At 43.3% G+C, this 118285-nt stretch overlaps 8 protein-coding genes across 16 annotated transcripts; 3 read left to right on the top strand and 5 right to left on the bottom strand.

Moving 5' to 3' along the window:
* The first annotated feature begins 1442 nt into the window (after positions 1-1442).
* zgc:198371 (uncharacterized protein LOC497072 homolog) lies at positions 1443-7470 on the top strand. The gene is made up of 3 exons (XM_021567197.2): positions 1443-1975; positions 4259-4458; positions 5027-7470. The coding sequence occupies exons 1-3, from the start codon at positions 1443-1445 to the stop codon at positions 5983-5985; spliced, it is 1692 nt and encodes a 563-aa protein (XP_021422872.2). The 3' UTR covers positions 5986-7470.
* Positions 7471-8966: 1496 nt separating this feature from the next.
* Positions 8967-19639, top strand: LOC110492739 (CDK5 and ABL1 enzyme substrate 2). The gene is made up of 9 exons (XM_036945813.1): positions 8967-9542; positions 10447-10542; positions 15158-15235; positions 15370-15475; positions 15555-15726; positions 15851-15948; positions 18091-18197; positions 18383-18587; positions 18766-19639. The coding sequence occupies exons 1-9, from the start codon at positions 8968-8970 to the stop codon at positions 18904-18906; spliced, it is 1578 nt and encodes a 525-aa protein (XP_036801708.1). The 5' UTR covers position 8967; the 3' UTR covers positions 18907-19639.
* A 1846-nt stretch (positions 19640-21485) lies between these two features.
* Positions 21486-25263, bottom strand: LOC110492740 (proteasomal ubiquitin receptor ADRM1). Its single transcript, XM_021567200.2, has 10 exons — positions 25106-25263; positions 24646-24861; positions 24397-24513; positions 24088-24211; positions 23811-23897; positions 23550-23631; positions 23137-23381; positions 22553-22710; positions 22234-22336; positions 21486-22003 (listed from the first exon to the last, which is right to left on the bottom strand). The coding sequence occupies exons 2-10, from the start codon at positions 24850-24852 to the stop codon at positions 21906-21908; spliced, it is 1221 nt and encodes a 406-aa protein (XP_021422875.1). The 5' UTR covers positions 24853-24861; positions 25106-25263; the 3' UTR covers positions 21486-21905.
* A 3131-nt stretch (positions 25264-28394) lies between these two features.
* On the bottom strand, positions 28395-34597 carry LOC110492742 (oxysterol-binding protein-related protein 2). 2 transcript variants are annotated; one of them, XM_021567201.2, is made up of 14 exons: positions 34488-34597; positions 33969-34095; positions 33708-33822; positions 33531-33606; positions 33187-33321; positions 32969-33066; positions 32627-32809; positions 32395-32502; positions 32192-32281; positions 30759-30879; positions 30358-30477; positions 30107-30230; positions 29904-29994; positions 28395-29767 (listed from the first exon to the last, which is right to left on the bottom strand). In XM_021567201.2, exons 2-14 carry the CDS (start codon positions 34003-34005, stop codon positions 29665-29667), a joined length of 1401 nt encoding a protein of 466 aa, XP_021422876.1. In that variant the 5' UTR covers positions 34006-34095; positions 34488-34597; the 3' UTR covers positions 28395-29664. The 2 variants fall into 2 exon arrangements, with proteins under 2 accessions (XP_021422876.1, XP_021422877.1); XM_021567202.2 differs by lacking the exon at positions 34488-34597 and having other exon boundaries at positions 33922-33998.
* A 966-nt stretch (positions 34598-35563) lies between these two features.
* On the top strand, positions 35564-57661 carry LOC110492743 (protein SOGA1). 2 transcript variants are annotated; one of them, XM_021567203.2, is made up of 9 exons: positions 35564-36547; positions 37247-37471; positions 50655-50813; positions 52677-52742; positions 52844-54028; positions 54156-54296; positions 54723-54809; positions 55635-56912; positions 57114-57661. In XM_021567203.2, exons 1-9 carry the CDS (start codon positions 35786-35788, stop codon positions 57282-57284), a joined length of 4074 nt encoding a protein of 1357 aa, XP_021422878.2. In that variant the 5' UTR covers positions 35564-35785; the 3' UTR covers positions 57285-57661. The 2 variants fall into 2 exon arrangements, with proteins under 2 accessions (XP_021422878.2, XP_021422879.2); XM_021567204.2 differs by lacking the exon at positions 54723-54809.
* Positions 57662-59001: 1340 nt separating this feature from the next.
* LOC110492744 (WD repeat-containing protein on Y chromosome) lies at positions 59002-71784 on the bottom strand. The gene is made up of 28 exons (XM_036945814.1): positions 70487-71784; positions 70329-70368; positions 69931-70084; positions 68435-68553; positions 68203-68306; positions 67905-68106; positions 66012-66117; positions 65778-65862; positions 65519-65634; positions 65363-65433; positions 65131-65261; positions 64613-64680; positions 63820-63968; positions 63567-63704; positions 63342-63452; positions 63005-63232; positions 62813-62883; positions 62440-62644; positions 62190-62369; positions 62005-62088; positions 61564-61716; positions 61217-61432; positions 60831-60983; positions 60453-60621; positions 60141-60273; positions 59652-59826; positions 59422-59520; positions 59002-59255 (listed from the first exon to the last, which is right to left on the bottom strand). The coding sequence occupies exons 1-28, from the start codon at positions 70501-70503 to the stop codon at positions 59073-59075; spliced, it is 3660 nt and encodes a 1219-aa protein (XP_036801709.1). The 5' UTR covers positions 70504-71784; the 3' UTR covers positions 59002-59072.
* Positions 71785-72011: 227 nt separating this feature from the next.
* On the bottom strand, positions 72012-78645 carry LOC110492745 (microtubule-associated protein RP/EB family member 1). Of its 4 annotated transcripts, none has more exons than XM_021567207.2 (8): positions 78487-78645; positions 77889-78016; positions 75892-76037; positions 75587-75779; positions 75343-75390; positions 73290-73402; positions 72939-73091; positions 72012-72778 (listed from the first exon to the last, which is right to left on the bottom strand). In XM_021567207.2, the coding sequence occupies exons 2-8, from the start codon at positions 78007-78009 to the stop codon at positions 72728-72730; spliced, it is 825 nt and encodes a 274-aa protein (XP_021422882.1). In that variant the 5' UTR covers positions 78010-78016; positions 78487-78645; the 3' UTR covers positions 72012-72727. The 4 variants fall into 4 exon arrangements, 3 of the variants coding, with proteins under 3 accessions (XP_021422882.1, XP_021422883.1, XP_021422884.1); XM_021567208.2 differs by having other exon boundaries at positions 77889-78012; positions 78487-78638; XR_005036385.1 differs by lacking the exon at positions 78487-78645 and having other exon boundaries at positions 75343-75385; positions 77889-78012.
* A 3592-nt stretch (positions 78646-82237) lies between these two features.
* On the bottom strand, positions 82238-112380 carry LOC110492746. Of its 4 annotated transcripts, XM_036945818.1 has the most exons (25): positions 112245-112380; positions 106359-106499; positions 103400-103545; positions 103024-103237; positions 100864-102665; positions 100546-100711; positions 97080-97139; positions 95752-95819; positions 94423-94572; positions 93695-93772; positions 93442-93594; positions 93240-93347; positions 92839-92974; positions 92472-92591; positions 92314-92355; positions 92111-92190; positions 91836-91948; positions 91436-91704; positions 91114-91259; positions 90832-90922; positions 90267-90415; positions 85719-85804; positions 85487-85556; positions 85155-85273; positions 82238-84880 (listed from the first exon to the last, which is right to left on the bottom strand). In XM_036945818.1, the coding sequence occupies exons 2-25, from the start codon at positions 106486-106488 to the stop codon at positions 84739-84741; spliced, it is 4638 nt and encodes a 1545-aa protein (XP_036801713.1). In that variant the 5' UTR covers positions 106489-106499; positions 112245-112380; the 3' UTR covers positions 82238-84738. The 4 variants fall into 4 exon arrangements, with proteins under 4 accessions (XP_036801713.1, XP_036801710.1, XP_036801711.1 ...); XM_036945815.1 differs by lacking the exons at positions 97080-97139; positions 112245-112380; XM_036945816.1 differs by lacking the exons at positions 94423-94572; positions 112245-112380.
* Between the last annotated feature and the right edge of the window lie 5905 nt (positions 112381-118285).

Consider the following 118285-nt stretch of genomic DNA (forward strand, 5'->3'; position numbering starts at 1 on the left):
TAGACTGACTAGGTGAATCCAAGTGACAGATAAAATTCCTTATTGATGTCACCTGTTAAATTCACTTCAATCAGTGTAGATGAAGTGGGGGAGACAGGTTAAAGAAGGATTTTTAAGCCTTGAACCAATTGAGACATGGTGTGCCATTCAGAGGGTGAATGGGAAAGCCACCTCTGCCTGGCCTCTGCCTGGGGCCTCCAAATCACTAAGTCTGCCCCTGCCACCAGTAGGTGTCAGTATAATTACAGACTGTACCAGGAGACATGGGCTCCCGAGTGGTGCAGTGGTCTAATGCACTACAGTCCCTGGTTTGAATCCAGGCTGTATCACATCAGGCCGTGATTGGGAGTCCCATAGGGTGGCGCACAATTGGTCCAGCGTCGTCCGGGTTAGGCCGGGGTAGGCCTTCATTGTAATTAAGAATTTGTTCTTAACCGACTTGCCTAGTTAAATAAAGGTTACATTTAAAAATATACATCATTAAATAGGGGCCTGCTTTTAGACAGGTTTGACAGGTCTATGTGTGTCACACCATCATAGTATGCCTTTCTTGGTATTTAATAGGTAGTCTATTAAGACATGTTTCCAGTACAGTATCTTTGTGGCACATGGATCATGTAGGCCTTAACTACACAGAGGAGCAACAATCTCCTTTACAGCAAATTAGGCCTACTCATATAAAGCAAAGTACTGAATGCACTTGCAAAATGACATTTTAACATCTGCTATGTTAGGTTTCCCCACCTGGCGGCGCACTGGTGATTTAATTTCGCCTCCCAAGTTTTCTGAGCCCCCCCACACATTTTTTTTTTCAATGGTCATTGTTGGACATAAAAGACAGTAAAAACACCAGGAACTCAGCTCCAAGTGATTTGAATTATTCCCGCTCATTCCCACTCATAATAGAGAGACAGGTGATCGTATATAAATATAAGCAAGGCTTGAAATTATTATATTTTAGTCAAACTAAACATTACATATGCAGTCTACAAATTATTTGTAATTATGTTCCGGGCCCCTGACCATCCGCTCAACATAAAATCGGCCCGGGGCTGAATCTAGTTGATGATCCGTGTGCTGTGTTGTCAAAACGGCCATCTCAGCACAGTTCGGTTCAGCACCGATGAAACGTCCAACTGTTTCATCATGGCTCCCCCTGCCAGTGCAAATGCAGTCTTAAAGAAAACCGCACAATCATTAATCGTATGATGATCTAGCGTGCTAACATTTTACTGTTAATTTTCTATCATATGGTAGAGCTAAATAAATCACATTTTTCGTCAGGATTTATTATGAAATATCGTTTTCGCTTTCCCACCTCCCCTCTCCTTTCCTCCCTCCCATTCTCCCCCACACACTCAGGCATTCACACATATACGCGACCCCTCCCCCCTTCCATCATTTTCTCATCTCCCTTGCCCACTCTCTTCTCTAAAACAAACATGGCCGCTAAATCTGATGGTGCACCCGTCTCGTTGCGAAATGACATCCCGCCCGAGTGCCTGTCCGGTTCAGCTCAACGTTCGCCTCAGTGCCACCCTGCTAGGAAGCGCTACTCGCTCCTCGACTGTAGCTGGACGATATGTGCACTTTTGGTGTTCTTTTCGGACGGGGCCTCAGACCTGTGGCTGGCCGCGGACTACTACCTCAGGCGGAACTACTGGTGGTTTGCATTGACACTGGTCTTCGTGATAGTTCCGTCTGTGGTGGTTCAGGTGTTGAGTTTTAGGTGGTTCGCCTATGATTATTCGGATACCAACGACAGTAGCACAGCCGCAGCTGCCGTGGTCGCAGCATCCGGAGCGAAGAGCCATTTCAGCACCAAGGACAGCGAGCAAGGGGGCGCTGGCCGCGATGCTGCGGTCGGGGCATTGCCTACGACCGGCACTATGGGAGGCGCCCGGGGCTGCTGCAGAGCCTTTATGTGGCTCTTTCAATGCTTCATCCATATATTTCAGCTAGCACAGGTCTGGAGGTAAGATCACTCATACACGGATACTGTCCTGGCTTGAACGTGTGTGTGTGTGTGTGTATGTGTGTGTGTGTGTGTGTGTGTGTGTGTGTGTGTGAGAGAGAGAGAGAGACGGGGTTCTGCTTAGATGGTGATCAAAACATTATTATATCCCTACTAGGCTACTATGTTTGGGTTTGTTGTAACAGCTCAATTTGAAACATTATTGTTAAAACATCTCCTAATTTCAGCCTTTTCCCTACTAAACTAAACTCGCCCAGAGAAGGCTACTCTATTCACAAAGTCGATATGTCTTTTGTATCACTTTCTTTGACGTCTGGTAACGAGGTTAGGGAGTTGTAGGCTCCTCCCCCCTCACGAGCTTCTAGGTCAATAATCTCCCGGGGAAAATCGTCTACTCATCCACACCATTCGCTTTATGAACACACACATCCCATTTGTCTTTCTTCCATCGTTTGAGTGTGAAAGTGTCAGATCTTCTGTGAGATGGGGAGTGTTAGGATTTGATATCAGGACATGGATTTCCTATGTTATGGATTTTCTATCTATGCCTTGCATGCCAAAATTATTGTGAAAAATAGGCTAGACATGTTAGGAGGATGTAACAAATATATCTTAGCCTCATTACATTTCACAGTGCAGATATATTGCTCTGTAGGTCTACAGATACAGTAGTCTTCAGAATCAGCCACAGAAGTAGTAGTCTTGGAATCAGCCATAGTCTGTGATGATTGGTTTTGACAGGCTCTGGCTGTTGCCTTGAACTGTAGTGAGAAGATTGGTAGGCTAATAGTATTCACAGCAGCCAGTGATATGGACCTCAGAGGCAAATAATTAATTATCTATGTCCTTCTATCCCCCACCCTCTCTCTCTCTCTCTCTCTTTCTCTCTCTATCATTGTTCCCCTGGGACAGAAAGTAAGTTTACATAGCTAGGCAACTGTATGTCAATTACATGTGAGGGATCGACCTTCAGGTCAATTCACTGTCACTTGAATGAGTCTGCCGGCACATGATCTACTGTAGAAACACTGTTTGAATAGACAACCACACCATAATTTCTTTCTTTGCAAAATCAGTTTTCACTGCATCTGTATCTTTAAACTCTGCATCATTGGGAAAGGTTTGTAAGCAAGTGTTTCACTGTAAAGTCTACGCCAGTTGAATTCAGTGCATGTGATAAATCAAATTTGTTTTGATTTGATTTTAGATGACTCCATGGGCAGGATTTACATATTCTTTATTTCCTGGTATAGATTGAGACATGGTACAGTCCCATCTGAGGAGTCTATTGAAAGTCTCTGAGACAAAGTGGTATTAGCTGTAATGCCATTAAAGCTGTTGTGTGTGCTCTGTTCCATGCTGCTGGTCTTGGACTGGCGTGTCTGCACATTAAAGAGGATTACCATTGAGTGTTTTACCCTCAGGTGTTAACTCTGGAATGAACTGTCACTGATACACAGACAGACAGGTGCACAGGGATAGAGGCGAGTAAAGGCTAGTGATGCTGATCTGGGGTCAGCAAAGCATGTTGTCATTATATTTAAATCAGCTTGGATGATATTAGATGGGAGTGGCATGGCAGGATGCTTTTGGATCACTTTGAATGAGAATAATCATCAGTGGGAAACAAAAGCATGCATTTATGTGTGTGCTGTGTGTATATGACATCCCCAGGCAGAGGAAACCAGAACAGAAAGGGTTATACTAACTCCCTCCTGGTTCACTGGGCTCATTGAGATACTATAGGACAGGGCTCTGTTTTGTCCCATCCTCCCTCTAGCCATCACCAAGCCACATTTAGTTCCTGTTCCTCCATCACAGAGACACATTTCTCTTTCACACAATCAGTCAGAGGTAATGACGCATGACAAAAACAGTCACTCCATTTAGAGAGGTTGATGTCAAATGAGAAAGTATCATTTTATATTGACAAAGCGATCACTTCTGTAGCCTGGAGAGGACAGGGTGAAGTGACCAGACCGATTCAGGCTCAGTGGCACTCTACCAAGAGACAAACTATTACCCGTTTTTCTGTCTGGATGGAGTGACAGCTCCCAGGCTGTCTGGAGAGTTGGAAGTTCAGTTGCTAGAATGAGGCTGAACTAAGGCTGCAATGAGCCATCTGTCTTGGAATGGTGCTGTCATGTGGATATAACAGATTGATATGGAGTGTTTCTTGATAGCTGGAGATTCTTCTCTCGCAAAAAAATGTGACATGATTCCAATATCATACTCATGCCCTTCCCTCTCTGTCCCTCCCTTTTCCTGTCTGATGTTCCACAGGTATGTCCATGCCTTGTACTTGGGGGTGCAGAGTCGCTGGCGTGGGGACCATGAGCGCCGTCATTTCTACTGGCGCATGATGTTTGAGAGCGCTGACATCAGCATGCTACGCCTGCTGGAGTCCTTCCTGAAGAGCGCCCCCCAGCTGGTCCTGCAGCTAAGCATCATGGTCCAGGCCAGTCAGGTCCTCCCGCTGCAGGGTGAGTCACGGTCTGAACACAAATACTGTCTTGAACCTTAATAATTACTAGTGGCATGACCATCTCAAACTCCCCAATACAATCCACTGTGATGGCCTATCCTTGACATTGACAGGTCCTTTACCGTACTAATCACCATCTCAAACTATCCAGTATCTTGACACATTCTATACCCAAACCCATTTATATTGCTTATGCTTATAGCTTAATAATCACTCACTAGCGACATCACCCTCTGAAACTCCCCTAAATGTGACATCACTCAGTCAGAACTGCCAGATTTTCAATCCACAACATCCTTCATTTAAAAATGCCTACACAAAGATGGGTGAAAGCTGACACAAATTCTGGCATACTGGTCTGGATTGTAGGAATGTTTCCCCGGCCTGAAGCATTCCTTAGACTACAAAGGAGCGTTCTGCTTCACATGACACTCAGCTCAGTAGCGAGTTCTTTTAATCTCATGACTGCCAGACCCTTTTACACTGCTAAACCTCTACTTTTCTTTCCTGTCTCTCTCTCTTTCTGCCTGCCTCCTGTCTCTCCCTGCCTCTATCTCTCTCTCCAGGCCTCTCAGCCTCTGCCTCGCTGATGTCCCTGTCCTGGATGATCGCCTCCTACCAGAAGGTTCTGAGGGACTCCCGGGACGACAAGCTGCCCATGTCCTACAAGGCCGTCATTGTGCAAATCCTGTGGCACCTGTTTACCATCGGAGCCCGTACGATGGCCTTTGCCCTGTTCGCCTCTGTATTCCAGCTCTACTTTGGTATCTTCATTGTGGCCCATTGGTGCATCATGACATTCTGGATCATACAAGGCGAAACAGACTTCTGCATGTCCAAATGGGAGGAGATCATCTATAACATGGTGGTCGGCATTGTGTATGTCTTCTGTTGGTTTAGCGTGAGGGAGGGGCGCACACGCTGCCGTATGCTCGTCTACAGTGTGGTTGTATTTATTGAGAACGTGGCACTCACCACATTCTGGTATCTGTACCGCGCCCCACAGACGTCAGACTTCAATGCCCTGCTCACAGTGTGTATGGTGGCCAGTAGCTACGCTCTGGGCACCTTCTTTATGTTTGTATACTACTGCCTGCTGCACCCTGACGGTCCTATCTCAGGGTGGGGATGGGGGGTGCCGGAGGAGATAGCAGTAGAGTCCTGCCTTTCCCCAGCTTCCTCTCTCCCTCCAGATGTAGTGGCCAGCCCCCCCAGGACCCTGCAGAGGACTAAAGGGGGAGACCGTGAGCAGATGGGAGGGGCTAACTCAGACGTGTTTCTGGTACGAACACTTAAAAGAGGAGTCAAGGCTACTCTCCCACCCCTTGCCCCTAGTACAGAGGGGCCAGTCATCCGTATTGACTTGCCCAGGAAGAAGTACCCTGCCTGGGATGCCCACTTCATCGACCGCCGGCTGCGCAAAACCATCCTGGTGCTCGAGGGTGCTGCTCCGGTCACACCAAGGATCCAGTACCGCTGTCTAGGCTCTCCCACAGAGGTGATGGAGTATGAGACCACGGTGTGAACCGCAGAGAGTGCTGTTACTCAACTGGCGTCCAGCCAGCCGGTAAGGCCCCACAGTGGCACACAGCTGACTAACTCCCTCTGAGGATCAGTCCAGTTCTGCTCTGTCGCCCGTCGGTGTTGTGAAGCATCAAGGGTACACTGACATGGAGAGGTGGAGTGTGTCCAAATGTTTTCACATCAAAGGTCTGGGACAGATACACAATGTCTAATGTGGCTTAAGTAGGTGACTAGGTGAGGTGTGTATTTTGGTGTCAGTATAATTTCTCAGGTTAGGGGGATGGTACAGGGAGGGTTATGGGCCAGGGGTCAGAGGTTAGGGATCAGTGAACATGCAGAGGGACACAGAAAGAGGAGCTGGGCTTTGTGGCTAGTTGTCAATCAGAGGGAAACCATCCTCAATGAACGTGCTTCAAAATAATGTCCTCTCAAGCCAAGACAAATACCATTAGAGACAATACCTAAACCTTATGAATACCTATGACAATATTTATGTTAATTTATGATGATAATACACCATAACAGTAAATAAGTCACATGGGTATGCTTAATACATATCCATCTATTTGAGCTACTGGAACAGGACATTTTGACCTGAAGATGACAATGGAATATCTTACTGCTGTGTGTGATTTGTCATAGCTATTTATGCATGTTTAAGTAATCTCAAAGCCTTAATAAGTTGTCTAAAATCCATAGGACGATTTCTAAAGAGCAAGGGAACTTGAAAAAATTGATTGAGATGAATGTTCAGTACACTATGTTTTCTAAAGTTGGTGTGGTATTACAACAACATTCGTGTAGTACAACAAATAGAAAGTAGGCTGGATACAGAATGTGCAGGATTGCTGCACCATGGATTGCTATATTATGTCTAACTTATCTGGACTCCGGATGCCATGTATAAAATAGTTTAGATTTCTCTCAATCTTCATGATGATGATACAGTATGTGCTTTTTGTGTATCTAGGTTGTCATTGCTCCATAAATAAGTGTTCTATCTGTCTAGCACTAAAAATTGAGCGTATTAACTTTAAATCCAGAAGAAGAAGACAGAACCATGTGGCTGAGAGGCTGAAACTGGGAGCAATTTTATGTGAGGAGCGGGTGCACATGTGTATGTTGTACATTGGGGTTCATATGATATTGTGTTGTAGAAAGATGCTGTCCAGTTAACTCAATTATCCTGTTAGCACGCAGATGAATACAGTATCTCCACATAGCCACAGAACTATGAAGCCACGGCTCCATGTTGGTGCTATCTGTTGAGTCTGTGTATAACACCACGGCTTAACTTATACAGTGTTCTGGTCTGGATTCATCCATCAAACCATACTGGTTTGGCTGGGCTGTACCTCAAACACACATACCAGAATCAAAGCCTTAAACGGGTCTTTCCAGACTGTTGCTGGTCACTGCAGAAAAAAAGAACAAAGACTTTCATTATGTTGTTGTTGAGAAAATAAAGAGCAATGTGTTTACCTTCTATGACCAAGTAATTCTTTCAATGTGTGATTTTCAGTAACCAAATGCATCCACAGTTATCCAAAATATAGTTAATTATCCGAAATATACATACATGTACAGTACATGTGGGAACTGGTCATCTTTTAGGTCAGTTAAATACAGTTATCAAACTACTATAGAATGGTTTAAATGTGAATCATACAATTAGACAGACGGACAGAGACAGATGGAGAGAAAGACCGAGCGAATCATTCTACTAAAGTGACAGATTGTTCTGATTAGATTGCCCAGTGGTAAACAGCTAAATCCTGTCTCATGTAGCAGTGGATCAGTGGATTATGAAACACAACTCTGTTGGCTGCTGGCACCTGAGTCCAGCCAGAGGTCATTGGGCCAGGTGGGGCTGTGTCCACAAAATTATTTATTATTTATCATCACTTTCAACAGAAAACAGTTCACTGCCCAGCCACTCTTATCTCATATAGGGGCACAATATTGAAAATCTGCAGCACAATGTAATTCAATATAAATTATCACTGACCTTCTCAATGTAGTTGGCTGTTATAAATAAGATCCATATACTTACCATGAAGTGCACCGATTGGTGAAATGAAATGAGTAAATAGGACCCTAATAATTTATGTAAAAATATATTGGTTAAGATTTCCAAAGATGTCCAAAGTTTTGCTGAATAAATGCATAGGCTCTAATGTATAACAATACCTTGGCTATGCCTATGATGTATCTATCCGTTGTACCTACAGTATGTATCTCTACCCATTGTAACGATGTATCTACCAGTTGTTACAAATTCCTCTCTAGCATCTGTAGCTTAGTTGGTAAAGCATTGCTTTGGATGCCAGGATAGTTTGTTCATCCCCATGCATAAAACATATGCACACAGGACATAGGTCGCTTTAGATAAAAAAGTGTCTGCTAAATGGCATATATACACTGAGTGGACAAAACATCATGGACACCTGCTCTCTCCACGACACACTGACCAGGTGAAAGCTATGACCCCTTATTGATATCACTTAAATCTGCCTTAATCAGTGTAGATGAAGGGAGGAGGCAGGTTAAAGAATGATTGTTAAGCCTTGGACAATTGAGAAATGGATTGTGTGTGTGTGTGCCATTCAGAGGATGAATGGGCAAGTAACATAATGAAGTGCGTTTGAACAGGGTTGTGTCAATAACTGCAACGCTTTCCCTTGTGTATCAAGACTGGTCCACCACCCAAAGGACATCCAGCCATCTTGACACAACTGTGGGAAGTATTGGAGTCAAAATGGGCCAGCATCCCTGTGGAACGCTTTCGACACCTTGTTGAGTCCATGCCCCGACAAAATTGAGGCTGTTCTGAGGACAAAAGGTGTTCCTAATGTTTGGTATACTCAGTGTACATCTCACAGCCAATCCGCTAGAACGAACTTATTTACATAATGATACGTCCGAACCAATCATCTTATGGTGGGTGTGGAGTTGTCCTCGCGCCGGCTAAATTCGTTCCTCAATGCGCACAATCAATCATTATAGTACTAGAATGGCGACTGCTGCGTGCGGTCGTCAGTGTAAAACAGGCGGTAATACTGCCAAATCACAAAAAGAACACCTGCGAAAAGGTAAAGACTCACAACGGAGACAGGCGGCTCTTTCTTTCCTGAACAACATATCTCTAGACGGACGGCCTTTATATCATCTCAGCAATGGAAACCTCGGTCAAAGGGACGCCGCCGAGCTCCGAAGTCGAGACGCCGCCGGGGCACAGGCGATTGGACACACTCAATTTTCACCGTGCACCTACGGAACCTTCCCCCATGTATCACCCTACTTGGCCGGTGGCGCTGCTACTACTGTGGCGGGGATTGGGGGACTGAGCCCAGTCCTACCTAATTTGGGTATGTCTACAGACACTGGCGCAAGTGTTGCTGTGGGGTGCCGTGAGGTGTTGTTTGAGGGTGTAGACACCATAGTACCCCCAGATACCCCCCTGTCCCCCATTTCTGGACCTCAGACCTTCAATCCAATTGCCAAATCGCCATCTGTGCTCCAGACTCTGAATTCCGTGCCGGGGGATACACGTCAAAGGTACACGTCAAAAATATTATCTAGATACACACTTTTTATTAGGGTGGTAAACAATCAGGGATCTGTCATGATGACCATCCGTCGGGACTGTAGGTGTAACTAACTGCTTTTGTATTCATTGTAACAAACATGGGCTGTTTCAACGTTTGACAGAATAGGCCTGACTTATAAAGGTGTTCTTACTTCCGCATATTGCCAACAGGTACTTTCATTATAGAAATCAATGGTTATTCAAATGGGAACAGTTTACTAGACCTACCTTCGAAATTGTCGTTAAAAAAGCAACGTTTTTCTCAAGACAATAATATTATGATTATATATTTTTATATTGTCAGCTGCCCTATTGAGAAAATCGTATCTGCCCGTCAAGGTCTGATAAAAAAACAACCTTGCAGGCAGCTAGCTACAAGTGCTGCACAATATATCCCTAAGTAAAACTAAAAGCTCATCCAATTATTTGATGTAGTTCTTACATATTTTGTTTATTGGGTTGCATATTTTAACAAAATTATCTACGGTTTGTGTAAGTAAACAATACAATAATTGTCAGACATTGTCCTGTGTTTTCATCTCTCCCTCGCCCACCCAACATCTTTCTCTCCTTCTCTCTGATCATCTTTTAAAAAAAAAAAAAGACAATTACTCAAATGACTTCAATTCCCTGTCAGATAAGATTGTAATTTTGGCATTGTTATTCAAATATGTGATGTGAAGAAATCTACAAGGTTTTTATTTATTATTTCAAGAACATTGTTAATTCCCCTCATGTACAGACTTAGTCTACTTCCATATTCTACAACTCACTGAGAAATGATATGCTTGCTATCTGTTGGTCCAGACATTAGACATGATTAATGTTGACGTTTTTAATTGACAACTCTTTTGGGGTACTCCATTGTCGTAGATCACGGAATCATTCGGGCTCTCCAGGACCCGCAAGGGTGGCCAAGAAGGTCCACTTTATCAAGAGTATGAGGCAATATGACACGAGAGGCAGCAGGTGAGTTAAAGTAGTAAATGAGAATGCAGAAGATGTTGAGCAAACCATGTATTCTAATGAAACGGACAACCAAAACATAACTTTCTTCTGTGGGATCAAGGCATTCTAAATGGTATGTTTGTGTACTCCATGGAATACAGTAAATTAGTTACCATGAATTGATAATGGTAATGTCTAGAAAAGAGGGAAGAAGATTGCAAAGGCCTTAAGTTTTTTTTCCATGAAGTAACTTCACAGCCGGTTCCATATTAAGCCTGGTTGCAATGAAACGCATACATTTGGTTTTTAACTAAGAGACCTGCTGGAACTTGGACCGCTAACTTAGCTAGACCCCTAAATGAGTAGCAGCAGGACTGTGTGAATTGAATCACCCGTGGAAACAAATCAAAACACCAAAGAGCTGCCCTGTGGAAATATAACCCTCTCTGGCAATAACAGTAAAACACCCCTTATGTAAGATGGGACTGAAATATCATGCTCAGGCTACACCCAGCCTATTCTATCTCCGTTGAACTTTGTCTCTTACTCAATGTGTTTTCGTGAGTGAGTATAGGGCTACGGCTGCAGCTGTTAGGTTGTCTTTTAGAAAGAAAAGTTCCCCTGGGGACATGCATATAAGACACGCATCTAATCTGTTTCAACAAGGCAAACAACACAGTTTTAGAACCCTGCTCTTTTCACCCTACCTGAAGATGACTTAATCATAGACAATATCACACCCATAGTCTCCTGTGTATCATGTGTCATGCGAATACAGTATCGCATGTTGCTGACGTGTTGTAAGATCGTTTAGCAATAACCAGAGTCTTGTATTTAGAGTTGGGACACTGAGGTTTCTGCATCATGTGACCATTTTTATATGGCACTGCAGCCATTGTTAGCGCCCCACGAATAGCCTCAATTTGTCGGGGCATGGACTACAAGGTGTTGAAAGCGTTCCACAGGGATGCTGGCCCATGTTGACTCCAATGCCTCCCACACACGGGAAACTGTTGATTTGTGAAAGATCCGGCCGCGTTGCAGTTCTTGACACAAACCGGTGCGCCTGGCACCTACTACCATACCCCATTCAAAGGCACTTAAATCTTTTGCCTTGCCCATTCGCCCTCTGAATGGCACACATACACAATCCATGTCTCAATTGTCTCAAAGCTTAAAAATCCTTCTTTACCCTCTCATCCCCTTCACCTACACTGGTTTGATGTGGATTTAACAAGTGACATCAACGATGTAGCACCTTTCACCTGGACTCACCTGGTTAGTCTATATTATGGAACAAGCAGGTGTTCCTAATGTTTTGTACACATGGTCATGTCTAAAATGAGCATTATAGTGCATTTACATGACACTTCAAAATGATATGGAGCCATGTTAGTGCTCCATTAGCATGGGGAAATATTTAAATAATACTATGTAACTGAATGTCTAGAATTGGGCCACCTTTTAGAACGTTTTATATTGTTCCAACTCTTTAATATATGCCTCTGGCAATAACCAGTTTCCCAACGTTTCTGTCTTTGCTTATAAACTTGTATTTAGTCTATACAGAGCATTGGAGTAACTGTAAAACCACTGGAGTGGATGAGAAAGGGGATTTAAAAAGTGTATGTATTTCCCCCTTGGTGAGATAAGCTTCTCTTATCCAAGGTCTGGCCTGAGCTTTAGCTACAAGGCTGAAATCCCAAAGGAGAGGCTGCTGGGCTGGCGTTGTATGTTATTGACTGGTGTGTTGTGAGGGCTGGCTCCTTTAGCGGCTGTGTGTAGATTTAGGCTGTCTATAGATAGGCCTAAGTGCTATGGCTGGATGTTTACAGCTGCTTTGAGCTTACTCTGTAAACTGTCAGCAGATTTATACTGCACTGGTTGCGTACACGTTTTGTAGTTTCTCACTCAAATGTCTACTCTTGTGCTGAGGTTGACTGGCTGAAGTAGCTTTGTTGGCTGACGCGGTTGACAGTATACCATGTTTTCGCCCTGGTGATGTACATTATAGTTTAGTCATTTAGCAGACGCTCTTATCCGGAGCGACTTACAGTTAGTACATTCAACTTAAGATGGCGAGGTGGGACAACCACATCACAGTCATAGTAAGTAAATTTTTCCTCAAACACACGAACATCTCATTCCAAAATCATGGTTATTAATATGGAGTTGGTCCCCTTTTTGCTGCTATAACAGCGTCCGGTTCAGCAGCCGTTCTGTGAGCTTGTGTGGCCTACCACTTCGCGACTGAGCCATTGTGCCTCCGAGACATTTCCACTTCACAATGAGAAAAGCACTTACAATTGACCGGGTCAGCTCTAGTAGGGCAGAACTTTGACAAATTGACTTGTTGGAAAGGTGGCATCCTGTGACTGTGCCACGTTGTAAGTCACTTCAGTAAGGCTATTCTACTGCTAATGTTTGTCTTTGAAGATTCCAAATCCAATCATTTGAAGGGATGTCCACATACTTTTGGCCTTGTGTAGCTATCAACAAAGTCTGAGCTAGTAAGAGGGAAAAGAGTCAAGTGTGATTGTTTAAAAAAAAATTTGCTGTGGGATTATTTAACATGTTTTTGGAAGATGGGACTTTGCTGTCCTAGCTTCATTTACATCTCAGTCATTTAGCAGATGCTCTTCTCCAGAGCGACTTACAGGAGTAATTAGGGTAAAGTGTCTTGCTCAAGGTCACATCGACAGATTTTTCACCTAGTCGGCTTGGGGATTCGAACCAGCAACTTTTAACTGCTAGGCTACCTGCCGCCCACAAAATGGTGCCCTTTAGTGCACTGTTTTGTACAGGGGCCAGAGAACAGGGTGCCCTTTACTGACTAGGACTTTATTCCTTCCCTGAACTCTGGGCCTCCATGGCCTTCTGCATCTTCTCAATCATCCACCCGGGAACCGTAAAAGGCTTCAATTCAACTGGGGTCATTTTCAGGTCAGGGCAATGTTTGTAATCGTTACTCAGAGACAGGTCCTGGACATACTCTTCAATAAGGAGATGGGCCATCTTTCCACCTGTGGCTCTCGTATGCTTGTCTCTCTGCCAACCAGTGTTTGTCCTGGGCGTCTGATGGTTCACGGTGTGGAAGGCAGCGGATAGATCTAGGAGGATGAGAACAGAGGAGAGAGTCAGCTTTGGCAGTGCTGTGAACCTTTGTGACACAATGCTCATCTGTCAGTCTGGTTAAGTGACCCGTCTTGAAGCCTGACTTTTTAGGGTCAAGAAGATTGTTCTGAGCGAGAGAGTGAGATAGTTGGTCAGAGACAGCACGCTCAAGTGTTTGGGAAGGAAAAGAAAAGGCATACTGGTCTGTTGTTTTTTTTTTTTTTTTACACATTACAGGGGTCAAGTGTTAGTTTCTTGAGGAGGGGAGCGACTCTGGAAATTTTGAAGTCTGAGCGGATGCAGCCAGTGGTCAGGGGTGAGGAGGGGATGGGGTAGTGGTCATGGATGAGGAATGGGAGGAGGGGATACAGCCAGTGGTCAGGGATGAGGAGGGGATGGGGTAGTGGTCAGGGATGAGGAATGGGAGGAGGGATACAGCCAGTGGTCAGGGATGGGGTAGTGGTCAGGGATGAGAAATGGGAGGAGGGGATGCAGCCAGTGGTCAGGGGTGAGGAGGGGATGGGGTAGTTGTCAGGGATGAGGAATGGGAGGAGGGGATACAGCCAGTGGTCAGGGATGAGGAGGGGATGGGGTAGTGGTCAGGGATGAGGAATGGGAGGACGGGATACAGCCAGTAGTCAGGGAGGAGGGGATGGGGTAGTGCGGCAGGTTGTCTGGCGGCCGGACCTCACTAGTCGCAGGATTTCATCTGGAGAGAGGGGAGAAAGAGGTCCAGGCATAGGGTAGTTCTGTGTGAGTGAGACCAGTGGACTCAATAGGCTGAGTTAATGAGGAGTGGATGTTGTCAACTTTCTTTTCAAAGTGGTTGACAAAGTTGTCCTCAGAGAGGGTTGAGGATTAACGAGGGAGGAGAAGGTGGAAAATAGTTTCCTAGGGTTAGAGGCAAAAACTTGAAATGTATAGTGGTAGAAAGTGGCTTTAGCAGCAGATACAGATGAAGAGAAGGTGGAGAGGAGAGAGTGAAAGGATGATAGGTCCTCTGTAACTTTTCACTCAGCTGCCCACAGCCCTGTTCTGTAAACTCACAATGAGTCACTCAGTCACGGAGCAGGAGGGGAGGGTCGAGCCGGCCGGGAGGAAAGGGGACAGTGCAAGTCATAGGATGTGGAAAGGGAGGAGAGGCAGAACCAGGGGACTGAAGGGAGAAGGATTTAGCAGAAGGGAGATATGATAGAAGAGGAGAGAGTAGTGAGAGAGAGAGCGCAACGATTGCAATGGCCGCATGATTATCTGAATAGGGGCTGAGTTGCTAGGGTTGGGGGAACATGAGACAGAAAAGGAAACCGTAGTGATCAGAGACCTGGAGGGGGGGGTTGCCTTGAGATTAGTAGGCGAACAGCCTCTAGTAAAGATGAGGTCAAGCGTATTGCCTGCCTTGTGTATTTATTGTACTAATAAGTGCAGTACTAATGCTGTAGATGGCTGTAGTGTGACTGGCTGTTTCTGTAGCCTGACACTGCATATGTTTTGTGTGCCTGTACTTGCTATCTATGTCCTGCAGGATTATGCTGATTTGTGCCAAGCGGTCTCTATGTGCTGCTTTCTCAGTGCTGCCCTATGGAGAATGTATTCACCTCAGGTACAAACACACAACCCCAACCAACTACAGGTGTCATGTATCGCCCTCAGGAAAGGAGTTGTTATAATGATCTCAGGCTTTAATGTGGAGCTGCATGATGGTGACATGAGTAGTTTCTCTTCCTGCCCACCCAGTGACCCAAAGCTGGATGCTCAGAGACAACGGCTGTCCTCTGGGCGTGGCTCTGACCTGTTCCCTGGCCTGGAGGGCCTTGAGGTGGAGCTAGGGGCATATGGAAAGGTAAGGTTGAACTGGAGAGGGCGATTACGTACTATCTGTCTGTGCTTTGTGTTAGTTAACATGTGTATTTCCTCTTCAGACGGTATCGTACGCCCGATTCCTTTTCCCAACTAATGCCCTGGTGAGGTCGAAGAGCAGTGGACCACTAGAGCCCAGCACAACACAGACACCCCTATCCCGTTACCGAGGCAACGGCCAGAAGAACTACACCAACCCGTCTCGACTCAACAGCACCATAGGACAGGACCCGAGTACGCTCCACTTCACTAGAATAGAGGCTTACATGCACTCTCTCTCTCTCTCCTCTGGCAAATTGTTTTTGCAATCATTACTGTGTGTGTGTGTTCTCATTTGATTTAATCCCCATTTTTACAGGTATAGAAGACCTGGCAGACTATGATCCCTACCTACTCAGTGACCCTCAGTGGCCTTGCGGGAGACACAAGAGAGTTCTTATATTTGCATCCTATATGGTAAGCGTTCATATGAAATTATACATGCAACACATGACTTTGTGACTAGACAATACATCACAAGACACACTGACAGTCCAGAATGCACTTATTTTGTACAGTAGCACCATTATAAACTAAAACAATAAAGACATTTTATGACTAGTAAACTTCACTGCACATAATAAAAATGACATATCATGGCATTGTTGAGTAATTGTTTCTGATTGGCTTGAAGGGCATTCTAGAGCATGCATTATTTCCCTACAACACACGGTACAATGAAGTGGCTATAGTTCTATGTTAGAACTGCTTTTAAAAGCGAAAGACGACTTGAAAACATTTATTGGCATTGTTGAATTTGATCTTCATAATAGCAAGCTAGAACTCATGGTTTGGTTAGCTAAACTACCAAGTCTCTTTGGTAACCAAGGCAACTACTGTCAACTTGCTAGCTACTTCAGTGGATGTTGAACACATTTCTACCTGCAAATGAAAACATTTCTAGGGGTAAATTATAGCCATGGTATAAAAGGGATAATCAACTCGGGGCTCTACGCGTTCTCTGGAAAATAATGCAACTCTGTGGAAGGACAGTTCCACCTTCCATGTCGATCATTATTTTCCAGAGAACACACAGCCCCTCGTAGATGATGGAATCTCTTACATGGAATCTCTATAAATAGGATGAAAGCAAAGTTCTCATATTTATCAATCAGCAGGGTGGCTAGGAAAAACTCCCTAGAAAGTCAGGAACCTAGGAAGAAACCTAGAGAGGAACCAGGCTCTGAGGGGTGACCAGTCTTCTCCTGGCTGTGCTGGAATGAGATTATAACAGTACATGGCTAAGATGTTCATATATGACCAGCAGGGTCAAATGATAATCATCACAGTCATTGTAGAGGGTGCAACAGGTCAGCACCTCAGGAGTAAATGTCAGGTGGCTTTTCATAGCCGAGCGTTTAGAGTTAGAGACAGCAAGTGCGGTAGAGAGAGGGAGTCGAAAACAGCAGTTCCGGGACAAGGTAGCATGTCTGGTGAACAGGTCAGGGTTCCATAGCTGCAGGCAGAACAGTTGAAACTGCAGCAGCAGCACTACCAGGTGGACTGGGGACAGCAAGGAGTCATCCGGCCAGGTAGTCCTGAGGCAAGGTCCCAGGGCTCAGGTCTTCCGGAAGAGGGTGAGAGCGAGAGAATTGGAGGGAGCATACTTAAATTCACACAGGACACTGGATAAGACAGGATAAATACTCCAGATATAACAGACTGACCCTAGCCCCCGACACAAACTATTGCAGCATAAATACTGGAGACTGAGACAGGACGGGTCGGGAGACACTGTGGCCCTGTCCGCCGATATCCCCAGACAGGGCCAACCAGACAGGATATAACCCCACCCACTTTACCAAATTATAGCCCTCACACCACTAGAGGGATATTTTCAAACCACCAATTTACTATCTTGAGACATGGTTGACTATAGCCCACAAAGATCTCTCCCACGGCACAAACCCGAGGGGGGCGCCAACCCGGACAGGACGATCACGTCAGTGACTCAGCCCACTCAAGTGACGCACCCCTCCTAGGGACGGCATGGAAGAGCACCAGTGACTCAGCCCCCGTAATAGGGTTAGCGACAGAAAATGCCGGTGGAGAGCAGGGAACCGGCCAAGCAGAGACGGCAAGGGCGGTTTGTCACTCCAGTGCCTTTCCGTTCACCTTCACACCCCTGGGACAGACTACACTCAATCATAGGACCTACTGAAGAGATGAGTCTTCAATAAAGACATAAAGGTTGAGACTGAGTCTGCGCTTTCACATGGATAGTCAGACTATTCCATAAAAATTGAGCTCCATAGGAGAAAGCCCTGCCTCCAGCTGTTTGCTTAGAAATTCTAGGGACAATAAGGAGGCCTGCGTCTTGTGACCATAGCGTACGTGTAGGTATGTACAGCAAGACCAAATCGGAGAGATGGGTAGGAGCAAGCCCATGTAATGCTTTGTAGGTTAGCAGTAAAACCTTAATCGGCCCTGGCCTTAACAGGAAGCCAGTGTAGAGAGGCTGGCACTGGAGTAATATACAATTGTGGGGTTCTCGTCGAGATTCTAACAGCTGTGTTTAGCAGTAACTGAAGTTTATTTATCTTGTTCCCTGTCTTCCAGACGACTGTTATTGAGTACGTGAAGCCGTCGGACCTGAAAAAAGACATGAATGAGACGTTCAAGGAGAAGTTCCCCCATATCAAACTGACCCTCAGCAAGATAAGAAGGTGCAGACATGAACACAGATGTAACAAGTCAACACATTCTTTTTTTAAATCCACTGTCTATATCTATGTCTGAAACTCCCCTTTGTGTCTTTGTCTCCAAACCATGCATTTACAGGTGCAAATCCTGCATACCTGCCTACCATGGACACCCATGTGTAACCAATAACCTCTCTCCTGTTTGACAGCCTGAAGCGGGACATGCGTGCGGTGGGAGAGGAGTGCAGTCTGCAGCCAGTCACGGTGGCCATGGCCTTTGTGTACTTTGAGAAGCTGGTGCTGCAGGGCCGCCTGAACAAGCAAAACAGGAAGCTGGTGTCTGCTGCCTGCGTCCTGCTGGCAGCCAAGATCAGCAGTGATCTGAAGAAGCAGGAGGTCCGACAGCTGATTGACGTGAGTGATGTAAATTCTTACATGTACATTTTAAGAAATTTCTTACATGCACTTTTTCTCACAGGATAACTAAGTTTGTTTTCTATGAATTGTTAGTGATCATAGTTCGATTCTTAACCATCTTAACACTACACCCCCCCCCCCCCCCCCCCCCCCCCCTCCGTCCATGGTTGAGCAGAAGCTGGAGGAGCGTTTTCGTATAAACCGGCGGGAGTTGATTCCATTGGAGTTCCCTGTCCTGGTTGCCTTGGAGATGGGGCTCTACCTCCCTGACAGCAAGGTCATGCCGCACTACCGCAGGCTGGTGCAGCAGGGCTAGGCTGGAGCCTGGAGGTGGCCTGAATCACTGGCCTGGGTCCAGTTTGGATATTTAAGTCCTGATGATATTGATTGGAAATGCTGATCCTGGATCATCACCTGGAGGGAGGCATTTTCTTCCCTAGAATATGTTTAGGTGTAGCAGACATGTCCCTTATTCAAATTGGGGGGGTTTGGTGCTCAATATTTATTTTGAATTTTTCTTTATCACCATATGAAAGATTAAGAGTGTTTTCCGCAAAAATATTGGACTGATTTTTCTTTGTTTTGATTAGATTCTTATTGCGTTCGCTTGTACCGAACTTCTTTCTGTGGTGTGTATTGCATTTTGATCAATATATATATTTTTTAAACCATGTCTATTTGTACAAACAGTACAAGTTAACTATTTATTGAAAAATAGCTCCAACTGGGTGTGGGGTAGCATCCCAATGGGGGTGTCTTTAAGTACACACAGAGAGGAGGCTTTGATGTTGATGGTTGTTATATCAGTTTGAAATAATTTAATGTACTGTCCAAAGGTGCAGAAAAGTCATTTTTATGTGTAAATGGTGCCTGGTGTTATCTTTGCTCATTTATAGCTCAAATCAGTTTATTTGTCGCATACACTGATTTGCAGATGTTATCGCAGGTGCAGCGAAATGCTTGTCTCTAGCGCCAACAGTGCAGTAATGTCTAGCAAAACAACACACACGTTCAGTACCAGTCAAAAGTTTGGACACACCAACTCATTCAAAGGTTTTCATTTTATTTTTTACTATTTTCTACATTGTAGAATAATAGTGAAGATGTCAACTATGAAATAACATGTATGGAATCATATAGTAACCAAAAAAGTGTTAATCAAATTATATTTCAAATTATATACTGTTGATAACAGCTTTGCACACTCTTGGCATTCTCTCAACCAGCTTCACTTTTCCAATCGTCTTGAAGGAGTTCCCACATATGCTGAGGATTTGTTGGCTCCTTTTCCTACACTCTGCGGTCCAACTCATCCCAAACCAAATGTGTTATTTCATAGTTTTGATGTCTTCACTATTATTCTACAATTGAATGAGTAGATGTGTCAACTTTTGACTGGTACTGTTTATATAAACGCAACATGTAAAGTGTTGGTCCCATGTTTCATGAGCGGAAATAAAATATCCTAGGAATGTTCCTTATGCACAAAAAAGCTTATTTCTCTCAAATGTTATGCACAAGCCAATTGCATGCTCCCTCAACTTGAGACATCTTTGGTGTTGTGGCAACTGCACATTTTTAGTGGCCTTTTATTGTCCCCAGCACAAAGTGCCCCTGTGTAATGATCATGCTCTTTAGTCAGCTTCTTGACATGCCAAACCTGTCAGGTGGATGGATTATCTTGGTAAAGTGGAAATGCTCACTAACAGGGATGTAAACAAATTTGTGCACTAACGTTGAGAGAAATGAGCTTTTTGTGCATATGGAAAATTACTGGGATCTTTTATTTCATCTCATGAAACATAGGCCCACTTTACGTGTGTGTGCGCACTCGCTAGCTTGTTTATATGACTATTTCTTCACTTGCTGTGAAAATGACACATCAATCATTGGTCTTAAAGTCTCAATATGATTGTTTGTGTTATTGAGGGAGTTGTGGGCTGGCCAGAGTGCCACTTTATACTATACTGTAGAAGCATCAGTCATTGTATCATTTGTTTGGAACTTGTGGTTTTGTACAGCTTGGATGTTTTTGTATTGACCTTCTTGGGTTGGCACTGTAGCTGCTTTTAACTTAATTTTGTACACTTTAAATCCACACTCACTGTGCAAACCACTGCCTATTTGCTGGCTGGAAACGTGTTGGCAGTGTCAATCTAGACCACAAATGACTTTTCTTCTGTGACGGTTGATAAATCAAACTTCCTATCATTACTTGGTTGCTGTTCTGTCAACATCCAGGGATAGGATTTGCAATAAGTATTCTTACCCTATTGTTCAATGTGCTGGATCATCCACGAGCCAGTTATCATATTTTTAAGTTCTCAGGAAATATTTTTGAAATAAAGTCCCCCCCCCCCCCCCCCCCCCTGGATCTTATCAAACAAACAAAAGGAGATCTCTGGAATGAGTGCAGGTAGAAAGCAGTTAATTGTGTGTGAAATGTCCTAAAGTTACATGTATTTAGCTATTTTACAGTATTTCTCGTATTTATTTTCATCAGTGTTGGCTCACGCCACTCAACATACAGTAAGAAGTGCCTAAAACCACAGTTTAATAATGATCTGTCCTATCCTGATGTTATTCCCTCTTATTTCACTTCGTCTTGTTGCTGTCGAGTGTTCCACCACATCTGTGAAAGTCATGGAAAATTGCAGACTGCTTAATGTATCTTAGTATCTGGACAGACCTGTTGTGTGAATCTCATTGTGTGTGATCTTGGAGAAAACGTTTTGTACAGTAACATGGAGGAATTGCTCATTTCTGCTGTGGTGTGAATTGGTCTCCGTTTTGCAAATGTATGCTTAAATTACCTCATGTCATTTGTTTAGAATGTGAAAATGTTGTGCTTTATGGATGGTGTCAATTTTGTAAAAGTAGTGTTAAATTATCAAATGTTTTTTTCTGACCATGTGACTGGAGTTTTTATTTTATTTGTCAGGAAGCTACAGGTCACAGATTGGCACATGCAACTGTCACTGGTCTACCAGTCCTAACCAGCCGCAGTAATCTGGTTCGCAACATATCAGGGAAAACATTTCATGTTGTGTTGAATCAAGCTCTGAGGATGTACATAAATAATTTGTTATAATTGAACAGGAGAGGTTAGCTCTATTCGATGTGTCGCTGAAGCATGAGAGATTGAATAGAGCCTTGGCTGTCTTACATGACTTTTTTCTTTTTTTTAAATATCTCAATTCTGAGTACATGTACAGAGGTAAATGGTCTACAGCTTCAGTGCTCTGAACAACATCACCACAACCAGTAAATCATTTAAATAAAATACATTAAGTTAAACAGAACTAACAGAGGGTCCTAATCCAAACTCATATCTTCATCCTTTTTGTCTTTGGCGTCATCCTCATGGTCAGACTTGCTGTCTGTCTCCATGGCTTTAGCAAAAGCCTCAACGTCTGGAAGAGAGGATAGTTCAATTTCACTCATGATACAAAACAGCAGGAAATAACCTTAATGATGTTATGGAAATCCTTATTAAAAATTGTTGACACTAATGTCAATGTTAAGTAGGAATGTCTGCACAGGCAGGAGACTGCATGCTTGTGTTCTCTTTAAACAATGGAATGTACAGACAAAGGCCCCTGTGTTTACGTTCATGCATTGTACGCAGATACAGGACACTGACCTCCTTTGTTAGCTGCGTCCACAGCTTCTGTTGGCAGACCAAACTGGTTCATTAAAGGCCCCAACTGCCCCGACGCCAGGGCACTGCTGAACAGACTCATGGCCTACAGAGAGAATAATCCCTGCTTTACATCGTACACACAGTAGTAGACCAAATGTGTCACTCAAGCGGTAGCTAAAAGAAAAGCAACCAAGATCACGTCTATCCATACTAATCGTGTACTGAGAGAACACTGCCACACAGTCTGTCAACTGATGCTCTAGTGTACTCTACACAGAAAGAGAGCACTGCTCAACACACTCTGAGCAGTGTGTTATACCTGCTGAAACTGTGGAGAGGTGAGTGTGTTGTGGAGCTCGTCGGTGCTCTGAGGCAGGGACTCTCCTGTCGGCAGAAAGGGCAGCAGCCTCTCCTGGACCTCAGCATTGGCCAGAATAGGAGCCATGATCTCAGGGGTCACTACACTGGCCAGGTCCACTGTAGCGAGAACAAACAGTCAGTCATTCATATTTCATACAGACAGACACACATACGGAGGGCTAGATCATGGATCTACTGCTGCGAGGTTTTTTATTCAACTGGTAACAGCATGACTAAAGTTCCTTATTTCCCCTGTAAAATGATTCAAGAGACTCTTAATTGGGGCGGCAGGGTAGCCTAGTGGTTAGAGCGTTGGACTAGTAACCGGAAGGTTGTGAGTTCAAACCCCCGAGCTGACAAGGTACAAATCTGTCGTTCTGCCCCTGAACAGGCAGTTAACCCACTGTTCCCAGGCCGTCATTGAAAATAAGAATTTGTTCTTAACTGACTTGCCTGGTTAAATAAAGGTAAAATAAAAATAATTGCTCTTTCTGTTCTAAACCGTTGTGTGCTGGGCTATAATTTATATGTTTAGTCCCTCACCTCCCTGCCCAGCCGCAGGTACGTTCATGGTTGCTAGGATACTCTGCAGGTCACTCAGCTGGATGGGCTGGGTGGGGCTGGCTGCCCCGGCTGCGATGGAGGGGGCAACCGGGATGGTGGGTGAGGCCATGGGTGACGCTGCACTGGTGGCAGACGGGGTGATGGGTGTGGTTGGCACCTGGGAGGAGCCCAGCCGGGTGGCAGCAGAGGTAGAGGTGGGGGTGACAGCAGGAGATTGAGATGGACTGAGAGGGACCAGAAAGAGAGCAACTAAATTGTAATAAATGTAGAATAAGCCATCTGTAAAAGTTGGTTAATAAGTAGTAAATGTGTAGTCTGAGCTGGAGAGAAAGTGCATAAATGTACAAAATGATTGAATGTATTAGTGAAGTGACTCCGTAGGTTTGTGGTACCTTGAAGAGGAGTTGCCGGCTGCAGGACCTCCACTACTGAGCAGGCTGGCCAGGCCTGGTCCAGCCAGGGCCCCAAGACCTCCTACAGACAGACAGGTGGACATATTCAGACGCGTTGCAATGAATGACAACCCAATAAAGTCAGGTACTCCAGTCCAAAACACATTCTTGGTCAATCCAGCTGTCAGCTGTTGTAAGCACATTGCTACGTGGGGTAAAAATATTACTGTACAGAGTACTTTGCAGACTGCCAAGACTTACCAAGACCACCTAGTCCAGTTGGTCCAATGAGCTGCATGAGCTGGTTGTGACTCATGTTACCGAGCAGACTCTGCAGTCCACCCTCACCTAGGACAGGAGGAAGAATGCAAAATGTTCAGAACGGATCAACACATCATGCACAAAGGAGAGGCTGAGTGTATTCTGAGAATGCACTGCTAAAAACAATTGCCATCTTCCTGTGTCAACATGCCACAGTACCTTTGCTCTCTGTTTGTGAGTGTGTGCACTGTGCCGTGCACCCTTCCTCAATCCTTACCCCCCAGAGCAGACAGTTCATGCCCGCTGTTGCCTCCACTGCCAAGGGCCCCAGGCATGGGAGGGTTGTTCAGATACTCATTCACTTTACGACAGTACTCCTCGTCCTTTTCAGTTTTGGGCTCCTACAACAGGGAAATATAAATAAGTGTATTACACCAGGAACTTATTTTCTCATACAATCAGCTGCTGATAACATTACCTTCCTCTGCAGAGAAATATGCAAAGGAGGCAGAGTGATATGAAATAAACAAAAGAGGCAGGGGTGTGGATTACGTAACGTCAGTATCTTTAAACGGCCATTACACACCTGCATCCAGAAGAACAGCCTCTTGGAGCCAGCCTTGAACTTCAGCACAAACACCCGACCAGTTGTGCACTGGTTCACTCTCTTGAACTCACAATCATCTGGGAAGATGATCAGGTCCTGAACAGGGACAACCATATTCATCACAAGGGTTAGTTAGCCATGACAACACAAAGGACAGAGAGAGAGAAAGAGGTGGTGTAAGAGAATATGGTGGTGCAGTTTCAGCACCAACAGAAAAGTGCCACTGACATCGTCCACGTTTCCAGAGGTCCGATCCTTCCAACAGAAATGAATGAGGGAGTCGTCGGTTTGCTGAACATAGACTTGTCCCTTGCGCTTGTCTGGAGTCACCGTGCTACCCTTCATGGTCATCTTCCCGGCCCGAAACTCAACCAGGAATTTGCTAGAGGAGCCGCGGGACCCCGACACCAGACTGGGAAACAGAGCTCCCGACATGATGATGATCTGGCGTTGTGCAAATAGAAGCGAGATTATGACAAACAGTGACAAACGTTGGCTTGCAGTTTACAGCTAGCTAACCGGTACTCCGTTAGCTAACGTTACCCAGTGAGTCAGCTAACGACGTTACCGAATTTAGCTACCTATGTAAACGATGGAGCAACCGAACCTTAAAATGCATTATTATCCTGAATTCAAAACGTAGCTACTCTCTTAGCTAATAGAGGCAATAAATATAACACCAATTTACATTTTACTTTGAGATCGAAGATGCGAGATGGCCTTGGAATCAGATTGCACCAGTAGCTACTAGAGACTATTAGCATTCTGCCAGCAGCACAAACGAGAACATCACGTTGTTGTGGTAATGACGAAACCTTCAAAATAAATCCATGCATTTCAAAACATTGCAATGAAGATAACTCAATCAAAAGGTATTGAATTCTAATCAATAGCCGCTTGTATTGTGCCAACAAGAAAAGCTAATGGGTAATTCATAAAAACGAATACAAAAAATGTAAATTAAAAAATAAGACCAATGAAATATTACATTGTTGACACTGGTATGTTCAGAATGTTGGGCTGTAGATAGAAAACTGTTCTACCTATCTCAGCTAAAGTGGGGTGGAAAACACTCAGTTGGGTCTCTAATAACCAAATATGGTTGGTTTTTGAGGGAGATGTGTCACACGGCCTGCTGCTGGCTTTTCACACAGCCCCTCAATTAATTCCATTGTAATAGACTGCACATGGGATACATATCGGCTTGTAGAGAAAAAACGTTTCAGTAGGGTCTCTACTGACCAAATATGTGTAGTTTCTTTGGGGGGGGGGGGAGGGGGGGGGGGTCGCACATATCCAACAACACCGTTCTCCACCTCCACCACATAGCCCCCAATGCCATAAACTGTAATAGACTGTACATGGGACACCCTACTGAGTATTTTCCACCCTACTTTGGCTGAGACAGGTAGTAAAGTTTTTTTTCTCTACAGGCCAATAAGTATCCCACATAACGTGTATTGCATTACAGTAAATGGAGTGGGTGGAGTAAGGAGTCCCCAACACTCTGTATTAAACCTGCTGCCTAGCACAGAGACCAATTTAGGTTTATCAGACTGTTGAGTAGTTCCAAAAACATATATTTGTATTTTATTGAAAGTGTATTTCTTTAAATATAGCCTACACAATACCTTTCAACATACCAGTATTTGTGTAAAATTTCAAAAGAAATGCTGGCATAAATAATACAATATAACAAATAAAATGTGTCAAATTATCCATTTATTTTTTTCAAAGGTGGTTGCAATTATGTGAAAAACAGTTGTTCCAAAGTTTAGCATGTCTTTGCAGGAAATCTTTATTTTGAAGAAGAACAATCTGTGATCGTGCTGCCAGCATAATATCCTGCTGCTAGGAGAACGTTCATCTACTAGAGCAGAAACAATCTGACAGGAGGGTGTAACAAAACTTTTCTGAAAAACATTATTGCGATTGGCTGACTACCACCATTGCATGGCTGTGATTGGTTAGAACATGCGTCAATGTTACACCTTTAAACGACACAAAATATTTTGTTTTTTGTGCTGTTCAGCCAGATATAGAATATAATAACTTTATTTTACTGTACATTCATATTTTCTAGACTGTATATTCGAAAGTGAAATCAAAATGACATCTTCTTTTGACATCATTAACAAACACAAAATTCTCAATTATGGGTCCTGATACTTTATTTCATAAATGTTGCTTCTTTGCAAATGACCAGTGTACAGTAAGAACATCACAATATAGTAGAGTAAGGTGTGTTTCTGGAACCTGGCGATCGATGTGTGTAATAATTCGCAAAAGCTCTGTACAAGTGCAGGAAAACAACAGAAACAACAGTAAATGTGCCGGTACATTGACTAGGACTGACATGTATACATTTCAATCAATCAAATGTATTTATAAAGCCCTTCTTACATCAGCTGATGTCACAAAGTGTTGTACAGAAACCCAGCCTAAACCCCCAAACAGCAAGCAATGCAGGTGTAGAGGAAAAACTCCCTAGTGTTGTCTTAAGGGTAAAAAATGCTAAAAATGTGTTTACACCTATGCAGTACCTTTAGCAATAATAATAATAATAAACCTCTACTTTAGTAAAGAAAAGAATTATGACAGGTGTGTTGTAATAAAAAACGAGTGGTGTCCACTGATTGTGCATTGTGAAAAGGGAAAACCCAGATATTCACCAAGTTTGTGATGAATGACAGATTTGTTCCTTCATGCAAAATAGATTTGCGGTTTACAATTCAATTAAGCTGCTTTATTTGAGGGGTTTAGTGAAGGTGGGTAATTTTTTACCCTTAGGATAAGGGGAGTATACAGAATGTTAAGACTACACATGACTAAACAAAAGTATGTGGCTCGTCGAACATCTCATTCCAAAAACATGGCCATTGATATGGAGTTGGTCCCCCCTTTGCTGCTATAACGCAGTTGTAAGTGAGAACTTGTTCTCAACTGGCCTACCTGGTTAAATAATGGTGAAATAATAATAAGAAGAATTACTTTAAATAACAGCCTCCATCTTCTGGGAAGGCTTTCCACGAGATGTGGGAACATTACTGTGGGGACTTGGTTCCATTCAGCCAAGAGCATTAGTGAGGTCGGGCACTAATGTTGGGTGATTGGGCCTGGCTCGCAGTCGATGTCAAGTTCTTTCACACCAATCTCGACAAACCATTGTGCACGGGGGCTTTGTTGCTACAAAGTTGGAAGCACAGAATAGTCTAGAATGTCATTATATGCTGTAGCATTAAGATTTCCCTTCACTGGAACTAAGGGGCCTAGTCCAAACCAAGAAAAACAGCCCCAGACCATTACTCCTCTACCAAACTTTACAGTTGCCACTTTTCATTTGGACAGGTAGTGTTTTCCTGGCATCCGCCAAACTGAGATTAGTCCGTCAGACTGGTAGATGGTGAAGCGTGATTCATCACTCCAGAAAACGCATTTGCACTGCTCCAGAATCCAATGGGCGGCAAGCTTTACAACAATCCAGCCGACACTTGGAATTACGCATGCTGATTTTAGGCTTGTGCGGCTGCTCGGCCATGGTCACCCATTTCTTGAAGCTCCCGACAAACAGTTATTGTGCTGACATCGCTTCGAGGCAGTTTGGAACTTGGTAGTGAGTGTTACAACCAAGCACAGATGCGCTTCAGCACAAGGCAGTACTGTTTTGTGAGCTTGTGTGGCCTACCATTTTGAGGCTGAGCCATTATTCCTCCTAGAAGTTTCCACTTCATAATAACAGCACTTACAGTTGACCGGGGCAGCTCAAGCAGGGCAGAAGTCTAACGAATGACGGTGCCACGTTGAGTCACTGAGCTCTTCAGTAAGGCCATTCTACTGCCAATGTTTGTCTACGGAGATTGCATGGCTGTGTGCTCAATTTTATACAACTGTCAGCAACGGGTGTGGCTGAAACAGCCGAATCCACTCATCAATATCTGAGGGGATACACTGTTACAAACATGCCAAACGTAGCCTACTTCTACATAAAACATTTTTTAATAAGGGTAACATGTGAGGGAGGGGGAAGCAGGTCAGACACCATCATTCTGTGCACAGGACTGGAAGCATACTCAGATGGTAGTGTTAAGAGATAACTAGTGCTATTCCATTGGAGTATGACACCCTCCCAAGTCTAGAAGTACTGTATGTTCAGCACAGAATCTTCAGATACCAATGAGGGAGGCCCATAAGTGATGTTTGTTTATTTTCACATTCTATGTCTCCTAGTTGTGCAGTAGACAGAGAAAAATGGTCATGTTTGTTTGCATAGATTTACGATGGCTGACATTTAAAAGGTGCTCCATTTGATTTCATGTCGCTGTGATCAATACCAGAGCTTTACGTGATGAAAAAGGGGGATGCGATTTGGAAAAACAATCTTTCAAGTGTTATATGGTTTTCGTTTGTGTAAAGAATTATTTAGGTGACCATGCACAACACGCACACACACACCAAATTATCATCTGCATTTGTTACAGTTTTCAATGCCATAACAATCATTTACAAATAACACTTAGTTTACTAAGTTAGTAAAACACGGTCATTAGCAGCTTTCAGTACTAGACTTCTAGTCACAAAACAACACATTCAAATCCTTAATATTTAAGAAGGAACCAGCACGTGAACAATGTGCACATCATGTTTTAGAAACATCTCAAATAAAAGTCTTAATACTCACACAACTTATGAATAAAAGTTGTGTGAATGAAGCCTGATCTTTGAATGTAACTGTGTTTGTACAGTGAGTATTGTACAAACTCCTCCTTCCAATCTAGCTCAACATGATAATGTATGTCGATCAGAGCTATAGTACATTATTCCACTGCTGAACAATGGCCACCACCACAGATGTCACATTATCGGATGTGGTTTTAGAAAGCCTTGGGTACCATAAATAAAACCATCAGAGATGAGTGGGATTCTTACAGTTAATTAACCAGGAGGCCCAGGCCATTTAGGAAGACTGAATATTCTCTTATCTTAGCCTCGATTTTAAGTCTTTCACAATGCTCAAATTTTCCCTTTGTCACTTGCACAATGGGAATGAAATCATGTTTGTCACATACATATTAACTTCTTGATTCCATTGTTGTATTGTGGGAGAGGTTTGTCTAGGTTGGGAAAACTGTAATAAAATTGTGGGCTCAGCTGCCTGACATTCTAAGGCTGAGAACGAACGGGATCATCGGGCAAACATCAGTCCACTACGGGTGGTGATGGAAACCCTTCCTTGTTCCTCCTGCCCCATCAGTAAAGGTTGGGACAGTCTGTGTAATTTCTATCAAAATATCCTCCTGTGTACAGCCAGTCCTGGGCTCCTGTGTGAGGGTTTGTTCCCAACCGAAACCACCTGTGAAGTTCAAAAGAAATGGGACAGGAATTTGTTTCAGGGAAATGATTGAATCAAAATTGGATTACGTTAACATGAAAACACATTCACATCTCAGGGCATACGTATACTTATTATTGTTGCATAGCAAACACACCTGGTTGACCACTCTTCTTCATCCTTGGAACATTCCTTGCGTGCAGCTCTCTGTTTTTCCTCTAGCCTGTCCTTCTCTACACTTGCTGTGTCTGCAATATACAAACCAATGTGCTCCATTTTGTTTGGTTATCGATTCATCTTGAATGTTGTTATCGAATAGTGTGTGTGTGCGCGCGTCTGTGTTTCAATGTGAGTCATTACCCAGGTCTCCATTCTCCATTGCTCTGATGTCAGGTCGTAGACGGCAGTCCGTGGGTGCCAACAGCCTCTCCATACCAGGCTCCAGCTCATTCAGTGTTATGGTGAAGCCGGTGAAGTTATACATCTATACCAGAGAGACCAAGGATGAGAGTCAGGGTTAATTAGGTACACAGGAGAAACAGTAAGAAACACCATATCCCTAATGGCTCCCTGTGTGTGTGTGTGTGTGTGTGTGTGTGTGTGTGTGTTACCTCTTCAGAATGTGCAGGTCGTGGGGTTATTCTCCACAGTAAGGCACTTCCTGTTATCACAGAGACGGTCTCTTGAACCCCAGGCATATCTTCAGTCTCCTGTTTTCCAGCACTTTGCTCCTACATACAAGACTATGCACATTAGTCTACTATAAACTACAGACAGTTGCATTTACACAAACTTTAAAGCAACATAAAGAGCCATCTACCATAATACACTAATAGAACAGTCATAACTAGAAATGCTGTAGCACACTATGCCTACAGTACTTACAATACCTTCACCTAAAGCCACTGCATGTTTATGTGAAAGGAAGAAACACAATTTTAGGAAAATGATTTCACCTTTTTTGTTGTTGCCATTGGGCCGGTTCTTGGACAAATCACTTCTGAGTGCTCACCGGTTTATTTTTCTTAGCATCTCCCTTTTCGGCCTTCTTCTTGTTGGCTTCATACACCTTAGGCGCCACACTGTACATACACTCTGTCCACTTCCCATACAGCACACGTCGCTTCCTCTTACTGTTCCCAAAACAATGTAAGCACAGTTCATTTAGGAACAACCACACGAAACAGTGAGATACAACTTAAAACATCCAGTCATTATTGTACGTCAATGCTGACAGAATGCATAACAGACGACACACACTGCCGTTTAAAAGTTTGGGTCACTTAGAAATGTTCTTGTTCTTGAAAGAAAAGCACATTTTCCGTCTATTAAAATAACATCAAACTGATCAGAAATACAGTGTAGAGTAGACATTGTTAATGTTGTAAATGACTATTGTAGCTGGAAACGGCAGATTTTCTACGGAATATCTACATAGGCTTACAGGGGCCCATTATCAGCAACCATCACTCCTGTGTTCTAACGGCACGTTGTGTTAGCTAATCCAAGCTAATAATTTTAAAAGGCTAATTGATCATTAGAAAACCCTTTTGCAATTATGTTAGCACAGCTGAAAACTGTTGTTCTGATTAAAGAAGCAATAACACTGGCCTTCTTTAGACTAGTTGAGTATCTGGAGAATTAGCATTTGTGGGTTCGATTGCAGACTCAAAATGGCTAGAAACAAATAACTTTCTTCTGAAACAACTGAGCAAGAGGACAAGTACATTAAAATGTCTTGTTTGAGAAACAGACGCCTCACAAGTCCTCAACTGGCAGCTTCATTGAAATAGTACCCGCAAAACACCAGTGCCAATGTCAACAGTGAAGAGGTGACTCTGGGATGCTGGCCTTCTAGGCAGAGTTGCAAAGAAAAAGCCATATCTCAGACTGGCCAATAAAAAGATAAGGTTAAGATGGGAAAAAGAACACAGACACTGGACAGAGGAACTCTGCCTGGAAGGCCAACATCCTGGAATCGCCTCTTCACTGTTGACGTTGAGACTGGTGTTTTGCGGGTACTATTTAATGAAGCTGCCAGTTGAGGACTTGTGAGGCGTCTGTAATCAGCACAACAGTTTTCAGCTGTGCTAACATAATTGCAAAAGGGTTTTCCAATGATCAATTAGCCTTTTAAAATGATAAACTTGGATTAGCTAACACAACGTGCCATTGGAACACATTTGTGATGGTTGCTTATAATGGGCCTCTGTACGCCTATGCAGATATTCCATTAAAAATCCGCTGTTTCCAGCTAAAATAGTCATTAACAACGTCTACACTGTATTTCTGATCAATTTGATGTTATTTTAATGGACAAAAAAATATATATTTTCTTTCAAAAACAAGAACATTTCTAAGTGTCCCCAAACTTTTGAAAGGTAGTGTATTACTATGACTTAACAAATTCCTAATTGTGGGCTCATTACTCTATTCTTCTCTCACCTCTTATCCTGAATGTAGCCCTCCACTTTGTGCAGCTCTTTCCCAAACATGCCGCACGGCTTGAAGTTCAACACACACCTGTCCCCCGTGCTGACCAATCAGAAGAGGCGGGAGGGAGAATATTCATTTATTGTAGTAAATTCAATCAAATAAATCATAATAAACGTTTGTTCTGAATCAAGGTTTGGCATTTGCTGTCTTACTGGTGGTTGACTATTTCCACAGTTCCGTATTGCTCAATCCAGAGCTTGCCCATGATGATGTTATGTACACAGCAGAGAGGGTTTGTCCATGTAAACGCCTCTTTACGTCTGCAACAAAACAAGTTGTTATTAAGTCACTAGCGGTTGATGTGAGAGAGTCTGTATTGTGTGCTTAGTACACACAGATGTCAACGTAGATACTGCATACGCTTTCTTACACGCAGTCACTCACTTGAGCAGCTCCAGTGTCATGGTGCCTTTAGGCTCCGCCTCCACGCTCTTGCCCCAGAACTTGAGTTTGGGGTAGATGGAGCCGTGGAACTCAAACTCCTGCTTCAGAGACTGGGCATGGAAGGCACTGATAGGTGGATGGTGGCTCACTTGTTCTGAGATCAACCTGTACCCCTCGTCCTCACTAACACAGAGAAGAGCATGTTAAAAAGAGCATACTCGACACCTCAGTAAATAGATTATCCAAAGAGATTCGACTTATTTACACTGTCCTCTGAAATCAATAAAAATCTCAAAAAGGTTTCCAGAAAAAGAGGTACAGTACGAAAAATGCTAACTGTACCGTGTGAGTTCATAGGTCTCCCCCAGCAACGGATTAAATGGCTTTCCAGTTCTGTCCCATTGAGATGCCACAGAAGAAACTGCAAAAGCAGCTACCACCTGATAGAGATAACACAGGAGAAAACAAAGTCTGTCATTGTGTGAAGCCCCGTAAGAGCAGGTACAACTATCGGCCTTGTTGAGGGGAGGGTGTCAGTGTATCCCATCTGTTTTGTTTACCTGCATGCGGTCTATGGAGTCTGACAGGGTGCAGGCTTTGTGGATGAGGTGAGTGTGTTCCATGTACTCTGACATTCTCTGGAGGAAACTCAGGGGCTCGTTGAGCACGATGGGCATCGTTATCTTGGACAGCTCCTGTGTAAACGCAGCAAAGAACAAATGAATAGAGTCATTAATAGATAATAGCTTGTTTATTACATTTACCCTAAAGCGTTTGTATGAACTCCTCTGTACGATGTGGGTAAAGAGAATGTCATCCAATTTGTAGCTTTGTTATGATTTCTGTTTGTGCGTCTGTATAGTGGATGGTTTTGGGGGCATAAAAGTGTTGGAGACATCCTCACCATGCCAATGCATTTCTTTAGTATGCCCCATACACTGTAGTCACATCTGGAGATCATTGGAGCAGGCAGGGTTTTCCTGTAATAAACACCAACACAAAGACATAAAAAATGATGGGCACTGAATACGCATGCAAACTGTGATGCTACAGGACATAGATATTTCCTTTGCAACCTCACCTGCGCTCCCACACTCCATTTGCCTGAGGTGTGCTGGCATTGGATGAATGCTTGCTGTCATACACTTGGGCATCTTCAAAATTGACCTCACAAGAGTCCTCATCTGATTCGAGACCTGAGAAATACAAGAAAAAAGGGTCACTCACACTAAGAAGTCTCCCTTAGACAGTCACGGGCGTCTGCTATTATAAACACATAGCGATTAGTCTCTCACCAATTAGCTAATGTACTTTTTATGACATTTCTAAAGCATGCATCCACCTGTCTCAGCATCGTAGAACTCTTCCTCGCTGTTCATTCTGAGCAGTATTGTGCAATGTCACTCAAAACATATCTTTATTTTTTGGCCGGGTACTTGTGGTTCAGGCTATCCAAGCCTCACAGACACCTGGAATCAAAAACACACATTCCCATCCATCAGTGTGTGCCACAAGAAAAATAATACGAAAATAGTTACAGTTAATGATACAATTATATTTATTTTTTATCCATGAGAAAATCAATTTACTTATTGCGAAATACCCTAGCTTGTTGAGCTGTGATGGGCTGGCTAGCAACTAGGACCACTAGCTAGCTAACGTTGCAGTACTACTGTAGCCAGCTACAGCTAATGTCAGCCAACAAGCCAGTCACTCCAATGTCTTTGGATTCTGCGAAAACTGCGCGCAAAGTGAGCTGGTGCTGGATCAAAGATTCAAACGGCTAGCAAACGTCAGCTAACGACTGAAAGTGCCTAAATACAATGTAAAGAATTGAAGGAATGTAGTAAATGTGATTTACCAGCCTTTCAAAGTCCAAATGTGTTGCTGTACAAAACATAAACAACGAAGAGTGTACTAGTCTTGAAGAACTCTAGGGGGCGGAAGTGGGCGGTAAGGACGATGCTACTGATAGGCCTGTCAACCAATCCCAATCTCGGGTTCTAGTCCTGTCATAGACAGTGCAAGAAAAATAGAAATAGAATGGATAAAACGGATAAAGGTCTACAAATATTTTATGCATTGATCAGTAAGACATGCACCAGATTCTCAGAGATTTTAGTGATGGACACCGATTCCATATGGCCCAATATGGGTATCTATTCAGTAGCCTCATTTGTTATTTTACTTGATTTATTTGACCATTTTAAACACAGTACAACCACACGTGGATACAGTACAATGCCACTAACATCGTCGAAGATGACATAAAAAAGTTTTGTGACCCCTTGTGACCCTCTTGAATGGTAATGGTCCATATAGGTCTAGCTGTTTATTTGGAAAGCAAGTTCAAGTTCAGATTTTAATGGACAATATCCTAAATGATTGACATTAGCCTTGAATTTGTTTTGCACAGAAGAATCTCTTGACCCTCCTACCATTATGTCCAATGGAAGAATAGTGATGCATGATGGGTATGATGGTCTACAGTGCCTCTCCGCGTACAAGACACTGAAAAAGGCCAGGATAACGGGTGTTATTTATAATCGCTGTATTAAATCACGTTATCTGATAGCCTGACAGGTGTGCGTTCAAGTGTCAGTGTTGCAAATGTTTTAATTTCTATTCTGGCCACGTGAGGGCGTCATTGATTTAATAAAAAAGAACATGCGCGCACTGGACCTCAGCAGACAGGGCTGAATTGAATAGGCCTCAGAATTGAGTAGGCCTACACACGTTGGATGGGCTTTTTCATTTTCTCATACATCTGTCCATAAATAATAGACTGTTTCCATGGCAAAATGTAGCCCATCACAGCAACTGAATAAATTAAAATTGGGATTCCAATGGCAATGCCATTGACGCACCCCATAATTTGCCACAGTGCACGAGTAAAAAATGGGCGGGGTGTGCTTAAATATCTGGCCCGGTTTAAATCAAGCACCACTTAATCGACTGACGGAAAGAAGGAGAGATCCACAGCGTACTTCACAGCGTTCATGCGCGCTCTGTGCGTAAAGTCTGGATTTTGGCTTCCACAGAAAATAGTTGTGGCAATTCTGTTTATTTTGTTGGACTCAACAAAACAACAAGACTTTATACATTAATTTAGGGAAATTCTTCGTTTTATGCACTCCTTTCAATAAAAAAGGACAAGAAATGAACAGCAGGGATGGTGACAGTCCCGTGCCAAAACAGGCGCACCGGGGACAAAGACAGCCCAAGGCGCAAAACGTTTTCAGCATGAAGAAGAATCGAACCCCATCGAGTGTGCAAACCAAAGATGCCCCAGGCTCATCCAGGTCAACCGGGACTATACGGCGCATCGTGGGCAAAGGGAATGAAATTAAATCGGAGAAAGGGACGTGTACAGGAAATGGCGTGCCATGCGTTACCGAGTGCCAAAATAATCAAATCACACTTAGGAAACTATCTGATGCCAGAAATGCTTCGGGGGATTTGAGCAAGGACTCAGATTGCGTCTTGGGGAAGCTATCATCATCGGACAGCAGTTCTGAAATGTCTGACTGCACGGAGGGATTTCGGACTGCATCAGAGGAAAACCAACTTTCTGCGGACACTCTGTCTCCAAGCAGCGAGACTGGATCAAGTGTTCGAGACGGAGATGCAAATAGTGACAGGTTGAGTGGGAATGCTCTAAACAGTGTTTCCGATATGAGTACTGGAGGCAACCCATTCACACGGATAGGCATATCACATGACAATTCCATCATGCATTCTGGTAGGGGTGGAAACCATCCCTGGACATCTCCTGGATGTGGAGGGTCTCTTCTTCCTTCGCTGAATGTCAGCGTAGCATCCCTGTCTTATTCAGAACTGACCGGGGAGCTCGTGGACGAGACGCACGAGGATCTTGTCAGAGAAAACGACGACTTGAGATCAGAAAATGAGTATTTGAAAGTAAGACGATTCACTTAATTGTCATGTCATTACCAGTAAAAACGAGGCCTTTTATTATTTAACACATTTCCTCAAGTCTTGACCCCCCTTTTCATAAAGAAAATAAGTTGAATATCGACTGATTTGAATAGAGTTTAATACTGAAGTGGACTATTGAAACATCAACGCAGTCACGCTCTTGACATTAGTTGTTGTCAGGGTAAGAGGGCCAGACTTTCCTTAGCAGAGCCGATTAAATATTGATGTAATTGGCCGTGTCAACCTTAATTACTTACACGTGACTGCAGGAGCAGCACGCTCACTCAAGGAGCATCAAAAGTCAATATCCACAGTGGGTGTGTATCCCAACCTGGGTTGTTCAAGGTTGCGGTAAAGCAAAACAAAAAGTAGAACCCTGCAAATTGATCTGGTACTGGTACTCCCGGAATCTTGCTTTTTAAAACTGCAACGTTTGAAAGGTCATTCGTCTACACTCGTTGTATTCGCTGCATGTGACAAATAAAATCAGATTTGATACACACACACAAACATTAGGCGCTTGACTAAGAAAAAAACGAATTAAACAGTTCCACCTTAAGAACTGACACTTGGTTGTGCATAAAGTCGCCTAATAAAGTAGCCTGATGATGATGGTGATACTGTTGTTGATGATGCTGCTGCTGATGCTGATTGAGATTATGTCTTTGGTGTCATGTCCAGGATGAGATGGAGGAGCTGCGCTGTGAGATGCTGGAGATGCGGGATCTGTTCCTGGAGGATGAGGTGTATCAGCTGCAGGAGCTGCGGCTGCAGCTGGAGCAGGCCAATAAGATGTGTCGCATCCTGCAGTACCGCCTCCGAAAGGCCGAGCGACGCAGCCTCAGGGTGGCCCAGACAGGCCAAGTGGACGGGGAACTAGTCCGCTCCCTGGAACACGACGTCAAGGTGAAGCATCTGTCTGTGTGTGTGTGTGTGTGTGGCTTTTCAGTTCAGCTAAACCTAGGTTATGGCAAAGTGGGGTGTGTAGAAATACACCCAACAGTTGAAGCTCATTTACTGGGTTTCTACACAATTTTGAAACACTAAAATGCTATTTGGAGAACCGCAAAAATAAACAAAAATGTCCCACAGACATTATCACTGCAATTAGGTTTATATTAGGTTTAAAGGTCTGTGGAATGGCGTGTACAATGTACTACTCAACCTCATCATACATAGTCAACATTGACTCATTTAGCCTACTTGTGGAACAGAGCATACAATGCAACATGAAATAGATGCATAATACACGCTATCAAGGCCGAATTCAAATACCGATATCAATGTGAAAGTAATCCGAGCTAAAAAAAAAGAAAAAAGAAGCTGACTGCGAATGCAAACTATGCCAGATAAATCCTAAACATGCATTTAAATAAAAGGTATACATCAAAGGAATGACTTAGTCCTACAATCGACAAGGATGCAGAAAGACAAACAAACTCAATCAAGGAATGAAGAAAAATGTGATACATCTTTTGGGCAGAGTTGAGTATCCTACAATGCTTATATGAAAATCATAACTGGCACGCAGATCTTTAGAAATTGTAGGATCAATTGTAAATTGTCACGCTAATGAAAAAGGTTGCAGACCCCTTGTCATAGGCTAAATGAAGTCACCCTTGTGGAACCACACATACAGTTTACTATAACAGCAGTGTCACTGTCTCTGGCACTTCCAACCAACATGTTGTAATCTGGGTGCTCATTCTATACAAATAAAAAGCTCTACATCCACACTATAGCTAAATAACTTAGCAATATTCAATTATGTTTTTCCAGCTAGATTGATCTGCTAGAATATCTCATTTTAATTCAGGAAGATGGACAAGCAAGACTGATAGAGTGAGAGGTGGAAACGCATTATACCAGAGGCAGGTAGGACTACACCAAGAAGTTAAAAAGGTTATCCCAACTAATCATTCATTAGCTGCATTATCTCAATTATCATTCTGTCACTGTATGACAATGCACATTTGTTAGCCTACAATTGTTATTGTCTTCGAAGTCCAAAATGTATTTTAGGGAAACGCTCTAAATAGCAAGTTGAAACCAAATGAAACCAAAATGACATTAGCCTACTGTGCGAATAAATGGAAATACAATTAGGTTTACAGTTATCACAACCTATATTTGAATAGCAATAAAACAGCTTTTGGTTTCGATTGGTCACGAAAAAGGAGGGCTCCCAATTCCCAATTAAATGAACCCCTGGCTATCAGATTACAACAAGGTTTGCAAGGCCAAGCTACATTTTTTCCCCCTGCTGCTACAGAAGGCTATATTGAACTGCTAATACAAGACTGTTAAAGGCACAGTGCACTGCTTTTGTGAAAAAGGTTTATTCATATTTTTTTTGCCCGATTTTTCAGGGGGTGCTTCAGCACTCCTTCTTTCTCGCAGCTATGTGTGCATGTGGAGTGCTCACTCAAAGCAACTTTTGATTTTCAGGCATCTTTCTCCTATAAGGATTGTACCCTCCATCTCTTGCTATGTTGCACAATGTTATCAGTGGAGTCGAGTGAGTCATTAGTATTCCAGTCAATGTAAAAACTCCCTTGAAAAGCCCCTTGAATGGCTGTACCAAATACCACTCTACTGTGTCATGAGTCCAAAACGTTTTAGAGCAACTGTACTGCTCACATCCTATGTCTTAGTTTTATAAGTGCACATTAAACTGTAATTACAGTATTTGACAATGTTATGGCTCGTAATTACAGTATTTAACAATGTTATGGCTCGTAATTACAGTATTTAACAATGTTATGGCTCAGCCAAATCCTGTCAGATGGGCTTCAAAATATTTGGAGTAGGTATTTTAATGAATCCTTGTGTGTGTGGCAGCTTTTGTTTGTGTTTATTTGTTGTGGTGGAAGTTGTGTGACAGAGACGTTAAATCAAGCACATAACAAAATAGTGCGTTGTTTGGATGACCCAACTGTTGAGTTGCAGGTATTGGGTCACTTAGTTGGGTTGTTAAAAAAAAACATATCAGAAGACTATAGGCGTGGCTTAGTAGGGACGTGGCTTTCAGATAGCTATTTTTGGGCACCTGTGATGAGATGAGGGCGCTGAGGAGAGCGCGTGTCTTGACGGTTCCTGCTCGACTTTCCTTTTTAAGGCTATTTTTGCATCAATTATTAGTTTGTTTGATCAGAATGTCCGTGCAATAGTTTTCTACGACTGAGAACACGTCTGGATCATGAATTGGAAGCTACAAACTTATCTCTCAGCCTCCCAGATCTAGAATACTACATTGGATTCTTTGTTCCCCCGCACAGCAAGCTTACCTGTTACTCCTGGCCGAGATGACCTAAGGCAATGCCGGCAACAAAGAAAAGGAAGGAAAGGGGGACTCCTAGCTAGGCTTAAAAGACGGCCTACACAGCCTCCTCTACCTAGTATCCTGCTGGCTAATGTCCAATCGCTGGAAAGTAAATATTGTGAACTCCGAGTAAGGCTGCAATCGCAGCGGGACATCAGGGAATCCTGTGTCTTTGCTTTTAGTGAGATGTGGCTTACGGACAATACCCTCGACTCTGCTAATCAACCAGATGGCTTCTCCATATTCCAAATGGATCAAACGGCAGCTTCTGGTAATAGTCGGGGGGGAGGGGTACGTTTCCTCATAAGCAATTGCTGGTGTACTGAAGTTGAACACATTGTGAGCTCCTGTTCAACCAACCTGGAGTTTCTTATGTTAAAATGCAGAACCCACTATATGCAGAGGGCATTCATGTGTGTTTTTATCACAGCTGTGTACATACCGCCACAAACAAACACCAAGGCACTCAATGAACTTTACAAGGTCATTAGCCAGCAAGAATCTCACCCGGAAGCAGTCTTTATTGTCACGGGTGACTTTTAACCAAGCCTGTCTAAAACAAATGTTCCCAAAATATCAATAACATGTATCCTGCCCCACAAGAGGATCCAGCAGGCTTGAACATGTATACACAAACATCCGTGACGCATACAAAGCCATCCCCTGCCCCCACTTCAGCCAATCAGATCATGTCTCCCTGTTCCTACTCCACACCTACAAGCAGCAAGACAAGAGGAAGCCACCAACACAGAGAAAAGTGAGGCGCTGTTGACAATGCTGATTGAGAGGATGTCTTTGGTGTCATGTCCAGGATGAGATGGAGGAGCTGCGCTGTGAGATGCTGGAGGATTGTTTTGAGAATACTGATTGGAATATGTTCAAAGATTCACCCACTCAGGACTCATCCATCAACATTGAGGAACACTGAGTGTACAAAACATTAAGAAAACCTTCCTAATATCGAGTTGAAAACGCACAAAAGAGTGAATGCTCACAAAGCCTCCGGCCCAGATGATATCCCTGGTCGCGTCCTCAGAGAGTGTGCTGACCAGCTGGTGGGCGTCTTCTTGGACATCTTCAACCTGTCCCTGTCCCAGGCTGTAGTCCCCACATGCTTTAAGGAGACCACCATCATCCCAGTGCCGAAGAAAAACAAAGTGACATGCCCAAATGACTAGCGTCCTGTAACGCTAACCTCGGTCATGATGAAGTGCTTCGAGAGGCTGGACATGGCCCACATCAAGGCCAGCATGCCAGGCTCATTGGATCCACTCCAATTTGTCTACCACTCCAACAGATCCACAGAAGATACAATTTCCATTGCTATTCACATGGCCGTAACACATCTGTTCATTGATTTCAGTTCAGCATTCAACACCATTGTTTCCTCCAAGCTCAACACCAAGCTCAGAGCCCTGGGTCTCGACACCACCCTCTGCAACTGGATCCTGGACTTACTGAAGGGCAGACCATAGGCTGTGAGGATTGGCAACAACACCTCCTCCACACCGACTCTTAACACATAGGCCCCCCAGGGGTGTGTCCTCAGTCCTCTACTCCCTGTTCACCCACGACTGCGTGACTTTGCATGACACCAACTCCATCATCCATTTTGCTGACGACACCACGGTTGTAGGCGAGTCAGCCTATAGGGAGAACCTAAGTGAACTGGCATTGTGTCATGACAACAACCTCTCCCTCAATGTCAGCAAAACAAAGGAGTGATTGTTGACTTCAAAAAGCAGAGGATGGAACATGCCCCAATCCACATGAACAGGACTGCAGTAGAGAGTCACAAGTTAAATTCCTCGTAATTGAGCACTTGTCATGGACCAACAACACCACCACTCTTGTCAAGAGAGCACAAACCTTCTTTTATGTCTATATTAGATTATGGGGATATTATCTAAATGCTTGCAGCAATGTCTACACTTAAACCACTAGATGCTGTTTTCCAGTGTGCGTATGTTAAGGTTGAACACTGACACTTTTTGTAGCTTAAACAAGGCTTACACAAGTGTATGAGTTCCTCACAAGCTTATGCATATCCAAATGTTGGGATAGTTACCACTTTGTTAGAATATGTAAATATACTGACCAAAAATATAAACACAACATGCAACAATTTCTAAGATTTTACTGAGTTACAGATAGTATAAGGAAATAAATCAATTGAAATACATTCATTAGGCCCTAATCTATCAATTTCACATGACTGTGAATACCGATATGCATCTGTTGGTCAAAGATACCTTAAAAAATGGTATCTCTGTGCATTCAAATTGCCATCGTTAAAATGCAATTGTGTTTGTTGTCTGTATCTTATGCCTTCCAATACCATACCTCCACCGCCACCATGGGGAACTCTGTTCACAACGTTGACATCAGCAAACCGCTCACCAACACGACTTCATACATGCGGTCTGCGGTTGTGATGCCGGTTGGACGTACTGCCAAATTCTCTAAAACGAAGTTGGAGGGTGCTTATGGTACAGAAATGAACATTAAATTCTCTGGTAACAGCTCTGGTGGATATTCCTGAAGTCAACGCTCCCTCAAAACTGTAGACATCTGTGGCAAAACTGAGCATTTTAGAGTGGCCTTTTATTGTCGTTCCAGCACAAGGTGCACCTGTGTAATGATCATGCTGTTTAATAAGTTTCTTGATATGCCACACCTTTCAGGTGAATGTATTGTCCTGGCAAAGAAGAAATACTCACTAACAGGGATGTAAACAAATTTGCGCACATCATTTGAGAGAAATAAGCTTTTTGTGCGTATGGAACATTTCTGGGATCTTTTATTTCAGTTAATGAAACATGGGACCAACACTTTACATGTTGCATTTATATTTTTGTTCAGTGCAATAATGTTATTCATTTAATATAAAAATGTATAATGTGCAAAAATATTAAAGAAAATGTTTATTTGTAATTTACAAATTTAACCTGATGAACAGGAATGACATTTACTCTCATTGGTGGGATTACCTGAAAGCCACGCCCCTAATAGGCCACACCTTCTGAAAATAATCTATGGATTACATTAAGCAGCTGCTGGGTCAACCCAGCATGAAGTGAATAAAACGCCAACTAATGGTTGAAATAGCCCATGTTTGGATAATCCAAACAACCCAACATCAAATCAAATCAAACTTTATTTGTCACATGCGCAAGAATACAACAAGTGTAGACTTTAGCGTGAAATACTTACTTAATTAACCAACAGCGCAGTTCAAGAAGAGGAAAATATTTACCAAGCAGACAAAAAAATAAGTTATAATAAAAGTAACACAATAAGAATAACAATAACGAGGCTATATACAGGGGGCACCAGTACCGAGTCAGTGTGAAGGTTATATACAGGGGGCAACGGTACCGAGTCAGTGTGGAGGTTATATACAGGGGCACCGGTACCGAGTCAGTGTGGAGGCTATATACAGGGGGCACCGGTACCGAGTCAGTGTGGAGGCTATATACAGGGGGCACCGGTACCGAGTCAGTGTGAAGGTTATATACAGGGGGCAACGGTACCGAGTCAGTGTGGAGGTTATATACAGGGGCACCGGTACCGAGTCAGTGTGGAGGCTATATACAGGGGGCACCGGTACCGAGTCAGTGTGGAGGTTATATACAGGGGCACCGGTACCGAGTCAGTGTGGAGGTTATTTACAGGGGGCACCAGTACAGAGTCAGTGTGGAAGTTACATACAGGGGGCACCGGTGCCGAGTCAGTGTGGAGATTATTTACAGGGGGCACCAGTACAGAGTCAGTGTGGAGGTTATATACAGGGGGCACCGGTACCGAGTCAGTGTGGAGGCTATATACAGGGGGCACCGGTACCGAGTCAGTGTGGAGGCTATATACAGGGGGCACCGGTACAGGCTAGTTGAGGTAATCTGTACATGTAGGTGGGGGCGAAGTGACTATGCATAGATAACAAACAAACAGCGAGTGTACCAAAGGGATCACCAGTGGGGGTCAATGTAAATTGTCCGGTGGCAATTTGATGAGTTGTTCAGCAGTCTTATTGCTTGGGGGTAGAAGCTGTTGAGGAGCCTTTTGGGCCTAGACTTGGCGCCGGTACCGCTTGCCGTGCGGTAGCAGAGAAAACAGTCCATAACTTGGGTTACTGGAGTCTCTGACAATTTTATGGGCTTTCCTCTGACACCCCCTATTATATAGGTCCTGGATGGCAGGAAGCTTGGCCCCAGTGATGTACTGGGCCGTTCGCACTACCCTCTGTAGCGCCTTACGGTCAGGTGCTGAGCAGTTGCCATACCAGGCGGTGATGCAACCGGTCAGGATGCCCTCGATGGTGCAGCTGTAGAACCGTTTGAGGATCTGGGGACCCATGCCAAATCTTTTCAATCTCCTGAAAGGGGAAAAGGTTTTGTTGTGCCCTCTTCACGACTGTCTTGGTATGTTTGGACCATGATCGTTTGTTGGTGATGTGGACACCAAGGAACTTGAAACTCTCGACCCGCTCCACTACAGCCCCGTCTATGTTAATGAGGGCCTGTTCGGCCCGCCTTTTCCTGTAGTCCACGATCAGCTCCTTTGTCTTGCTCACATTGAAGGAGAGGTTGTCCTGGCACCACACTGCCAGTTCTCTGACCTCCTCCCTATAGGCCGTCTCATCTTTGTCGGTAATCAGGCCTACCACTGTTGTGTCTTAATGATGGTGTTGGAGTCGTGTTTGGCCACGCAGTCGTGGGTGAACAGGGAATATAGGAGGGGACTAAGTACACACCCCTGAGGGGCCCCAGTGTTAAGGATCAGCGTGGCGGACGTGTTGTTGCCTACTCTTCTTACCACCTGGGGGCGGCCCGTCAGGAAGTCCAGGATCCAGTTGCAGAGGGAGGTATTTAGTCCCAGAGTCCTTAGCTTAGTGATGCATAGAATTATGGTCAGATTTGCCAAATGGAGGGCGGGGAGAGCTTTGTATGCATTTCTGTGTGTGGAGTAAAGGTGGTCTAGGATTTTTTTTCCCCCTGGTTGCATGCTGGTAAAAATGTGGTAAAACTGATTTAAGTTTGCCTGCATTAAAGTCCCCGGCCACTAGGAGCGCCACTTCTAGGTGAGGATTTTCTTCTTTGCTTATGGTCTTATAGAGTTGGTTGAGAGCGGTCTTAGTGCCAGCTTCGTTTTGTGGTGGTAAATAGACTGCTACGAATAATACAGATGAGAACTCTCTTGGTAGGTAGTGTGATCTACAGCTTATCATATGATACTCAGGCGAGCAATACCTCGAGACTTCTTTAATATTAGACATCGCTCACCAGCTGTTATTGACAAAAAGACACACACCCCCACCCATGTCTTACCAGAGGTAGCGTCTCTGTTCTACCGGTGCATGAAAAATCCCGCTAGCGCTATATTGTCCATATCTCCATTCAGCCACGTCTCGTGGATGTTACAGTTTTTAATGTCCTGTTAGGATAATCTTAATCATAGGTCATCAATTTTATTTTCCAATGAATGGAAGGGAGTGGGAGTTTACTCGCTCGCTTCAGATTTTCAGGTCCCTTTTCTGGCGTATTTTCTTCACGCAAAAGGCGTGGATCCCGGCCTGTACCAGTGAAAGCAGGATATCCCCTACATGCGTGAATATGTAGGGATATTCACGCAACCCAACTGGCTGGGTCAGAATAACCCAGTGTGTGTTCTGTCCAATATTTACCCAATGCTGGGTTACCAAATAACCCAGCAGATCACTGTGGAAAGTTTACTGGTATGTGGGCTGATTCCTCTGTTGGAGGTTGAAATGCTGATTTTATTTGCACAGCTGTGTGTTGTAATAGAATACCAACCAGCCGCATGGCAGTGAATTTGATACCCTTGGCTTCCCCCTTCACTCCTTACATTTTTCAAACACATGGATTTTCTCTTTCTGTGTGTTACCACCAAGTTTAAAAAGTAGATATTTTAACAAAAGTATAGTATCTGTGTTTAATACATTTTCTCGTTGGGAGAATGAATATCTTCCACAATATAATAATTTAGGGGGAAATTCCAACCCGAGTTAAGTGCGTGCAAATTAAACGTAATTCCCTTTTTATGCACTTTTCTCTATATGAGTATTCTGACCTTGAACTTAAAGGGATACTTCAGGATTTTGGCAATAAGGCCCTTTTATCCACTTCCCCAGAGTCAGATGAACTCGTGTATAACATTTTTATGTCTCGGTGTGCAGTTTGAAGGAAGTTGCTAAGTAGCCCTAGAGCAATTGCTAACTAGCGTTAACACAACGGACTGAAAGACCTCCAGGCATTGCGCTAACACTAGTTAGCATTGCCTCACAAAATTACCTCTAACTTCCTTCATACTGGACAAAGAGACATAAAAATGGCATCCACGAGTTCATCTGACTCTGGGGAAGTGTATAAAAGGGCCTTATTGCCAAAATCCTGAAGTATCCCTTTAAGCATGAGAACATCATGCTTTTCACCAGCTATTCGTTTGGGGTGGAGATCGAATAAATGAAGTTGTAGCTGAGGTGTGTCTACAGATACACCCTATTCTGATCTTAATTCCCTAATAATTCCACTACCTTTACATGCTTTGAAACCATAAATAAGGTCTATCGAACCTACCGGTTCCAAGTGGAAATAGCATCTACTTTATTTTTTCCTGATCGAAATAAGACCATTCTCCATGCACTATAATGTCAAATCAACATAAACTAAAATGTTATTGGTCGTATACACATATTATCAGATGTTATTACGGGTGTAGCTAAATGCTTGTGTTCCTAGCTCCATCAGGGCAGTAATATCTAACATTACACACACATTTTAAATAATTAAGAAATATAGAAATATTAGAACAAGCAATGTCAGAGTACATATACACAGTACCAGTCAAAAGTCTGGACACCACTACTCATTCCAGCGGTTTTCTTTATTTTGACTATTTTCTACATTTTACAATAATAGTGAAGACATCAAATCTATGAAATAACACATATGGAATCATGTAGTAACCAAAAAAGTGTTAAACAAATCAAAATATGTTTTATAATTGAGATTCTTTAAAGTAGCCACACTTTGCCTTGATGACAGATTTGCACACTCTCGGTGTGAAAAACAACTCATCAATCTACACACTACACCATAATGACAAAGCGAAAACAGGTTTTTAGACATTTTTGCACATTTATAAAATAAAAAAACAGAAATAACTTATTTACGTCACTATTCAGACCCTTTGCTATGAGACTTGAAATTGAGCTCAAGTGTATCCTGTTTCCATTGATCATCCTCAAGATGTTTCTAAAACTTTATCGGAGTCCAGCAGTGGTAAATTCAATTGATTGGACATGATTTGGAAAGGCACACATCTGTCTATATATGGTCCCACAGTTGACAGAGCAAAAACCAAGACATGAGGTTGAAGGAATTGTTCGTAGAGCTCCGAGACAAGATTGTGTTGAGGCACAGATCTGGGGAAGGGTACCAAAAAATGTCTGCAACAATGAAGGTCCCCAAGAACACAGTGGCCTCAATTATTCTTAAATGGAAGAAGTTTGGAACCACCAAGACTCTTCCTAGAGCTGGCCCCCCAACCAAACTGAGCAATTGGGGGAGAAGGGCTTTGGTCAGGGAGGTGACCAAGAACCCAATAGTCACTCTGACAGAACTCCAGAGTTTCTCTGTGGAGATGGGAGAACCTTCTAAAGGACAACCATTTCTGCAGCACTCCACCAATCAGGCCTTTATGGTAGAGTGGCCAGACGGAAGCCATACCTCAGTAAAAGGAATATTAAAGCCCACTTGGAGTTTGCCAAAAGGCACCTAAAGTCCATGAGAAACAAGATTCTCTGGTCTGATGAAACAATATTGAACTTTTTGGCCTGAATGCCAAGTGTCACATCTGGAGGAAACCTATCACCATCCCTAAGGTGAAGCATGGTGGTGGCAGCATCATTCTGTGGGGATGTTTTTCAGCGGCAGGTACTGGGAGACTAGTCAGGATTGAGGGAAAGATTAACGGAGCAAAGTACAGAGAGATCCTTGATGAAAACCTGCTCCAGTGCGCTCAGGACCTCAGACTGGAGCGAAGGTTCACCTTCCAACAGGACAACACTAAGCACACAGCCAAGACAATGCAGGAGTGGTTTCGGGACAAGTCTCTGAATGTCCTTGAGTGGCCCAGCCAGAGTCTGGACTTGAACCTAATCGAACATCTCTGGAGAGACCTGAAAAATAGCTGTGCAGCGACACTCCCCATCCAACCTGACAGAGCTTGAGAGGATCTGCAGAAAAGAATGCGAGATATAATGGGAGAAATACCAGTGTGCCAAGCTTGTAGCGTCATACCCAAGAAGAAGACTTGAGGCTGTAATCACTGCCAAAGGTGCTTCAACAAAGTACTGAGTCATGGATCTGAATACTTATGTAAATATGATATTTACATTTCTAAAAAACAGTTTTTGCTTTGTCATTATGGGGTATTGTCTGTAGATTGATGAGGGAAAAAACAATTAAATAATTTTAGAATAAGGCTATAATGTAACAAAATGTGGAAAATGTCAAGGGGTCTGAATACTTTCCGAATGTACTCTATATGTATGTGGACGCAACCTTCAAATTAGTGGATTCGGCTATTTCAGCCACACCTGTTGCTGACAGCTGTATACAATTGAGCACACCGCCATGCAATCTCCATAGACAAACATTGGCAGTAGAATGGCCTTACTGAAGTGATAGGACACACATGCTTACAGAACGGGACCGGCAAGTGCTGAATTTCATAGCGCATAAAAATGGTCTGGTCCTTGGTTGCAACACTCACTATCGAGTTCTAAACTGCCTCTGGAAGCAATGTGAGCACAATAACTGTTCGTTGGGAGCTTCATGAAATGGCTTTCCATGGCCGAGCAGCTGCACACAAGCCTAAGATCACCATGCGCAATGCCAAGCGTCAGCTGGAGTGGTGTGAAGCTCGCCGTCATTGGACCCTGGAGCAATGGAAATGTGTTCTCTGGAGTGATGAATCACGGTTCTCCATCTGACAGTCCGACTGGGGAATCTGGGTTTGGCAGATGCCAGGAACCCGCTACCTGCCCCAATGCATAGTGCAACTGTAAAGTTTGGTGGAGGAAAAATAATGGTCTGGGGCTGTTTATCGGGCTAGGCCCTTTAGTTCCAGTGAAGGGAAATCTTAACGCTACAGCATACAATGACATTCTATACAATTCTATGCTTCCGACTTTGTGGCAGCAGTTTGGGGAAGGTCCTTTCCTGTTTCAGCATGACAATGCCCCCGTTAACAAAGCGAGGTCCATACAGAAATGATTTGTCGAGATTGGTGTGGAAGAACTTGACTGGCCTGCACAGAGCCCTGACCTAAACCCCATCGAACACCTTTAGGATGAATTGGAAAGCAGACTGGGAACCAAGCCTAATCGCCCAACATCAGTGCTCAACCTCACAAATGTTCGTGGCAGAATGAAAGCAAGTCCCAGCAGGAATGTTCCAACATCTAGTGGAAAGCCTTCCCAGAAGAGTGGATTCTGTTATAGCAGCAAAGGGGGGGCCCAACTCCATATTAATGCCCATGATTTTGGAATGAGATGTTCAATGAGACTTTTGGTCATGTAGTGTAGGTGTCCTTCCTTTCCAGGTGGGAGAGGGCAGTGTAGAGTGCAATAGAGAGTGTGTCATCTGTGGATCTGTTGGGCCGGTGTGTGGGATGATGGTGTTGATGTGAGCCATTGCACATGACTTTCAAGGGACTATGATGGTGTGCTTGAAACATGTAGGTATTACAGACTGGGTCAGGGAGAGGTTGAAAATGTCAGGGAAGACACTTTCAGCGGATGCTCTGATCACGCACCCTGGTAATCTGTCTGGCCTTGTGAATGTTAACCTGTTTAAAGGTTTTGCTCACATCAGCTACGGGAGTGCGAAATCACACAGTCACCCGGAACAGCTGGTGCGCTCATGCATGGTTCAGTGCTGCTTGCCTTGAAGTAAGCATAGAAGGCATTTAGATCCTCTGGTAGGCTCGACATCACTTGGCAGCTCGCGGACGGGTTTCCCTCTGTTATAGTTTTCAAGCCCTGCCACATTCGACGAGCGTCAGAGCCGGCATAGTAGGATTCTATATTAGTTCTGTATTTAATCTTTGCCTGTTTGATGGCTCGTCGGAGGGAGATTTCTTATAAGCGTCCGGATTAGTGTCCCTCTCCTTGAAAGCAGCAGCTCTAGACTTGAACTTAGTGCAGATGTTGCCTGTAATCCATGGCTTCTGGTTGGGATGTACACACGGTCACTGTGGGGACGACATCGTCGATGCACTTATTACTGAAGCCGGTGACTGATGTGGTAAACTCCTCAATGTTATCGACTGAATCCATATTCCAGTCTGTGCTAGCTAAACAGTTCTGTAGTTTAGCATCTGCTTCATCAGACCACTTTTGTATTGAACACATCACTGGTACTTCCTGTTTGAGTTTTTGCTTGTAAGCAGGAATCAGGAGGATAGAGTTATTGTCAGATTTGCAAAAGGCTTTTAGGTGTTTCTGTGTGTGATCACAGGTTGCCCCTCCAGTGATGTTTCATTCACCTTATTACATCAATGACGACATCAATAACAGTGTTGTTGTTCTTTAGGCTAATATCTGAGAAAGGACCTTTTGTTTTCCAATAAAAAATCTACGAAATGAATGCACTACTACGACAATAACGACCGCTAATGAAGGCAGTTATAGTGAGGACAATTATTGTCAGTCATTGCTTTATCAGGTTTTTCTGTTTACAGGTAGCAAAGAGTGTATCCCTCCGCCTACACAATGAGTTGGAGTCAGTGCAGAAGAAGAACTCCCGGCTAGAGTGGGAGAATGAGGCACTGCGGGAGATGCAGCAGGAGCTGGAGGTGGCGAAGCAAGTTCTGCAGGCCGAGATGGAGAAAGCCAGAGAGGTACTACTATTTTTATACACCCCCATCAACTACTACTATCTACCACCCACTGTATTAGTTTAACCCACTGCCCTCAGTGGTATCCTTTTAAACATAACCCCACCATTAACCCACAGTGCTCTGGTCCAGAGTCCTATTTCTTCATATACTAGTATATACACTACAGCTGCCCCATCTCACCCAGATTGGTACTCCCCCATCATCCTGCTGTCACTCTGAAGTGAGGTGACACATGACCCTGACTGGATCCTAGGGCTTTGCTGGGATGAAGAATGAGGACATTGCTAGCAGCTGACTGCTGGGCGGTGGGTGTGGTAGAGGGGTGTGGCATGTAGGAGGCTGAACATGGGGGGCACAGCTGACATTCTTCTCACCAGGCAACCTGGTATCAGGGCATTTCATATTATTCTGTACATAAATCCGAGACTCCATTTCGTATTATATGTTACGTTTGGTATGATTACATAAGACAGATGGTTACTTAACCCTTTTAGCTAACCCTCAACCCTAACAACTCCTTTAGCTAACCCTTCCCATTACCCTTTAACCTAACTCATAAATTTAACCCTAACCTTAAGCCTAGCTGACATTAGCGAGCTAGCTAAAGTTAGCCACCTAGCTAGAATTGGTAATATAATATGAATTGTAATTTGTAACATATCATATGAAATGGGTGATGGACATCCACAAACGAATACACACCATACCAAATGTAACATATCATACTAAACGGAGTGTCCTGGATTTATGTACAGAATGATACAAAATTCTCTGAGACCAGGTTGCACCAGGGACTAGAGCGAGAAAGAAAGATGGACCAAAATAGAGCAATAGCTCTCTCAAGACTCCCCTCTCCCTCTCCTATGGTTATTTTAAGCATGGGTAAATCTGGGTCAGGAGGATGTATTACAGCATCAAAATTAGTGGTTTAGGTCCTGGCATGTTGGCATACTATCACTGAATGTCATCAACTGGTGGCCATGGAGGAGCCCAGGTCTTTTATTATAGTGCAGTGCAGTCCATCAACACGTGCTTTAGTTTAATCCAGGATTCAGTGCTTTGGCATCAGCTCAGCTGCTACTCCCTCTGATCCTGACTAGGAAATCTACTTAGATTACCTAATCTGGGCAGACAAGTACAAGGGAAGCTAGTCAACATGGAAGAACTGCTGTTACTGCAAGTTGTCTGTGTGGTTTGCTGCCATGCTTATGGAACTGAATCCAGAAGGGTAGAAATGACTCACATAATATTTATATATAAAATACAGAATCATACAGTACTACTGGCAATTATAGTTTTTTCACTATTCACTGCCTCTGGTTCGTTCATTTACAGACCAACAGATAGGGTTAGGTTAATGTGCTTATTTATTCGTAATTCCCACTGCAACGCCTCAGTAAGATTATTATTTTTAGTTCTTTTAACCTCTGACCCCTGCCTGCCAACAGACAAAGCTGCAGACAGCGACTGACACGGTGACACCAGCCTACATTCATTTCATACTCAGCTCTGTAAACATACCAACTCATACATGAAATGTTGCACTCTGATGGAACTTTCTAAGAGAGAGAAAAATAGTGAGTTTGTGTACATATGTACTTTGACTCTCTTGGTTTGTGTCTCTTGGACACTGCAGATGCTGTGAGAAAACACTGATTTCCTGTCAGAATGTCTATATGAAGGTCAAAGACAGACAGACAGGAAGGAGACAGGAGAGGAGAGCTGAAAGAAAGAGGGGTTCATTGTTGGATGACATTTGACAAATATATCTTCTCCTCCGTCATGTTTTCATTGGGTGGTAACGACGCTGTGAATACTACTGTCGAATCTTCAACATTCTTTGACATTTGTTCTACTCCACAGAGTTCTTTGAAGAGAAAAAATGTCAGATCACCAACCAACAAGACTGAGAAGAAGCTGTCGTCTCAGGTAAAAGTTTAATGTTATTATCATGTTATTAGCATCTTAAATAGCTTACGACGGCATATCACAAGTAGGATTCTTTATGTCTGTGTGATTTGACTCCTCAGGATGACAGTGCTGATCTGAAGTGCCAGCTCCACTTCGCCAAGGAGGAATCATCTCTCATGTGCAAGAAGCTGGCCAAGATGGTGTCGGAGAGTGAGGGCATGCGTGAGGAACTGGCAAAGTTCCGCTCAGCCTACGGAGACGTAGACGCTGCTGCCCACTCCTCTGAGGAGTCCCCGCACACCAGGGAGGCAGAGGTCAAGGTTCACCTGCGGCTGGTGGAGGAGGAAGCAACGCTCTTGAGCCGCCGTATCGTAGAGCTGGAGGTGGAGAACCGTGGCCTCCGGGCGGAGATGAGCGACATGAGGGATAGTGGAAGAGTAGGAGGAGAGGAGGAAGAGGAGTCATTGCAGGAAGGTGTCGGGGAACATGGGGATTTACCACCAGCCCATCTTAGGGATGCAGAGGAAGGTGAAAGGGGTTTGACAATGGAGTACATCCAGTTTGAGGAGGTGGCGAGGGAGAGACAGAGGAGATGCGTGATTAAGTGTTCTCAGGAGGAGGTGATTGAAATACAGCATAGAGACCAATCCCAGACAGAGAGGCTGGGTCCCCTCAAACAGATCCCTCGAGAGGGGCCTGTAGGTGGGGAACGGGAGCCCCTGGACAACCAGCAGAGTGATACATGCAGAGGCAGTGTTGCCAATGCCTTGAATGTGAAACATCATGAGGCCCTCCTTGCCTTGCGAGATCATGCCTGCCTTGTGACTTCAGCTATCCAACTTCTTGCCTCACCAACCCAAAATGGCCACAGGTCCCCTGCCTTATCTCCCCACCTCCCCCGGGCAAAGTCTTACCCTCAGGGTAAAGCCCAGCCTCTGGCTCTGGACCCACTCATGCAAGGCCACCTGTATGAGGCTCTGGAGCTTCTGAAGGCCATGCTGTTGGCCTTAATTGTGAGGGTGGAGAGCCTGGTGACACCAGGAGGACAGTTGAGGGTTGACGGGGATCCCATCACCATCCCCTCCCTGGCTGATCAGGAAACAAAGAACAACACAGAGGTCTTAGCCAAGCATGAAAATGGCGAAGGCCTGTGCACAGTAGTGCTAAAGGAGAAAGTGAAATGGGCAACACAGTCAGACCACCTGGACAGCTGCATGGACCCCATGATGCAGCTGACCTTAAAGATGCTCTGGGTCCTCCATCAGCACTGTCTGAGGAAGGGATCTGGCCTGGGGGACAAGGAGGTATGAGAGGAGGGCAATGTAGGGGAACATGAATTGCAACATACTGTAACTGAAATGTTCATATATAATTTTCTTTCTGCAAGTAATCATGAAAGCCAAGATTATGTTTTACTGTTGGTTTTTGCAGAGCAGAGATCCCACGACCATGTCTATGCTACACGGGCTGCTGCAGTATTTGGGTACAGAGCTGCAGGACTCAGAGGACAGTATAGCAGGACAGGATTCCAAGGCCACATGGGCATCAGACTGGAACGGCTTAATCTCCAAGGTAAGCTAATGCTACTGTCACGCTGTGGGCTCAGCCTATGAAGTGACTGTCCAATTACATACGTCGATATGACTGTGATATGGTACTTAAAGGGCAATTCCACCACTTTGAAACCTCATATCCTTCATCTCCAGCACCAGGGAAATATCTTTCTTTTCTTTCTCCCCACGTTTTGATGAACACTTTGTAACTTTAGATGTTTTACTACAAAACATAGAAACCCGCCGTTTTCACATATGTAGACACGGGTATTGTGCTGGAGATATTGAATATGAGGTTGAAAAGTGGCCCTTTAAGTACATTGTCCCGTAGAATGAGGGATACACCGCTGTTATGTTCGAAGGCAAGGAGGGGATCAGACAGATATCCTGATTCTGAGTAATCATCACAGACTGTAATACCTTCCCATTCCTTGTAATAACTCAGATGGAGTGCAACACTGGTAAGACTAGGGCACAGGGTTATTCAGTCCAGCCAAGTCACCCTATGGACACACAGAGTGAGATGACTGAGGTAAGGAAGTCTTTTGTTCATCTGTCCTGTGTTGTGTTTGGTAGCATGTGATGGGATGTGGTTCAGCAGTAAGCCCAGCTGATGGCCTCTATCTGGCAGGGCTTCCCCCTGGCCTGCCTGCAATCAGTACAGCCATCATAAGATCAATTGTGCCATAGTATTTAGGCTAAGCTCTTGTGGGGGCTACTGCCAAAAGCAGCACTGCTGGACCGGCATGTGCATTGACGACATCACAAGACTCAGACAGAGACAGAGGGGGGAAATGTGTGAGCAAGAAAATGAGAGCAAGGAAGGAAAAAGGAGAGAGAAAAGGAGAAAGAGGGTGAAAGGGAGAAAGAGGGTGATAACAAGCAGAGTGTGGGAGAGAAACTTGGAATGAAGTGTGGGTAGAAAAGAAACGCCTTGAACTCGTAACTCACTCTACTTCCTGAGCTTGTGGTCTGAGGATAGTTGTCCAAAGACAATAGTAGGCTACATTTCGATCGTAAAACCCTCACATTCTGTTTATCCTATGTACGTCTATAAATGTGCAAAATGCTAAACAGGGAAGTGGTTTCTCCCACCACATGTTGAATGATAACTTAAAACAGGTTTCTGGTCTCCATGATTACATTTTAATGTATAGAATATTATTTTCCTGGCAAACACAATAGCAATTTAAATCAAATAAAAACTATTGCAAGTATTTTAGCTGTTGCCAGGAGAAAGACAGAAATGCAAGTCAAGGCCCAGTGAGTCTGTGACATTTTTTTTTTACATGGCTGTTTTCCATGTGTTTCTCTGTTCTTTCCACCATAATCTGCAGAGACTCTTATTTCTTCACAGACAGGAAATAAGATCAGACCAGAAAGTTCTACATTTGGGTCCAATAAGAAGAACTGGTGCTATCTCAGCCATGAGGCAGCTCAGTTGGACAGAGGGGACCCGTTTAAGACCTGGGACCATCCCATCATGCCCCCGAGCTTCCGCAATCTGCACTTGGACCAGTTGTCCCTGGACAGGAGCCACACTGCCCCAGAGAAGACCGTCCTCCGCATTTACTACAGTCCCCTGTCTGCAAGGAGAGTCCATCTGGTTCATCTGAGGCACAGCTCCAACACTGATAGAAATGGTACTACCAGTGTAATCTCCACCAGACTTAGTACGTCCCAAAGCTCTCTCACTCCCCTATGTCTGAGGCTCTCCGCTAACTTAAGCGACGACATGAAGGAGATGACAGCTAGCTTACGACAGGCAGTTCACTCCAGTTCGCCAGAGAGGAGGAAGGGGAGGGTGATCATGAGTGGGGGGTGGACGGTGGATGTGGCCACCTCAGGGACTCAGACCCAGATGCACCCACAGATGGTGAGTGTGGGTATACAGACGGATGGGTCCTACAGTATAGGTGCAGTGAGAGCCTCCCCTTCACGGCTTTCTGCCCGTGCTCAACAGATTTCTACTTCCCTGGAGAGGCTCCCAGGTAGGACAGAAAGGCCCAAGTCTGGCTCCACCTCCCCAAAACTGTATCGCAGACACTCTGCCTCTGCATCTTCCATCTCCCCCTCCTGCTCTTTCCCTTCTTCCACAACTGGTTTCACCACCACCATGTCCAACACCACAACCCCCAACTCCTCCACCGCCTCCTCTGCCACCCCAGGCAGCGAGCGTATTTTATGGGGCTTGTCCCATCGTGGTCCAGCTGGGTCGACATGGGCCCGCCCCACCAATCCCAGAGCCGGTCCAGGGCTTGTCCACCATAGTACAGTAAACAGTGAGTTGAGCAGTGGTGGAAACACTAAACCCACCAGCAAACCTGCCGGGGCCAACCGGTACGGCCTAGTCACTGAGTTCCTACGCAAAATGAGTGGTCGGGCAGACAAGCCAGCCCCAGCATCAGCATCAGGCGGGGGTCAGAAGGGGAAATGCAGTCCAACTCATAAAACCCTAGAGCGAGGGCCCTCTCGTCCCCCTGCTGCACCAGTACACAGGAACGACAATGTCACCAGGATTGTGAACCAGAGGTTCATGAAGCAGAGAGAGGAAGCGTGCCGGGGCCATATATGCCCCAGTCAGAACCAGGCTGTCAGAAAAGAACCGAGCCTGGAGAGTAACGTGACACTGGAGGTAAGTACAGTAGGCCTGCCCAACACAGGATCCACACACTGAATACATACTGAACTAGTGGCTAATGTATGTTATTCCACATAACATACTAGTTTGCTTGCTTGGTTTAGACATAAATGATCAAATATACCCAATAAATGAACATGCTATCACAGTCTCTTTCATTATCTCCCTCCCTCCCTCCGTCTTTCCCTCTCTCAGGATAGGAACTATGAATGTAGCAGTTCCAAGTCCTTGTCCTTCTGCTTCGCCCGATCATCTCGCTCCTCCACCCAACGAAACGCCTTGACCCCGACCAAGCTCCAGCGACATAGATACTCCTCTGCTGTCAACGGTGGTGGGTCAGGAGAGCCCAACTCCAACTGTGAATGAGGGGGTGGAGGCAGTAACACATTGACACCACTGGACAGCTGATAAAGATTACGAGGGACATGGTGAATCCAAGGCCTGGAATGTTCTGAAATTCTGCATTCAGCAGTCAGGATGAAGGGACAGGATGGAAGTACTTTAGAAGCCATTATGATAAGGGTTGCAGTTATTTCAGATACATACATGCCTATTATTTGTGCTCGAATTCGTAGTTTTCTTCCAGTTCAGCCCATGGCACTTCATCCTTTTACAATATGCAACAACCTTTTTTGGATCCACCAAAGCAGTTAAAGTTGTCAGTAGTCATTGATTTTGTATTAGCTTATAGAACTAAATAATATTTTGTATGAATATTGTCAGAATGAATAAACTATACTATGCTGAACTGTAATTCATGTTGTCCATGCTTGTAGTGCACATACTGTACTGTCGTCCTGTGGCTGTCTGTTAACCCTCTGGGTCAGTTGAGCTCATCTGTCACAAATTCATGACATATAAGAGCAAAGTTGACAGTTCACCTTGAGACCTACCTCGGCCACAGGCACGTGGGTCTTAAAATAGGATAGGGTATATGGCCAGCTGCAGCCATCACTACAGACACCCTGGTTCATTTCCAGGCTGTATCCCAACCGGCCGTGATTGGGAGTCCCACAGGGCGGCGCACAATTGGCCCAGCGCCATCTGGGTTTGGCCTGGGTAGGTTACATAAAAGAACAAAAACATTTAAATGTAAAAAATCATAGAGAGATGATGCACCACCCTCTTGCAGTTACTCAAGGCCTTGCGGTGCCACTCCAAGGTGTGGCTGGCAGCTGGCTTTGTTCGGGGGCAGGGTCACTCAACCACACCATAGTGTCACATTTTTGCTTACCATGAACTTTTCCCCTTTCTCAAAAGCTCAAACTGCATTTTTATCTTCCATAAGTAGCGGAACCCATGACGGGCCAAACGAAAGAAGACAGGAAATCAACAACAATACTTAAATTCTTCAATAGGGGAGCGCTCTATATATTTGTCCTGTTGTTTCTAACCTGACCCTCTTATTTCTCTTCCCTTTCACAAGAAAACAGTTGACTCAGATACATTGCTGTAGTAGACGAAAGTATATATTTTCAGATTTCAATAAGTCTCAGCTTCACAAAAGGCAATAATATTCTCCACGTGGAATGGAGTCTGTACAGTCGGTTTGATTCATATGACTGCAAGAGGGGGATCAGAATTTCTAGAGTGGTTTGAAGAATCTTCAGGGTCCCAGCGGGGAAACAGCTTTTTCAATTCATATTTTACAATCGGTACGTTCTGCTGCTGACCTTTTGGCATTTCTTTAAGTACCACTGGTGGGACCTCAGCAAACACCGATGCAACCCTCTCATTCGACGAAGTGACCCGGCTGGTCCAAGCAGGAGAGGAGGTCCCAGGCCTGTCAAAGCTGGACATGAAACCTGATAACCAAACTCCAACTCTCTCTCAAATGGAGAGGAGACCTAAACCCCAGGAGAACTCTTAGACACACATGGCTTGTACATATGACTTTTTCCCTCAAACTCTCCACATTTTTTGAGATATTTTTTTTTTTTTTAATATCTTCTAAACGTGCAATAAAAAAAAATCTATGCGCTCTTCACCATTTCATCACATATGACAAAAAGCGTTACACGTTTCCTGTATTACTGTCTCGACCTGATCCGTCTAAAACAACCACACCAAACACATAAAATAGTGCCTTGCCAGACTCATTTTTATTTCTGAATGTAATCAGCGAGGGTCATATTAGCACCTGGGAGTTGCTGGTCACGGAGGAGCAGCCAGGTAGCGTGTGTGTGAGTGGGGCCGGCGCTTAGTGCTCCTCTTCTGCTTGGCGGCAGTGTCTGTGCCCTCATTTAACCTGTGTTGATGGTCCTTCAGAAGCTCTGGGACAGGGGGCAGGGTGACGGGCCGCAGAACGCTGTAGGGCAAGGCCTTATACACCCTCAACTACAGAGAAACAAACAAAATAAACGGGCACATCATTATCCCTTTTGACTTCGAACAACAGAGATGGTGCCTTATACTCTCTCAAAAATGACAGAGAATTACACATCTAAGGCCAGGAAACGGTCCCATAGAGTTAGTTGTAGGCTCTTTAAGGTATGAGTCTTACCTGCTCTTGACTGCTGAAGGTTGTCTGGAGGTCAGGGGTACAGGACGGAAGGTGATGTCTCACTTTCTGTTTGTATGCTCGTCCTAAAATGCTGCTGGTCTGAGGGAAGGACAGTTGAAGCAACACTCGATCGTTAGGCACAGTAACCACACAGGTGTGTTGCAGTCAGTCCTTTACTTTAATCTGATGTGCGTAGGCTACTGTGAGTGTGGATGGCATCTGTAACTCACCTGCCTTCCCTTCTCCTGCCACAGTCTCCATGTGTTCTCAATCTGCTCGTCGGTGTACTTGACGATCCTTGGGTCGGTAGGAACCAGTTCCCTCAGCTGCGTTGTGACCCCACCAAACTTTGTCGACTGCTGACTCTTCTGTGCAGTCAGGCCCTCCAGGATGCGTTTGGCACAGCTAAGAAGGCATAGGAGGACATCAAAGAGATGCAGACAGATGACATGACCGGACAAACATCAGACTCAGTAATAGTGCATGGATAGGTACAGTGCATGGATAGGTACAGTGCATGGATGGGTACCGTGCATGGATGGGTACCGTGCATGGATGGGTACAGTGCATGGATGGGTACAGTGCATGGATGGGTACAGTGCATGGATGGGTACAGTGCATGACTAGCATGTTTTTGTGTGTGGAAAGTCCCTTTCATCAGCCATATAGTTCACATTATGGAGACAGATGGGCTTGCGCATTTGGACTTTTCCCCTCACCTCCAGTGCGGGTACTTCCCCTCATTAAGGACTTTAAGTGTCTGACATGACCCCATCCTCTTCAGGTCCACTGGGAGCTCTGTGTGGAGGGCCTTGGGATCGCCCACCCGCCACAGGCCCTGCCCAAATGTACCTGAGATGTAGCGACAGACCGGGTACTAGTTGTCAGTATTAGTAGACATACAATAGTTGGAACGTACCAACACTGCCCCCTTGTGGCCGATGATAAAACATATTACATAGAACCATAAGACGTTCTCAAACTAATGACACCATACACGTAACTCCAGTGGTGGTAGTGGTGGTGCTTACCGATGTATCTGCCAGCGGTGGTCCACAGACGTACGTTACAGTCCAGGCTGGCTGTGACGATGAGGCGGAAACGCTCCACATACTCAAGATGAACGATCCCTTTCAGGTGGCAGCGCCAGGAACTCAGGGGCCTAGGGGGGATCAGGGACACACTCCATCCCTGCAAAATCTGGTCAGAGAGGGATAATATAAATGAGTGGGAAATCTATTTATGACAGAGTCTGTTCCGTCTACGGAAGGTGACATCATCAATGACCACTAGCTAGTTTCACATCTGTTACACATTCATCCTAACCTGCCCTCCTCCCTAAAGCTCTGTAATTTGAACAAATATTTTGGTGTGTCATTATGTTCTGTGTGCTACTGCTGTTGAGTTACCTCTTTGTCCTGCTCCACCACCAGCCTCCGTGGTCCCTCCACTTTGCAGTAGGGAGGTATGAGTTGAGGCAACCTCAGAGAGTCCTCATTGGATGATTCCTCCTCAGCCCCCCCACCCCTCATACGGTAACAGTACTTCTCAATGTCCCACAGCTGCGGAAAAGGAAATACAGGTGTAGAGGGATGACGTGAACAAAGAAAAACAGAGAGAAAAGAAAAGAAAGATACTTTCAGTCCATAGTCGATTTGTAAAACATCCTGCCAATGTCTCCACCCTGATCACTTCTCACCACTGTCCCCTTCACTCAAAGACATCAGTTGGTCTAGCCAACATAGATAAACAACACATGGACATATTCTATGGTCTCCAAACCCTCCAGTACTACCGTGATGTATCCGTTGCTGTCTCCAGTGAGCAGTATCTGGTCCTGTCTGTCAGTGAACATGGCACAGATGACTGGCCCCTTGTTATGCACGGCACGGAATTTCCCCAGCAGCCCTCCGTTACGGCCGATAGACCAGGCGTAGATGTAGCCGTCTGCTGAGCTGGTCAGGAGGATGGCCGTGTCAGGGCTACGCTCACGGGTGGCCAGAAACAACACCTGCTCGTCAGAAAGAGAAATAGGGAGAGAAAGAGAGGGAGAGACAGTCATTGACATCCTCTGTCGGTAATCAAGGTGAACAATATTAAACCGTCAGATAGGTTACAGTGTACATGTCAGTCAGCCAGTACTTTCTCCACTGCAAACCGAGGCTTCTCCAGCTCGTCTAGGTTGATGGTTTTGCTCTTGCGTCTGGGCAGCAGTGTCGTCCGCCTACCCATGGAGACTGTGACCGGCTGGGGCAGTAAAGCAGAGACTGGAGCCGAGATGCTACCCCTCCGGCCCTGTGGGATGCATAGAAACATGCACACACACATCAATACATGGAAACCACAGAAGACTGCAGAGGGGAGAACGGCTCATAATAATGGCTGGAACGGAATAAATGGAACGACATCAAACACATGGAAATTATGTGTTTGAAGTATTTGATACCATTCAACCCATTCCGCTCCAGCCATTACCACGAGCCCGTCCTCCCAAATGAAGGTGCCAACATCCTCCTGTAATGGAAACCCCTTACACAACGGTCAACATACAAAAAGAGATGAAGCATTGAAACATTATTTTACATGCCGCATGTTGGCGCGAGGCCCCTGAATCACAGGATCAGGAGGGGGCTCTGGAATACTGCAACGCCGGGCTTGATTGATTTGCTGAGGGACACAAACACACACACCTCTACATCAGTACCCACACACTCACACATGCGTATTAGAGTCAGTGTACACACACACACACACACACACACGTGTACCTGTATGACGTTGGTGTGGGCAGGGTTGGCACAGCTGGGACGACGAGCCTGAGGGTTGAGAGTCTGGCTCACGGTCTCAAGAAATTCCACCATAGAGCGGAGCCACACATCGTCCTCATCCTCTTTCCCCAAACCGTCTGGACTCATAACAGTCACCACCTGGCCTGGTTTCTCTATCACCTGATTAGAAACTCAACATGAACATCAACAGAGAAACAAAATGTCAGCGCTCCATTGTGTCTCGCCTCACCCGTATGGGTAAGAGGGGCAGTGGGCTCTCGCTAGCGTTGAAACGGCAGAAGGCTTGCCCTGAATCTATGTTCCAGACAATGACATCACCGCTGTAGGAGGCAGTCACCAGCATCTTGCTGCCGTGGGCGTGCATGGAATAGATGTCGTCTGAGTGGTACTGGTTCCACACGCGGTGCTCCATCTTATCCTCCTCCTTATTGTCCCTGACACACGGACGGACGGACAGATGGGAAGAAGTAAACATACAGACACAAACGATACAAATAATACAGATACAACATACAAAAGCCACACAAGTTGACCAATTGCCAGCCAAAAAAGTGCTTAAAAGTTGCATACAGTCCAAAGATGTAAAAACATGAAGCACTCACAGATACCACATGACCCGTTTGCTCCAGCCTGAAACATAAATCCTCTCGTTGATGTACAGAATCCCTGTAACCTGCCAACAAGTCATTTCAGTAAGTATTGTTTCTGTAGTCGAACGGCATTGCTTGGTGGTAAGAAAGACAAGTCTGGTCTGTCACTTAGGGACCAGTGCCCTGCAGGATACAACGTAGTACCTCATTGCTGTCCACCAGGGGCAGTTCAGAAAGGAGAGCCCCGTTGTTGAAGTTCCAGAGACGCAGGGTGCCGTCTTTAGACCCGGTGATGAGGCGGCGTTTGGGCCCGTCGAATGTCATGGCAGTGACTTCAACTGGTCGCTCAGGGGTCGTTTGGAACTGCATTACCTTCTCCCCCGTCAGGATGTCCCACACACTGACCACGCCCGCATGGCACCCACTTACCACCTGGGCACAGAGCAGTGGAGAGAAGGTGGGTTTACCTAGCTTCAATAGGTTGTATGATCATCCCTTAGTTGACCTTTACCTCACTCCCAAGTATTGAACCATCACCAACCTGTTTGAAGTTGGAGTTGTAGAGAGCAGCACAGAGTGGCTGTTCATGTGATGTTGTAGCTGTGGGTACAGAGCAGTTTGCATCCTCCATAGACCCTCGAAGAACTCCAATCTGCCCGGCGAAACATAAACATGAGGAAATAAATACACAGCAATACCAAAGAACCTTGTACAACCAATAGTGTGTGTATGAGTGCACATGTTAAAGGCAATAACGAACACACACTAGGTACGTAGCCATCACCATGGTGTTACTGGTGTGGTTATAGTAGGTGCTGGTGATGGGGAAGCAGCCCATGTTGACGTTCCTGGATTGGATGTTCTGGAGGCAGACACTGTCCTGCAGGTCCCACACCCGCACATTCTGGAACAGAAAGAAACGACCCTTACCTGTTTTGTGGTCTAAATGAGCATTACAAATCTGAGTAGTCAACGGGTGACATTGAGTGTCCCTGTAGTGATAATGCTGGACATCTGACCTTGTCTTTGGAGACACTGATGATCTTGTTGTCTCTGCCGTTGACAGCGATGTGAGTGATGATGGTGCAGTGACCTTTCATCTGTGATGTGGCCTGATTGGTCACATAGGGGTTCCAGACCCTCACAACCCGATCGAAGCATCCAGTCACTGGAACATTGGAAAACAAGCGCGGACAAACACACATCATGGGATATTGCACCAAAATAATAATATCCAGATTGACAGCTACAGAAAGATCAGCAAAGAATACTGTATAAAATAAGTAATGTAAATACTGAGCTATATTGCATGAAAAAAATGTAATGAGATTGGAGAACACATTGGGAGCGATCTTAGACCATTGTTCCATACAGAATCTTTCCAGATCCTTGATATCCTTCGTCTGCGCTTATAGGCTGTCCTCTTCCATTCACACCACAGGTTTTCAATGGGGTTCAAGTCAATGGCCATCGCAAAATGTAGATTTTTGCAGTCAATTAACCATTTCTTTGTGGATTTTGATGTGTGCTTGGGGTTACTGGGAGTGTCAGCCTCCTAAAGTTCCTGATGCTGTTGACCTTAACAAGGGCCCCAGGACCAGTGGAATCAAAACATGCTTTCGATTTTAATATAAAATAATATAATTTTAAAATGTTTGGAGCATGCAATATAGAGAAGCATTTATTATTTATTTTATACAGTATTTGTTGCTAATCTTTATCAAGGGTGGCAATAATTTTGTAACTGACTTTATATGTAATTGGTTTAGACATCATAAACAGCACTGTATGGGGTATTACTTCTACACATACCCAGAACGTTGAGCTCAGGTGAGTAGTCAAAACACAGAATTCCCTTCTGCATGTGAAAGTTTGCAGTTCTGAGAAAGAAAAACAAGAGAATTATATTCATCCGTGAAATGAACATTAGAAATGAGAGATTTGAGGGCATTTTAAAGAGGCACTCCAGCCTCTTCTTTACCTCATTTAGCACCTGTCTTACTGAACAAAAGGCACATCTTAATAGGTGCTAGGTATGACATTACATGGCACAAGATGTTCCCACAACCAAGGAGGGAGGCCGATGACATCGCATCAGACCAACTCCTTCTAGGGCCTAATCTTTGAAGTTTGTGTTTGTGTCAACAAAAAAAACTACTTTGCTCAAAACATATTTTGTTAACTTTAAGTGTGTGTATATTACTGTACTTATACGTGGGATATTGCTTTTCAACACGAAAAGTTCAAATATAGCTGCAGTGCGTCTTTAAACAGTCCTGTAAAACACACTAAAAAAATAAAGATGTGGAAAACGTGAAAGGGGGCCGTACTGAATTTTACACTTGCGTGAGTGGGGCAGCGTGGTCAGGATCATGGAAGTTTGGTCTGCCGCACAGCAGGTGGCGATGGCATTCAACTCTGGGATGTAGCGGATCTGGTGGATCCAGTCATTGTGGCTGGGCTGGAACATAAAAAAAAGGGGAAGATATGAAACAGAGAACTAACTAAAGAGGGGAAGAAAGAGTGTGAACAGGAAAAACAAAAGTTACATAGGCTACTTACGACTCGAAAGCAGAGAAATGAGCTGGAGGTGTTTTTGAGCAGGGCTGACACGGGGATGCGATAGTTTGTTCCTGAAAAAGAGGCAAAGAAGTGAGTTTGGTCTTCGGCATGAACATGTGTATCTACCATCTTCACCTGCATGTTTTCACCCAGTACCTGTCTTGAAGGCAGCACTGTTGAACAGGCCATTATGGACCACATCAGAGGAGACAAAGATGTATATGGTGCCACTGGCATCCCCAATGGAGTACACTCCTCTCTTACCATCTGTCCTGGAAGGAAGCAGAGAGAAAAAGGTTATTCTCATAAAAAGGTCTGCAAAAGTCATTATGTTCCTTTAAACAGAAGTAATAATCAATAATAATAGTAGTGCACTAGGAAATAGGGTGCCATTTGGAATACACACAAAGCCTACCAGTAGTCCATCACCTCCACGTTGGCCTCCAGCTCCGACAGGGAGAACACTATGTCACACTTACTGGCACTGATGTCATAGAATTCTGGTGAGAGAAAAACAAACACACTGTACAAACACTTCAACAAACATACAGTAGCTATAAATCAGTAGCTATTGCATTGTACAACATCACTGCATAACAAGATGTTTTCATGTTTACAAATGTTTGTACAGAGATTCCCACAGACACACCTACGTCTCGCCCTGTGGAGGAGATGGAGAGCTGGTTGATGTTGCTCAGGCAGGCCATGTCTGTCACCCAGACGGGCTGGGCCACTGTGTGCTGCATCTGACTTATCTAGAGCAGAGAAAAACATGCAACGAATGTTTCACAGATAAAGAGTAGAACATCCCACAAGCACGACATGAAGCATACTTGCTGTCCACAAGCACGACATGAAGCATACCTGCTGTCCACAAGCACAACATGAAGCATAGCTGCTGTCCACAAGCATGACATGAAGCATACCTGCTGTCCACAAGTACGACATGAGGCATACCTGCTGTCCACAAGCACGACATGAGGCATACCTGCTGTCTACAAGCACGACATGAAGCATACCTACTGGTCCACAAGCACGACATGAAGCATACCTGCTGTCCACAAGCACGACATGAAGCATACCTGCTGTCCACAAGCACAACATGAAGCATAGCTGCTGTCCACAAGCATGACATGAAGCATACCTGCTGTCCACAAGTACGACATGAGGCATACCTGCTGTCCACAAGCACGACATGAGGCATACCTGCTGTCTACAAGCACGACATGAAGCATACCTGCTGTCTACAAGCACGACATGAAGCATACCTGCTGTCCACAAGCACGACATGAAGCTTACCTGCTGGTCCACAAGCACGACATGAAGCATACCTGCTGTCCACAAGCATGACATGAAGCATACCTACTGTCCACAAGCACGACATAAAGCATACCTATTGGTCCACAAGCATGACATGAAGCATACCTGCTGTCCACAAGCACGACATAAAGCATACCTATTGGTCCACAAGCATGACATGAAGCATACCTGCTGTCCACAAGCACGACATAAAGCATACCTATTGGTCCACAAGCATGACATGAAGCATACCTACTGGTCCACAAGCATGACATGAAGCATACCTGCTGTCTACAAGCACGACATGAAGCATACCTGCTGTCCACAAGCACGACATGAAGCATACCTGCTGTCCACAAGCACGACATGAAGCTTACCTGCTGGTCCACAAGCACGACATGAAGCATACCTGCTGTCCACAAGCATGACATGAAGCATACCTACTGTCCACAAGCACGACATAAAGCATACCTATTGGTCCACAAGCATGACATGAAGCATACCTACTGGTCCACAAGCACGACATAAAGCATACCTATTGGTCCACAAGCATGACATGAAGCATACCTGCTGTCCACAAGCATGACATGAAGCATACCTGCTGTCCACAAGCATGACATGAAGCATACCTACTGGTCCACAAGCATGACATGAAGCATACCTACTGGTCCACAAGCATGACATGAAGCGTACCTACAGGTCCACAAGTATGACATGAAGCATACCTGCTGTCCACAAGCATGACATGAAGCATACCTGCTGTCCACAAGCATGACATGAAGCATACCTGCTGTCCACAAGTATGACATGAAGCATACCTACTGGTCCACAAGTACGACATGAAGCATACCTGCTGGTCCACAAGTATGACATGAAGCATACCTGCTGGTCCACAAGTATGACATGAAGCATACCTACTGGTCCACAAGCATGACATGAAGCATACCTGCTGGTCCACAAGTATGACATGAAGCATACCTGCTGGTCCACAAGTATGACATGAAGCATACCTACTGGTCCACAAGCATGACATGAAGCATACCTGCTGGTGGGATGTTCTATTACATAGTTTCACAACTGTCTTTTTTCCATCTATGTCAACATCATGTATTACTTCAGAGTTTTCACATCATATCAAACATTATTGTCTGGGGAAAACATATGAATTGCTATTCAATTCAATTGTAATAGATGAATTGATTGATTATTTGTGATATAATGCTTGAACATGGCTGATACGCACATTGACAGTGCGCAGCAGCTTGAACCTCTCGCTCCAGTAGTTGAGAACGCCATCACGGCTGATTGACAGGTAGCGTCCACTGTGGGCGCGGCCCTTAGAACCCCCCGAGGCCCTGCCATGCTCCCCAGAGTCTGTCTTTTTCTCCCCGGCTGGAGGCTGGAATGGGTAGAACTGGAGCCGGACAATGGTCTCACAGTGTGCACTACACAGGCAGAGACACAGAAAGATTAAAGGATGCATACACTGCACATATACTACTTAGGAACCTGTAGAACATAGCCAATGAAATACCACTTACACAGGCACAATCTTGAGTGGTTTGGGAAAGTAGATTGGCCTGTTTTGCTGCTGCAAAGAGTCTTTCTCTCTGTACTCTAAAAGCATGTAGTTCAGATATTCAACCTGAAACCACACAAAGTTGTTGTTTGTAAGAGTAAGAATTTAAATGTGTTTACGTGTTTGTCACACACCAGAGTTGGTCAACTGACGACAAAACAGCACTCCTGTTCATTGTCGTTTTGCTCTCTCACCCAGTCCATTCTGCCGTCACAGTTGGTGTCCACCTTCATAAAGATAATGTCCACATCCTCGTCATCCACATCGCCCATGATCTTCTTCATCGCATCTCGGAACTGAGCCATATCCAACCCTGACAGAGAGAATGGCACATTGTTTAAGAAAATGTGTCCCTTTTGGATAGTGTAACTTGATGATGTTTTATTTTATTATTCACATTCTGTGATAAAGAACACATGTTCAACCAATTAAAACCCAATTTCCCACCCCAAAATCACTATAGTAAGTGCCTATTATGTGCCAAATAAAGTAACAGGGTTGACCTCAACAGGGTTGACGATTTCATCTTAAATCAGCTATAAATCACCTTGTTACAGGAGGAATGGAAGCTTGTCGTGTGCAACAGGGACAGGCAATTGAATGCAAGCTTCACAAAAAAAGTTGAAATTGTTAAAATATTTCTAGCCTGTATGTATGGCAGGGATGGGCAACTTAGATTGGGGTGGGGTCCACAAAAAATCATGAGGGGCCACAGTGGCTCGCGGGTCTGCGTACCCACATCCATACCCACACATGCAGTCAGAGCTGGCACTAGCCTATTCAGGGCCCTTAGCAACATTTTGTTAGGGAGCCACCCCCCCCCACCTTGCAAGAGCAAAACATGTTTAGTTTTGAAGTACATTTCATGCAATTCTACACATTTTGCCATGGGGCATAGAGAAAATGTTGTTTTACAGTAAGCTTGCTGCAATCTAAACATTTTTCCATGGGGTGGAGAAAAGATTTTGCAATTCTATGACTAATTTCCTGCGATTCCACACATTTTGCCATAGGGTGGAGAGTCAGGTTTGCAGTTTTTTAATGGGGATAGAACCAGCTCACCTGCTTTTATCACTGTGATTTTACCGTTAGATGTTCAATGTTTCTTTTGGAAAAAAATATTTAAAAAGGAATAGTTTCACCATGCTCAAACAAGAGTTCAGTTCACGTAACGGGATCAACCTTAAATTGAGGGACGGGGTTGTTTTTGTTATTTTCCCTCATAATGAATCACTACGAAATATATCACAAAAAAATAAATAATCATCTGCAGAAATGACTTTGTCAAAGAAACAAAATAACGAGGGCTTTACAATGATGGTGAAAACTTGGGGGAATTTTTGGGGTTAAAAGTCACGGAGGGTGCATAGAGGAAGTAGCCAAAATACAGAATTTTCAAGTTTTAATGTCACATGCACAACAAGTACAGTAAAATACCTTATTTGCAAGCTCTAAACCCAACAATACAGAATTTTGGCACTTTAGCTTTTAAACTTAAAATATCAAATGGGACTAACTTCATGGAACGACCCGTGTGTGTTTGTATGACAACACTAAGTAGAAATGTGCAGCTGGTTGGTGAAACTGGCAGGGATCCACTAGGGGCTAAAAATGATACTGGGTTGGGCTAAAAATGATACTGTGGTATACTATTAGTTATGGGGAGGTGTTATGTGTTCGGGTCACTCACCCCCCCCTCCATCCGTGTCAGCCTCTCTGAACATGCGTTCAATGCGGCGAAGGTGCTGTTCGTTGATCTGATTCTCCACTCCCCCCTCAGCTGGCATGTCCTCCTCCGCGGTGTCACTGCTCTTCCCTGAACGCTCCGCCTCCCCTGAAATACCCTGCGGAGGGAGGATATGGAGCACCTCAGTCATACTTAACTCCACATTTGATATTAAAACCAACGTGAACCATCTCTCACTTGAAAATGTCTTAGGAGGGCAAGATTCATTAAAAACTGCATAGAAAATGTGGGTGACAAGGCAGCAAAAACCCAGGCAATTTGAATGGAAATGTCTGTGTAAATAAAACAGAGCACTTTGGAGGAGCATAACAGTGTGCAGATGCATTTTGTTCTGGATTTACCGGAGCTGTGGTGTGTTTCTGCTTGTCATCGGAGGTGGAACTGTGATAACACGGGCAATGGATACAATGAACACCCAGCAATTCAAAATGTGATTTTGTGATCATACACATTTAAAGTCCCAATGTGAACTAGCTTTATATTGATATTACTGTCTGACCTTGTAAGGCTGGCCATCTTCACAGTTCCTCTGTGACAGTCCACAAGCTCACACTGGTCATGGCTTTCCACCTTTAACACAGGCACAAATGCTCACAGAAGAACAATGCTCTTTTGGTGATGTCACAATGTGAGAGAGATGGTCCTAACATAAATCATTGATAACTATGGAGATCAAACTTAACCAGATTCTGACCAGATTTCCAAGCTTTTTTTCTGTTGATAAAAAAAGACCTTGCACTCTTGATGACAGAAAGATGACACTAGGGAGACAGAAGGGGAGACAGAGTCCTGCCTATTTGACACAATCGTTACCTGAAAAGATTATGACCAGTTATCCAAATCTGTTTTGCATCTTGACAGACACAGAGAAGCTTATGGATGAAGAGATCAATAGAATGCAGGATAACATGTCCAACGACATGTTGTAGACAAACAACCTCTGCAGTTACCCAAGGCCCGGTGGGCCTCATTCACCTGCAGGAGAAGCTTTGTGCCTGTAAAAGACTAGCCCGATTATAACTTATATAGGCAGATTAGTGGGGCCAAGTCACTGGAAGCAGAAACCGGATGCCAGATCAACATGCAAGGATGGGGGTCAGTGAGAGACAGAGGAAAACCCCACATGGAAGATCTAGACGAGGACCTGTATATTCTGATCAGAGAAAATGACACAGCCCAGCTCAGAATGAGGAGAGCAGTCATCAGGAAGCCCCTGGTGCCAACAGCGTAGGGAGAGGGCAACATGAAGACGCAGATGGAGCTGGCTCAACGGGACATACAGAATCAAGACACTCACAGTGGTACCCACAAGGCAGGTGCTCCCTATTGCGAACCCCCAGGGTGCAGGCAGGGAGCCCGATCAGGAACAGCACCCAGCCCACACAAAGGGCTGCCATGTTGCCGACCGGTGGCAGAATTGACACCACCCAGTATGACAAGTACACCCTGTCACCCACGTCTATGGCGCAGTGGGTTTCTAGACATTTGTTTTTATTTATGGCCCTTTACTCTGGGCAGGTTTACATTTATGTCACTGTTCTGATTTGGGTTTACTGCAGGTGAATGAGGCCCACCGGGCCTTGGGTAACTGCAGTTAGAACCAACTGCCAATAGCAATGCAAATGTATGTCAGGACATTTTAACGAGCACATAAATATACACATTCTAATTCATTTTCAGTTAATAACATCACAGAAGTTAAAACAAGCTATTTCTTCAACCTATAAACACATCTAGTTTTTCCAATCAAACCTTAATTTTTTAAGAAAAGTGATGCCTGTAGAAGCCTTATATTGCTACTAAGTTCACAAGCAGACTTCCTACGAATAGAGCTCTCAGTTCCTCTACTAAGAGTGTATAGTTCTGCTCTAACTGTAGACTCGAAGGATGTATTTCTTCACTGTGTGGACTGGCAACCATACATCCTGTCTTTGGCTTACATGAGGAAGTAAATCAGAACATAGGTAAGTGGAGTGCAACTCTAGCCTACATACAATACACAAATGGCAGAATGAGTCTTATAATTTTGCTTTTAAGTAAGAAGTACAGTCTTTTTTTATTTAAGGTGCTCAATAAAAACACTTAATTTCATTGAAAAATCAAAAAAGTAATGTGATGAATACCTGCGGAGATAAAAAAAAAACTAAATACAAATGCTGATCGCCTAAACCACAAATGTTTAACTCTTAAGTATATAATGAATGTGTGTAAACATACCATAAAAATTACAATCATTTCAATTGGCAGAGTAAACATTCATATATATATTTAAGAATTACTCATATTTGCAAATATCATATCAAAATAATCTAGTACAGTACTGTTTAGGTCAATTGGAAATATATAAGGAATAAAAAGACAACCTGAACATATTTCAAAAGTAACAGGCCTAAATTGAAAGGCACAGAAAAGGCCAGAATAAGAACAAGGCAGAAAACCCCCAGAAAATAAGGACCCATTGGAATTTTATCCAGGGTTCTTCTTCTCTGGTGGCTGGATCAGCAGGGTCTCTGAAATGTATTTTATGGTCCAGAAAAAACAAAAAAACACTTGGTCCAATAAAGACTTGGACCAAGGTGGCAGGCAGTGTATAATCCAGAGACAACTTAATCCACAGTGTGAGTAAGTGCATGTTCATTAGACCCAAAGAGTGCGTATGAACGTTGCACATGCAAACTTGTGTGTGTGTGTATTGAAAAGCGTGTGATTAAGGTATGAACTGCAGTTGTGTCCATTTTCATCAGAACTCTTCTGGTTCTTCTCCTTCAGCATCAGGAATAACAAACCCCTCCTGTTCGCAGGAAACAAAATGTGCATTTCAATATTCAAATACAACGCTGCATTGGTTTCCTACTACAGATAATGGATCTGTTATGAAACATGTATAGAAATGCAGAAGACGGAGTCTCTCAGATGTGTCGGTCAGAGTATTCCTGTGAAGTTTCACTCACATCAGTGGCGTATAGAACATCCATAATCTTCTGCATCGTCGTATCTGCCTCGCCATCCACTTCTTGGCAGATGACCTCAATGGACCTCAGCTTTCCAAAATAAAAGTCTCTCTCTTTCTCCATGTCCTGGACAGTGGCCTTCAGGGAACTGACCTGAGGCGAGAGAATACATAAAAAGTGACAGGAGAACGACCGGGCGGGGCTGTCATGACTCATGTTACAACTAAACAAGCTTCAATTTCAATAAACTGTTGACCGAGCACACAAAAGCCATACAGGAGATTGAGGGGAAATCTCATTGCGTCTCATCACAACAACTCATTTTAGCAGTGACCCTCCGAAAGAACATACCTCCTGGGCTAGCTCCACCCTCTCCACGTCCTCTGCCCCTCCGGGCCTCCGCAAAGCACTCCCTGCTGACCTGGGCGGGGGTTTGGTTACTGCCGTTGTAGACCTCGTGGGAGCTGGATCCAACACAAATCACAAGTTGGCAAACTAGGACAGAATAATAACAGTGGACTGTGTCCATGCACTCAACCTTAGACACACAATTGCACATTTATACCCACTGACTCCAGTTCCTAGCCTATAGAATACTGGAATGGGGGGGGTCAGTCAACTTTATACAACGGGTGGGTCTAATCCTGATTGGTTAAAACCGCATTCCAGCTGGTGTCTATTCCACAAGTTACCACCGGCTAAATCTATGACCTTAAAATGCCTAGTTACTCTGTTCCATCTGACTGGACAATCCACTGTCTCATCATGACTTAAATGGTTTTCCAGTGCTGTGATAAGAGTAAAATAATGAATTTGAAGAATGCATTCACACTCTGTCTGTTAGCCAGACAGTTTTAGAGGAATGATTCCATACATTTTTCTAATTAACTGTCAATATGCCATTCAAACAAACAGTCAATGCACAACTAGAGCCCGTTAAAATCTGTTTCATTTGCCTGATTCCGTTTAGTTTTTTTTAACCAGGTTTCCATTTTTCCTAGTTTTAGCTCTCAACGTTGCTTTTTTAATAAACCATCCAATTTAGTTTTTCCTAAGTTAACAGCAATGCTTAAACCACATCAGGAGACCACTAAGACATATAGTGTAGTTGCCATTTAATTCAACTGTGCAACAGCCAGAGATCATTGTTTGGTTAGCAATGTTTCTGTAGCGCTCATGTGATTAGAGTTTGCTAAACAAATGGCCACTGGATTGGTGCAAATAATCATATTCTGCCAGGTAGGCATAGGCCACTTTGTAGTTAACAGTTAACCAATAAAATGTTTGGGGAAAGCCTTTCCATCTACCAGAACATGGTTGACATTACATTAGCATCATCGCTAACGGCTACACAAAGTGGTAGACAAATGGCAAAATACGAAATCACTAATGCATTTTATTCATGTCTTATGATAATCTTGGGCAAATTAATACATTTAGTTGATTTCCTACTAAGTTCAATAGATTTTGGAATATTGAATTCCGTTTTAATGTCTGGATTCTGTCCACTTTCTCCGCAACGTGGATTTAACTCTGATTTTATAGGACCCTCCCTACACAGCCATACACTGGTTGAAATCAGTTGATGATAGGACTTAGACATAGTTGGAAATGCAACAACTATTGATACTGTGTCACATACACTGAATAAAAATATAAAACGCAACACATCCCAGAAATGTTCCCAGAAATGTTCCATACACACAAAAAGCTTATTTCTCTCAAATGTTGTGTACAAATGTCTTTACATTTCTCTTTTGCCAAGATAATCCATCTACCTAACAGGTGTGGCATATCAAGAAGCAGATTAAACAGCATGATCATTACACAGTTGCACCCGGTGATGGAGATATCAAAAGGCCACTCTAAAATACACCACAGATGTCTCAAGTTGAAGGAAAGTGCAATTGGCATGCTGACTGCAGGATTGTCCACCAGAGCTGTTGCCAGAGAATTTAATGTTCATTTCAGTACCATAACCCACCTCCAATGTCATTTTAGAGAATTTAGCAGTATGTCCAATAGGACTCACAACCGCAGAGCACGCGTAACCAGGCCAGGACCACATCCGGATTTTTCACATGCGGGATCATCTGAGACCACTAACAGCTGATGATATATCACTCCTTTTATTTTCCTGCATAAGTATAATCAGGATTATGCCTCTACTGCCCGTCCTTCCAATTAGACTGGTTTGGATATCTCCCTGACCAACATGGCTGCCATTTTCAGCCCATTCTGGAACTTTGATGTTTATGACATAGCCTCTCTTAATTTAGTAGGGTATCTATGACCTAGCCTTACAACAACAAAAAAAAAGTTATTTCCACAGTGTGACCATGACTGTGAAAGCCCACCATAGGTGCCCATTGGAGATCCCCGTTCGACCATTAAACCACCTTACCGACTCTCGCCGCTGGTCTGATAAGAGGCGGGGAGCTGTGGAACTGTACTGAAATAGAGATGCATACAGTGTGCATTTAAGGGATCAAGCATCAAAGACGGGAACAATTTATGTTCCACCGGCTGACTGAGAGTAACTTGGATTAGACGCCCCCCCCTCCGTTGTTGCGTGTAGCTATATTTTCAATTAGGTATTTATGTTATATTCATCAACATGTTAGAAATTATACATTTTTCTTCCTCACCAGTGGTGGGCTTTCTTGGCTTGGATGCGACCTGCCCTGGGTTGGGCGTAGGAGCAGTGTCCTGGCCCTGGCGAGCACCGAGTGGGTCATACTCCTTTCCATCGTAGTTGGCATCAAATAATTTCTTGAACCACTGCACAAACTCAAAGTTGTCCTGGAACTTGCCTTTTATCAATTTATCCACAGGAATGATCTGGAAATTGTTTAAAACGTGTCAATCTCAATGGCAAAAATGGCAGTAATGTGATCTTTTAGGAATACTGCAATAGCTGAAAGTACACACTGAGACACTCGGAAACACTCACCTTGTCAACCCCAATCTTCTTAAAACTGGTCTGCAGAAGTTTGAAGTTGTGGAGGAACTCAGTCTCTAGTTTTGCCTGAAATTTTACCTTCTTCAAAGGGATGCATCCAGGGAAAAGCATGTCCATGAACTGACAGTAAGCGGCACCTGTGTGAATGTGATAAATCATTTATTAAATTACCAGCTAATCATGTCTCAACTTTTATAGGCTATAATCAGTGTAAAGTACTTAAGTAAAACTACTTTAAAGTACTACTTTAGTCAGTTTTGGGGGGTGCCGTCTGGTTTGCTTAATAAGGAATTTGAAATTATCCATACTTTTGATACATAAGTATATTTTAGCAATCACAATTGATACTTAATACCAAATAATTTATGACTTACTCAAGTAGTATTTTACTGGGTGACACTTATTGTAATCATTTTCTATTAAAGCATCTTTATTTTTACTCAAGTATAGAAATGGGGTACTTGTTCCTCTGCTCCTGACATTACCTCTTGCCTAAATGTCCTATGACAGCCAAAGCCACTTATCTGTGGGGAGCACAATTTCCATGTACGGGGAGTAGTTTCTAAGATGGCGGTAGATAAATATACTGTGCATTCGGAAAGTACTCAGACCCCTCGACTTTTTCCACATTTTCTTACATTACAGCCTTCTCAATCTACACACAATACCCCATTATTGGTCATGGAGGTGACCAAGAACCAGATGGTCACTGACAGAGCTCCAGTTCCTCTGTGGAGATGGGAGAACCTTCCAGAAGGACAACCATCTCTGCAGCACTCTACCAATCAGGCCTTTATGGTGGAGTAAAAGGCAAATGACAGCTCACTTGGAGTTTGCCAAAGGGCACCTAAAGGACTCTGAAACCAAGATTGAACTCTTTGGCCTGAATGCCAAGCATCACATCTGGAGGAAACCTGGACGAAGGTTCCCCTTCCGACTGGACAACGACCCTAAGCACACAGCCAAGACAACGCAGGAATGGCTTTGGGACAAGTCTCTGAATGTCCTTGAGGGGCCCAGCCAGAGCCCAGATTTGAACCCTATCTAACCTCACTGGAGAGACCTGAAAATAGCTGTGCAGCAACACACTCCATCCAACCTGACAGAACTTGAGAGAATCTGCAGAGAAGAATGGGATAAACTACCCAAATAAAGCTGTGCCAAGCTTGTAGTGGCACACCCAAGAACATGAAGCTTTAATCGCTGCTAAAGGTGCTTCAACAAAGTACTGAGTAATCGGTCTGAATTCTTGTGTAAATGTAATTTCATTTTTTAATATGAATTAGCAAAAATTTCTAAACACGTTTCTGCTTTGTCATTCTGGTTATTTTGATGAGATGTTAATACCTTTTAGAATAAGGCTGTAACATAAATTTTTTTGGAAAAGGTCAAGGGGTCTGAATACTTTCGAATGCATGGTATAGGACTACACATACAGGCTGATGGTGTTGTAGTTAGTTGCCGAGCGGGCTTGAATCTTCTGCACATAGCAAAAGTAGAACAGACTCATTATAGTTATGTTGTAATTGAGCATAGTCCAGACTCGTTATAGATATATGTAATAATTGATTGAGCAAAGGATGCATTGACAATACGATCTAAAAAAACAAACTTTTCCAACCTTTTCCTGGTGATACTTTCTTGGTTCTCGATTCTGATGCCACAGGTGTCTTATAAACGTTATTTTGCAGTTGCGGGTGGAACTTGCAATTTAATATTCAGAAAAATATTAAATGCACTTTCTGTATTGAGTCAGAAATTATATTTTTTCTTTATATTATTTTTTTGAGTTCCACCTGCAACTGGAAACAGGAGTTTAAAAGACAAGGTATGCATCTCCAAATAAACCGTTTGTCGAAAATAACGTTACCACGCTTTGAATGAACCATCGGAACGGCTATCACAGGCTAGTTAGCTATGCCGATGGACATATTTCTGGTTTGATCTAGATCAGCTAAATTAGCTAGCTAACGTGATTTCTTACTGACCTGAGCACAACTGCTCAATCTTGGCGTAGTTCATCTGTACAGACTCGTTGATCCAAGAAAGCATATCATGGCGACTAAGGTTGTCGCCGGTCACAGATGTGGAGTAAACGTTCACAGCCATCTTCTAGCTTGGTACATGAGAATAATATAAACGTTTTAGGGAAGAAGGGACAAACAAAGAAACATCTAGCTCATTTACATCTTAGTTAGCTAGCTAAGACACGCACGATCAATGTTCTTTATGGCTAGACAGCTACTAGTAGTTAGTCAACGTTTTAGCTAACGTTTGCTAACTTTACGCCCTATTAGCTAAATTGCCGTGTTAACCATCATAAACTTTGACGTAGTTGACAGTGATCGGTGCCAGCTAACGTTAGTCATATAATATTAGCATCACGTTATACAGAGTTGACCAGCTTAGCTAATATTGAGCTAATCCGGAACAGCTAACCTAACAATACGAGAGCTAGCTGTTAGCTATCAAACACACCTATCCTTCAACTACGACATCATCGCTAACACTAGATACACTATTCATTTTCGCTGGGTAGTTCTACTGTGCATTATCAATTTCCGTGAAACACGCTTTTGAACTTACATTTTCTTAGTCTTCCACTGGTTGAATCAAATTACAAAAAGGTTAAAACTTGTGGATACACCAAACTTTCTCGCCGTTCACCGGCGTTTTAATTCTTACGTGCCTTGTTCCTTCCTCTTGGCTCTTGTTGTACGGTTAGAAGGTAGCTGAACATTAACGTTGCTGCCACCTACAGGCTTGGAGTATACACAACAGGCTATGGCTCCCACTTCTTCTTCTTTACGGTTTTATGGCAGATTACACCTATTGGTCTATTGCCGCCACCTATTGTACGGTCTATTGAACCCCAAAATATCCCACTGAGGGGGAGGGGGAAACATCTCACTTCTTCAGTAACAGTTCAAATCACATCCCTAAACAGGCTTAGCTGCCTGTGAGGACGGAGCATTCATCGACAGAATTCTTTGTAATGCCTCTGCTGTAAAATCCCAAAAAACAATCAACCGCACTCACAATGATACCTATTTTCTCAGATTTCCACTCTGTGTGCGCTGTGCAGTTGATAAGTAATGTAATAAACACTACAAAGTCCACCTTCTGCCTGGATTATTGACCTCTGCCTGCCCTGTCACTGAGCCTGCCTGCCGTTTCTGTACCTTGTCACACCACCCTGGATTATTAACCTCTGCCTGGCCTGACCCTGAGTCTGCCTGCCATTCTGTACCTTTTGGACTCTGATCTGTATTATTGGCCTGCCCCTTGTTCTAGTAATAAACTTTTGTTACTTTGACATTGTCTGCATCTGGGTCTTCCCTGAAACGTGATAGTACGAACTTGCCATGACTGACCCAGCAGACTCGGACCAGCTCCGCAACACCATCTCCTCCCAAGGAGCCACCATTGGAAGGCACGGGGAGTAGCTTCATGACTGAGCGGTGAACACATTGCTGGAGCAATTCCACGGGTTGTCTGTTAGGCAGCCTACCACGAGGGTAACTTCCCAGACTCCCGCAGTGTGGCAGACTATGCAGTGGATTTCCGCACGTTGGCATCTGAGAGTGCCTGGAACCTGGAAGCGCTGTTTGACATGTTTCTGCACGGAGTATCGGAGGAAGTAATGAACGAGCTTGCAGCCCAAGAACTACCGACGGATCTCGACTCACCCATTGCCTTGACCATTCGGATCGATGGGAGACTACGGGAGTGAAGGAAGGAAAGGAGGTTTGATTCCTCTCGCCCGACCAAGGCTTCCACCTCGCCTCCGAGACATCCCGTAAGTCCCTGACGGTTCCTTTGCCGAAAGAACCCAAGGCTACCCGACTTCCCGAGCCAATGCAACTAGGCAAACCTAGGCTGTCCCCAGCCAAATGGCTATACAGCCTTCACACAAAGAGTTGCCTGTATTGCGGGACTACTGGTCATTTCGTGGCCACCTGTCCACTAAAAGACCAGGCTCACTGGTAGGAGCGAGTAGTCTGGTGGGCCATACGGAGAACTTTTCCTCTCCCCTTACTCACACCCCTTTTCATACAATCTTGCTCTGGGGGAACCAGTCGAAATCTCTCCGGGTACTCATAGTCTTTGGGGCCGATGAGAGCTTTAAGGACGCTACCCTGGCGTCCGAGCTGGGCATCCCCAGAGCGATCCTTAGAGCGATCCAAGGGGAAGGAGGAGGGCTGCAGCTCGATGACGAGGGAACACTAAGCGAGAAACGCCCAACAAGTGCCCGACACTACCATTGAAGCGTTCCGGGGGAGACACTCCAGGGGGCCATCGTGTTCTTCAAGCTGCCCTAACACCTGGTGCGGATACAGGAAGGGGACGAGTGGAAGACTGCCTTCAACATAACCAGCGGTCACTGCGAGTATCTGGTCATGCCATTTGGCCTTACCAACCCCCTGTTGTGTTCCAGGCTCTGGTGAATAATGTTCTCTGTGACATGTTGAACCAGTTTGTCTTCGTCTACCTAGACGGCATCCTCGTTTTCTCCCTCTCCTCCCAAGAATACCTGCTCCACGTCCACCAGGTTTTCCAACGCCTCCTGGAGAACCAGCTTTTTGTGAAAGCAGAGAAGTGCGAATTTCATCGCTCCACCATCCCCTTCCTGGGTTACATCATCGCTGCAGGGAGAGTACAGATGGATCCCGGGAAGGTGAGAGCGGTGGTGGATTGGCCCCAGCCTACGTCGAGTGAAACTGCAACGTTTCCTGGGATTCGCCAACTTCTATCACCGCTCTATCCGGGGTTACAGCACCCTAGCTTCCCCCCTGTCCGTTCACGTGGTCCCCAGCTGTGGGATCTTAAACACAGTTTCACAACAGCTCCCATCTTGGTTCATCCTGACCCGTCCCGGAGGTTTGTGGTGGAGGTCGATGCTTCAAATGTCGGAGTAGGGCCTGCCCTGTCCCAGCGTTCTGCCCTGGACCTCAAGTTACATCCCCGCGCCTTCGTCTCCCGTTGCTTCAACACCACAGAGAGGAACTACGATGTGGGGAATCGTGAGCTTATCGAGGTGAAGATGCCGCTGGAGCAGTGGATGCACTCGAGGGGGCGGAACATCCGTTCTTCGTGTGGACAGACCACAAGAATCTGGAATATCTCCGCACCGCCAAGCGTCTCAACTCCAGGCAAGGTAGATGGGCCCTTCTTTTCACCCCTTATTCTTACCACCTCTGTCTCATTCACCCAGACAGGACACTTCAGACATTTGGGTGCATGCGGTGCATGCACACCACAATTGCAGCATTTAGGCTCTCCCGTCTACATACACTTGACCAAATATTTTGCATCTATCACACTGCATTGGTTTGGGCACGAAGGCTCTCACAGGATATGTCGTAAAACCCAAATACACGTGAGAAGGGAGAGACTCTTCATCAAAAAAAGCATATGGGTCAGTCGGGCGTGCACCTAACACTTGATTCCTTTTACTTCTAGCGCCACCCCAGAGATAACAGCCTTGATAGGCGCCCTGCTTCGAAGATCCACACACGACACATTCCAATCCGATATCTTCCTGAAGCGCAGAGCACTCTCCTTCTGTTCCATAGATACACAAAAAAACGAAATAAGCCCACTTCTCGTTACTCTCATGGACACCACCTCATCCAACGCATCCACTATATTTATAGATTTATAGATCTCCCAGGTAACTACATAGATTGAAAACCCTTACTCTAACCAAAAAAATAATCAGGACTAGGTTGGATTTACTAGATTACACTACGACTTTACTTCTCTTATTTCCTTTTGCATTTGCCACTGTAATACAATTCTTCTCATCTCCACTCGACACACAATTTGGTTCAAACTGAACATCCACTTCATTTTCTCCCTCCAAGGTACCTCTGCACGACCACTCATGCTTCCCACTTATGGGCCCACTAGGAGAAATAGGATTTCGTTTTTTACCACCTGAACTATGACCTGTTGAATTTACAGACACTTCCACAATCTCAGCAATAGTATGCATCACTCGGCCTCCCGAGTGGCACAGCGGTCTAAGGCACTGCATCTCAGTGCAGGAGGCGTCACTACAGACACCCTGGTTTGAATCCAGGCTGTATCATACCGGCCGCGATTGGGAGTCCCATAGGGCAGCGCACAATTGGCCCAGCTTCGGCCTGGGTAGGCCGTCCTTGTAAATAAGAATTTGTTCTTAACTGACTTGCCTAGTTAAATAAAGGTTAAATAAAAAAAATATTGCATTGTCAAAAGCCTGCCAGAGCGCCCACAAGCTCACTCACATCGGGCACACAGTATTCACAGTATAATATATACATCAATTGACAGACTGACAACACAGACAAAGTACAAATAATACAATTAGGGCAGTTTATTTCTCATCTCTAACATGATCAAAAGCTTTACATGGGGTTATGAGACTATGACAGCTAAACACTAAACAAGCCGGGGAACAGCTAACCATGTTATATACAGCTTGACTCAATATTAACATACCATGCAAAAAAATATGAAATATAAGAAAACAATTGAACAATAATATAGCACCAATAGGAGTCTAGTGATGACCCGAATAACCTCATTTTAAAGGCATTGTTATTAAAGTGTTATAGAAACATACAGTACACAAAACAATTGTTTGTTCCTTTTGTTTCATTTTTTTTTTTTTTACGATTCATAAGGCCAGTATCCTATGTAAATCACTGTCCAGACTGTGTTCACCTGGTTGTGCTTATGAAAAATAGAAATGGCAAGAAAAACACATTTGGTATACAGTATCTGTTCTGTCTCTGAGTTGAGATCAGTCACCACACTGACACACTTCATACAGTACAACAGGTAGGTATGGATGGTAGAGGGGAACAAGGGTTCAAACCTGATGAGTTAAAAATCTCAGTAACCCCAAATGACAAACAGTACTCATTTTAGAATGTAGCGTAACTTCAAGTTTTTGATGAAAGCTGGTTGTGTTGTGATATCATCAACAAACTTGCTGAGAGCGAGATGAACAGAACACTGCAGTTAAAGCCATCACTTCAACTTCACACACAGATTACCTGTCATAACAACACACGTCACATGCATGAAACTAAAGTGGGTATGTTATGATTAGGCCCTCCATGTGACCTTCATCAACACTCCATGAACATACAAGGTCAGTTTAAAACAGTTGCTTTCAGAAAAAAGTGCCCACTTTAAAGACAAACTTACACGCTGCTTGTCTGTTTTACTGAAACAATTACGTGAAGACATTGATGATGTCCTCCTTTCCTCAGAACTTTGTCCAGCTCCCTTTAAAATATTTAAGAATGAATAATTACAGAAGAAAAATTGTTCTACGTATATTGTATCTAGGTTTTAACAGTTGTTTAGTAGGCACTTGCGATTACAACCGTTCTTCTCCCCATTGTTCCAAGACAGGGAGAAGGCACACATCTTACTATTTAAATCAAACTTGTAAGGACTGGTTTCAGCAACTTTTTCTTTCACATGCTTGACCATATCCCCTAAATTAAAGCCTATAAGCGGCATGCTCTAACAAGTGAGACAATAGTTATGCCTCCATTAACATTTAGTCATTTATTTTCTTTGTCGACATTTAAAAATAACACTTTTCGCAAAACCTAGAATGTCGAATAAAAATGTGGTAAAATTAGCAAAATGTAGCAAAAGAAATAAAATTTTGTTTCCAGGTAGAACCCTCTGTGGAAAGGGTTCTACATGGAACCCAAAGCGGTTCTTCCTGGAACCAAAATAGGTTTCTTCAAATGGGACATCATGCAAAGAAACATTATTTTTTTTTCGAGTTGAATAAATGGATTTTGCCATCAGTAGGCATTTAGAATTAAATGTGGAGTGGACATTTATAGTTACGTGATAACATCAAATGGCCTACCTTCAAAATTATTCGGCAATCATAATTTATTCGTAAGACAAAAGAAAAATCCACCCTTGTCGAATGTATAAAAATGTATTAGATCTTTAGAAAATGTCTCTGCCGTTTCCATTACACATGTGGCAATTATTTTTTTGGTGACATTGCTTTAGTCTAATTAACCTGTGTCAATGGAAACCTGCCTATAGTTAGTGAAAATGTGTGTCCTGTGACCACCTCTTTGACAAGAACATCATTAAAAACCCTAACATAGCACCACACAGACTGTAACCCTGATGAATATTGGCCAAGGTAAAATACAATCAAACACTCAAGGCACATTTTTTTTTGCCTTGGTTTGAATCTGAGTTTTGGATTTTTTTATTATTTTGGAAGATCTATTTTTCCAAACAAGTAAAAAAAACATTAGGTTTATTCACCTAATTACACGTGAACATGATTTATCTGACTATTTATAACATTCAAATATAAAATAAATGATACAGAATCATTCAATTAAATAGAGATAAAACTGTGTTTCTGCAGATGTCAGACCGATCACAGATTAGTATTGAGGTAGATAGTGGGCAGGGTTTGAGGTCTGATCTCACCATCATTGACCAAAAGTTGACAAAACCAAACATCAAATAAATGATAGACAAACGTGAACTATTCCAGACAAACGGAAAGAACCAAAAAGTGTCAGTGCATTCTGGTAATATTATGATCATATGACCACACTGCATTAAAACAGATGCTCATTATCTAAACCTAATAAAACACTTGATACAGCCAGTGATAAAAAGACTAAGATGATTCTGTGAGGTCAGTCTGAGAAACACAGGACAGTTCCTTTCACTGAAAATCAGGGCAGGATAATGATCTTTTTTTTACCCTCCTCTCTCCAACAATCAGCCATTTCATGTTGCTGTTGTTGTTGACGACAGTGTGCAGCACACAGGAACGTGAGGTTCCTACTCACAGGCAAAGTAGTCCTTGAGTGGAGCGAAGAGGTGCCGGATAACTGGTACACTCCATGATCGGCCCAGTACTTTCTGCCGCTGGCTCCGACCCATGTTGTTGACATCAGTGTAATGCTTGGGAAAGCCGAAGATCCTGCAGAAAGGTCAATCACATAACATGGAAAATGTTAGAACCATTTCAAAACAATCCGAGGGTTAGTGTATTTGTTTTTTAGAAATGACAGATTACATTCACTCAACTACCGTAAGTACATTGACTTTTACAAGAGAGAGCAGGATCCATGATCAGTCACGGTATAGGAATAATGCTGACTACAAAACTTTAAAACAATGTAATTACACTGTGATCACTTCTATATTCTATGCTGTTCCAACCTCTACCCTTTTACTCAATAATAAAGACTTACTTCTCCATCTCTGTGCACCAAAGGTAGTCCTCCTTGCCATTAAAGTCGACAGGTAGTGATCCCATCTTCCCCTGTCTGATGGAGTTGGACTTGGTGGTGATGGTACGAACTTTGTTATACTGTAAGGGAAAGAACCGACAGATAACAATCACAGCTTTAACCATATTTCAAATATGGACGTACTCACCAGTCACACCTGATGCTAGAAACTCATTCAGAACTAAGAAAATAGACATTAGAAGTAACCTGAACAGCCTTTTAACTTCAACCTCGCTTGTCAGTAAAGTACTGAATTATAAGAAAATCTAGAAGCAAGAGCTTGGCAGTCTTACCTTGGCCGTGCGTCCAGGCTCCAGACAATCCTGCAGGTTCACCTTATCATCCAGAGAGGTAGCTAGAGGTCTAAGGAGAGAAAAACATACAGACAAGTGAACTCTCTCATGTAGGTGGGTTGAACATAAGAAAAACAACATGATATTGAGAGTGCATGTGTTAGTGTTCATCAGTAGGAGTATGTGAAGGGATATGGGGATGTGTCTATGTGTTAGTCGTATTTATGTTTACCTGTTCATGCCAGGGAGGTTTCCCCAGAAGTAGCGAGCTCTGTGAGCTGGGCTCACTTTTACCGCATCGATCAGGATGGGATTACACTGGAAACAGATGAGATGAGATTTACAGTTGAAGTCGGAAGTTTACATACACTTACGTTGGAGTCATTAAAACTATTTTTTCAACCCCTCCACAAATTTCTTGTTAACAAACTATAGTTTTGGCAGGTTGGTTAGGACATCTACTTTGTGCATGACACAGGTAATTTTTCCAACAATTGTTTACAGACAGATTATTTCATTTATAATTTACTGTATCACAATTCCAGTAGGTCAGAAGTTTACATACACTAAGTTGACTGTGCCTTTAAAAAGTTTGGAAAATTCCGGAAAATGATGTCATAGCTTTAGAAGATTCTGATTTACATCATTTGAGTCAATTGGAGGAGTACCTGTGGATGTATTTCAAGGCCTACCTTCAAACTCAGTGCCTCTTTGCTTGACATCATTGGAAAATCAAAAGAAATCAGCCAAGATCTCAGAAATAAATTGTAGACCTCCACAAGTCTGGTTCATCCTTGGGAGCAATTTCCAAATGCCTGAAGGTACCACGTTCATCTGTACAAACAATAGTACGCAAGTATAAACACCATGGGACCACGCAGCCGTCATACCTCTCAGGAACGAGACGCGTTCTGTCTCCTAGAGATGAACGTACTTTGGAGCGAAAAGTGCAAATCAATCCCAGAACAACAGCGAAAGACCTTGTGAAGATACTGGAGGAAACAGGTACAAAAGCATCTATATCCACAGTAAAATGAATCCTATATCGACATAACCTGAAAGGCCGCTCAGCAAGGAAGACGCCACTGCTCCAAAACCGCCATAAAAAAGCCAGACTACGGTTTGCAACTGCACATAGGGATCATACTTTTTGGAGAAATGTTCTCTGGTCTGATGAAACAAAAATAGAACTGTTTGGCCATAATGACCTTCGTTATGTTTGGAGGAAAAAGGGCGAGGCTTGCAAGCCGAAGAACACCATCCCAACCGTGAAGCACGGGGTTGGCAGCATCATGTTGTGGGGGTGCTTTGCTGCAGGAGGGACTGGGGCACTTCACAAAATAGATGGCATCATGAGGGTGGAGAATTATGTGGAAATATTGAAGCAACATCTCAAGACATCAGTCAGGAAGTTAAAGCTTGGTCGCAAATGGGTCTTCCAAATGGACAGTGACCCCAAGCATACTTCCTAAGTTGTGGCAAAATGGCTTAAGGACAACAAAGTCAAGGTATTGAAGTGGCCATCACAAAGCCCTGACCTCAATCCTATAGAACATTTGTGAGCAGAACTGAAAAAGCGTGAGCGAGCAAGGAGGCCTACAAACCTGACTCAGTTACACCAGCTCTGTCGGGAGGAATGGGCAAAATTCACCCAAATTATTGTGGGAAGCTTGTGGAATGCTACCCAAAACGTTTGACTCAAGTTAAACAATTTAAAGGCAATGCTACCAAAAACTAATTGAGTAAATGTAAACTTCTGACCCACTCGGAATGTGATGAAAGAAATAAAAGCTGAAATAAATCATTCTCTCTACTATTTTTGTCACATTCTGACCTTAATTATTTTGTTATGTCTTTGTTTTAGTATGGTCAGGGCGTGAGTCGGGTGGGTTGTCTATGTTAGTTTTTCTATGATTTGCTATTTCTGTGTTTGGCCTGGTATGGTTCTCAATCAGAGGCAGCTGTCAATCGTTGTCCCTGATTGAGAACCATATTTAGGTAGCCTGTTTTCTATTGTGTTTCGTGGGTGATTATTTTCTGTCTTTGTGTATGTTACCAGACAGGACTGTTTCGTTTCGTGTCATTCTCGTTTATTGTTTTGTTGTTTTGTTCGAGTAATCGTTTTCATTAAAATGTATAATGAATACTTACCACGCTGAACCTTGGTCCTCCTCTCTTTCTCCCACAGACGAACGTTACAAATTTTCTGACATTTCACAATCTTAAAATAAAGTGGTGATCTAACTGACCTAAGACAGGGGTCTTAGGTCATTTAGGATTAAATGTCAGGAATTGTGAAAACTGAGTTTAAATGTACAGTGGGGCAAAAAAGTATTTATTCAGCCACCAATTGTGCAAGTTCTCCCACTTAAAAAGATGAGACAGGCCTGTAATTTTCATCATAGGTACACTTCAACTATGACAGACAAAATGAGAAAACAAAATCCAGAAAATCACAATGTAGGATTTTTAATTAATTTATTTGCAAATTATGGTGGAAAATAAGTATTTGGTCACCTACAAACAAGCAAGATTTCTGGCTCTCACAGACCTGTAACTTCTTCTTTAAGAGGCTCCTCTGTCCTCCACTCGTTACCTGTATTAATGGCACCTGTTTGAACTTGTTATCAGTATAAAAGACACCTGTCCACAACCTCAAACAGTCACACTCCAAACTCCACTACAGCCAAGACCAAAGAGCTGTCAAAGGACACCAGAAACAAAATTGTAGACCTGAACCAGGCTGGGAAGACTGAATCTGCAATAGGTAAGCAGCTTGGTTTGAAGAAATCAACTGTGGGAGCAATTATTAGGAAATGGAAGACATACAAGACCACTGATAATCTCCCTCGATCTGGGGCTCCACGCAAGATCTCACCCCGTGGGGTCAAAATGATCACAAGAACGGTGAGCAAAAATCTCAGAACCACACGGGGGTACCTAGTCAATGACCTGCAGAGAGCTGGGACCAAAGTAACAAAGCCTACCATCAGTAACACACTACACCGCCAGGGACTCAAATCCTGCAGTGCCAGACGTGTCCCCCTGCTTAAGCCAGTACATGTCCAGGCCCGTCTGAAGTTTGCTAGAGAGCATTTGGATGATCCAGAAGAAGATTGGGAGAATGTCATATGGTCAGATGAAACCAAAATATAACTTTTTGGTAAAAACTCAACTCGTTGTGTTTGGAGGACAAAGAATGCTGAGTTGCATCCAAAGAACACCATACCTACTGTGAAGCATGGGGGTGGAAACATCATGCTTTGGGGCTGTTTTTCTGCAAAGGGACCAGGACGACTGATCCGTGTAAAGGAAAGAATGAATGGGGCCATGTATCGTGAGATTTTGAAAACCTCCTTCCATCAGCAAGGTCATTGAAGATGAAACGTGGCTGGGTCTTTCAGCATGATAATGATCCCAAACACACCGCCCGGGCAACGAAGGATCGGCATTTCAAGGTCTTGGAATGGCCTAGCCAGTCTCCAGATCTCAACCCCATAGAAAATCTTTGGAGGGTCTGAAAGTCTGTGTTGCCCAGCAACAGCCCCAAAACATCACTGCTCTAGAGGAGATCTGCATGGAGGAATGGGCCAAAATACCAGCAACAGTGTGTGAAAACCTTGTGAAGACTTACAGAAAACGTTTGACCTCTGTCATTGCCAACAAAGGGTATATAACAAAGTATTGAGATAAACTTTTGTTATTGACCAAATACTTATTTTCCACCATAATTTGCAAATTAATTAATTAAAAATCCTACAATGTGATTTTCTGGATTTTTTTTTTCATTTTGTCTGTCATAGTTGAAGTGTACCTATGATTAAAACTACAGGCCTCTCTCATCTTCTTAAGTGGGAGAAATTGCACAATTGGTGGCTGACTAAATACTTTTTTGCCCCACTGTATTTGGCTAATACGGAACCCAAACCGGCTGCACGCGTGCGCCATCGTGCATACATTTATTTTGTCCCCCCACACCAAACGCGTTCACAACACGCAGGTTAAAATATCAAAATATTTACATTCATTTGGGGAAAGGACAAAAACCATTAAACATTTATGGCAATTTAGCTAGCTAACTTGCACTTGCTAGTTAATTTGTCCTATTTAGCTAGCTTGCTGTTGCTAGCTAATTTGTCCTGGGATATAAACATTGAGATGTTATTTTACCTGAAATGCACAAGGTCCTCTACTCTGACAATTAATCCACACATAAAACGGTCAACCGAATCGTTTCTATTCATCTCTCCTCATTCCAGGCTTATTCTTCTTTGAACTTGGTGATTGGCATCTAAACTTTCATAGTATTACCACGACGACCGACAACACAGTTCGTCTTTCAATCGCCCACGTGGGTATAACCAATGAGGAGATGGAACGTGGGTATCTGCTACTATAAACCAATGAGGAGATGGGAGAGGCAAGACTTGCACCGCGATCTGCGTCACAAATAGAACTGACTTCTATTTTAGCCCTTGGCAACGTAGACGCTCGTTGACGGGCGCGAGCAGTGTGGGTGCAATAATTGAATAATATAGATTTCTACATTTATTTTTGCAACACTTGGGCACGTGACGCGAGCGGTGTAGTCAGGGTATAAGGTGTATGTAAACTTCCAACTTCAACTGTATTAGTAATAATGAAATGAAGACGCAAACACACCACCCAAATGCCATTGAACAGGGAGAGAGAGGGAGAAAGAGCAAGAGAGTTAAAGAAAGAGAGAGAAAGGAAGAAGGAGAGGCCTCATTGACCATGAAATAGCTGCTCGTGCCTTTACCTCAAGAAAGCGACAGATGTCGGCCAGGTCATGACCGCGCATGGCCACCACATTTTCAAAGAGCCAGAAGAACGGACGGTTGTCATCATCCCTTGGCCTCATCATGGTCAGCATCCTGTAATATTCAAAGAACAGCCTGCCTGTGCCCTCTGGAAACAGACCGAGAAAACCAATGAAACACCATTAAAAACCCATTTACTACACCAATGGATAGGTTAGCGTGACACGTGCATCTAACAGTAGGCTACCATGTCAACTGCTAATAAAACGATGTGATAACATACTTGATAAAGTTCTCCAGACATTAGCTCTCTACATTGTCTAGCACAGTGGTTCTTAAAACCTCTCCTACTTACCTCAGAAAATTCACAATTCTGTTGTAGCCCTGAACTAGCTCTCCCGATTCAACTATCCAAGGACTTGATGATTAGTTAACAATGAACTAGGTGTGCTGGCTCTGGAATTGATCAAATACATGGACGGCTGGGGGTTCTCCAGGAGAGGTCGGAGAACCACTGGTCAAGTGGAAACACTCCATTTACTTTGAAGTCAGGAGGTTCCTTACCAAATAAGCCCTTCCGAGCAGGGTTGACGCAGGCCAGGTCATTGCAGGGGCTTCCTCCAATCAGGAGGTCAAAGGGACCCCATTCAGCCAGCTGAAACACAGCAAACACAGACACACACAGGTTAGAGAATGATCACAGGTGTGTGTGTGTGTATGTGTGTGTGAGAGTGTGTGTGTGTGTGTGTGTGTGTGTGTGTGTCTGTGTGTGTGTGTGTGTGTGTGTGTGTGTGTGTGTGGTAATTTGTTTGTTTGAATGTGTGTGTGTGTGTATGCTGAACTCACATGTTTCCTGGTGATGGTGCGTACGTCATTGATGTGCTCTATCTTGCCCTCGTGTTTGATCATACCCACAGTGATCGAGTCCCCACAGATCTCAGAGGCGATGTAGCGTTCTACGATGAAGCCCAGGTCTTTGAGCACAAGGTACCCTGCAAGAGCACAATGGGCATAGAAGATTATCAGTCACTGACACACAAACCAAAATGCCTGAATCCTGAAGACAGAGGAAACCCAAGCCATTGCATCCTCATAAAACACATCACAATCACTTATCTGCAACCATCTCCCAAAGATAAATGAAAGCCCATATTGAGAATGTACAAACCTGTGGCAATCCCATCAAAGAGAGACAACACCCTGATGGGTCTGCGTTGATGGGCAGGAATGGAGGGATACACCCTGTGGGGTTCAAACTCTAGGGCACTGTTGTTGACAAAAAACTCTTGGACTCGCACGCTCCAGTCAGTCCGCAGCTTGAGCGATCCGTTGCACTGGGATGGTAAGCACATGAAGCAGCTCCATGGGTCAACATCCTTCAGCTTGTCAAAGGTTCCATCGCCAACCAAAATGTTCAGGCAGTCCTTACAGAAACACCTGAGAGAGGGAGAGAGAGAGAGAGAGAGAGACAGAGAGAGAGAGAGAACGACAGAGAGGATAAGCGAGTGAAAGAAGAAATGGGAGTGAAAGAAGAGAGAGAGGAACGTGTACTCTTGAGCAGTGCTAACCTGCAGCAGCTGGCATTGCCACACAGAATGACCTCTTGGCCAGCGCAACAAACCGTGCAGTAGGATTGGTAGCCATCTTCGTCGTATCTGTACAAAGTCTCAATAAAGTTCTCCTGCAAAAATTAGGAGGGACAGCTTTACCATGGGGACGAAGGTCATTCATGTCAACAATCTTTCAGATGATAAGCAGACATGATCTAACATGTCTACGAGGATACAGTTGCATAAATAAACTGAACAGTCATTCAATTTATGAGAAGATGTAGTTAGTTTACCTTGCACTTCAGGCAAAGACTCCCCTCAAACAGTGGGTGGAAGGTGTGGATGTGGGGGGTTCCACATGATAAACAGAATTCTGAGGTGAATAATGAATTGTATACATTAGTAAAATGACTGATTCAATGATATAATATTTTTCTAAAGTGCAGACAAATAGAGAGCAAAAAAGTACAATTACAGCTCAAAGAATGTTAAATACCTTTAACATGTTTGCCTTTCCTAACCTCTCGTACCATTGCCTCTGTGAACCACAAAATAAAGGAATTTAATTGATGCAAATATTATTCTATAGTGACAGAGGAACTAGAAAAACGGCCCATATTAATGAATATGGATTGCTGTGGGTGTAGGGCTTACCTCTGCTGTAGCTCTGATTCCCATAGGATGGTCTGTTCTTGTTCACATACTTCCTCTTAGCTGGGGGCTGATAGTCTGCCAGAGACGAGTCTGAAGATTCTGCCTTTGAGTATTTGGCATCTTTGGTAATAAAACAAAATAAAAGGAACATGAGAACACCTGTTGTTACTAGTGTACTACACAGGTATAAGTGTTACCCTGTTGTGGAAATATAATGGAAGCAACACAAAACGCACCAGGGTGAAATATCCCATAGGTACAGATCTAGGATCAGCTTCCCCTGCCCCAATCCTAACCTTAATCAGGAAAATGCTAAACTGACCCAAGATCAGCATTTAGGGGAAACTTCACCCTAAACCACACATACTTGCAGGTGGTGGGGGGTTGAACCCATCTGGTCCAGTGGGCAGGAATCCACTGTGGGCCCAGTCCAGCATCAACTTAAGCAACTCCTGCTTATTCCCCGCTGTAAGAAAGGACTTCTCACAGCGCTCACCAGCCAACTGCATAGACATGAAATATGAGTGAGTGATGTGGTGCTTTGTGGTATTACAGTATACCGTATGGAATATTGTGATATATGGGGATGTAACAGTACAGTACTAGCATAGTTCTACATCTGTGTGTGCTGTCTTGCCAATGTCACGCAATGACAATGCAAGTTGAGTTGGAAAGACAGCACAAACAGATCTGGGACCAGGCTAGTATATTACAGAGTCATACATTACAATGTTAAGATAGTGATAGATAATAGCATTCATGTCCCACCTCAAGGACCTGGTAGATGGCATCTTTGTAGGTAGGCAAGCTGGCATAGGAATTCTTGCAGAAGCACTTTGCAAAAGCTGCAAAAGGCAGAAGCCTCTCTGTATAGATCTGCAACACAAAACAAAGGAACAATTTTGTTCAAACACCAATCTGTGCTGCAGGTCAATCTTGCTATCTACAATGAGTCAAGTCAAGTCCTCACCTCGGAAAACATTCCGTCACCGAACCACTCTACCCGGCGCTTGGATACAGGCGGTGCCTTGTTGGACTTCCAGAGCACCACCAGTCCAGGCCACCAGGAGAAGCCCTTCACCTTTCCCCACACCAGCTCTCCAGTGGGGAAACCCTTCCCATCCTACAGGGTGAGACCCCGGGAGATGGAGGGTTATTCACATGGGTTTATATGATATGGAAGCATGTTGGCATGCATAGCAAATATTTGTGAAAGTAGGAACCTGGTAATCAATGCCCTTCTTTGCTCCCCTGGGGCTCGTTGTAGACACGTTGGATGTATGATTCTCCTTCTTCGGGGGCTGAAAGTCAAAAATATTTATGCTTGAATCCACAGATAAAATAGTTGACAATGCATGCTTGAAGACAGTGACGAACACATCCACTGATATCTGATGAACCTGAAAATTGGAAAAAAGAAAGGTTTTCCTATGGGTGACTACAATTGTACATATCCTTCTTTACATGTAATAGCAAATATTGGCCCTTTGTTTGTAAGGTTTGTCAGGTTGTCAACCTTAATTCAAGCGACCCAATTTCAGAGCAGTGAGAATGAGTTAAGAGAATGGGAGACCACGTAAGTCCATATAAAGGGTTAAAAAGGAAATTAGAACGTTAGAAGCAAATCACAAGAGCCATGCACAGAAAGAATGACGTGTCGTTGACAGCCACGCACACCTTTAGAGCTAAATATATGTTTTAATGTGTGTTTCGATTGCATTGCGCCTTTCACTGCCCCATTCGCCAGAGGTCAGAAGGGCTCCCCTCAAGCGTAGGAGCCACAGGAGGCTGGTGGGCAGATATATAGGAGGATGGACTCATTGTAATGGCTGGAATGGAATGAATGGGACGGTATCAAACACATTGTTTCAATTCTAGTCATTACAATGAGCCCGTCCTCTGATATCTCAGCGCACCAGCCATCACTGGTAGGTGTTTTGAGAGTACCTACCGATGCAGCCTCGGACTCCTGGTCCTTTTTGCTGTCGTTGTCAAGCGCCTGTGGCTTGACCCAGGTGCCGGCACCAGCCTGAAACACAGTGCGCGCCTGTGGCTTCTGGCGTAAGCTGCTCTCCCAACCATAAATGCCCCTAATGGTGCCCTGAGGGACAACACACATGCACACACCTATTACGCACACCGCTCACAGGCATTGTACAAGCGCACACACGTGGGCACAAGCGCACACACACCCAGTCATGCACTCACATCCAAGAATTGCTATGACTACCGAGCATAAAGTAGACCCACATGAAAAAAGAAGAAGAAGAAAGATAAAGGAGAGGGTAAAAAAGTTACTAACAAGGTTAGTTTGTTAGACACGGGTGAGATACCAGTATGAACTTGTCCCAAGCATTTAAAGTTTTAATAAAAATTATTTAAAAGCATAGAAAATTGTTCATTGCACAAGCCACAGCAAAGCAAAGCACACTAGTGACTCTTACTTCATTAAACCTGCATAGAAAGGTTTGTCATAATGTCAAGCTTTGGAGACATGCAAAAGATCCATGCACGTTTTGCTTTGTTTGATTCCAAAGAATGATAGTTTCCATTGTCAGGTGTTGTCACGTGCAGTTTATTTTGATCTGTCACACCCCCACTATAGCAAGGTAAGAACACGTCAATGCAGAACAGGTAAAAACAAACATAGGAAACAATATCTACAGTATGTCCGTCTTTGTTAATATTTTTTCAGTAAATTTTGTGATTACGATCCTGTCTCATCACTGCAACGGGATAGGGAGAGGCAAAGGTCAAGTCATGCATCCTCTGAAACATGACCCGCCAAACCGCTCTTCTTAACACCCGTCCAATTACCATGGAAGCCAGCTACACCAAAGTGTCGGAGGAAACACCGTTCAACTAATGACCGAATTCAGCCTGCAGGCGCCTGGCCCGCCACAAGGAGTCGCTAGAGCGCGATGAGCCAAGTAATCCCCCCCGCCAAACCCTCCCTTAACCCGGACAACGCTGGGCCAATTGTGTGCCGTCCTATGGGTCTCCTGGTCACAGTCGGTTGTGACACAGTCTGGGATCGAACCCCAGGTTATAGTGACACCGCAACAATGCGATGCAGTGCCTTAGACCTCTGCGCCACTCAGGAGGCCTTGTCTGTCTTTTAAAGCTCTGTTATGCATAGTTGATTATGAGTCACAAGAAAACAATAACGTCACCCTTAGTTAAATCTTAAGTTACCATATTTGTTGAATTGATTCACCCAATCCTACTAGACAAGATATGTGATACAAAAAAACATCAACAAAATAATCAAAAACATTACCTCCATAGTATTTGTCCAAATTACGTTGTCCTCAACGAACACAGTATCGTCCTCATTCTTTGGCCCATCTACATAAACAAGTTTCATAGAAACCAAATCAATGTTTTGATGCAGAAAATACAAGAGTTTTGCCTGAAATTGTCAAAAGGTGAAAAGCCAGAGGATAGATAACTAAAAAGACAAGGTTGGGGTCAATTTCATTTCAATTCAGTCAATGCACAAAGTAAACTGAAATTCCAATTTCAGTTTACTACCTGCATTGACTGAATTGAAATGGAATTGATTTGACCCCAACCATGGAAGGTGGATTGTTAAGCATTCTCTGGTAATGTGTCACCTGTACATCAATTCAATTGAGTTTAAGGCCAGGCACCACACCCTAATAGGGTATTTTGTTCCCCTTAATCACAATCAACTTTTACCAGTTGAATGTGGACACAAATATGCTACTTTTTATATATTAAAATGTTTCTGAAATATTGTACACAAATATGCAAATTAGGTAATATCATTAAATATGTGCATATTTGCATATCACACAAATCCAATTTTCTGGACACTGGATGAAGTCAGACCAAGTATTTTGGTTTCATTTTGTTACACTCCCAGGAGCTGACTTACATATAGCAGATTGTGGATAAATATTTTTTTATCTTTCTATCTAAAATACTATAGAAAGATACGTAAAAATGCATTTTTGGCAAATGTTTTTAAAGGAAATGTAATCTAGAATTAAAACATGACAACATATCAACAATTCCCTATGTATAAGTCTGGAGAGCACGTCTAAGGATAACCACAAGAAAGTTGATGAATGAAGATGCTTCTGAGGCAGAGAAAAATGTGTTGGCGTGTGGGAAGAGTCTGACTTTGGGGAAATGGCAGTTAAAGACAAACTTACAATTCATTTAAACTACCAAATGCCAAACACTAATTTAGATCCAATCGCCGTAAGTTACTACATATAGTCCCGTTTGTAACATTCTCTATGAAATTGGCTTTTAAATGATGTGTGATTCAATGTAGTGAGCTTTCAAATTAAGGATGTATGACCATGTAAAAAAAAAAAAAATTCATGAAATGTTGATGACGGTAGTATGATAAACTAACGGAAATATATACGGAAATATTTTCATCAACATTTTGACATTGGAATTTTTTACTTTTTGAAAATACTAACATTAAATGGACAAACATACCCAAAACTCTTCAAATTGACGAGTAGATGCAAAAAATATATATATAATTTTAGCCTGTGGTGACTGGCCTTAAGTGATATAGATGAATACCAATGATCATCTTCACTAACTGTCAATATCTTTTCTTACTGATTATCTTCTGCAGCCGCACTGTGCATGGCTTCACTGTCCCATTAAGGTAATTCACCCCTGGAGAACAACACATTGATGCTTCCATTATTAACAGGGATCCTGTGATAGAAGTATGTGAAACACTGAGAGAATCAATGGACAGTGTAAAATTAGATGGAGGTTATCATAAGGGATACTGTAGGTATAGATAGACTCCAACTCATATACCAGGGGTACTCAACTACTATTTAAGAAGGTCCGGTCACACAACCCACAGTTGAATCAATGTTGTTTCCATGTCATTTCAATGAAATGACATTAAACCAACATGGAATATACGTTGAATTGACATATGTGGTGCCCAGTGGGACATTTCCTAGGTGGCAAAGGTCTGTATGGATAACGTCACTTATCGACGTTGTTATTAACCCTCACCTCACGACCCATGCAACCCCAAACTGTTCACACCCCTTTTGTTGGCGGAATCAACATTTTGCCATTTATAAGCTCATTTTCTGCAATTCCATACATTTTCCCATGGGGGGGGGGGGATTTGTTTGCAGTTTTCTAGCTAAATTCCTGCAATTTTACTATTTTGCTATGTCTTATGTGTGTTCATATGATTCCTAAGGCTCCCATTGGCACATAATCTGGCAATGGTAACTACAAGATTTAGATAGCTGGTTAACCTAATTTACCTACCTAGCAAACATGGGCTATTTGATCAACTGGAATTTTCTGACAGGTTATAAACAGCTCTCTGGTCTGTCAGTGAATGACATACAGTAACAAAGGAAAAGTGCCCATGCACTGCCCATGCACTGCCCATACACTGCCCATACACTGCCAATTCTACTGTTATTCTACTAGCCGCCGGTTGAATATGGCTGCCATTTACTACTGTAATGTGCATCCACAACTACAACATATTATATGATGCAATTGGAAGCCATGAGATTTTTTGCTTTTTAGTGCTGATTAGGGTGTCATGCCAAAATGCACTTTTGCTCTGAAGGCTTGTGCATTCCAGACAATGCTAGACAATGCTAATGGCACCACACACCAGGCCCGTCCAACGATAAAGTGACTAACGGGGAAGTTGAAATCGGCGAGGGGGCAACATTTTTTGGGGTTCTTGCAATGGAATTAGAGATCGACCGATTATAATTTTCAACGACGATATCGATACCGATGATTGGAGGACCAAAAAAAGCCGATACCGATTAATCAGACGATTTTTATATATATATTTGTAATGAATGACATTTACAACAATACTGAATGAACAATGAACACTTTTATTTGAACTTAATATAATACATTAATAAAAATCTATTTAGTCTCAAATAAATCATGAAACATGTTCAATTTGGTTTATATAATGCAAAAACAGTGTTGGAGAAGAAAGCAAAAGTGAAATATGCCGTGTAAAAAAGCTAACGTTTGAGTTCCTTGCTCAGAACCTGAGAAAATATGAAAGCTGGTGGTTCCTTTTAACATGAGTCTTCAATATTCCCAGGTAAGAAGTTTTAGGTTGTAGTCATTATAGGAATTATAGGACCATTTCTCTCTATACCATTTGTATTTCATATACCTTTAACTATTGGATGTTCTTATAGGCACTTTAGTATTGCCAGCCTAATCTTGGGAGTTGATTGGCTTGAAGTTATAAACAGCGCTGTGCATCCAAGCATTGTTAAGAGCTGCTGTTTGAATGAATGCTTACGAGCCTGCTGCTGCCTACCACTGCTCAGTCAGACTGCTCTATCAAATATCAAATCATAGACTTAATTATAATATAATAAACACACATGGTCATTAATATGGTCAAATCCGGAAACTATCATTTCGAAAACAAAACGTTTATTCTTTCAGTGAAATACGGAACCGTTCCGTATTTTATCTTATGTGTGGCAACCCTAAGTCTAAATATTGCTGTTACATTGCACAACCTTCAATGTTATGTCATAATTATGTAAAATTCTGGCAAATTAATTTCGGTCTTTGTTAGGAATAAATGGCCTTTTAACAGTTCGCAACGAGCCAGGCGGCCCAAACTGCTGCATATACCCCGACTCTGCTTGCACTAAACGCAAGAGAAGTGACACAATTTCCCTAGTTAATATTGCCTGCTAACATTAATTTATTTTAACTACATATGCAAATTTTTAAAAATATACTTGTGTATTGATTCTAAGAAAGGCCTTGATGTTTATGGTACATTATTGCAACGATTGTGCTTTTTTCACGAATGCACTTGTTAAATCATCAAGTTGAAGTAGGCTGTGATTCGATGATAAATTAACAGGCACTGCATTGACTATATGCAACGCAGAACAAGCTAGTTAACTCAGTAATATCATCAACCATGTGTAGTTAACTAATGATTATGTTTAGATTGATTGTTTTTTTATAGGATAAGTTTAATGCTAGCTAGTAACTTACCTTGGCTCCTTGCAGCCACAAGGTCATTTTGATGCTGCACTCGTGTAACAGGTGGTCAGCCTGCCACGCAGGCAATGTAATCGGCGTCCAAAAAGGCTGATTACCGATTGTTATGAAAACTTGAAATCGGCCCTAATTAATCGGTCAACCTCTAATTGGAATTATATTGATTTCTGCTTATATCACGCTACAACACAATAAACACAGTTCAAATTCCGAGACTTCGAGATCATTGACTGCTTTTGAAATCTGTACCCGGAGCTACGGGAAATAGGGGTACTGAGGGCATTGCAGCACCCTCTGAAAAATCGTAATAAAATAAAATCTCTATATTATTAAATAATAATCATTTAAAGATTTTTTTCTTCACTAAAGTAGTGTACTGGGTACTTACTAGTCAGGTATTAGCCAACCTATATAGCCGTCTGTAGTGTAGCCCCAAAATTTGTTCTTCTAAGTCAACCAATGGAGGCGATGACGTGGATGTCGATTAAGGCATGTCGATTAAATGCAGAAGACACATTTCAGTTGAATGCATTCAGTTCTGAAACTGACTACGTACCCCCTTTCCCAATCATTCCCAGTCAGTGGTATGGTACGTTATCATAGCTACCCCATATAAGAATACCATCTCTTTTACATAACAACATACTGTATGTAAATAACAATAATTATTGCCCACTCTAAAATATAAATCTGTCTATTACCTCTATTACACTAACACAACCAACCTTATATAATACTACCCATAGACATACAAACCTGAAGCATGCTCATGCTACACTAACCTACCCCAACAATAGAGAGCTGCCGCCATCTTGAGCAACTCAACCCATTTAAGCTAACCCATTCATGTGCTAATCCACTTGATAAGCTGCTTACCGGTACACACACAAACTAATGCTAACTCAAAATGGAGCTGTACCCTAAAAAAAGAATTTGAGAGCTCTTGTGTGTGCTACACTATACTACAGTACATTTCATACAGTGATAATAAAATATGTTAGTCCTATTCCAGTCCCTTAATGAAACAATGTACCTGATGGAATCTTTCTGGGACGACCTCTCTTCTTCATGCCAGACTCGTAGATACTGTTGTTGTCTGATAGAGCGCTGTCATTGGTCAGGTCTACTTCCCGAACAGAGTCCAGCTCACTTTCTGTCACACTGTCAGTGAACTGGGCAGCGTCCCCATTCTCCACAATCTAAGAACACAGACAGACACAAATAATATAGATGCAGATACAGACGAAAGCACACGCAGATAAGAACATAAATGGGACAACACCAACACAATAACTTCCATGCAGGAGTGCAGTGACATACAATTGTGTGATGCTTTTTGTCTTTCCCCTACCTGTGTGAAGACCTTCTGAGCTTCAAGTGGGGGGCAAGGCATGGCTAAGAGGGTCAAAACAAGTTTCCTGAAGATGCTGGTTGATCCAGAAGCCTTCAACACAGTGCACCAATGTTGCTCCAGCGAGGTGGCTGCAGAGCCATTTTGGATGCCCCCATCAGATCCATTTTCTCCCTCTTCCCACTCTCCCTCCTCTGCCAGCTGGTACTCCAGGAACTCCTTGTTCAGCTGTCTGATCTCCTCAGGTGAGCTGCAGAGCCCAAGTTTAGCCCCCAGCTCTCCCACCACCTTCCCTGTGACCGTCAACCTACCCTGGGGGCTCAGTAGCTGGGCCATGCTCCTCAACACGCCGTCACTCAGAGGCAGCCCCTCCGCCACGCTGGCAGTAAGTGCTGTGTAGAAAGCCAGAGCCTGCTTCTGTAAAAACTGCAGTGCTTCACCTCCTGACTCTGATGACTCACACAGGAAGTCCTCCACTGCAGCCCCACCTACGTTCAGCTCTGGCCCTGGCAGGTGGAACTTTGTGGTCTTGAGGAGAGAGACGTCACGTTCCTTGAGGAAACGCACGACGGCTTGAGGACGGAGGAAACTGGAGGCATAGGAGCGCAGGAGGTTGCTGGCTTCCTGTAGGATCTGTACCAGGTCGGCCCGGGCCGAGCCCTCATGGTGGTGCAGTCGCTCTTGAAAGGCACGGAGAGGCTCCAGGGCCTGGTTTAGGAACATAAAGGTAGCCTTGATTTGGGGATCCTGCAGTTGTGTGCAGATCAGTTTGGCCTTCTCATCTACGTCATCCTCTTTGTTACAGGAGCTGAAGTAGGAGATTAGATCTGTCCACATTTCCAACACTTTCCTGGCTAACATGCAGAAGTTAAGGCAGCAGGTGGTGAGGGGAAGGGTAAGGCCATTGATACTGGTTATGCTAGAAAACAGTTCCTTCAGGTTGTCATTCTTGGTGGAGCAGAAGGAGTAGTGGGAGTAGATATCTACAATTAGCTCCTGGGCCTGAGTGGAGAGCTCTACCATCCCAGCATGGCAGGATGCATCAGCCACTCCATACAGCCTACCTAGCACCACCACGTTGGGGTTGAGCTCCCTAAGCTGTGAGCAAATCTGCTCAGAGGCAGCACCGTTACCATCTGTGTAGAGAGCCGCGAGGTTAGCTGCAGGAAGCCCAAACCTCTTCAAGGTCTCCACCAAAGCCGCAGCAGTTTCCTCTCCAGTATTGTCTTCGGCTGGAGACTGCAGGACATCCAACAGCCTGATGCAGTGTCTGGCTGCCTTCACATCAAAATAGCCTACTAGAACTACAGAAGCTATGCCAGCCTCCCCTAGCACCACTCCTCCGTACAAGTATATGCAGTAAGGAGTCTTTTGGCAAGCGGACACTATGTCTTCTGGGTACTGTAGTCCCAGGACATACTGACCGTATCTGTTAGACACCTGGTCCCCAGCCGCGGACGGACCAGAGACACAGTTAATGAAGCACAGGACCAACTCACTACAAGGTGGACAGCTGCTGATGCTGCCCTGCCTGCTCTTTCTCGCCTCGGTTCTTAAATTGCATCCATTGGCAGCCAGGGTAAGCTTCTGGTGCCTCTTGCACTGTGAGTGACGCTTGAGGTCAACAAGGCCTGAGTGATAGATGTTGAAATTCATGTCACACAGACTGCAGTAGGCATGGACCTCTCCCAGAGTGCTGGGCCCTACCCAGGAGTACGTCTCCCTCCATATATCTTCATAAACTATACGTTTCCTTTGATACTTCCCTAAAGCTTCTTCATCCGTGTCGGTTTCCAACCCCCCTGTCGGAAAAAAGGAAAACACAAACTGATTAACAGAAAAATACCAACAATATTCCATCCTGAATATAAGGTCACAAACAGCACAAAGAACATTTCAACTCAGGATTAGAGCCCTGCACGGGCATGGATTTTAAGCCCGAGCCATACCCGCGACTTTCAGGCCCTGCCTTACCCAGGCTCGAGTGCTTCTGCCAAATTGAAGGTGCATGTGTCCCTGCCTCAAATTAGAGATAACTTCCTCCCTGAGCTGCAAGCGGTCTGCTGCTAGTCTGCGTGTGTGTGTATCCATGACAAGACTTTTAGATATTAGCTAGCTACATTTCTACTCACTACTCAGGATAAGTGAGAGAATGGATACCTGATTGACTGGGGTTGCGGCTGGCAGACCTGCGGCCTAGTCCCTGGGGGGAGCGGAGGGGGGGTCTGGCAGGCTGGATCTCCTGGCCCTGGCGAGCCTCCACAGGGTTATACACCTGCCCCACCAGGTTAGCCTGGAAAAACCTCTTGAACCACTTCAGGAATACGAAGTTGGGCTGGAACCTTCCATTCATCAGCTCCTCCACTGGAACAAACTAAAGGGGAGGGATTTAGAACAATAAGCAAATACCACATGGAAGCAAAGGGCAAATCCCTATCAACCATCTGCCCAGCGATAAAATATTAACGTACAATCAAAATAATATCCTTGATTTACAGTTAATGTGATGGATAAGAAAGTATGGGTGTAGTCTAACCTTGGTGACACCAGTCTTTCGGAAGCCAGCTTGAAGCAGATTGTAGTTGTGGATGAAGTCTGGTGTGTCCTGGGCCTGGAACTTCACTGTGCTCATGTCAATGCACCCAGGGAAGAGCCAGTCCATCAGCTGGCAGTAGCAGGAACCTGCACACCACACAGACAATAGAAGTTGAAGACTATCTAGTAACAAGGGAGAGCAGGACAGAATAGCCAATAGTGAAACATGCGTTCAAATGTTATTGGTCACATGCACATGTTTAGCAGATGTTATTGGTCACATGCACATGTTTAGCAGATGTTATTGGTCACATGCACATGTTTAGCAGATGTTATTGCAGGTGTAGCGAAAGGCTTGCGTTTCATCAGTCAATAGAGAGAAAAATACTTGCCCACTAAGTGTCAGGAGTCTACATTTCACAATTATACAGTACCAGTCAAAAGTTTGGACACAACTACTCATTCAAGGGTTTTTCTTTATCATGACTAATTTCTACATTGTAGAATAATAGTGAAGACATCAAAACCATGCACTAACACATGGAATCATGTAGTAACCAAAAAAGTGTTGATTAAATCAAAACATATTTTATATTTCAGATTCTTCAAAGTAGCCACCCTTTGCCTTGATGACAGCTTTGCATACTCTTGGCTTTCTCTCAACCAGCTTCATGAGGAATGCTTTGAAGGAGTTCCCATATATGCTGAGCGCTTGTTGACGGTTTTTTCTTCACTCTGCGGGTCAACTCATCCCAAACCATTTCAATTGGTTTAAGGTCGGGTGATTGTGGAGGCCAGGTCATCTGATGCAGCACTCCATCACTCTCCTTCTTGGTAAAATAGCCTTGCACAGCGTGGAGGTGTGTTTTGGGTCATGGGATGGAGTATCACTGCAGAATACTGTGGTAGACATGCTGGTTAAGTGTGCCTTGAATTCTAAATAAATCACTGACGTGTCACCAACAAAGCACCCCCACACCATCACACCTCCTCCTCCATGCTTCACGGTGGGAACCACACATGCGGAGATCATCTGTTCCCCTACTCTGCGTCTCACAAAGACACAGCGGTTGGAACCAAAAATCTCACATTGGGAATCATTAGACCAAAGTACAGATTTTCACCGGTCTAATGTCCATTGCTCGTGTTTTTTGGCCCAAGCAAGTCTCTTCTTCTTATTTATGTCCTTAAGTAGTGGTTTCTTTGCAGCAATTTGACCATGAAGGCCTGATTCATGCAGTCTCCTCGGAACAGTTGATGTTGAGATGTGGCTGTTACTTGAACTCTGTGAAGAATTTATTTAGGCTGCAATCTGAGGTGTAGTTAACTCTACTGAACTTATCCTCTGCAGCAGAGGTAACTCTGGGTCATCCTGTGGCAGTCTTCATGAGAGCCAGTTTCATCATAGCACTTGAAGTTTTTTGCGACTGCACTTGAAGAAACTTTTCAAGTTCTTGACCATTTCCAGATTGACTAACCTTCATGCCTTAAAGTAATGATGGTATGTTATTTATCTTTGCTTATTTGAGCTTTTCTTGCCATAATATGGACTTACGCATTCCTGCGTCTGTCTCCCGAATCATTCATACCAACGTGACATGTGTTAAGTTTTCTGTGATGGTGAATAAAAAGTTGGCTACAGTTCAATACAAAATGTTGTCAGATACATACAGTATGTTCTGGTAATATCTGAGCTGGCTAGCCAGCTAGATAGCTAACTAGCTAACAAGCTAGCAAACTAACCAAAATATTTTCTAGAAAGTAGCTTTTAGCTGCCTGGCTTGTTAGTGACATATCCTAAAAACATTTTTAATCAAATGTTTTTTCTGGCATGTAACGTTGGTATTTGGACCCAGCTGCTGCGATGTCACGTGCCATTTATGTGTTTATACCTTTTCATAATGACAAGGACATGTTTGACGTCGGACAACAACAATAGAATGTTCATGATTTAATGTGTGGCAAAGCATACACAAAAAACAAAGACAAATACAATTTATTTTCAAAATAAGAGAATAGTATATTGTGAGTTGAATTATCTTACTGGTCTGTGCAGCATATAGGCTACATGGCCGCGCCATGCAAATTAAATCAAATGTTCTTATTTTGTTCATTAAACAGACAAGACACACTTACATTCATTCCCCAGTTCTGATCACAGTCAACCCACATATATTTTATAGTAAGAATTAATATAATAGATTTTAACAGAATAAAATATCAATAATATCTTTCACACACAAATTGAGTGTTACAGAACGTGTGGAACCGCTGTCATTTAACAAAAATGTGTATTTCAAAACAGGGCCCATGTCCTAATTTTTTTTGCTGCAGAACAATTAGAATCTTCTCTTCTGATCATGTAAAGAAACTGAAATTTCAGAAAGTAGCTTTTTTGATCCACGTTGGATGTGATCACACCATTGCGCAATTTCTCTCCATTCAAACTCCCCACCAGTTATTCTGTCTGAAGACAGATCGGTTTCTAACTTAAACTACAAATCGCTAGGAGCCTAGGGATATTAACCCATCATTTATTAGCTACATATAAGGGCCTTTAAATATTTACCTATCAAAGTCAAGAACAAATGTGTGAAATGACAGTATGCGTTCCACCAGGCTAAATGCCAAAGCATTTATGTGACAGTAGACAAGAACATCTCAAGGAAATAACTAGATACATTTAAATGGAGAGAATAAATGCATGAAAAGCATATCTGTGAAGCTTTGTGACTGACAAGGACAAGTTTGATGTCTGACAAAAACGACGAAAAGTGAAATCTATACTGAGAAGTTAGCAGGACTTTTAAATACATTACCGCAATCATGACTAGGCCGGTTGGCGGAAATTAACATACAGGTTTTGTTGCTGGCAAAACCTTTCAGATATAATGGAAAGGTCGACAAAAAGTTGGCGGCAAAATGTCTTGTTTGGAAAAGCGGTACTAGTGAGACGGTACCTGAACATATCTGCTCTACCCTGGTGAATTTGATGTCCAGGATCTTATTGAGCCAGTCCAGCACCTCAAAACGGCTGCATTTTTCTGCAGTGGCATCTGGGGTCTGGTCTGGGTCCACATATGTCGCCATTTTTTTGTTACCTAGAAAATGACACAACACAGAGAAGTTTCACATGGACATTATAGCATTTCTTTTAAATCAAACATTTGCACCTGTGTGTGATCATTTAAATATACGTGCTGGTAAAATATATTATACACCAACAACTAAATAACAATCCTATATTTCCTTGTGTCAAATTTGTAATAACCAGTGTCACGTTTTTATTTCTTGACAATAGTAAATCTGTAATCTGAAGCCTTAACAGCCCTCAATCAGGTCAAAAGAAGATGGGGACCAGCATTTCATAGGAAGGGAGACAGCTCTATGTTGTCACAACAACTGATGTGCCTATCAACGAAATTCCTACCTTTTGGACCTCAACTTTTGGGAGGAAAAGTATATGTACTGTATATATATATATATATACTACCGTTCAAAAGTTTGGGGTCACTTAGAAATGTCCTTGTTCTTGAAAGAAAAGCTACATTTTTGTCTATTAAAATAACATCAAATTGATCAGAAATACAGTGTAGACATTGTGAATGTTGTAAATGACTATTGTAGCTGGAAACAGCAGATTTTCTATGGAATATCTAAGGCATACAGATGCCCATTATTAGCAACCATCACTCCTGTGTTCCAACGGCACATTGTGTTAGCTAATCCAAGTTTATAATTTTAAAAGGCTAATTGATCATTAGAAAACCCTTTTGCAATTATGTTAGCACAGCTGAAAACTGTTGTGCTAATTAAATAAGCAATAAAACTGGCCTTCTTTATACTAGTTGAGTTTCTGGAGAATCAGCATTTGTTCGATTACAGGCTCAAAATGGCCAGAAACAAATAACTTTCTTCTGGAACTCGTCAGTCTATTCTTGTTCTGAGAAATGAAGGCTATTCCATGCAGGAATTGCCAAGAAACTGAAGAACTCGTACAACGCTGTGTACTACTCCATTCACAGAACAGCACAAACTGGCCCTAACCAGAATAGAAAGAGGAGTGGGATGCCCCGGTGCACAACAATTTGCACAAGTACACTAGATTGTCTAGTTTGAGAAACAGACGCCTCACAAGTCCTCAACTGGCAGCTTCATTAAATAGTACCCGCAAAACACCAGTCTCAACGTTAACAGTGAAGAGGCGACCCCTGGGATGCTGGCCTTCTAGGCAGAGTTGCAAAGAAAAAGCCATATCTCAAACTGGAATAGCCTTCATTTCTCAGAACAAGAATAGACTGACGAGTTTCAGAAGAAAGGTCTTTGTTTCGGGCCATTTTGAGCCTGTAATCGAACCCACAAATGCTGATGCTCCAGATACTCAACTAGTCTAAAGAAGGCCAGTTTAATTGCTTCGTTAATCAGAACAACAGTTTTCTGCTGTGCTAACATAATTGCAAAAGGGTTTTCTAATGATCAATTAGCCTTTTAAAATGGTAGAGTAAATGGCTGTTAGTCGGCTAGTGACAGTGACTAAGTTCAGCGCAGGGTACTGGTTGGAGGCCGGCTAGTGATGGCTATTTCACAGTCCGATGGCCTTGATATAGAAGCTGTTTTTCAGACTCTCGGTCCCAGCTTGTACTGACCTCACCTTCTGGATGATAGTGGGGTAAACAGGCCGGGGCTTGGGTGGTTGATGTCCTTGATATTTTCTACATTTTAGAATTATAGTGAAGACATCAAAACTATGAAATAACACACATTTCCTCATGTAATAACCAAAAAAGTGTTAAACATATCAAAATATATTTTATATTTGAGATTCTTCAAATAGCCACCCTTTGCATTGATGACAGCTTTGCACACTCTTGACATTCTTTCAACCAGCTTCACCTGGAATGCTTTTCCAGCAGTCTTGAAGGAGTTCCCACATATGCTGAGCACTTGTTGGCTGCTTTTTCTTCACACTGTGGTCCGACTCATCCCAAACCATCTCAATTTGGTTGAGGTCGGGGAATTGTGGAGGCCAGGTCATCTGATGCAGCACTCCATCACTCTCCTTCTTGGTAAAATTGCCCTTAAAATATGTCTGTTACTTGAATTCTGTGAAGCATTTATTTGGGCTGCAATTTCTGAGGCTGGTAACTCTAATGAACTTATCCTCTGCAGCAGAGGTAACTCTGGCTCTTCCTTTCCTGTGGCGGTCCTCATGAGAGCCAATTTCATCATAACTTCTGATGGTTTTTGCGATTCACTTGAAGAAACTTCTTGAATTGTTCTGAAATGACTGACCTTCATGTCTTAAAGTAATTTCTCTTTGCTTATTTGAGCTGTTCTTGCCATAATATGGCCTTGGTCTTTAAAAAAACCCTACCGTGTCACAACACAAATGATTGGCTCAAATGCTTTAAGAAGGAAATAAATTCCACAAATGAACTTTTAAGAAGGCACACCTCTTAATTGAAATGTATTCCAGGTGACTACCTCATGAAGCTGGTTGAGAGAATGCCAAGGCAAAGGGTGGCTATTTGAAGATCTCAAATATAAAATATATTTTGGTTTGTTTGACATACTTTTGGTTATAACATGATTCCATATGTGTTAACTTCAGAGTTGTGATGTCTTCCCTATTATTCAACAATGTAGAAAATAGTCAAAAATAAAGAAAAACCCTTAAATGAGTAGTTGTTTTAAAACTTTTGACCGGTAGTACACTTCCACCTTTCTACCCAAAGAGTTCTTTATTCCTATCTGCACGGTGTACTGAGAACCCAGCTGGCTGTATGGACGGGGACAGTATATCTGGAGAGAGCCATGATTCCGTGAAACAGAGTATGTTACAGTCCCCGATGTCTCTCTGGAAGAAGATCATTGCCCAGAGCTCGTCTACTTTTTTGTCCAGGGACTGAACATTAGTGAGTAATATACTCAGAAGTGGTGGATGGTGTGCACGCCTCCTGAGTCGGAGAAGAAGTCCACTCCGAATACCTCTCCTCCTCCGGTGGCATCTTGGAGCAGCCTCTGGGATAAGTTAAATTGCCTTGTGGGGTACGAACAAAGGATCCAATTCGGGAAAGTCATATTTCTGGTCTGAATGCTGGTAAGTTAACGCTGCTCTGATATCCAAAAGTTCTTTCTAACTGTAATAACACAAATGTTCTGGGCTAATAATGTAAGAAATAACACAAAAAAATATATACAAAATACTGCAAAGTTGCTTAGGAAACAGAAACAGAGCTACCATGTCTATCAGCGCTATCTTGTCATGTAAATAGACAATAAAGCATGTTGTATCATAAAATATAAATGTATTATGGAGACATAAATAAATATTGACATTCGTCATTTATTTTATTTACTATCTTTTCTAACTAAATGTTCACCCTGTGAGGTGCATAATCCTCACAGGGTGGAAATGTGGGGCCTAAATGAGCTTTTGCTCTTTGCGATTGAGCTAACATAATGGTAAACACTTGAAGAGGATTTTAACTTGTATATCAAACTTATTAAGACATTTAGAAATTGTATTAACTTTCTCTATAATTTAGCCCAACAGGGTGGAAATGTATGAGTGAGACAAACAGACTAACATCATGAAACACGTCTGTCCTCCTGGGACCCAGCAATTCATTTTTGTCCTCTCTATTGGACATCAGTTCTTGGTCCGTATCTCTGAGGCCATTCAAGCGTATTATGTCCTGTTGTCCCTTTGTGAGGACATTCTGGGCATTTCAATGATATCACATGTTGGGGGTGTGACTTTGACAACTTTATCTTCCTGGTTCTTAAAAAAATGGCTGACATTACAATTAGCTCATTTTATGAACATTTAAAGGAGGGTGTAATTACTAATTATCATTTTTGTGAGTATGATTTTCAACTTATTTATAGCAAGTGAATATCTCAGGAATAGTTAAGTGAGTTTTCAGGACTGTGTAAATAAGAGCTAAATAAGAGCTTATTTTTTAGAGACTGTACACATTGACTGTAATGTTTTTTCTCTCTTCATATTTACGTCCTAATGACCACTACAGAGGACAATTTTGCAGATACAATAAAAGACAAATAACAGTATTTAAAACAAATTATAATCTTGGTAATGTGTTTTTTCACCCTGAACACTTTTGTAAAAAAAATATTAAAATCCCAAACTTTTCGGGTCTCAGGAGAATACATTTCCTTAGCCTTGCTCCGTTGTTTTACCACCCCAAATATTATGACACTTCCTGAATGTAATGTCATTGTAGGAAGGGGCTGATTAATTACTACAACCTATCAGGGTGGAAAGTGAAATCAGGGAAAAACAGAAAATCTTAATACAATAATCATGAAAAAACTTTTTTAAGAGAAATGTCAATTGGATTATAAAATAATCAAGAAAGATTTTAAATATTGTATTATTTAATGTCTTATAGGTCTCATTGAAGTTGATGAATAGCATCCCGGAATATGAAAAAAACGACTACATCCAATAAAAACAAATCCATATCTTTGTGTTTTTATGGTAAATGCCACCTAACTTTTTATTTAAAGCCCTTTGGAATGTACATTTTACACTAAATAATCATTTCTGGGGACAGAAAATGAACCGGAGTGTAGGAATTAGCCTACCCGTCCCATTATTAAACCAACCCTGGTCCCCTTTCGGGGGGGGGCAGCATGGGGTATTGGGGTAGAAAACCGACCAATGGATGAGGTCGCTCAATCTTTTGTTCTACAGAGAAAGGACTGATTTACCTTTTGCTGTTGTGTGGCAATAGTCAAAGGACAGTTCTTCGTCAAATCAATTCTACTATTTTACACAACTTATTTCAGTAATATTAGGCTATCCTTCATAAAGGCCCACTGGTACTACAATATACAATTTACAAACAGACCGGGAGCATCATAAGACTGAAGGACTCAGAAAAGGGAAACTGCTGTGACAATGCAACGGGTCGTTCATTAGGGTTAATTGTTGTATAAGTATATGGGTGTTACATAGGCGAAGTCAAATCATCGAATCCATGGCTGAGGATAATGCTGCCATGCGCGTTTGCAAAATATGCAAACCACATTGCTTTCCCTTTCTCCGTCAGTTCCGACACCCTGGTCTTATTTTCTCCTAGTTTTCTCCTCCCCTTTTCCAAAGTGTATGAAGAAATCTCGCGGGGTAATTTTTGCCGCGAATGTTCCGTACAAAGAACAGCAGAGCAGTCAGTCTTTCCTCTATCTTTTCTCCGATACAGGTTAGGTCAAATGTTGCATGTTCTGGCAGTGTGACAGTTGTAGTAGGCCAACCACAAAGTAAACTAAAAGTATCTTGACTTGAAGCCGGCATCTGTTCCGTGTTCTACATTGTAACAAATTAATTGACGTGCACACCGGAGTTCAAGATATGGTTATTCTGTTGTCTAGCCTTTATTGTCAATAAATCTGTTGCCTTTGTACTGGTGGGTAATCCAAGATATCACGACACTATAGGCTACTGTAGATGTTGTTAACAAACAACATTGTTCATTTAATCTAGTTATTCAGCATTGCCATCTCTAATGTCCCCAAACTGACACGTAAACAAATACTGTAGATTGATTATAAAAGACAGGGAGCCTCATGTCTACTGACATTGTTTGATCAAATACAGTACCGTAACAGAGGAATAAGCATTCCGGCTCTTAAACTGTAGCCTTGTCTTTTGTGTCATCCAGTCTTTGTGCTTTTGTGCATTAGGCTCCATGTAGTTGTTGACCACTACATAATGTAGGCTATGCAAAATAAACGGATAATCATAGCTTCACCATGCTTCTCCTGGTGCACGATGGAGAATGATAACCAGTGGCTTTAAATATTAATCAAGGGTTACCTACCTTCGTTGTTCCTTCCTCCGGGTAGACTCTGCCACCCGGTTTGAGAACCACAGGCTTCTTTCTCAATACTCTCCAATGACGTCTCTCCAACCGGGCTATTCTTGTTCGGGATTGGCCGACTGTACGAAAAGGGGACGTCCCATTGCTATACATACAATGGTAGCGCTAGATTAAGAAAAATAGCACGGCCCAGATGTTGAAATTGTGTAAGATTATACAATTATATTTTATTCGCATTTAGAATATGGCGATAGCTCGACGATTTATGGAAACACATAATCGCCTCGAACTTTATGGGCAGAATTTGGGCCAGGAGTTCTTCACCAAGTTGGCCGACTGAGTTCGACTGAAAAACCTCCTGAAGATATGAATATCACCAAACCGAAGGCCAACATATAGCCTAACATTAGACCAGACAACCACGAAATTAAACAGACGAACTGAATTGAAGCCGTTTGCGCATTTTTAAAGTTTAAAACACATAGGCTAAATTATTATTGCGCATGGACGGAGATGTTTGGTGAACTAGTCATGAGATTATTATGACTTTAACTAGTGATGATCGCCGGTTAACTGATACTTTTGTTGCAACAAAGTTGTCATTTGATAGTTTTGAGTCTTCAAAATTCTTAGACATTCCTCGTATGGCATTAGGCCTACGTAGCCTAATTATGTTTTAATGTAGGCCTAATCATTTATGCTGTAATGAGTCAGCCATCAAAACAAATCCACAAAATAGCTACTGTCTGTACTGTCTGTAACACCTGCTGAAGTTACAAATCGTGACATGGATACAATGTATGTAGGCTATCATCATTAGCAAGGTCTACAATGTAACCTATCAACCGCGATTGACTAGTTATACCCTTTAATTTCCAATCAAATGACAGTGTGAATGTTAATCGACGAGGCAACACTATTTCAAAGTTCGAATAAACTCTTGCAGACTTTAATTTCAATTACACGGCCACAGTGGGAGAGAAATTATGGAAATTAGTGTCAAGAAGATGGCGGTGGCGGTGCGTGCCCGGGAGCTTGCACGTGGACGGTTGAAAGCGGGCGGTCATAGAACCTAATTGAAGACTCACCGCTAAATGTAAAAGGTTAATCTGCTATTTCAACATCAATTTTCCCCTAATTGATTGATATGTACCCATTGATTCTCGAAGACTATAACTTAGAACTGCTTCATGCGTTTAGTTCAACTGTCGCACCCCATCAGAACCCAAAATATAAACTCCAATGTTTGAAACAAACGTAATGTAAACAAACGCTGTACAGCCCCGAAACATGGTTAAAACTAATATTTTGAAATCATGGATGGTCAGACCTTGCAAGCATACCTCTGTCCATGAGAGTGGTAAAAAAAAAACAGCCCACCCCTCAGTGTTTTAGCGGAACAAGTAGCAGGTTACCTTTCTTCATGTTTTATGTGCCGATTGCCGCTATAAATTCGCGCGAAAGAAACACAAGTGAATCATTACTGCATACGGTCACGAGGTACAATTTTTGGGTGGATAATGAAATCATAATGAATCACAGGGACAGATGCAGCAATTTTCCTATTGATATATAAAAACCATTGTCAGACTCTAATTGGCAGAAAGTAGAAACAAATGATTCACTAGTTGGATAATCTAGAACTAGGTTTAGGCTGATTGAGTTTACTCAACTCCACAATATATATATATATCCCGAGGGAGTTGAGTTGGAAAAAGTGTTGGCGGACTGTAGCTCCGATTACTACATTGAGTCCCTATCAAGCGAGTCCGTATCAGTCGATGTCCATTCTTTAACGTTTTTCTTGTAGTAGGCCTATCTATGTTTGTGGCGTGTAGCTAGGAGCTTTTCTTTGGGTGATGAAATCAATCCATAGTTTTTGCTAAAAGTAATATTTTACGCGACCCCTGACAAGGGAGAAGGTGCAGTCGTTCATGGACAATTTCTGTGTTATGGTGTGCACAGAATCATCTTTTTTTATTTAAAAAAACGATGGATTCCAAATCCAACTGACAACTCTATAACAATCAGGACAACAACAGGTACACAGCAAGCTTAAATAATGGATATTTATCAAAAATATCAGTGGTAGTGCACACTTGAAGTCGTAACTTCCTACTCCATTGGAAAATAGTGGATTAAGGGGCGCAATTTGATAGATCAAATTACATGTTTATTTTAAAAAGTATTGACATCGGCAAACAAAGAAAAGCCTGCATTTACACAGGACAAGCCTGGGTACAAGGAAAGCATTAAAGAACGTACATTTTTACAGGTATTATTTATAGTGACTTGATGTAGTGGCGTTACATTCTTCTAGAGGCATCACGCTAGAACCCTGTAAACCTATGGACGATTTCCATATTACAGGGAACTAAATTAGAGCTAGGTTTAGGCATATGACATTAATTCAATAAATAAACTTGTAATTGGTATTGCATTTAGCTGGTTATTTACATATCATTGGTCTGATGATCTCTCATGGTTTTACTTCAGTTTGTTGTAGCCACACATTTTTGGTCAACAGAACTATTATAACCCTAAAATAGACTTAAAAAGAGGTGTAATGGGTTCACACTCAAAATGTTTAGTGCAAACCCATAACACCTCTTTTGTTTGTCTGAATTCACAGGTTTTACACACCAGTCAAGGCTCTCTTTTGATTAGCTATAATAGACTTCTCACAGAAGGAAAAATATTTATTTATTTTATTTTATTTTACCTTTATTTAACCAGGTAGGCAAGTTGAGAACAAGTTCTCATTTACAATTGCGACCTGGCCAAGATAAAGCAAAGCAGTTCGACAGATACAACGACACAGAGTTACACATGGAGTAAAACAAACATAAAGTCAATAATACAGTATAAACAAGTCTATATACAATGTGAGCAAATGAGGTGAGAAGGGAGGTAAAGGCAAAAAAGGCCATGGTGGCATGGTAAATACAATATAGCAAGTAAAACACTGGAATGGTAGTTTTGCAATGGAAGAATGTGCAAAGTAGAAATAAAAATAATGGGGTGCAAAGGAGCAAAATAAATAAATAAATTAAATACAGTTGGGAAAGAGGTAGTTGTTTGGGCTAAATTATAGGTGGGCTATGTACAGGTGCAGTAATCTGTGAGCTGCTCTGACAGTTGGTGCTTAAAGCTAGTGAGGGAGATAAGTGTTTCCAGTTTCAGAGATTTTTGTAGTTCGTTCCAGTCATTGGCAGCAGAGAACTGGAAAGAGAGGCGGCCAAAGAAATAATTGGTTTTGGGGGTGACTAGAGAGATATACCTGCTGGAGCGTGTGCTACAGGTGGGAGATGCTATGGTGACCAGCGAGCTGAGATAAGGGGGGACTTTACCTAGCAGGGTCTTGTAGATGACATGGAGCCAGTGGGTTTGGCGACGAGTATGAAGCGAGGACCAGCCAACGAGAGCGTACAGGTCGCAATGGTGGGTAGTATATGGGGCTTTGGTGACAAAACGGATTGCACTGTGATAGACTGCATCCAATTTGTTGAGTAGGGTATTGGAGGCTATTTTGTAAATGACATCGCCAAAGTCGAGGATTGGTAGGATGGTCAGTTTTACAAGGGAATGTTTGGCAGCATGAGTGAAGGATGCTTTGTTGCGAAATAGGAAGCCAATTCTAGATTTAACTTTGGATTGGAGATGTTTGATATGGGTCTGGAAGGAGAGTTTACAGTCTAACCAGACACCTAAGTATTTGTAGTTGTCCACGTATTCTAAGTCAGAACCGTCCAGAGTAGTGATGTTGGACAGGCGGGTAGATGCAGGTAGCGATCGGTTGAAGAGCATGCATTTAGTTTTACTTGTATTTAAGAGCAATTGGAGGCCACGGAAGGAGAGTTGTATGGCATTGAAGCTTGCCTGGAGGGTTGTTAACACAGTGTCCAAAGAAGGGCCGGAAGTATACAGAATGGTGTCGTCTGCGTAGAGGTGGATCAGAGACTCACCAGCAGCAAGAGCGACCTCATTGATGTATACAGAGAAGAGAGTCGGTCCAAGAATTGAACCCTGTGGCACCCCCATAGAGACTGCCAGAGGTCCGGACAACAGACCCTCCGATTTGACACACTGAACTCTATCAGAGAAGTAGTTGGTGAACCAGGCGAGGCAATCATTTGAGAAACCAAGGCTGTTGAGTCTGCCGATGAGGATGTGGTGATTGACAGAGTCGAAAGCCTTGGCCAGATCAATGAATACGGCTGCACAGTAATGTTTCTTATCGATGGCGGTTAAGATATCATTTAGGACCTTGAGCGTGGCTGAGGTGCACCCATGACCAGCTCTGAAACCAGATTGCATAGCAGAGAAGGTATGGTGAGATTCGAAATGGTCGGTAATCTGTTTGTTGACTTGGCTTTCGAAGACCTTAGAAAGGCATGGTAGGATAGATATAGGTCTGTAGGGGGATGACCGCAGCTGCTTTCCAATCTTTGGGAATATAATATTGTGAGGGCCAGGGATCTTTGAAATACTTAATCCAATCACATGATGTTTCTTCGATCATCTCTTTAGGCAAAAGGGAGGCAAGAGTCACAGTATGAAAGAGCTTATAAAGGGTTGAAGAAATTCTCTCAATAGAAAACTATTCCATGAGTCCCTCTTCAAGAGGGCAGCATAAATACAGTATTTTGCATTTTTGCAACCCTCCTGTAATAGTGCAGTCGTGTCGTTCTGAAAATGTTCTTTAAATGTTTTAGGCCTATGACATGACATTCAGAGGTAACTTTACATGATCTGCAACAGCTATATGACAGAAAAGTAGCCTCCAGAATCATTTTGTTTTTCCAAAGTTGAGGATACAGACATGTGTAGGCCTTTTAGGTACCAGTGGATCATTAAAATAACACCCTGCCCCCCTGACAGGGCTCCAGCAAGTTCCCATTCCTTTCTCAACACCCCCTTTAGTTTCAGCCCAGTGGAAGCTTGTTATAACCCTTTATAAAGCAGGATCGCAGAGGTCAAAGTAGCCTTTGTTTGTCTAGCAACCTCTTCACCATCCCATCCTCGATCTTCCCAAGCATGAAGGAGTCAAGGGATGCTAACATCAAGGGGTAGATAGAAGGTTGAGAGAGTCACACATTAATGAGATTTGTAGGATATGCTAAATATATATATATGTTTTGTCAACGTAAAGTTGCAACTGAATTCCTGTGTGTGTAATTATTGTTTATGTATGTTGAAAATTGGAGTGACCAAATAACAATGAAATCGTCTGATTTTCTCCTTAGGAGCCGCTTTGTCTGCAGGGTTGGAAGATAAGTGAGGGATCATATGTGGTCTGTGTTGAATCAGTCAGAAAGAGGGTGCACACATCCATAAATTCCACCAACCTTGTGGAGAAATAGTGGCACAGAAGGAGAAAGATTAGCACACCATGAAGAGCAAGCAAGGTCAAATCCGTTTAAATGCATTTATAAAGGAGAACGCTAATGTCTTTTGGCTTCAACAGCCTTTGTCAGAGTTCTCCTAAAGTTAAAACTGTGCCACAACAATGACCACTTGATTAAACCTAATTGTGGCTTTTCACTACCCAAAAACGTAACACCTGTGCGTCGTCATAATTTTAGGATTACCCAGAGATTCTAAGGACATAATGATCCGGATTATTCACTCAGAGTGACATGGTTTACCCATTGCTGTAAATTATTGACTTTGAGACAAACCCATGGCGCCCAAACTCAGTTTGTATGCTAGGCTGTAGTAGGCTACTAGGTCAATAGTCTGTAGGAAAGGTTTAACTTAGAAATGTCATTGGAGATGTGCATACCACCAAAAAGTGGTAATAAGCTATTTTGCTACTTACCCAGAGTCAGATGAACTCGCGGATACCATTTTTATGGCTAGCTAGCATACCTGTAGACTTCCATTCATTGTGCTAACCCTAGTTAGCATTGGCTCGCGAAACAACCTTTAATTTCATGCTGCACGCAGAGACATAAACATGGTATCTACGGGTTCATCTGACTGACTCTGGGTATGTAGAAAAATGGCATAATTGCCAGAATCTCACAGTAAGTATGTAG

Source organism: Oncorhynchus mykiss, chromosome 16 (genome assembly GCF_013265735.2).
Source record: "Oncorhynchus mykiss isolate Arlee chromosome 16, USDA_OmykA_1.1, whole genome shotgun sequence".
Classification (NCBI taxonomy): Eukaryota; Metazoa; Chordata; class Actinopteri; order Salmoniformes; family Salmonidae; genus Oncorhynchus; species Oncorhynchus mykiss.

What these genes read in the sequence shown, in the direction of transcription:
- zgc:198371 (XM_021567197.2), top strand. Translation starts at nt 1,443, where the DNA reads ATGGCCGCTAAATCTGATGGTGCACCCGTCTCGTTGCGAAATGACATC. An exon ending in CAGCTAGCACAGGTCTGGAG is followed by an intron (nt 1,976 to 4,258) that starts GTAAGATCACTC and finishes GATGTTCCACAG; the next exon opens with GTATGTCCATGCCTTGTACT. An exon ending in TCAGGTCCTCCCGCTGCAGG is followed by an intron (nt 4,459 to 5,026) that starts GTGAGTCACGGT and finishes CTCTCTCTCCAG; the next exon opens with GCCTCTCAGCCTCTGCCTCG.
- LOC110492739 (XM_036945813.1), top strand. Translation starts at nt 8,968, where the DNA reads ATGCGCACAATCAATCATTATAGTACTAGAATGGCGACTGCTGCGTGC. An exon ending in GGAGAATGTATTCACCTCAG is followed by an intron (nt 15,236 to 15,369) that starts GTACAAACACAC and finishes CTGCCCACCCAG; the next exon opens with TGACCCAAAGCTGGATGCTC. An exon ending in CACCATAGGACAGGACCCGA is followed by an intron (nt 15,727 to 15,850) that starts GTACGCTCCACT and finishes CCATTTTTACAG; the next exon opens with GTATAGAAGACCTGGCAGAC.
- LOC110492740 (XM_021567200.2), bottom strand. Translation starts at nt 24,852, where the DNA reads ATGTCGGGAGCTCTGTTTCCCAGTCTGGTGTCGGGGTCCCGCGGCTCC. An exon ending in GGCTGTTCTTCTGGATGCAG is followed by an intron (nt 24,212 to 24,396) that starts GTGTGTAATGGC and finishes TCCCTGTTGTAG; the next exon opens with GAGCCCAAAACTGAAAAGGA. An exon ending in ACCTGCGGCTGGGCAGGGAG is followed by an intron (nt 22,711 to 23,136) that starts GTGAGGGACTAA and finishes TTCTCGCTACAG; the next exon opens with TGGACCTGGCCAGTGTAGTG.
- LOC110492742 (XM_021567201.2), bottom strand. Translation starts at nt 34,005, where the DNA reads ATGAACAGCGAGGAAGAGTTCTACGATGCTGAGACAG. An exon ending in GTTCTACGATGCTGAGACAG is followed by an intron (nt 33,823 to 33,968) that starts GTGGATGCATGC and finishes TGTATTTCTCAG; the next exon opens with GTCTCGAATCAGATGAGGAC. An exon ending in GAGACCTATGAACTCACACG is followed by an intron (nt 32,810 to 32,968) that starts GTACAGTTAGCA and finishes TCTCTGTGTTAG; the next exon opens with TGAGGACGAGGGGTACAGGT.
- LOC110492743 (XM_021567203.2), top strand. Translation starts at nt 35,786, where the DNA reads ATGAACAGCAGGGATGGTGACAGTCCCGTGCCAAAACAGGCGCACCGG. An exon ending in AGATGGAGAAAGCCAGAGAG is followed by an intron (nt 50,814 to 52,676) that starts GTACTACTATTT and finishes TCTACTCCACAG; the next exon opens with AGTTCTTTGAAGAGAAAAAA. An exon ending in AGAGTAACGTGACACTGGAG is followed by an intron (nt 56,913 to 57,113) that starts GTAAGTACAGTA and finishes TCCCTCTCTCAG; the next exon opens with GATAGGAACTATGAATGTAG.
- LOC110492744 (XM_036945814.1), bottom strand. An exon ending in TCACGCAAGTGTAAAATTCA is followed by an intron (nt 64,681 to 65,130) that starts GTACGGCCCCCT and finishes TTTCTTTCTCAG; the next exon opens with AACTGCAAACTTTCACATGC. An exon ending in CCCACACCAACGTCATACAG is followed by an intron (nt 62,089 to 62,189) that starts GTACACGTGTGT and finishes TGTGTCCCTCAG; the next exon opens with CAAATCAATCAAGCCCGGCG.
- LOC110492745 (XM_021567207.2), bottom strand. Translation starts at nt 78,009, where the DNA reads ATGGCTGTGAACGTTTACTCCACATCTGTGACCGGCGACAACCTTAGT. An exon ending in GATTGAGCAGTTGTGCTCAG is followed by an intron (nt 76,038 to 77,888) that starts GTCAGTAAGAAA and finishes ACATTCACACAG; the next exon opens with GTGCCGCTTACTGTCAGTTC. An exon ending in GGGTGGAGCTAGCCCAGGAG is followed by an intron (nt 73,092 to 73,289) that starts GTATGTTCTTTC and finishes CTCTCGCCTCAG; the next exon opens with GTCAGTTCCCTGAAGGCCAC.
- LOC110492746 (XM_036945818.1), bottom strand. Translation starts at nt 106,488, where the DNA reads ATGGCGACATATGTGGACCCAGACCAGACCCCAGATGCCACTGCAGAA. An exon ending in AGAAGGGCATTGATTACCAG is followed by an intron (nt 93,595 to 93,694) that starts GTTCCTACTTTC and finishes CTCACCCTGTAG; the next exon opens with GATGGGAAGGGTTTCCCCAC. An exon ending in TGCTCGGAAGGGCTTATTTG is followed by an intron (nt 90,416 to 90,831) that starts GTAAGGAACCTC and finishes GTCTGTTTCCAG; the next exon opens with AGGGCACAGGCAGGCTGTTC.